General features: G+C 42.1%; 1 protein-coding gene and 1 pseudogene across 2 annotated transcripts; one reads left to right on the forward strand and one right to left on the reverse strand.

Annotated features, from left to right (window-relative positions):
- Positions 1-8244: 8244 nt before the first annotated feature.
- Positions 8245-50763, forward strand: LOC135698879 (dynein beta chain, ciliary-like). Of its 2 annotated transcripts, XM_065219023.1 has the most exons (19): positions 8245-8564; positions 17169-17339; positions 17660-17748; positions 17841-18177; positions 18233-18498; positions 18565-19263; positions 19322-19616; positions 19677-21884; positions 28370-28399; positions 28652-30034; positions 30101-30367; positions 42714-43046; positions 43105-43817; positions 43878-45999; positions 46057-46782; positions 46841-47344; positions 47403-47569; positions 47635-50586; positions 50649-50763. In XM_065219023.1, the coding sequence occupies exons 1-19, from the start codon at positions 8262-8264 to the stop codon at positions 50746-50748; spliced, it is 13665 nt and encodes a 4554-aa protein (XP_065075095.1). In that variant the 5' UTR covers positions 8245-8261; the 3' UTR covers positions 50749-50763. The 2 variants fall into 2 exon arrangements, with proteins under 2 accessions (XP_065075095.1, XP_065075096.1); XM_065219024.1 differs by lacking the exon at positions 28370-28399.
- Positions 50764-83160: 32397 nt separating this feature from the next.
- Positions 83161-84530, reverse strand: LOC135698872 (heterogeneous nuclear ribonucleoprotein L-like; annotated as a pseudogene).
- Between the last annotated feature and the right edge of the window lie 59649 nt (positions 84531-144179).

The raw sequence follows: 144179 nt of genomic DNA on the forward strand, positions 1-144179 counted from the left end.
GCGAGATCTGCGGCAAATCAGCGGATACAGACACCTAACCAAGGCAGAACACTTAACTACAGTTTTCTCCACATGCGAGCGGAATAGGAGCTTTTCGTCAAACAACATCCCGAGATAGGTTACTTCGGCGGACCACTCAACACTTGTGCCATCCATGATTACAGTACAAGATGGAGCCGGTTTCAGTTTGGGCGATTGCCGATGGAGGAACATGATCGCTTGTGTTTTGGAGGCATTGATTTTGATTTTCCACGTGGTGCCATAATCAACAAAGGCGTTAAGGCATCGTTGAAGTTTGTTCGTTATTTCGCGAGGCATCCTTCCTTTGACGGCTATTGCGGTATCATCTGCGAACAGGAAAAACACGCAACCGTCACCGAGGGGAGGAATGTCGGAAGTGTAAATGCTGTAAAGCAAGGGGCCCAGCAGACTGCCTTGCGGGACTCCTGCTGGGATGGAAAACGTGTTCGAAAGACAACCATTCAACGATACCTTAAACGACCTTTGCTGAAGGAAGTTACGGGTGATTTTAACCAGATGTAATGGGAAGTTGAAGTTACAAAGCTTGTACACAAGTCCGTCATGCCAAACATTGTCAAACGCCTTTTCAACGTCTAACAAGGCCATGGCTGTGGACTTGGATACAGCTTTGTTACTTTGAATGTTATTTATCACGCGTACTAGCTGATGGTTGGTGGAGTGCCCCTTTCTGAATCCAAACTGTTCCGGAAGGAGAATATTGTTTTCCTCGACAAACTTGAGCAAACGATTGAGAACTAGTTTGTCGAACAATTTGCTCAGCGCTGAAAGGAGGCTGATTGGTCTATAGCTTGAAGGCAATGTTGGATCCTTTCCGGGTTTGCGGATTGGTATGATTTTTGCTACTTTCCAGATGCTTGGAAAGTAGTGCAGTTCCAAGCATCTGTTGAAGATAGTGGTTAGAAAAGACTGCACTTTCATGCTGAGTCTCTTCAAGATCAAATTGAATATACCGTCAAACCCGGGAGCTTTCATGTTCTTTGTGCATTTTAGCGCTGAGCAAATCTGTTGTACTGTAATCATATCCGCCGGAGGCACTACACAAGGGGAGGTATCTAGGTTTTGAACGCATTGCGCAACCTGATCATCGAGCGGACTTTGGATAGTCGAGCCAAGCAAATGCGATGAAGCGACATGCTTGCCGATCGCATTTGCTTTCTCCTGTGGGGTGATTAAAAGCCGATCGTCATCATTTTCGACTCTGAGAGGTGAAATGGGTTTGGGATGAGTTTTCAGGACCTTGGCTACCTTCCAGAATGGTCTGGAGCGGCCGTCCAGATTCTGGACAACACGCCCGAAATTTGCATTTCGGAGTGAGTCCATTCTGGAAGCAATCCGCCTGTTCAGATCGGCCATTTCACGTTTTTTGTCCAGATCTCCAGTCCTCTGAAACTGGCGTCTACGAACATTTCTCAGGCGAATCAAAAGTTGGATGTGGGAATCAATAGCAATAAACTTACCCCTCACAGGAACTCGTCGGACGCACACTTCGTCAGCCACGGTTATGGCTTGGTGGAGTCCTTCCAACGCTCGATCGATGTCCTCCACGGTGTCAAACGGCGGGTTGTAGATGATGTGCCTGTCTACCACGCGTCCAAACTGGGCCCAGTTTACGCGATGGTAGTCCGTGCACAGGCTTGAAGCAGAAGCCACGTTGCAGCCCTGTTCAACCACCACCGGTTGGTGGTCGGAGTTCGTTCAAGGCTACCGGCTTTGTCAGGAACAGGTCTAGCGTAGATGGGTTGCCCGCCGGTGAGATAAATGTTGGTTCATCCGAAAACCAAACGGAGTACAGCCCATGCTGTGAGTGGTCGAACAGCAGAAGACCGTTCTGGTTCTGCTGGTAGTTCCGCCAGGCCTCATGGCGAGCATTCAGATCTCCTCCAACTATGAAGCGGGAACCGGTACGGGTGATGGTGGATAGGTCCTTCTTGAGTTTAGCCGCTAGTCCACTGCTGGCGGCACACTGCCGAGGGCAGTAGACGGCGATGAACTGGACGTATCCAGTCGACGACTCCACCTCCACACCAAGAGCCTCGATGATAGAGGTGCGGATATGGGACAGAGCGTGGTATTTTATTCCTTTCTTGACGACGACCGCAACACCACCACCCCTGGAGCTGGTGCGATCAAGCCGGACAATGTTGTGGTCAGGCAACCAGAAGCTGTCGCCGGACTTTAGATGGGTCTCGGTTCGAAGGCCCACGTCGATGCTGTGCTTGCGGAGGAAGTCAGCAAGCTCAATCTTTTTTGCTCTTACAGAGCAAGCATTCCATGTGACGATAGTTACCGGTTTAGACGCCATACTGGATGATGAACTTACCGAGCACTTGGATCTGTTCGGGCTTATTGCGGCACTAAATTTATATTCTAGAGTGAGCTCAAGAGAAAGAGGCAGTTAATTAGACCCCATTAATACCCTGAATTCAAATAATGCTACAACTCACTCAAACCAAACTACAGAAGTCTATTCATCATCCTGTATAGTCGGTTTCCAACAATGTTCCCCACCGGTTCCAACTCTTCTCGGCCGCTGAAAAACCGTTGCTTTTCACATCACGAAAGGCTTGCTGGTCTGAGGACATTACATAACCCTAAAACACAGAACTTTTAATATGCTATGATCACAAAAAAAAAACAAAATTTCGCACACCCGCCACTTGCCGCGTCATCCTGAATCCGATATATCCTTACGTTTTCAAACCAAAACATTCAAGGTGTCAGAAATACGGGGTTGCCGGGATAGATATTGTAGAAACAATCGCAGCTTGCTCTATGACCGGCACACCTGCGGCACACTGACAAAAAAATATGACTCGAGACTGGTATGCGGAGTGACCTACCCTTTGGTGTAACGGCAAGTTTGCAATGGCACAACTTAGCCATTTCTTATAGCGAATTTGTTTATTATCGGGGTTGGAACCCCGAACTTTTTGTCAGTGCGAACCTCAACCTGAGATAGGTTTTAAAACAAACGATCAAACTGACGTTTGTCAGAATACAAGCAGACCCATTCTTGATACCCGATCCAGGTTGGAACTGAATAATAAACAAATTCGCTATTAATGAATTTCAAAAATTGTGGTACCTTTAGAATTCCTAGGGTTTGTAGATGATTTTGACTGTAACAAGGTTGAAAATAGAGTCGCCTACTTGTTTAAACAGCGAAAAGAGTTGTTACACATTTTTTGAAAGGTGTGTTTGTAGGGTTTAGCTAGTGGCGCAAGATCTGTAATTTAGATTAATGGACACAAATGTTCACAATTAGCCAGAATACAGTCATGGTTCCTATATATGGATCCTGGAGACAACGGAACGGTCCTCGAAAAATCCGGAACATCCGTAAAAGTGGTCAATCCATGAACCTGATCCTAGAGCTCCACGTTTTTATAAACATTAGGATCAGTGATATAAGAATGATTTTGGTTCATGGACCGAGATGTCCAGCGGAAAATCCGGAACATCCGTAAAAGTGATAAATCCACGATCCTGATCCTAGAGCTCCGCGTTTTTTTTTTAAACATTAGGAACTGTGATAATAGAAAGAATTTGGGGTTGTGACATAAACATGAACCTGGATGTCTATGGGACCGTCCTCCGGAAGATCCGGAACATCCGTAAAAGTGGTCAATCCATGAAACTGATCCTAGAGCTCCGCAGTTTTGAAAAACACTAATAACTGAGATGATAGAATGAATTAGGGGTCGTGAAATAAACATGGATCCGGATGGCCACAGGACTATTTTCCGGAAAATCCGGAACATCCGTAAATTTGTCATACTGTGAAACTGATCATAGAGCTCTGCAGTTCTTTTTTAAACACTGTGATCACTTTTACGAATTTTCCATATCTTCCGGAGGACGGTCCTATGGCCATCCAGGTCCATGTATTTGTCACGACCACAAATTCATGCTTATATCACAGTTCCTAATGTTTTTGAAAAAAAAAAAAAACTGCGGAGCTCTAGGATCAGTTTTATTGATTGACCTCTTTTACGGATGTTCTGGACTTTCCATGAAACTGATCCTAGAGCTCCGCAGTTTTGAAAAACACTAATAACTGAGATAATAGAATGCATTTGGGGTCGTGACATAAACATGGACCTTGATGGCCATGAGACCGTCCTCCGGAAAATCCGGAACATCCGTGAAAGTGGAAAATTCACGAAACTGATCCTAGAGCTCCGTGGTTTTCTTGAAAACGTTAGGAACTGTGATATAAGAATGAATTTGTGGTCGTGACAAAAACATATACCTGGATGGCCATAGGACCGTCCTCCGGAAGATATGGAAAATTCGTAAAAGTGATCCAGTGGTTTCTTATATCACAGTGTTTAAAAAAAAACTGCAGAGCTCTATGATCAGTTTTACAGTATGACAAATTTACAGATGTTCCGGATCTTTTGGAGGACAGTCCTATGGCCATCCGGATCCATGTTTATGTCACGACAGATGATGAGAATGATTGGGATTGGATTAAATGAAACCTTTTTCTGCTTTATGTGGTTTAAAGGGTTTATGTGTCAAACACATGGTTTTATTTATGTGCCAAACACATGCTTTGCAACCTCTTCTTGTATATTACAAATAAAAAAATATGATCATAACATCTAATGATTTCGTAATTCCGAAAAACTTGTTTTGACGTAGGACTACGTCTGTTATTTCTATATGGGGGTGCACTTTGTGAAATCCAAAAATGGAACATGTAACACAAAATTATGAAAGATTTTGAACGTTACTAGCTCAGCTGCCCCTGGACGAATTTCAATCATTTTATCACCAATCGATTAGAAATATTTCTACGCATCGCAATTGCTTCCGACTGTTGATTTTCAACAAGAAACTATCGAAAAAGTTGTAAATGTCAAGCGTTGTCCAATTTACAAATAAAAAAGGATAATTTACAACTGTTTTCATGAATTAAACGTTCTTCCCAAACCCAGTCGTCATAATCGAGTACCACTTGGTTGCACATAATTCTGCTATAACCTGAAAAAATGTAAAAAAGCGCTGCTGTCTAGCCTAAACTCATTTTCGCGGCATTTCGGACGGCGTGGTGAGCAGGCAGCAGAAGCAATCTTCTACCTAACAAGCAACAATGACTGGTCGTGGCAAAGGAGGAAAATATCTTGGTAAAGAAGGCGCCAAGCGTCATCGCAAGGTTCTTCGTGATAACTGCCATCCGTCGTCTGGTTCGCCGTGGCGGTGTCAAACGTATCTCCGGTCTGATCTACGAGGTGTGCTGAAGATGTTCCTAGAAAATAAGATCCGTTATGCTGTCACCTACACTGAACACGCCAAGCGGCCATGGATATCATCTACACTTTGAAGCGACAGAGATGCACTCCGTACCAACTTTGACTACAAAACGGCCCTTTTCAGGGCCAATCAGCTTATTACAGTAAAGAGTTGGAATAGAATTTATCTGTGCCTGTTTGTCCATATTCTGAACCACACGCCCCCAACGACCACACAAAATGCTCTCCAGAGTTGAAATCTTGTAACCAAACTTGGATGCAGGGGTGCAAGTGATTTTGATCGATTCTCTTCATCTTTCGTTAATAATTCGATAATTGCCCTTTGGCAAACTACGCAATAGGAGACTGTCGTTACTTGATAGCAAACTACTCATGATGGGAGGAGTCTGTGCAGCTTACCGACGTGTGCAAAAAGAAAGGCAATCAAAATTTCAATTTGTTATTGTTTCCCAAACACAGACATCATATTGAAACACCATCGTGATTATGCATTGTAGCATTCTCTGTAAATTCCAATTGGTACAGTAAGTGCTTCAGGATACTCCGCGTTGGATAGAGTCAATGTTCGAAGTGAAACAAGTGTTTATTGAGAAATTCTGTAAAAATCTTCAAAAGGTTTCAACACATGGCTGCTAAATATCTCCGCGATTAGCGGAAGCGCGTGAGAGACCAGGAGGCAGGGAAACCTGCGAAACACACACGGACCGTTGCAGAACGTGTTCGAATGTATCGAGCCAACAAGAAAGCGGCCGATGGTAATCCTAATTTTAGGATTGATTCAATAACTGCCCAATTTCAAAAATTTGAATAATGAATTGTTTATTTTGGAGTTAAGTTTCTTAACCATTAATTTTGTGATTAATATATTAATGGACCATCACTAATCAATCTCATAGTTCTACGTCAACAATGCGGTCGTGCTCTGCACACAACCCATAACTTTTTATCTGAAATAAGAATTTGCAACCTTGCGCGAAACCCCATTAAAAATAGAATCTCCTGCCAACAGTAAAACAAAATAAATTAATGTGCGATGAATAGGAGAATCGGACTTGAAAAACTTTGTAGGACAGGTCTCAGTGGAAAATTCGAGATGATCCCGCATTTTCGTTTTAGTTTTTGGGCTTGAAAACAAACTAATTACGCTGCTGTGTGAGCAACGAAAGGCGAGAGTGCTGTTTTTAAAACCGGTTGAAGACGTGCAAGCTCTTCTAAATCATCGTGATGTCATGGGTGAGGTCTTAACTTTATCTTTCTCTAAACTTTCATTCCATTATTATATAAAACATTATATGATGGATACTCTCCCCACCAAAGCCGCAGATTGAAGCGAAATGGAGGGGGAGAGTGGAAATGTCAACTCCCTGTCTTTAACATTTCGTGATAAGAGGGTGGGCTCTTCTCTCCACTCATTGGGGCATCCTGCTGTTGGATGGCCTGTTTTTTGGACGGCTGTATGATCCTGTTGTTGTAAGGAGATTCTCATTTATCCCGTGGAGGCATGTGGGCGATGTTGGCCACGCATTCACCCAAACCGTTTTTCGCCCTTCATACAATGGCAGGTTAAGTACAATTAGAGGTTATTAAACTTGATCAAGTCGAACTGCGATGATAACCCACAGTCTACCGACAGTTGTCTAACTATAGTGAGTGGTCGTTACATTTAAAAAAAATCTTAAACTATTTACAAAAAAGATTTGAGAATTCTGCCTTAAAAATGAGCTCCTGGAATAAACATTTCGTATGCTGAACTTTCAAAAAAGAATCTAGGTACCTACTCCTTAGCTTCAAGAACTTGCAAAAAAAAACATTATTCTAGAATGCAGTTTAAATCCGGTAGATTAAAAGAATTTGCGAGAACTTTTCCAGCAGAATTTTTCCTTCTTTTTATTTCCTCTGTTCGGGACATAAGACCACTGCGACCAGTAATAGCATTTAGTAGTATAGCACTTTAACCAGTGCATAATTTCATTTACAAAAAATCATAAGTGAAAACTGCACAACTTCACACAGAAGTTCCAGAACAAATTTGCGCACTACCCGCGGGCAACTTCAGCCACAAGTTTCCCTTCGCATACGAAATAAATAAAAAACAATTCCCACCTAATAAACAACAACGAACAAAAATTATCCTTCACTCACTCACCGCAACACTTTTGAGTAACTTTCATAGTTTTAGTTTGTTGATTGTTCGGGTTTTGTTTCCTCCAACAGGAGGGAGTGAACGACTTGTTCGGTAGGAAGTACCCTTCTGGTAGCGCAGTTGGTAACTCACCAGGTTGCGGAACTCCCGCCAATAAACCCTGAAACTTTCCTACTAACTACCGGACGAAGAGTGCAGCCCTAACACTTTCCCCTAACTTGCCGCGTTCAAAGGATGGGTGAAATTGGCGCTCTTCCGGCTAACAACAAACCTTCAATGAAACGCGAATTAACAACAAGAGTACAGTGATGTGTGTAAAAATAAATTACTTCCATGCGCTGTGCCTTTATTTGCTTGCCAACCAACCCCGCCGAAATGCCGTCCGTATGATCTAGACGGTGGAGGAGAATGAGGGTGGCATTTCCGTTTCGGGTGCACTCCTACCACCCCCGGTAGCGATTGGGTCTGAAGTGAGAAAGTTTTGCATTTTTCCAACTCATTCGAAATCGTTCGCGGCTGGCTCCCGGGGGTGTTCGGCTGGTAATGTATTAGTCTCATATATTGTATGATCGATTGCACGGTAGGGCAGCAAAAAGGGTGGGAGTGGGGAGGGGCTGCTTTCGTAGGGGAAATTAGTCTGTTCCCTTTTGCGGAAGTTTCCATCCAAGGTAGAGTTCATTCCATCGACGCAGTTGGCCGTGACTAGACGTGTGACGTTCGATTGGTTTCTCGCGAATCTGATTTGCATCTCTGTTTGAATTTGACAAGTGTTCGGTGCTGCTGATCGTTCGACGCAGATTTGGATTCCGACAAACAGCATGGCCGAAGAGAAGAAGAAGAAGGAAGAAAAGGAAGATCCTTGTGCGGCGTTCGTGGGGAGCTACGTGCTAAAGACGATGCGGTTGAAGGATGAGAAATGGCAGAAGCTAATGGGAAACGAAGAACTGAAAGTGATCGTCATGGAGTGGGTCAAGCGGGCCAACGTCCGGCGGCTCATCGTTACACTGAGCAATGCCGGGGCGTTGATCCCGACGCACTACTTCCCGACGGCCGGCAAAGGGAAGCGATGCTTTTTCATCAAGATCAAGGAAACGGTGCTGGACATCGATTGTATCCGGGAGGTAAGATTGAAATTGAGATTTAATTTTAAAATCGTTTGGTTGACACTGAACTAACCGTGCATTAGGACACGCTGTGTCCGAAGTGGCGGATTAATCAACTTTCATGTAGATCGGGGTTTTCTTCGCCAAAAATTAGTTTGGGGCCTTACATTCCTAAATCGGTTCATTTTAAAATATCATGTCGGGGAAAATTATTCAAATAAAATATCATTTCGGTCAAAATTATTCAATTTTATCTTAATTTTTTATACAAATAGTAGGTTATAGATCTGAAGAGCTAAAATCTTCCCATACGGAAGAATATTTTTAAAACAACCGCTTTAGGGATGTTAGGCACCCAAACTAACATTTGGTGCAGAAAAATCGGATCTACATGAAAGTTGAATAATCCACCACTTCGGACACGGCGTGTAGGGTTGAGCATTTTGTGGATGTTAAAAAAAGGGGAAAGTTTGATATCTATAAACGAAAACCATCCAATGGCAACGATTTGTTATTGAATGAAGTGCTGGTCTTTGTTTAGCTATTAAGACTGGGGAAGGGAACGATTTAGTTGTTATGATTTATTTCATTCACAAAACATATGAAGCACGTGGGTGTTGCCACGTGTATTTACGTAAATATTTACGATATGTTTTGATGCGATTAGTGAATGTGGCCTTGCCGAAGCATTTATGAAGTGACATTGATTTATTGCACATTATAAATGGAAGAGATACTATTGGTACTAATGGATATGAATATAAGACACCAATCATAAGGCAAACACATACAATGGATTTATACTACTACAGACATTGATGCGATCATCGAGTTAGGGAGGTAAATTTCGGAAATTTCCTTGGGAAAAGTGGAATAAGTAGCCAGGATTTCCATCGCGGCAGAGATCTAGTAAGAGAAAGTTAATCGTATTTTATTAATTGCAGCAATTTTGCGCAATTCAAGCATAACTTTTCAAAAAGACGTAAGTCACAAAAATAAACAAATCTATATTTTGCATCTAACCGAATACATGCTTTTCCTACGAGTTAATGAAAAACAAGGTTTGAAATTGAAATACATTATGGAAAATATATTTAATAAACGCCCAATGTGACGTTCTTTCATTGTTTTTAAAATGGTGTTGATACCCCCTTTTATTGTAAACATGACTTAACTGTTAAGATTTGATGATAACACAAAAACTGCAGATACGCTCACAGTGAAGCGTCGTATGTGAAAAAACAAAGCAACCACTATCAATCTGCAAATGCGTCAAGTTTGTATGTTTGTTTTTGTATTTCCGGGAGCAAGATGTGTATTATTTCAAAAGTATTCTAATGAAATTGCACTTTAATCTTGACTTTAATATTGAACTTCACATACCAATCTGACCAGCGCTTTCTGAATACGAAAAACACAAAACGTTTAACATCTGACAGCAGATAATGCAGTGACCCTCTCATCTCCGCTTTTAACATCGATTATTTCGCAACTCTGGGTAGTTATGTAAATTAATCAACCAACCGACAATTCCTCAATGCTTTTCGAGCTGCCGACGTATCTTCACTGCAAAACAAAAACCGGTGTATCTGATTTGACGTATGTGAAAACTCTTCTGTCAAATTGGCGTTGACGGCGACTCTGTAGCTCTTTACTCCTATGAGAAAATCCATAAGCAAACGTCAGACTGTGCGTGAAACATGGCGGACTTTGTACTATCCTTTCACTCCACCGAAAATTCTCATAAGAAACTGTCTATATTTGCTGAAAGAGAAATTTTTTCGACGGTGCCGTCAACGCCAATAGACGAATCATGCAGGGTGTATATAACAATCAAGGTGTGATACCGACGAATCAATCAGGGTGTATGTGAGTAGTACAAAAGTAAAAGGTGTATGATTTTGTTTTATCAGAAGTCTTGTCCGTGTTTGCAAAACTCGACATTTTTCTCAATTCTCTTAAACGCAATCCCTTTAGTTGACTAATAGCACAAACAGATTTAAAAAAATAGCATTAACTTTTAATTAGCATTTAATAATCTCATATATACATTGCTATCCAATGTTTCTAATTTCCTATCCAATGTTACATACGTCCTTTTGAAAAGTTATGCTTGAATTGTTCTAATTTATTCCCTAATGCAAGGTATCTAAGAACATCCTAGAAAGTTTCTAATATTCATGGAATATTTGCTGCACTTCAGAAATTTCTTAAAAATAAAAATGTGTCTTTGTAGAATTCAGTATTCATTAGAATAACTGCGGAGCATTAATATTACACAATTACTTTATTTCAAGCCCACACTGTCTTTTGCACCCATATACGTTCTCACTCCAAATCTAACTGCCCGTCTTCCCCATACCTCCTATGATCTATGATTTTCTTATAATCACCTGAGGTGTAGGACCATACAATCCCCATTAGCTTTATTATAGGGTCTAGTATAAGACAGGAGCGGACTCACTGGTTTTGAGCCAAACGAACAGTCAAAACCAGAGCAAATCGACACTGACACTGCCCTTCTTTTCTACATATTCTACACAAAATATACTTATTGCCCCGCCCCATTCATAGAAATCGGCGGGAAATCCTGTGAGGGGTGAGCTATGTTGTATGCAGAATGTGTAAAAAAGGAATGACTGCGAAAGTTAATCTAAATGCATATACCCGTTTTGCACTGCACTGCCCTCTGTGAACAATTAACGGAAAACAGATTATGACTAGTTTCCACCAACAAGAGCAGTGACATCTAATGGAAAATGAATACAGGAGCTTGACAAAATGATTGATAATTTATTGTTTTTAGTGATTTGTGCTTTTTTTTTCCTTTGTTTTTTTCCGTTGATCTTGTTTTCCGTGCTGAGCACCAATGCTACCGACGTGCCATTTTGAGGTTTTCAAAGCTCATTGTACTCCAAGATATACCAGTAGTTCATGCAAACTAAGGCAATCAAACCCAAAATTATAAGGATGAATTTAGCATAAGCATGATTGAGCGCACGTGGATGCAACTCCGTTATTGCCAGATCAGCTGCAATAACACAGAGAACCAATAGATGTTGATTGGGACTAGCAATCATCCGCAATATGTATATACTGGTGATCTAAAACCAGGCAATACCAGCGCCGCCCACGTCCGAATGCTGGTCAAGAAAGGAATGGGTAGGAATATGTTGACGGAATACTCGCTTTAATGAAAACCGAGAACACCTCTGCACTTCCACGATAAATCACTAGAATGTTAGATAAAAAGGTTGGGATTGCAGCAGGATTCGTTTTGGGAAACGATATGCTGAATTGATGTCCTAACAAATTAAACAGCGCGAAGGAGCGTGGCTTTGAACTCACGGTCTTCTGCTCAGTAAAAAAAATGGTCGCCACTAGGCCACCGAGCTCCTTATTTCACAAAACAATTACGATCAAGTTTCCGTTCAAGTTGTTGTTATCCCAGCGGCGACCACACCAACGACGACAGCAACTGCTCTTGAGAGGGATTTGATTTGGATTTACAATTCACACGTCGTTCCTAAAACTCAAATATTACATCATTTACGTACACACTTAGATTTTTTGCCGAGATGGGCACCATCGAGCAGCTCGGCATTTTATTTTGCTGGAAATTCAGCAAAAAATATGTTTGTTAGCTGAGATCTCGGCAAAATTCCCGTTTGTTAGCTGAATCTCGGAAAGTTTATCACTGAGATCCAGCAAAATAATATGCCGACCTGCTCGGTGGTGCCCATCTCGGCGAAAAAATCTAAGTGTGTACCCGGCCCTTCAACTGAATTTCTTTACGCTTTACACCATATTATGAAAGAAAGCCGATGTAAAGTATAACTTCATAATGTGAAGGAGTTTGGGACTGATCCCATGATTTTCGGCTCAGTAAGCAAAATCGGTCACCACAAGACCACCGGGCTCCTTATTTAACAAACAATAATTACCAAGTTCCTGTTCAACTTGCTGTTACTACGATAACAGCTACTCTTGGGAAGGATTTGTTATAGATTTCCAATCCACACATCTTTCCTACTCATTCCTCCAACCGAATTTCGATACGCTTTATCTCATATAAAAAAGCGACGCCGGTGGTGTAGTGGTAAGCGCAACCCGGGGGCAACATGACAAGTCCAGTACATTTCCACTGTACTCTGAAAATTTGGTGCTGGTGGTTCTGTCAAACTCACAAATTTCAGAAGTGTTATCTGAATAGGGCGAATGCAGATATGTAAATAAAGTAAATAAAATACTGAACATAAAAACAGATAGCCTCATCTGTTTCTTGAAACTTCAAGTTGGTGGGGAACAATGTTAATGAAACGGACGGATGTAACAAAAGACAATCACTGAAATTTATTCAGCCAGCGCCGGTGGTGTAGTGGTAAGCGTGACTGCTTTCTAACACCCCGATGGGTCTGGGTTTAATCCCAGCCGAGGTCGGTGGGATTTTTCTGAGGCATAAAAATCTCTGGTCACGTCTTCCTTCGGAAGGGAAGTAAAGCCGTTGGTCCCGGCCCATGTCCTACGCAGGTGTGGAAGCTGCCTTCCTGCACATTCGATTGCCGTCAATGGATGGCAATCGATGTCCGTCGGTGATTGGCACAAAGATTGCGGAACAGAGAACGACGTTAAATAAAGGAAAATAAATTTATTCGTTTTAGAAGCTCGTTTTGAATATCTTTTGTTGAGAGACGCTTATTTTTATCTATTTTATTTATTTCTTCATGTTTAAATGGATATACGAAATATTAGTGTTCACACAGCAAACCTGCTACTCACCGCGAATAAGAATCAATTTTGTATTTTTTTTATCACCTCTCAATAGCAAGATGGGGAAGTAAACGCTTTTTATTGATACGGCTTTTTATTGCAAGTCTTCATCGCACAAATATGCTCAGAAACATTATTCTCAAGACTGATAATATTCAAGAGCAAAATATAATAGAATTATCCAATGTGTTTTTATTTCCATTTGATTATATAAGAAAAACTTCCATCAATCTGTTTCAATTTGTTTGGATTTATTTCATTTCACCACGAAAATCATACATCGCTCTTTTTACATGGCATTCTTGCTTGTTGTTTGACATCCACACATGGTGAAACAAAAAGTTGCCTTCCCATAGAGAAATACCGTTGCGGCGGTGAAGGGCAGCCCCTTTGTTTACGTTGTGTGACGACATCTACTATTTGCAAGTGGATACGTGAAACTAAGATTATCTGTCACCTTGCCGGGGACTTGGGTAAGCGTGATTACCTCTCACCCCAAAAGGCCTCGGTTCAATCCCAGTCGGCGCCGCCAGGATGTTCTGAGGCATAACATCTCTGAACACGCCTTCCTTCGGAAGGGAAGTAAAGCCGTTGGTCCCCGGTTCATGAGTTGATGGGTCGATAGGTAGGGTCCAGGTGTGGGAGCTGCCTCCTTGGCGTCGGTAGCATTGGTGCTCAGCACGGAAAACAAGATCATCGACGGAAAACAAATCAAGGAAAAAAAATCTAATATTAAGAATAAATCTGATTCACACTGAAGGATTTTGAGATTGAACGCATAATTTTCAGCTCATTGAGCAAAATCGGTCACCACTAGGCCACCGAGCTCTTTATATCAGCGACGACCTCACAAAGTGGCTCCTCAACACCCTTCAAATCGCGATTTAGGCCTCAATTAAGGAGATAAACGCATTTGTATGGAAAACATAGCAAATTACACATCGAACTTACAAAAAAACTGTGGTAGGAAAAGCATACAAATTTGTATTTTTCTACGCTATTGAACACCATACAGTCACTGCAACTGCACTGAGTGACAAAATATTATGCACCCAGTCTAAAATTTTACAGTCCTTCCTGTAAATATCTAAGCCACGTCTCTTCCGATTGAAAAGTGCTACTCCCGTCATAACACTGTGCACTACTCGATTGTGCTGAACGCAAGTACCACGTGCACAGCTCGAAAAAGTAGTGTAAATTTCTGTTCAATACGATGCACATAAATGGAGCGTCACATATCATATACGTTTACATGATATGTCATGTAATGTTCTGACACATTTCATGCAAGGTAGCAAATATTGTATACAAAAGCCCATATTTGTAAACAACATTGTTTGCAAGTTGCTCGGTTGCGTGAAATGAAATACAAGTCTACGTGAATGAATGTTTACATGACAATTAAAATTCAGAATTTTTATCTGTGTGTGCAGTACAACTAAAGATGAATACTAAGATAAAACTGTCGGAAGAAAAACTTTCTATTTTAGTGTCTTATTTCACGGTCCCTTTCATTCAATGAGGACCCCCCGTATTCAAGGTAATTTTGTGGTTTTGCTGCCCCCTCGGAAGAGATGATATTTGCACTCATTTTTATCAAAACAATCACACCAAAATCAGAGGTGTCCAAGTTTTTAATTACTCGATTAACAACTAATCGATTATTTTTTGTTCGATGTGCTGCCATTTTTCCACCAATGAGAGTGCAGCACATGTTTGAAACGATCGGTGATGATCCTGTGGAGATGTTAATGCTTATATCGGCATGATCTAACCGATTATACATAGTTTACTTTTAGGTTCGTTAATCGATTAAACGATTATTCGAATGAAAATTGGACATCACTAGATGAATGTGAAACGTCATTTCAAATATAAGGCCGTTCATAAATAATGATACAATTTGAAAGGGACCGGGGCAAATCACAAATTACGTCTCTATGGTAACTGAAATAAACACGAGTGTTCACCGGTTGGTACAACTTCTCTCTCTCCTAGGTATGAAATCACTCTCTCTTTCTATTATCTCTTTCTCCTTCCAAATATATGGGACGCGCTCCAGTATTTGAGAGCAGCACCAGTGTTTTTGCACTATCTGAGTTTTTTGTCGATCCCTGGCTGAAAATAAACTTGAATAAGTTGTTGTTGTTGTTACTGGAAACTTCCGGAGTGATTTGAGATTTCGGCGTAATTGCATTTGTAAACAAACACATCAATCACCGATTTCTCACGAATAAAAGCTCAATCTCGAAAAGTTTTAACACTATGAGGTAGAGGAATGATTCCTCTATCATTTGGTATAGTTTGTTTGTGAGATTGAGCTTTTATTCAAGATAAATCAGCAATTGACGTGTTTGTTTACAAAAGCAATTACGCCCAAATCTCAAATCACTCCGGACTTCTGATAAACTTAAATAATTTAAATCAACAGATCCAATGGCAGTTTTGTAACATCAGTGTCACAAATGTTGTGCTGTTAATTCTAAAGCTGCACGATAATCGGATATGTATAACTATACTTACATATAATGATCACTATCTCCTGGCCAGAACCTTCATCACCAATCCCAATAACACACTCTGATTAGCCAAAGGCCAATCACAAAATCAAGAAATCAAGCACACTGATAACAAATGCATAAAAAACGTTCTTCAACTGGAACAAACTCACCAAATCCAACAATGATCGTGGTCCAATGGAACGGATTCAAACATTATGAATTTAAATTGCACTTGATTCAAATTGACCGAAAACGACCCGGAGTTCGTCTAACATATACAAAATGTATGCATTCTGCATATGACAGACGGGTTCGAATCATTCTCCCTTTGAATATTGGATCAACCATCAACGAAGAACTTAGCAATCTATCTATATTAAGTACGACTTTATAGCGGAAGTGTACCAGATGTGGCACTAGTAATCCCCTAATTGGCCATATGGCCTAAATCAGGTTCAAGATCACTTCTTCCAAATTTTTAACTCAAGCATACAATGAGCTTTAAAACTAGCTTCCTGTGGAAGAAATTTCGATTTTTATGCAAATTGCAAATATGCAGGTTTTAGGCCGTATGGAAAATTAGAGAAGCACTAGTGCTATAACTAGTACACTTCCCCTATACAACTATTGATCTATAATATAGGGCAATTTCTAGATAAACTAATAATGATTGAACATGATTTTTGTAAAGTTTATCAAACATCCACTACTGTTGGACTGTTTCCAGCAAACCGTGGAGACAGATATAATTTTTCTGTTTTTGCTCTAAGCACTAGCACCCCAATTGAAAGATCTATTCACATCACATTAATCATAACATATCTGTATCCATACTTTCTTTTCTGTAAGATTATGTACAGCGAAAAGAAAAAGTATGTTCCCGGTACGCTGCAGCATATGTTTTTCTTACAGCAAAAAAGCAACTACGGGAACAGACCTAACGTTCATTAACTGATTTAACGGGAAATATCGGAATAGTCTCTGAATTCACCGCGCGTGAGAGCACGTGCGATCCACAGGATCACAATCTTCGTTTATTAAATCAACACATCCATCATGGCAATAGCCATTATTCAAAGCGAATTCTCACTTCAATAATTTTCGCATCAGTTAAAGAAAATTACCTCCAGCAAAATAGCAATCAAAAGCTCATCAGGTCCGTGACGCAGTGACAGTGGCCAAAGGCCAAGAAAATCATCAATCTTGAGTAAGTGGCTAACCTTGAAACGTGCCACCCCTCTACTGCCAACGCGAAAAAAATGACCAACTCCAACATGTGAACAAATAATTTCATGTCCGGCATCAATTTATATTCACCACCTTCCTGGTCTTTGCTTCCTTCCATCCGCAGCAAATCATGTACGGTGACCTGTCAGCGAACCCGATCGATGACCTTGCCGTGATAGTGGACGAGATTTTCTACCCGATTATCAGCAACCCGCGGAATCAGGAAGGCTGGCCGGATGTAATCAAGAAGGACGTCGACAGCCACTTTCAGGACCTGAGGAACATCATTACGGAGGTATTGGGGGGGAATTCCGGGATTCGTTGGGTGGTCCGGGGAAAAGAAGAACACCCGCATAGTGTGGGAAAGCTCTATGCGGGTGCAAATTTTCCAACTATCATCGTTTGTGACGAACGCCAGCTCGATTCGTGAGAAACAGACATTAAACAATCTACTCGATTTTAGTGCCCGAGAAGATGCAGGGGGCTGCGACTCTGACATAGTCGTAAAAATAACACAGCAGCAACGGAACGGCCTCCACACGAACTATTTTCTGGCAGCTGTTCACATGCTAATTTCTCCCGATTGAAGCCACTAATAATTTTTATTGCTCGCAGGTGAAGGGTAACATCATTAATCAAACACTTTTGCCCATGCCCATTTCGATCGGAGAGGTGGAGAGCGTCGGGCAGCAGGTTGCCGAAGGGTAAGTGTTTCCGAGAGCGTTCTTTTCATGACCAAATTGGCATCGATTACTGTGAATGTAACATATTTTTCTTCCTTCGATTGTAATTTAAGCAACTTGGATGGCTGCTCACTGAAGATGAAGAACTCCCTGGAGGGCATCGTCATCAAGTGGGCATACCAGATCAATGACGTTCTCAAGGAGGACTCGTCCACTGTCTTCAAGGATGGCCATAATCCTTCACCGCTAGAGGAGATAACCTTCTGGGAGTCTCGACGGGACAATCTGAGGAACATCTACTCGCAACTGCTGGAACCCCGAGTGCGCCAGATCGGGGTCATCTTGGAAGGAATCGATTCCGTGTACTATTCGTCGTTTAAGAGTACCTTCCAGAGCGTGGTCCAGGCTGTGCACGAAGCTGACGACATTACGCTGTACTTGAAACCTTTGGTAAGATATTTTTTAAGGCATTTCCATTAATAATTGGAAGCTTTTGATCCGACAGAGGAAACACTTTGAGACCTTTGAGAGCACCGAGTTCACCGATTCCTTGGACCTGATTGCACCGATGTTGCACTGCGTCTGTCTGATGTGGGCCAATTCGTTCTACTACGGAAGCAATGCCCGGATGATGGTACTGTTCAAGATGATCAGCAACATGATGATCGCCGAGGCGTCCAAGTGTCTGGATCCAGGGTCGTTGTTCCAAGGGGAACCGGATGAGTGTCTGTTGAAGATCGGTAACGTCATTGATATTCTGGTTTGCTACAAGTATGTCAAAATAGTTCGGTGCACCTGTGGGTTATTTTGATTGACATGCTTCAATCTTTGCCTTAGGGAACATTTCCACGATTTCCGTTCTCGACTGGAGAACTTCCGTCAACCGAGCACCCAACCAAGCTACTGGACGTTCCGGCTTCAGACGATCTTCGATCGTTTGGATCTGTTCCTAACCCGTCTGGATCAGGTCAAGCAGATCTTTTTCACCGCAACGGAGTTCCGAAAATTGGAGAAGGTGGAAATAGGAGGGCTTCGTGGCAGGGCGATCAGCCGGAAGATTCAGGACGTCTTTGACGACTTCAACAAGCTGTATCTTCGCTGGGGAGTGATCCAGTACGACCCGCTGGATCCGGATCCAAGCGAAAGTAGTTTCGAACGGGATCGGACCAGGTACCAAGAGAGGGCTGATGTTCTGGAAAGGAAGTTGGCTGCGCAGTTTGTCCTGGCGTTCGATGAGTGTTTCAACGTTGACCAGCTGATAAAGTTGGTTACGATTGCTGGAACGCTGTTGAATAGGCCACTGATTTTGCCGGACATTCATCGGAAGATAGCCAACATAGTGCATCTCTACAACAACGACTTAAACATTGTGAAACGAATCTTTGATGACGGTTGCGAAGCGTACGAGAAACACGGACTGGAGGGAATTCCCATCGATACAGGGTTTCCACCGGTGTCCGGAGCGATACTTTGGGTTCATAAGCTGCGCGACCGCATCACGAAACCTATCAACGACCTAACTATGGTGGAGTTTCCGTAAGTACTGCGAACTTTAGTATAGTTTTCCGAGATTCATTTCCTCCAATGCCCACAGACTGTTTCAAGACGAAGACGCCGATATCGTGATGAACAACTACAAGGAGATGATGAAATTGTTGGAGACGTTCGAAGTCAAATTGTTCAAGGAATGGAGCTCGGGAGTCTCCAAAAAGATCACCACTCATATGAACAAGGCTCTGCTTATTCGGAAGGACAACCAGTTGCTGGAGATGAACTTCAACCACGTGCTGGTGATGATCCTGCTGGAGATTCGCTACATGAAACGGATGGGTCTGTTCGACATTCCGGAAAAAGCGGTTCAGTTTTCCGAACTCGAAGAAAACCTCTGGGTATAGTGTCAACGTGGATATTCTCGAATAAAGGAAATAAATTAAGTTTGATCATTACAGCAAGCCCGTATGAAGCTGATGCGAATTGTCGAATGGTACAACGAGATCTTGGAAAATTGCGTAGCATGCGAGAGGGAGCTGATCTATAAGGAAATTGCCGAGATCGACCAAATCGTTGAACAAGCCTGCTCGGGAAGCATTGATTGGGTGAATTACGATCCGGCCTTCATTGAAGACTTCTACGAAAAGCTGAAGAATCTCCATTCACGGGTTCTGAAGGCTCAGAACAACATTAAGAAAATTCTCGCCAGCATTAGAAGTTGGGGTCGGATGCCACTGTATCAGCGTAAAGATGGCAGCAAGGATCTATTGCTAGACATTGAAGATCGTCCCGGTAAAATACAGCGACGGCTCCAAGATTGCTTCGACACCAAAAAGGTCATCGACGTAGCGATGGAACAAAACTTCCGTTACTACTTTGACTTCTTCGTAGAATCCGAGGTCAAGATCTCCGAGATGTCAGTCAAAACGAAAGGAACGTACGAGTCAGTTGTGGTTCAGCAAGAACCGTCCCAAGAAAAAGTCGACGAAGAAGGCGAAGCTTCGCAGACCGATACGCTGGAGGAAATTTCTTCCTTAGAGCACTCCGAGCTGGATCGGACCACTTCCCAGTTGGCTCTATACCGGCCGTATCAGGAGTACATAGATTCGATAGTATCCAAGGAAATCATGGAATCAATTTACACCAGCGTGAAGTACATTAAGTTTGAGATGGAGAATCGCTTAAGCCATGATGCTCCGCTGTTTGAAATTAAATATCAGTTGATACCGCCGAAAACGTGCTTCGTACCTACGTTGGATGCTTTTGATCCGAATGGATTCCTGGCATTGGTTGAAGGTCTGATGACTGATATCTACTGCATGAGTACCATTCCTAGGGTAGCTCAACCGCCGGAGAGCGAGCGAACCGATGAAAATGGCGAAGTAACGGAGACTACCTATCTTGATCATTTGGAGAACCAACACGAAATCGAACAGATGAAGGATTCCATCATAAATCGTGTGATCCAAACGATTCGGGAGGGCGAAGAGTACACCCAACGGTTCGATGATTACAATTATCTCTGGTTGGATGATAAGCACAGCGTTTTGGAGCAGTTCCTCAAATACGGACGACCTCTGACAGCCGATGAAATGGAGATGCTGCTGTCGGCCGATACACCGCTCCGAGAAGTCGCTCCCACCCTGGATCAGTTCAAGACACAAATCGATAGCTATTACGACCTGTACGATAAAGTCTTCGCCACCATGAACATCTCCGTCAGCTTCGATGTCTGGCTGTCCATCGATCTTCGCCACTTCAAAACGGCACTGCTGTCCGAAATATGCAAGTGGTCCAACCTCTACAAAAAGAACCTAATTGACAAGGTCGTCGTCAGTCTGGCAGAGCTGCAAGAATTCGCCAACGAATGCGACGAGATATTCGTCCTCGAGGCCGCTGAAGAAGACTTCCCCACACTGTTGAAAATCCTATCTGCATTGAACAAGCTGAAAGAGCGGGAAAACATGTACGACAACATGTTCGAACCTCTGAAAGCGACCGTCGATCTCCTCAAGGGTTACAACGTAGAGTTTGACGAGATCGTCTACAAACAATTCGCCGAACTGCCGGAACGATGGTTACACATCAAGAAGACGGCTTCGAAAGTGCGCGAGAAGATTGCTCCGGCGCAGACCTACCAGGTTGATCTGATCAAGAAACGAATCACGCTGTTCGACATCCGCTCCAAGTTATACAGGGAGGGTTTCAAGAAGCTGGCCTTCTTCAAGGTTCCCTGCAAAAATGTGTACCAGATGTGCAATCAGGTCAACCTGGAGCTGAACATCATGGAGACGCAGATGAAGAATCTGTGCGACTCGGCAGCACTGTTCGAGCTCAATCCTCCGGATGATAACAAGCTCCGGCAGTGTCGGAAGGAGATCCGAATGGTCAAGCAGATCTGGGATTTTGTCTATGCGGTGGAGTCTTGCGTGGACGATTGGAAGAAGACACCGTGGAAGAAGATCGACGTCGAAGCGATGGAACTCGAGTGCAAGAACTACGGCAAACAGATCCGGCAGCTCGATAAGGAGATGCGCTCGTGGAACCCGTATCTGAACGTGGAGGCGGTGTTGAAGAATCTGCTCACGTCGCTGCGGGCCATCACGGAGCTGCAGAATCCGGCCATCCGGGAGCGGCACTGGATCGAGCTGATGCATGCCACCAAGGTGAGTTGCCGACTGAGCGTGAGGTGGAACGAATTAAACTTTCATTGGATGTTCATTCATTGGCGTAGCTGGACCCCCTCCAGAATTATCAAGGCCCAAACCCTCTTATAATTTAGGGTGTTTTTTATGTACAACGGTATGTCGTCACGCAGGTTCGAGGCTACTTTTTAACAACGACTTTTAAAATTGGACCACACTTTTTTAAGAAATTATATTATATCGATATTTAATCGATAGCCTAATAAGACGTATTCAGGCTCTGCAAATTAGTCAAGGGCTCAGTATTTTTGACGTAGAACTACGTCTGTGATTTCTATGTGGGGGTACTCTTTGTGAAAGCCAAAAATCGAACATGTAACAAAATTATGAAAGATTTTAAACGTTAGCAACTCACCTTCCCATTTACCAATTTCCATAATTTTATCACCAATCGATCAGAAATATTTCTACGCATCTGTTTAATTTAAGGCACTGCTGAAAATTGAACGAATGTGCAACTGTTGCTATGATAATTGAAATTATCATCGATTGCCTGCGAAACCGATTTTTCTAACACAGATTTCAAAGTTGATTTTCATCCGGTCTCACCAAACGGTGCTCATTCAATCACCACGTGGTGAGCAGTGGTGTTCTCCAGCACACAACGAAAGGCTGCCTGCAAGCAGAGAGCTGCAGCCTACATGAGCATCCATAGAAGTAGGAAGAAGCCGCACCGCTATTGATCGGAATCAGTAGCTCTTCGTGAGTCGCTGTGGGCCATCTATGTCATACTAAAGAGTATAAACAGAGAGAACCACCGACAAACCGACATGAAACTTAAACTTAACTCTTGATCGATAATCCATAACGGCCGATTGAAAAAAGGCAGTAATCCCATCTGTCAAAACCATAGAATTCTTTTATCTAGATAAAAATAATTTGTCCGCGATGGATTAGACACGAACTAACTCATACATTTTGTACACGTGCTCGTGGCTAGGATACATATTTTTCGCGAACACGGCGCCAGATGTCAGTTTTGTGATTTGATCAGAAATCCGGAGTGATTTTAAGTTTTTGGGCATAATTGCTTTTGTAAACAAACACGTCAATCGCCAATTTCTCGCGAAAAAAAGCTCAATCTCGTAAACATACTATACCCAATGATAGAGAAATCATTCCTCTATGTGATAGTGTTATTAGTTTCCGAGATTGCGCTTTTATTCACGATAAATCGGCGATTGACGTGTTTGTTTACAAATGCAGTTACGCTCAAATCTCAAATCACTCCGGAAATGTCATGGTAATCTGTAAGGTCATTCATGTCGGTTTGTTGGTGAGAGAACCCCGCTCAAATGCCTATTCCTACACAAACCACAAGCTCCTGCTGCAGTTAACGTTCCTTATTAGAGATTTGAATTGATTTTTCTCCTTTACTTAAATCTTGGGTTATTATTAGTTTGGTAGGTTCCAACTCTACACGTTGTAGTTTCATTTTTATTCCTGTGATCGTGACATTTTTACCTAGGCGATGAGTACTTAAAGGGTAACCCCCTTAAGGTTTTGATAAGTCTTTAGTGGGAATGACACTGACTGCACATTGTAGTTGAAATACTTATCTGTCATGGATACCAAAATTAATTAAGTGGAATTAAATGCAAGATAACCTTTTTATTTGCTATTATAAAACAAATAAAATTTATTATATATCAAGATCACGTAGTCCTACGTCACCATTGCGTACAACCCCATAGGGCTGTCCATTGTAGTTTTTTAACTTCAGGGAACTTCGTAAAACTTCAAGGATTTCTCAAGTTCAGGGAATATTGTAGGATACTTTGTAGAAATCCTGGGAACCTCATAGAACTTTTTAATAAGAAATAATCGTTTGGGGATCTTCGTATAAGTTAAGGGAACCTCATTATTGTTCGGAGACTTTTAATACTATTGCAGGGCAATTTTTTAAACCATAAATGGACTTGGAATAGTTCAGGGAATTACGCACAAGTTCAACAAATTTTGAACGTGGAACTTCGCGGAAAATCAACGACCAACAAAGATGGGCAGCAAACTTTGTAGAAGTTTTGTGAATTTTGTAGCATTTTGAGGAGCTGCGTAAAACTTTAAGTCAATAATTAGTGCAGGGAGTTTTGGAAAATTCAGGGAATTTTGTAGAACATCAATAAGTAAACTTTTTTGCAAAGATAATTTTGAATAGAATGATGGTTCACATCATACCTTACCTTACCAATCAGGCTAAGGCCTTGTTGTCCTCTGCTGTCCGAAGAAGTCGTCTCCACTCTACTCGATCCATGGCCACAGTTCGCCAGCCTCGTAGTCTGCGAAGGGTCCGCAGGTCATCTTCTACTTGGTCGATCCACCTTGCCCGCTGCGCGCCTCTTCTTCTTGTTCCTGTTGGGTCGCTTTCTAGAACCATTTTCACTGGGTCGTCGTGCGGCATTCTTACGACGTGCCCAGCCCACCGTAGTCGCCCAATTTTTGCAATGTGGACGATGGATGGTTCTCCCAGCAGCTGGTGCAATTCGTGGTTCATTCGCCTCCTCCACGTTCCGTCATCCATCTGCACTCCACCGTAGATGGTACGCAACACCTTCCGTTCGAAAACACCAAGGGCGCGTTGGTTCTCCACGAGCATAGTCCAGGTCTCGTGGCCTTAAAGGACCACCGTTCTAATCAGCGTCTTGTAGACAGTCAACTTCGTGCGGCGGCGAATTTTATTCGACCGGAGCGTCCTCCGGAGTCCAAAGTAGGCACGATTCCCTGCCATAATGCGTCTTTGAATTTCTCTGCTGGTATCATTTTCGGCGGTCACCAGTGAGCCCAAATACACGAACTCATCGACCACCTCGATTTCGTCACCGTCTATCTGAACTCGGGGTGGGAGGCTAACATTGTCTTCCCTAGAACCTCTTGCTTTCATATATTTTGTCTTTGATGCGTTGATGGCAAGTCCAATCCGTCTAGCTTCAGTCTTCAGTCTGATGTACGTTTCCGCCATCATCTCAAAGTTCCGTGCCATAATATCAATGTCATCGGCGAAACCAAGGAGCTGGATGGACTTCCTGAATATCGTTCCACTCGTGTCTATCCCAGCTCTTCTGATCACACCTTCTAACGCGATGTTGAACAGCAGACACGAAAGTCCATCACCCTGCCGTAACCCCCTTCGAGATTCAAAGGGACTCGAGAGTGTCCCCGATACTCGAACAACGCACATCACTCGATCCATCGTCGCCTTGACCAATCGCATCAGTTTATCCGTAAATCCGTACTCGTGCATAATCTGCCATAGCTGATCTCGATCGATTGTGTCGTATGCGGATTTGAAATCGATGAACAAATGATGTGTGGGCACGTTGTATTCGCGGCATTTCTGCAGAACCTGCCGAATCGCGAAAATTTGGTCCGTGGTAGCGCGGGCACCCATGAATCCCGCCTGGTATTGCCCCACGAACTCTCTTGCATATGGTGACAGACGGAGGCATAGAATTTGGGAGAGTAAATACCTTGTAGGCGGCGCTCAGCAGTGTGATCGCGCGGTAGTTTCAGCAATCCAACTTGTCGCCCTTTTTGTAGATTGGGCATACGACACCTTCCATCCACTCCTCCGGTAATATCTCCTCCTCCCAAATCTTGGCAATTACCCAGTGCAGCGCTCTAGCCAGTGCTTCACCACCGTATTTCAATAGCTCACTTGGTAGTTGATCTACACCAGTTGCTTTGTTGTTCTTCAGCCGACCGATCTCCTCCTCAACTTCTTGAAGATCAGGGGCCGGTAGCCTGTCGTCTTCTGCGCGTGCTCCAAGGTCTGTTGCCGTGCCACCTTCGTTTTCTGCTGCATCACCGTTGAGGTGCTCGTCATAGTACTGCTTCCACCTCTCAATCACCTCACACTCGTTCGTGAGAAGGTTACCGTCCAAGTCCTTGCACATATCGGCTTGCGGCACACTATTTAGCTTCTCGTAGAACTTCCGTGTGTCCTTTACGCGGTACAGATTTTCCATCGCCTCGCGATCTCGGTCTTCCTGCTGACGCTTCTTCCTTCGGAAAACCGAGTTTTGTCTGTTCCGCGCTTGTCTGTATCTCTCCACATTCAATCTCGTGCGGTGTTGCAGCATTCTTCTCCTCTACTAACAGTTTGCATTCGTCGTCAAACCAGTCATTTCTTCGGTCCGGGATTGCAGTGCCTAGTACCGCTGCAGCAGTACTACCTATGGCTGACCGGATGTCCCTCCAGCCATCTTCAAGAGAAGCTGCGCCAAACTGCTCTTCCGTGGGTAGTGCAACTTCCAGCTGCTGCGCGTAGTCCTGGGCAACTCCGGTGTCCCGTAGTTGCTCAATGTTGGGTCGTGGCGTTCGACTTCGACGTGTGTTATGCACCGTCGAGAGTTTTGAGCACATGCATACTGCAACTAGGTAGTGGTCCGAATCTATGTTCGCACTGCGGTACGTGCAGACGTTGATAATGTCGGAGAAGAATTTCCCGTCGATTAGAACGTGATCGATTTGGTTTTCTGTGTGTTGGTCAGGATCTCCAGGTGGCTTTGTGGATATCCTTGCGGGGGAAAAAGGTACTTCGAACTACCATACCCCGGGAGGCTGCAAAGTTCACGCATCGTTGGCCGTTGTCGTTCGATACGGCATGCAGGCTGTTTGGCCCGATTGTCGGTCTATACATTGCCTCCCGTTCTACCTGAGCGTTCATGTCGCCGATGACGATTTTGACGTCCCGTTGCGAACAGCCGTCGTACACCTGCTCCAGCTGCGCATAGAACGCTTCTTTCTCGTCGTCGGGTCTCCCTTCGTGTGGGCAGTGCACGTTGATGATGATGTAGTTGAAGAAACGGCCCTTAATCCTCAACTTGCACATCCTCGCGTTGATCGGCTGCCAACCAATCACGCGTTGGCGCATCTTACCCAGCACTACAAAGCCGGTTCCCAGCTCGTTGGTGGTGCCACATCTCTGGTAGAAAGTAGCCGCTCGATGCCCGCTTTTCCATACCTTTTGTTCCGTCCAGCAAAGTTCCTGCAGTGCTACGACTTTGAAGTTGCGTGGTTGAAGTTCGTCATAGATTAACCTATCGCAACCCGGGAAGCCGAGCGATTTGCAATTCCATGTTCCGAGTTTCCAATCGTAGTCCTTATTTCGTCGCGTAGGTCTGTGCCGATTGTTCTGATCCGTATTTTTTTCTTCGGTATTTGAAACTTTGTTTTTTTTTCCAGGGCGGCTTTTTGGGCCTGCCCCAACCCCCTGTCTCGCCGGGGGACCATCGTGCACAGCTCTGTTTAGAGTCCCACGCTGGCACTAGGACGGTGATCAGCCGCTCCTAACATGGAGAACAGACGCCGTTTTGAGCCGCACCTCCATGGTGAGCAGACGCTCAGGTTTGGTGAAGCATTTCCTCTATCACCGTACTATGGTTACCGCGCCAGTGTTCGCGTCGCACCTCTTCACTTTGCTATTGCCGGACTGGCAACATTGCCCAGGCTACGCCACCCAGCTGTGTCCATGTTTCAGCTGGTAGTCTTTTGTTATCATATGACTCGAGGAGGTGTGAAGTAGGAACTTGTGAGGACCAGGGCTAGGTATTCCGCTCCTTCCAGGATGTCAACTCACCATTTTGTAGCCACATGTGGTTCACATCAATACAAACTACATTTTTGAAGATGAGCACTTTGGATTTTGCTATAGGTCTTCAACTACTAATCAACTCTTAAGAGTTACCAATCTAATTCAAACAAATCTAAAGGCTGCTCAACTTGAGTTGCTCTTCTAGGCATAGAAAAAACATTCAACAGTGTTTGGCATGAAAGTTTGATTGCTAAATTGAAGAAGTTTAATTTTCCACTCTATATTACGAAACTAGTTCAAGATTATTTAACTAGCAGAACTTTACAGGTAAATTATCAGAATTCTAATTATTTAATTAAAAAACTAAACAGGCCTCCTCAAGTAAAAGCTTCTAGCTACGCCAATGATGTCATCAATGCAAGTAATGTGAGTGATTTCTTCGATTAGAAACGAATTACCATAAACATTCCAAAACTTCATCATACACGCTCCATGTACCTCGTTTCTTCCGTCCAACTTCCCAAAAAGATAAATTACTCCCCGTTGTTTCGAGTCGATTCCAAAAATATACATGCACTTCCATCGTTTGAACTTCTGCCACAGTTTTGTTTTAGTTTACTTTCCTCTTCCGAATCCCTCGAACCGTTCAACTATTTAGAATTTAATTTTTCCCGAGTTCTCCCAAAGGCAATTTGCCCACAACTGACAGTAGGTACACTGTATACAAAAGAAGCACACACACCGCCGAACAGAAGTGCTGAGTAAATTCGTCCGCTGCATCACAACGCAAAGTTTTACATACTGTAAACACGTTCATACTGTAAGCATTTTTCCTTCTCTCTATTTTTCCTCCCCAACAATGCCGCCACCGCCGCCGCCACACACGTACACACACACACACGCTGCAATTAAGCTGTTGAAAACTTATGGACGGGAAATGTTGGTTTGTGTGCCTTCTTGCTCTTTCTCGCACTACTTAATACTGGGCACTGGTAGAATAGTTACACATAATTTAAAACTACATTACACCAATCCGACCACTGCCTGCAGTAGGTTAGATGAAGCCGGCACTGGCCACGGCCAGACAGACCGGCTTTGCCCTTTGGTTTTCCCATGAACTTGCACATTGTTTTTCCGCCCCGGATAGAATTACAAATTATGGAACTTGCTTAACTGATTTATTACTTTCTCGTAGGTCCGTTTCCGGATGGACGACTCCACGACCCTGGCCGATCTGCTGGAGCTGAACCTGCACAACTACGAGGAGGAAGTGAAAACAATCGTCGACAAATCGGTCAAGGAGATGGGCATGGAGAAGATCCTGCGGGACCTGGAGGTGGCCTGGCGGGATTTGGCGTTCGAGGACGAGGTGCACGAGCGAACCGCGCTCAAGTTGCTCAAAGTTTCCGAGGAAGTTATCGAAATGCTGGAGGAGAACCAGGTGCAATTGCAGAATCTGATGTCATCGAAATATATTGCCTTCTTCCTGGCGGAAGTTTCCAAGTGGCAGCTGGCACTGTCCAACGCGGATCAGGTCATTACGGCGTGGTTCGAGGTGCAGCGGAAGTGGATGTACCTGGAGAGTATATTCATTGGCTCGGAGGATATTCGCAGCCAGCTGCCGGATGATTCCAAGCGGTTCGATGGAATTGACAAGGAGTTTAAGCGATTGTTGACCGAAGTTGCAGCGAATTCGAATATTGTGAAGGCAACCAATCGGGAGGGATTGTATGAGAAGTTGGAGGGGCTGCTTTCGGAGTTGGTACTCTGTGAGAAGGCTTTGAATGATTATCTGGAGACGAAGCGATTGGCTTATCCGAGGTTCTACTTCGTTTCGTCAGCGGATTTGCTGGACATCTTGTCGAACGGTAACCAACCGGAACTGGTGGCGAAGCACTTGACCAAGCTGTACGATTCGTTGGCGAAATTGGTGTTCTCAAAGACTTCCAAGAAGATGGCAGTGGGAATGATTTCCAAGGAGAACGAAGAGTATGTAGCGTTCAAGGAGAATTGTGACTGCAGCGGCAAGGTCGAGATTTGGTTGAATCGAGTGACGGACAGTATGCGGATCACGCTTCATGACCTGTTCGAACAGTCCGTCAATGCTTACGAAGAGAAACCCAGAGATCAGTGGGTGTTTGATTGGCCTGCTCAACCGGCACTTTGTGCGACGCAAATCTGGTGGACTACGGAGGTGAACGTGGCCTTCGCCAGGCTTGAAGAAGGTTACGAAAATGCACTCAAGGACTACCAAAAGAAACAGATCGTCCAACTGAATGCTTTGATCGTTTTGCTTTGCGGAGAGTTGAGTCAAGGAGATCGCCAGAAAATTATGACCATCTGTACGATTGACGTCCATTCGCGAGACGTGGTGGCCAAGATGATACAGCAGAAAGTGGAAACTGGACAAGCGTTCCAGTGGCAGAGCCAGCTCAGGCATCGCTGGGATACGAATTTGGACGATTGCTACGCTAACATTTGCGATGCTGAGTTTCGCTACGACTATGAATACCTCGGAAACACTCCTCGGCTGGTTATCACTCCCCTGACGGATCGATGCTACATCACACTGACGCAGGTCGGTAGATATATGTTTCCCGTTGTAAACGCTAGCAGAATGTTAATGCCTTGTTGCCTTTTACAGTCATTGCATCTTATCATGGGTGGTGCACCGGCGGGTCCAGCCGGAACGGGGAAAACCGAAACCACCAAGGATTTGGGTCGCGCGCTCGGCATCATGGTGTACGTGTTCAACTGCTCGGAGCAGATGGACTACAAATCCTGCGGTAACATCTACAAGGGCCTCTCGCAGACCGGGGCCTGGGGCTGTTTCGACGAATTCAACCGAATCTCGGTCGAGGTCCTGTCGGTGGTGGCTGTCCAGGTGAAATCGATCCAGGATGCAATCAAGGTAATTGAATTTTGTCTCCATCCGCTCTCCGAGACGAGTGTCGTCCATCAATATCTCTATGATAGTCGTTTTTTTTTTTGAATGGAAACCGAGTCGGAACAGAACTAGTCTGTTTTGGGCAGAAATATTCCCCCGCACCTCCCGGGTGTACCACCACTACTGTGTGTATGATTGTATATCGTATTTCTCTACTTTATTTTGTCTGTCTGGTACTCTTTTTTTCGGTGTGTGTAAAGGGTGAACACAAATATGCAACCCTTAGTGATATCAAGGTAAAACTCTGGAGACCATCTGGCTGCATGTGCAGAAGACTGTTTCTGTTAAAATTGTAACCTATGCTTTGTTGTTGTTGGTATGACAGGGAGAAAAACTCGCTTTGAAATTCATCTCCCGTGTGATACTTCTTACACACTACTGCATGCCGTGTTTTTCGTGATGTTAGAGCTTTATCACCCCTCACCTGATAGCACGTCATTTCTTGGTGGGATTCATTTCATCTCAGACGTTATCTCACAACAGTAATAGGATCAATTTCGTGCGAATGCTGATTGACCTTAATTGGCCGCGTCATCAGATGAGCCAAATCTTCCAATCTCGTTCGCTGGTCCAATCACGCGAAATAGATCCGATCCAATTTCGCAAAACCAGTTGCATTTGGTCTTTCCCATCCTCATCATCATCCTCATCACCGTGAAGTCACGTTCTAATGACTATTCAATAACCTATAACGCAATCGACGATGCGTGTTTCATTTGAATTTTCATCGACGACGACGACGACGACGACCGGAAACGGAGCAAAAAGCACACATCTCGCGACATACTCGATGGAATTACCATTCATTGGGCTTTGATTTTTTCGTCCTTTTGAGCTTATTGTTTTTGTTATTGTTATTACACGAGTTTGTTCTGTTGTTTGCTGGAAAATTAAACCACACCATCATTGTAGGTCTTGCAGGGGGATGAGGCCTCGGGGAATGGGCGTTGAAGTTGGATGAGTGCTGCTTGGGGATGTACAGAATTTTCGGGAACGATTTCTTTATGATTTTGTTTATCGTTCGTCAGATGTCGCGAGTTTTCTGCCACACTGATGGATCCATAATCCAGAAGCTAAGGAAGAGAATTAATTCGTTCGTCCATTTCCGTCACATCCAGCAGAAACATCAAACATAGTAATGCTTCAAATACCAAACGTTAATCTGGAAATTAATTTTTTAATTAATTATTACGTCTACTTTGAAGCATAATAAGCAAGTGAGATAATTCTGAGCTTGGGTAGAGCGTTGACTCAATGATGAAATGAAAAATAAATTCCTTAAAAAGACAAATGAAGATTACTGCTTAAAGTTGATAACGTGAATCTACAGTTTTGGTATTTTACTATACTCAGGGTGTCGACTCAATGAAAAAAGTAAGAGATTTTATCCAAAACACGATCGTAGATTTTACGTAGGATTACGTGCTCAGTATCAGTATTCAGCTACTCCCCCTTATTCTGCGAGTCACGTGACTCTCTGTCACCGGTGAGGTGACAATTGTTACCTCGTGTGAGGTGACTCTCCATGTAAATCAAATGGAGAGTCACCTCACACGAGGTGACTATTGTCACTTCACCGGTGAGAGAGAGTCACGTGACTCGCAGAATAGGGGGGACTGTGTTACGGAAACCATCCGAACGACCTTGATCTTCAGAAAAACTTTGCTGAAGATAGCACCTTTGCAGATAATCAGGATTTCGAGATATAGGTAATGTTACAAGGGGTAGGTCACTCCGCACACCAATCTTGGATCAACGTTTTTCTCAGTGTCAAGTGTGCCGGAGGTGTGTTCCGGTCATAGACCAAGCTGCGTTTTTTTTTTTTGTAGAATACGAATATTATGGTATATTTGGCAACCCGGTATTTCTGACAGATGGAATGTTTTGGCCTGGCTGCTAGGATACGAGCTGACCGATACGATTACGGTGTTGTGTGAAAAGTCCATCTTATTCCTGACCAGCAAGAAGAAGATCGAGGAGGGCGGTGAGGAGGACATTCCCTCGGTGAAGCTGTTGGTTCGAGATAAGAACGACAAAGGCAAGGCAAATTTTGAAAAGCTACTGGAAGCGATTTGAACATTTGAAAGGGTGAAATAACTACTCTACAAAAACGAGCAAAGTACATCCTGTGAATGTTCTTGATCAACCAGCAGGAGCAGGATTCATTTCAAAGAATATTGATTTTTTAGTCCATCGGGGAATGGCTATCCTATAGCAAAGTGTATGGACCGACGCGGAATATCCACAGAGCAGTCATGGTTATGATCCAGATCCCACACAAGGTCACGAAACGCCATCGAATTGAACTCCAGATAGTGGCCACAAACGGTGAATGTAACCTGTAAATTTGTTTTCCGTAGTATGAACAATTAAACGGCTTCGGTGATGAATTTACCAACGAGTGACGGCTGGCTTCTTCCTCGTTTGGAAATGAACGCGAACTCAAATATTAAAACGAATCCTGGAATATGTGCGTCTTCATGTGGGTTTTCAGGTTATTCGATTTGGTGAACGTTTTCTGGCAGATCTAACTTGTTATTATTGTGCTGCTTTACGTGATCTCCCATATCGGCCACATTCATGAAGACTTTGATACAGCCAGTACAGGTGTTGAACTTCTGATCTGTCCAGTAAATCTGGACGTGTTTGGCCAGTCCTGATGAAACTACGTTCGATAGACCTTGCAGACGAGTGAATTAGTTCGCATGTGGGTTGTTAGATTATTCTTCTCGTTGAAAAGCTTTAGAAAATTGTGTAAGCAAGGGACGTTCGTTCGAGTGGGTCCTAAAGTCAAAAGCCTTAAGCATTTTTCACAGATTTCATACTTGTACGACTTCTGTCCCGAATGAGCCAGCGTGTCCTGAAAAAAGGTTTCATACACCAGGATTACATCTGCAAACGAAATGACCTGTAAGAACATCCACTGAATCAACATAAAAAGACAATTCCTTTTCAGAGCTTTGTCACAGACAAACAGACATAACTCCTAGAAGAAATTTCTTCAAAAAATATCGTCAAGCGTATTTTGCATGCGCACACAGCAAAACAAATGTAATATCGACTAACGTAATTCAAGCTGATGTATGAAATAATGATGTAATAGCAAAAAAACAGATACAATATTACATCAATAGATGTAATTTTGTTCGCAAAATCGATGTACATCGTACAACGTAATATTATACAACCAGCGGAATGACCTCTGTGCAGCTATTTGGATGTAATATTCAACAACTTTTTTTCAGTGCACTAGCACCATCTATCATCCACATTCCCAAGCATTGTTTTGCAACCAGAGCATCCCTCGTTCATGCAATTTTTTCACTAGTTGCTTTTCTTTCGTTCTGTCAACGCGTCAGCTGTGTTGAATAAAAACAAAATAGATGGAAGTCAGTGATATCGGTTCTACGAAATTTTCCGAAGATCTATAGAATTGATTGAATCCTGCAGAAATACGGATCCGTAGGAAAAATTCACAGAATTTAAGACTTTTGTTTAGGGATTTGTTTTGTTTGCTTAGTGTGCTTTTTCTTTTGCTGGAAACAAGTTTATAAACGCGATGCATCACTTATTAGTGCCCTTTCTACCACCGCTCATCAGAAGAAAAAAAAATACGCATCAATCAATGATATTCATGGTGAAGTATTGAACATCAATAACTGATAAAAGTTGATTGAATATTACAGTCATCAACATGATGTGTTCTCGAATTCTGTGTACATCGTACAACGTAATATTGGGAATGGAATGACTAATGTGCAGCAGTTTTGATGTAATATTCAACAACTTTTTTTTCTGTATTCGTCAGATGTGGTATGTGTCTCCAGTGGGATGCCTTGACCACTCATCATTTTCAAGAGCTGACATCTTCTAACTAGACGTGAAAAAGAACTGGCATCACTGATAAGTTTGAAATGTGGTGGCTTGCTCAATGCTTCAGTGGCGCCACCATGACAAGTGCAAGCACATTCCCAACTAAAACATTATTTGCGATGAATGTGATAGTGAGTGTTATGTCTGTTTGTCTGTGGCTTTGTGGTGCACTGTTAGCTTTGCAGCTGTCTAGAACTTCTGGTATACCATGCAATCAAACTCATTTTGAGAATGTCAATGAATATACCTGTAGAGGATGGGCTAGGTGTTATGAAATCGGCGTCAAAAGAGTTCTATTTTTATCTCACCTCGTCTCACCGCAGTCTCACGTGGTTTTCAGCGCTAATGTCCCACAAGTGGACATAACGGTCTCTCGATCCGTTCTTCTCATTTCCCCCGTACTAGTTACAAGTATTGATCTCATCAGTAGCTTGAGGTTCAATATGCAGAAGAAGTAAACTGTGGTGCTACCGGATGAATGGATTCAGATTCATCAACGGCATAATGCACTGCGATTATACTGATGCTCCAACGCGAAGGCGGAGATCTGAATTATTCCATTACCATTTTTTTCTAAACCGAGATGTTCTTATGTAACCGATATTTACTTATGTAACTACCGATTATAAAGCTTCCAGCAAGATGTCGATCTCCTATGGAACGAGAGGAATAATTTATAAAAAAAATTCAAACATCTCAAAGAAAAATCAGCGATATAGACTGAACGAATTCTTTGCCGTTATCCGGACTTAGCATAAATTTGAAAAATTTTTAATCAAATCAATAGATTGCTTCAACATAAAATCAGTGCCAACATTTCAAAGGGGCGTAATTGCATTTGTAAACAATGGCGTTAGCCTTCGATTTCTCATGAATAAAAGCTCACTCATGAAAGTTATTTACATCACCAAGTAGGGGAATGTTTCCTCTACCATCTAGCATTGTTAATTTGAAGAGGTGAGCTTTCAGTTGCGAGAAATCGACAGCTAAAGCCATTGTTTACAAAAGCAATTACGCCCCTTTGAAATGTTGGCACTGAAATGATTAAATTTTAATCATTCTTTGTTTGGTAATATTTTTGAGAGAACAAGTTCAATGACAGCTGTGCAGCAGTGCTCCCATTTTATTTAATGAACAATCCAATGCCTACGAGATTGTGCCGAAGGTGTGCTGAATCTACTTTCGGCACACTGTGCTGAGTGACTTACCCCTTGTGGTGCTATACTTTTTAGAAGGGATGCAATATTCAAATGAGTGTTGCAATACTTTTTCAAGCAATTCCATACTCATGACTGGTAGTGGTAGTGTACCTATTGTTATTTCATGTGTGCGTGAATTTGAAAATTTATATCAAATTATAGGGGGCCCCGCAATAAAAAGTAGACCATGAGCCCCACGAGTGGTTAAAGCGGCCCTGGATGAAATATATTTTTCTTCTTTCTTATCTAAGCTGAATTCGAGAAATTTTTTTGAGATTGTGATCAAATTCCCGATAATTCCCACCGTTAAACACTGTCTTTCGTATCATACAAGGTGGGAGTCTGCCTCGAATCGAAGTCGAAAGCTATGGATCCTTTTTCTTGGCCACAAGGGATCGAATTTCGGGAGTTTATTGAGGATGAGGCAAGAACCCGGTATTTTGGAAACCTGGTCCGTCGAACAGCAATTATTCTACTGATCTCGTCAACACTCGCTCTCATTTGATCGTCTACTATCAAAACGTCCGTAGTTTGAGAACTAAAACAAATGCTTTGCTCCATTCGCTGCTTTCTTATGATTTTGACGTCGTGGTTTTCAACGTACACTATCTACCACTGTGACCGGAATTCCCGCACCAGTGGACTACGATGTGGTGGTGGTGTTTTAATTGCCGTGAAATCCGTGCTGAATTGTAAAGCCGTGCAGCTGGTTGATTGCGAGAATCTCGAACAAATTGCGATGCAAGTTATACTACCACATCAATCGCTTTTCCTGTGTTGCATCTACATTAGTCCTAGTAGTCAACTCGACACCTATACCAAGCACACCGACTCCGTACAACAGCTTCTTGAAATGGCTAGCCCCCATGATACAACTATTATAGTTTTGGTTGATTACAACCTGCCGAATCTAGCTTGGGACTTCGATGAGGATGTTCAAAGATTCTTACCTCTCAATGCTTCATCTAAACAAGAACTTGCTGTAGTCCAGTCCTTACTGTCTGCAGGACTTAAGCAAATCAGCGATCTGGTCAACGAGAATGGCAAACCTCTCGACCTGTTGCTCGTCAGTGAATCAGATCCTATTGAGCTGTTTGAACCGCCAGCTGCAATTTTGAAACTTGATCGCCATCATAAGCCGTTAGTTTTGAAAGTTGATATCCGTTCGAGCGACCATCCGTCATCGTATCCAGCAGCACGCAGTGAGTACAATTTCGCACGGTGTGATTTCGATGCTATTAATCCACGATACTGTTCCGGTAAAGGCACGTGGACACTGATGGAAATCAAACGAACATGATCCCATTTCCATTTTGTCGTAAACTGTACAGATCTTGATCTGTACAATTGATTGATTGATTTGTCTTTATTTAGGAGGCTTTCAGCCTGAGGCTGGTTTGCCTCCAAAGATCTGTACAAACTACGACCAACGATTAGTCCTCTTCCACCTTGAAAATAGGTTTTTGCATAGGCCGAGGGGGAAGACAGTGAGAAATTAAGAGCAATCCAGAGTAGCTCTGAGGAACTATTTTGCTCTCTGATGAACGATTTTATGATCCCGATTGTTTTGACATCGCAGCCCAATCAATCAATGTTTTTGGTGTAAAGGAACGTCAGTTTTTTCAGCCGGTGACCTTTGCCGTAAAATACACTCAATTCATCGGAGAACCTGCTAGCAAAACAAACATCACGCAATAACGTTGCTGTTTTGATACAAAATAAATGGGGGTAGGGGGCGTCTGTAGGGGTTTGGTGGAATAGTTTGTACGTTTGTATTTTCCTGGTCTAGCAACCGAGACCCTCACAGGATGCATTCTCAAGTACATGTCCCCACCGAAGAGAATATCCATTCGCTTGCTCTAAGGATCTGGATGCCCAGTACTACGTTTGCAAGATCCTGGTCAATTTCATTACCATTGCAAAGATAAAAGTGCCCTGCAGAAATCCATCATCAGAGTGATTTAAGAAAATAGCCAAAACCTCAATGAACTGGTAGAAAACGAGATCATTTCCTTATTGCATCCAGTTATTTTCTTCATTCATTGCTTTCGTTTCGTTATCGAACTGACATTTGCATGGTCAGATTCCAAAACTATATGCCCTACTAATTCTGTTTTCGTCACAAATTAGATCAGATCCCAGAGCAAACCAGAGTAGCTCGGAGCAACTCTGAGTAAAAGAGGTACTCACATGAAAGCCGTCTTCCCCCGCTTCCCCCTCGGCATAGGCAACTCACAGATAACAAATACATTGTTAGACTGAGTCAAGCTCAGAGAAGTGAGTTACCTTTTTCGCATGTGCAGCCACCAATCGAGAACAACCCTTTTTTGGTTCCATTTGGAGTCCCAAACAACTGTGCAAAATTTGGAGACGATTGGTTGTAACTCGGCTTTCCGCATTGCGTTTGAAATTCGTATGGAAATTAGTATGGGAAAACCAACTTTTTTGCATGTTTATCCATAGAGACCACCACCGCATGAAACGTGCAACTAAGTATGTACAAATATAGTCCAGGAAGTGCCTAACAACTTTACCAAAGAAAGTACGGTGCTAGAATGTATCTAAAAAAAAGTTATAGCTAATCAAATATTTATGGTTTGAATCAAACACCAAACATCCCTTTTTCTGCCAACACTGCCGGTGTACCAATAGAAATCAGATTCCAAACTGAAATAATATCAGAGTTTCTTATCTTGCCTATTTGGTACACTGATACACATTTACAAAACACAGAAGTACTCGTACGTGAAGAACCAAAAACAAGAGAAAACGAAAACTGTCTTCACCAGTTTCGTCTCAGACACAGGTACAGTCGAATTTCACTTGTTGGGCAAACGTTAAGTCGGCTTATTTTCAGTTGGGATCCCAAGCCAAACGTCACTTCTAACAGTGCTGATTCCTTTTCGAAATTTAGACCGGCTTCATGCAAAAACCGGCAAACGAGTGGAGTAATGATACAGATTATTTCAATGCGATACAACGAGTTGCTTCCTTGATGATTGTCAACGATATGGCTGAATGAGGAGTGAAGCTAATTTCTGACTTATCAAGAAACCCACCCTAGACCTAGTTCAACAGCAATATTTGCTTATAGAACAGCATCGGAAAGAGTATTCTGATAAATCGTAGAACATATTAAAATGAAATATAATCATTACAATTCAATGACATTTGTGTGAATATATCTGACATTGTATATTGCACCAAAAGAGTAGGGAAGAGAATGGTAGTACTCGCTTTACAACTGCTCTTAAGAGTTGAAGCAAATGTTTTTGAATAACCCATCCGAACAACTCGAGAGATGGGAAATAGATAGATCTATTGTTTTTGAATATTTCATCTGAACATACTAAACTGATAAAATAATCAACTTTGAAATTATTTCAGATTGGAGTCTGACTTTCATTGGTACACCGGCAGTGTTGGAAGAAGGGATTTTTGGCATTTAATTCGAAACATTGATCTCTTAACAGCAATAACTTTTTTTTAGGGGCATTCTAGCACAATACATTTTTGAGCAAAGTTGTTAGGCACTTCCTGGGCTATACTTTAACGTATTTAGGTTTGTGCAAAATTGTGGTCCCTAGTAATAAAAAAGCAAAAAAGTAGGGTTTCCCATACTAATTTCCATACAAATTTCAAATGCAACGCGGAAAGCCGGGCTACAACCAATCGTTCCCAAATTTTGCACAGTTGTTTGGGACCCCAAATGGAACCAAAAAAACATTGTTCTGAAAAAATGATCATGATGACCCATCCTATGCATTTCCAACAACCGTGGTGGAATCCACAATTGCGTAATCTGTGTAAGGCCCGTAAACGAGTTTTTTGCTCCTGGGCTGCTGAAAACAAGTGTGGTGTGCAGCTTGCAGAAGTCGAATACAACAGTTTGCATGAAGTTCGCTTTCGTGAGTATATCAATAACCTCCAGAGTGGCTTCAAAGAAAACCCATCGTCGTTCTGGTCCCGCAAAAGATCAGCTGGTATTCCGGTAGACGTCACCTACTGTAATCGAAGCTCCTCCACCGATGCCACTTCTGCAAACCTTTTCGTTGATTTCTTCCGAAGCGTTTTCGAACTCGATCAAACTCCTCCGCAGCAGCTTAACTTCAGCCGTTATTTTCAAAGTCCTTTGCTCGGTGGATACATCGAAAGGCCCAGGTCCGGATCGTATTCTACCGTCTTTCATCAATAGTTGTGCAGCATCGTTGGCCGCACCGGTTATGTTATCACTCCCTTGCTCGTTTGGTTCAGCGTTTGACGGTTCGTGTGGTTCTTCTTGCTTCAGTCTATGCGTGTTCTACGTCTCTGTCCTACACTAGTGACTGACTTGAAAATAGTGACATAGCCACTAAAAAGTGACAGCCAGCCCTGTGATAGCTCTTCAAAGTGACTGTATCATGAAAATCTACACAGCTAAAAAAAAGTAGTGTAAATTTCCGTTACTATGATGCACATAAATGGAGCGTCATATATCATACAAATTTAGGTTATAGATCGTGTAAATTTATGAGACATGTCATGCAATATCCCATATATTGTATGCAACTGTCCACTTTTGTTTGCAACATTTCTTGCAAGTTGCTAATTTACGTGAAAAGGAAGTTTACATGTATGAATGTTTGCATGCATGGATGTTTACATCGCCAGTAAAGTTCAGAATTTTTTGGTGTGTAGTTCAGTCCAAGGGTCTTTTTCTCGAAGAGTGGACGAATTAAAGGGTGTCTCAAATAAAATTGCATCACGGAAAAAACGCTGTAGAAAATAACGTAGTTGACCGATCCTTTTCAAACTTTCAGACTATAAAATATAACCCATTAGTAAGCTTTTGGCATATTTATTTCATTCAACTTCAATACCATAACCGTACGCTCGCACCTCACTTTTAACTACACTCATTAGGTTCTGTACAACATCTTCTTCTGTACGGAAACCCACTTTTTCTTCATGTCTTCCTCTGATTTGACCTGTTTGGGATGCTTCCGTAGTCCCTGCTTCATAATAGCCCAGTATTTTCGATGTACCTTAGTTCCCGTTCGTTGGGTGGGTTCATGTCCTTGGGTACGAAAGTGACACCAACCGGTGAACACTCGTGTTTATTTCAGTTACCATGGAGACGTAATTTGTGATAAGCCCCGGTCCCTTTCAAATTGTATCATTATTTATGAACGGCCTTATATTTGAAATGACGTTTCACATTCATCTAGTGATGTCCGATTTTCATTCGAATAATCGATTAATCGATTAACGAACCGAAAAGTAAACTATTCATAGTCGGTTAGATCATGCCGATATAAGCATTAACATCTCCAGAGGATCATCACCGATCGTTTCAAACATGTGCTGCACTCTCATTGGTGGAAAAATTGCAGCACAGCGAACAAAAAATAATCGATTAGTTGTTAATCGAGTAATTAAAAAATGGGACACCTCTGATTTTGGTGTGATTGTTTTGATAAAAATGAGCGCAAAATTGCATCTCTTCCGAGGGGGCAGCAAAACCACAAAATTACCTTGAATACGGGGGGTTCTCATTGGATGAAAGGGACCGTGAAAGAAGACACTAAAATAAAAAGTTTTTCTTCCGACAGTTTCATCTTAGTATTCATCTTTGGTGACACCGTTGGCTTCGTACCACTCCAGGACAACATTTGAATAGTGGCACGAAGCTAGATCCGGCCAGAAGATCGTAGGGCCCTCGTGTTGCTTCAACACAGGAAGCAGACGCTTCTGTAGACACTCCTTGAGGTAGATCTCCCCGTTTACAGTCCCGGTAGTCACGAATGGCGCACTCCGTTTGCCACATGAGCAGATCGCTTGCCAAATAATGTATTACTTGGCAAACTTTGAAGGTTTCTGCTTGCTTACTTCCTCCGTAACATCAAACTTGTGCTGGGCGCTGAAGAACAGCAGCCCCGGAAGCTGCCGGAAGTCCGCCTTGACGTAAGTCTCATCATCCATGATGAGACAATGAGGCTTCGTCAGCATCTGGGTGTACAGTTTCCGAGCCCGTGACTTTTCCGCCGTATTTTGCCGTTCGTCACGATTTGGAGCCTTCTGCACTTTGTACGTATGTAGTCCCTCCCGGTCCTTGGCTCTCTGAACTAAAGATTAGGACAGATTCAAGTTTTTGGTCAGATCCCTGACCGAAGCATTGGGCTTCGGCTTAAACGCTTACTAATAGAACATCCATTCTGAGCGCATTTCTCCTTCCGTTCGATGCTCAGAGCTTCGTAGTAACATTTAGTCACACGACACACCGTTGACTGCACGATTCCGAGTTGTTTTTCGATGTCCCGATGAGAGAGTATAGGATTTTCCAGGTGCTTGCGCAAATTCAATTCGCGACGTTGCTTTTCGGGTGATGACAATTTTTCCAATTTTCGAAAAACTGAGCGATAATAATACATTGTAAACAATACACTCTAAACTATTTATACCCAAATTTTCAAGAGAAAATACCCACTGGGTAATTTTCTACAGCGTTTGTTCCGTGATGCAATTTGATATGGGACACCCTTTATATTTTTTGCCAATTTACCATCGAAATTCCTGGCTTTTTTCCCGGATAACTGGTCACCCTGATGTACGAGTTGAAGGCGAATTGGTTTATCCAAGCGAAAGGAAATTTCCCCTGGACTCTGTTGATGGGCACAATTGCTCTGATAGAAAACTATTTGGCTATCTGCTTTCTATTAAAAAGACGAGAACTGACTTGAAACATTTCCTACAAAACTAAATTAATGGAAAGATTGACAGAATAACTGCAAACCCCATTTTCTGCAGCATTTCTATAATTTGTTGATGAAAAATTCCCCGACATCCCCAGCCAAAGCAAACCTTTTCCAACGCCACCGCGTCCCCCGAATTTACAAGCCCTCATCATACCATCCCATTCAATCGCTTTTTATGGCCTGCCTGTATGCAACCGCTTTCTTAACCTCGAATGTCATCGGCCACTGAACAACGAACAACAACGGCCTCTGTTAGTGCCTTTCCTCTCTGGTTCGGTTAGCGGCCAATCACCGTACGGAGCACACCGCAGCACCAAACACACATTGATTGTCCATCATTTTTTGCCGGCCCATTTACACGTTCATCCCATTCATGGCACCGACTAACTGTGTGCCTATACCATATCTGTTGTTTTTTGTTTTGCGACCCCAACACCCCCCCCCACCACACGCAAAGCATAAGATCGAAAGCCGAGAGCAGTAATTAAATTTGCATACAAATAGGGCAAGAAGGAGAAATTCAATTTTATGGGCGAAATCATCTCCCTCATCCCAACGGTGGGCATTTTCATCACGATGAATCCGGGCTACGCGGGCCGAACGGAGCTGCCGGAGAACCTGAAGGCCCTCTTCCGTCCGTGTGCCATGGTGGTGCCGGATTTTGAACTGATTTGCGAAATCATGCTGGTGGCGGAGGGATTCCAAGAGGCCCGACTGCTGGCCAGGAAGTTCATCACGCTGTACACGCTGTGCAAGGAGCTGCTGTCGAAGCAGGATCACTACGATTGGGGACTGAGAGCGATCAAGTCGGTACTGGTGGTGGCCGGAGCGTTGAAGGTATTGTGTTGTTGCATTTTCAATCAATTATAGGCTCTTAACCTTTCCTAATCCACAGAGAGGTGATCGAGAACGCCCGGAAGATCAGGTGCTGATGCGAGCTCTGCGAGACTTCAACATTCCCAAAATTGTGACGGATGACGTGCCGGTCTTCATGGGATTGATTGGAGATCTGTTCCCAGCGCTGGATGTTCCCCGGAAACGATCACCAGAATTCGAACGATTGATTCGCAAATCGACATTGGAATTGAAGCTTCAACCCGAGGACAATTTCATTCTGAAGGTCGTCCAGCTGGAAGAACTGTTTGCCGTGCGCCATTCGGTGTTCATCGTAGGGTTTGCCGGCACTGGCAAGAGTCAAGTTTGGAAGACTCTGTTCAAGACCTATCAGAACCAAAGGAGGAAGCCGCATTACAATGATCTGGATCCGAAGGCCGTCACGAATGATGAACTCTTTGGGATCATCAACCCGGCGACGCGTGAGTGGAAAGATGGCCTATTCTCGGTGATCATGCGAGATCAGGCCAATATGGGTGGCACCGGACCGAAGTGGATCGTCCTGGATGGCGACATCGATCCTATGTGGATCGAAAGCTTGAATACCGTCATGGACGATAACAAGGTGCTGACGTTGGCTAGCAATGAGCGTATTGCACTGACCAAAGAGATGCGGCTGTTGTTTGAGATCTCGAACCTGAGAACGGCGACTCCTGCCACGGTGTCCCGGGCCGGAATTCTCTACATCAACCCACAGGATCTTGGATGGAATCCGTAAGTATCGTACCATCAATACATCAAAGACGCGACTCATCTAATATCGAAAATTTTCAGCTTCGTTGCCTCCTGGATCGATTCCCGTGAAACGCAAGCCGAGAAGTGCATCCTATCGGTTCTATTCGACAAGTACATCCCACCGTTGATCGATGCGCAGAAGCGGTTCAAGAAGATCACTCCCATCTCCGAAATCGCCATGATCCAGATGACCTGCCATCTGCTGGACTGCTTGCTCACCCCCCAGAACATTCCTCCGGACAGTCCCAAGGAATGGTACGAAATCTACTACGTCTTCGCCGTCATCTGGGGTTTCGGATCTTCGCTATACCAAGACCAGCTGATTGATTGGCGTAACGAGTTCCACAAGTGGTGGATCAACGAGTTCAAAGTCATTCGATTCCCGCCGGGTGGTACGATCTTCAACTACTACATCGATCCGGAGACGAAGAAGTTCAATCCATGGACGGATCTTGTCCCGAACTTCGAACTGGACACAGACATCCCGTTACAATCGACCTTGGTTCCAACCGCTGAGACCACCAGACTACGCTGGTTCATGGACATCTTAATTGAGGCAAAGCACCCCGTCATGCTGATCGGTGGAGCCGGTTCCGGTAAGAGCGTAATCGTAGCGGACAAGCTGAACAATCTTTCCTACAAATACGCCGTCACTAATGTACCCTTCAACTTCTACACCACTTCGGAGATGCTTCAGCGCGTTCTGGAAAGGCCACTGGAGAAGAAAGCCGGTCGTAATTACGGTCCTCCGGGAAACAAAACCATGGTCTACTTCGTGGATGACATGAACATGCCGGAAGTGGACACGTACGGCACGGTCCAACCGCACACCCTGATTCGACAGTTCATGGACTACCGGCATTGGTACGATCGCACCAAGCTAAGCCTCAAGGAAATCCACAACTGTCAGTTCGTCTCCTGCATGAATCCAACTGCCGGATCGTTCACCATTGACCCCCGTCTTCAGCGACACTTTTGCGTCTTTGCCGTCAGCTTCCCTGCGGGCGATCCTCTCTATCACATCTACTATTCGATCCTCTCGCAGCACCTGGCAAATCCATTGAACAAATTCACCATACAAACGCAGAAGATTTGCGCCGCCCTGGTGTCCTGCGCGCTGATTCTACACCTTCGCATGGGACAGACCTTCCTGCCAACGGCAGTTAAGTTCCACTACGTGTTCAATCTGCGTGATCTGGCCAACATCTTTCAGGGGATGCTGTTTGCCAACGGAGAGACGTGTCCTGAGCCAAACTACTTGATTCGATTGTGGGTTCACGAGGCTACCCGGGTCTACAGCGATAAGCTGGTAGATGATCGGGATATCGAAACGTTCCGGAAGGTTCGATCCGATGTGGTGAAGAAGTCATTCGAGGAGTTTGACGAGAGCAAGGTGTTTGCGCTGCCCATCATCTACTGTCACTTTGCGGAGGGGTTGGTTGATCCCAAGTACATGCCCGTGGCCAGTTGGGAGAGTTTGAACAAGACCCTGGAGGAAGCACAGGGAAACTACAACGATATGATCGGAGCGATGAATTTGGTGCTGTTCGAGGATGCCATGAGCCATGTTTGCAGAATCAGTCGGATCCTGGAGGGACCGAGGGGAAATGCACTGCTGATTGGAGTTGGAGGATCGGGAAAGCAGTCGCTGTCACGATTGGCGGCGTTCATTTCCGGCTTGGAAGTGTCGCAGATTCAACTGAGAAAAGGATATGGCATTCCGGATCTCAAAGCAGACCTGGCTGTGCAGTACATAAAGGCCGGGGTTAAGAACGTCCCCTGTATGTTCCTGATGACCGATGCCCAGGTTGCGGAAGAGTCGTTTTTGGTGTTGATCAACGATCTGCTGGCGTCCGGGGAGATTCCGGACCTATTCCCAGAGGACGATATCGATAACATTGTCAATGCCCTGCGGAATGAGGTTAAACAGCTAGGGATGCTGGATTCGAAGGACAACTGCTGGAAGTACTTCATCGAGAAGGTTCGGAAGTCGTTGAAGATCGTGCTGTGCTTCTCGCCGGTTGGATCAACACTGAGAGTCCGAGCAAGGAAGTTCCCGGCGTTGGTCAACTGCACTGCGATCAATTGGTTCCATGAGTGGCCCAAGTCGGCACTGGAGTCGGTGTCCAATAGGTTCCTATCGGATGTTGATGTCATGCCGGTAAGATAGCTTTCAATTAATTCCACGATCTTATTTTGATGTCCGATTTCGTTTCAGCGCGACCTGGTGGAACCGGTTGCGGTGTTCTTGGCGTATGTCCACGGAACTGTCAACGAGATGTCGCAGATTTACCTGCAGAACGAGCGACGCTACAACTATACCACACCGAAATCGTTCCTGGAGTTGATTGCGCTGTATTCCAAGTTCTTGAAGGAGAAGCACACGGAGTTGAACGAAAGAGTTCACCGTCTCGAGAGTGGTATCTTGAAGCTGGCAGAATGCGCAGAGCAGGTGGATTCGCTTCAGGTCCAACTGGCCGAACAGGAAGTGGTGTTGAAGAAGAAGAACCAGGAAGCCGATAAGCTGATTAAGAGAGTCAGTGCGGAGAACGAGATGGTTCAAAAGGAGAAAAACATTGCCGCTGAAGAGGAAAAGAAAGTCCGAATTATTCAAGAAGATGTCAGCGTTAAGACTACGATCTGCCAGGAAGATTTGAGAAAGGCCGAACCGGCACTCATTGCCGCTCAAGAGGCTCTGGCTACTTTGGACAAGAACAACCTAACGGAACTGAAGTCCTTCGGCTCCCCGCCGGAACAGGTAGTGAAGGTTTGCGCAGCGGTGCTAGTTTTGTTCTCATCGAAGGGAAAAATTCCCAAAGACCGCAGCTGGAAGGCCTGCAAAATGATGATGAATAAAGTCGACGTGTTCATGGCCGACCTCATGTACTATGACAAGAACAACATTCAACCGGATGTGATTAAAGCATTGCAGGAGTACCTTAAGGTAGGTTGGTTGTGATCATGTCTTAGAGAAGTGAAATCTTGAAGTTGTGCATTTCTAGGACTCAGACTTTGATCCGGAGAAGATTCGTTCCAAATCGGCTGCCGCAGCCGGACTGTGTGCTTGGGTCATCAACATCCACAAATACTACCAGGTCTATCAGGTGGTGGAACCTAAACAGCGGGCCTTGGACGAAGCCCAAGCCGAGCTGCATGCCGCTGAGTTGAAAATGTTGGAGCTGACACTGAAGATCAACGAACTGGAGGAGCAGCTCGGAGTAATTCAGGCCGAATTCAACGATGCCCTGGCGGAGAAGCAAAAGTGCCAGGACGAGGCGGACAAGACGGCCTTCACGATCGACCTCGCACACCGTCTGGTGAATGGACTGGCGTCGGAGAATGTGCGCTGGCGGGAATCGATAGCTCAGCTGAAGAGCCAAACCGTGACTCTGCCCGGCGACGTGCTATTGATTGCTTGCTTTATCAGCTACGTCGGTTGTTTCACCAGGCGGTACCGAGTCGAGCTGCAGGAGAAGATGTGGATACCAACCTTCCGGCTGTCCAAGGTAAGCAGAATGATTGCATTTCCAAGAACTAAAAGTAATGGTCGATGTTCCGTAACAGCCGGCCATACCGTTCACGGAAGGTGTCGATCCGCTGAACTTGATCGTCGATGACGCCGTCATTGCTTCCTGGAACAACGAAGGACTCCCATCCGATCGCATGTCTGCGGAGAATGCTGCGATTCTAACGTATTCCTCGCGCTGGCCGTTGATGATCGATCCTCAGCTGTAAGTTTCCCTTATGGCTTGCTAACAAATCACCGTGAATAACAGCCATCATTCTCATTCCGCAGGCAAGGCATCAAATGGATCAAACAAAAGTACGGAAGCGATCTGACCGTTCTCCGTCTGACTGCTAGGGGCTACCTGGATGTGATCGAGCGGTGCGTCATCAACGGAAGCATCCTGTTAATTGAAAGCATTGGCGAAACTGTAGACGCAGTGCTGGACCCTCTCCTCGGGCGCATGCTGGTCAAGAAGGGTCGCTGCTTGCGGATGGGTGAAAAGGAGATCGACTACAATCCCAAATTCCAGCTGATTCTTCAAACGAAACTGGGCAACCCTCACTACAAACCGGAGATGCAAGCTCAAACGACGCTGATCAACTTTACCGTCACTCGGGACGGGCTCGAGGAGCAACTTCTCGCAGAAGTCGTCAAGGCAGAACGTCCGGATCTTGAGCAGCAGAAGGCCGATCTCACCATGCAACAGAACACCTTCAAGATCACCTTGAAAATGTTGGAAGACGACCTGCTGAGTCGACTGTCTTCCGCTGGAGAAAACGTGCTGGAGGACGCCAGCTTGGTTCTGAACCTGGAGAAGACCAAGAAGACGGCTGCCGAAGTGGAGATCAAAGTCAGCGAAGGCAAAAAGACCTCCGAGCTGATCGACGTGGCTCGCGAGAGCTACCGACCTGCAGCAGAACGTGCCTCGATCCTATACTTCATCCTCAACGACCTCCACAAGATCAACCCTATCTACCAATTTTCCCTGAAGGCTTTCACGACCGTATTCAAGGACGCCATCGCCATTACTCCACCGGCTGATAAGCTGAAGGATCGGGTCTTCAATCTGATAGACTCGATCACGTTCGCCGTTCACATGTACACCAGTCGGGGATTATTCGAGAAGGACAAGCTGATCTTTATGGCACAGATGGCGATTCAGATTATGTTGGTTGCAAAGGAGATCGATCCGACCGAGTTGGACTTCCTGTTGAGGTTCCCATACACTCCGAACCTAACGTCGCCGTTCGACTTTTTGACTAATGCCGGATGGGGCGGTATCAAGGCTTTGTCGAACATGGATGAGTTTAGATCGTTGGACAAGGATATCGAGGGATCTGCTAAGAGGTGGCGAAAGTTGATCGAGTCGGAATGTCCCGAAAGGGAGAAGATGCCTGGCGAGTGGAAGAACAAAACCGCTTTGCAGAGATTGTGCATTATGCGTTGCTTGAGACCGGATCGCATGACCTACGCCGTGAGGGCCTTCGTTGAGGAGAAACTCGGTGCGAAGTACGTTGAAGCTCGTATGGTGGAGTTTGATAAGTCCTTTAAGGAAACCAGTTCATGCACGCCGGTGTTCTTCATTCTATCGCCTGGAGTGGATCCGCTGAAGGACGTTGAAAAGCTGGGCAAAAAGCTGCGCTACTCAACCGATCACGGCAACTTCTACAACGTCTCACTCGGTCAAGGCCAGGAAGTGGTCGCCGAGAAGGCTATCGACGATGCCTCCCGCGATGGTCATTGGGTGATTCTGCAGAACATTCATCTGGTGGCAAAGTGGCTTCCAACTCTGGAGAAGAAAATGGAAGCCACTCAAGACGCTTCCAATCAAAACTACCGCCTTTTCATCAGTGCTGAACCAGCGCCATCGCCGGAATACCACATCATCCCGCAAGGAATTCTTGAATCAGCGATCAAGATCACCAACGAACCGCCAACCGGAATGTTGGCCAACATACACAAGGCGTTGGACAACTTCAACCAGGAAACGCTGGAGATGTGTGGCAAAGAAGCTGAATTCAAGGCGATTCTGTTCTCCCTCTGCTACTTCCATGCCGTTGTCGCCGAGAGGAGAAAGTTCGGTCCACAAGGATGGAACCGCGTCTACCCCTTCAACGTCGGTGACCTCACGATCAGCGTCTACGTACTCTTCAACTACCTGGAGGCGAACAACCGTGTTCCGTGGGAAGATCTCCGCTATCTCTTCGGAGAAATCATGTACGGCGGTCACATCACTGACGATTGGGATCGACGTCTCTGCCGAACCTACTTGGAAGAACTGATGCAACCCGAATTGGTGGATGGCGACCTCAATCTGTGCACTGGTTTCCCTGCTCCTCCCAATCTCGACTACGCCGGCTATCATAACTATATCGATGACAACCTACCCGTTGAATCGCCTTACCTCTATGGACTGCACCCGAATGCGGAAATCGGCTTCCTGACGACCTTGTCGGAACAATTGTTTAAAACCATCTTCGAACTGCAACCCAGAGACTCCGGTGCCTCCAGCGGATCAACCGTAAGCCGCGAAGACGTTGTAAAAACCATCATCGAAGACTTCACCGACAAACTACCGGAGGAGTTCAACATGGGCGATCTAATGGCCCGTGTCGAAGATCGTACACCGTTTGTGATCGTTGCCTTCCAGGAATGCGAACGGATGAACATTCTGGTCAAGGAAATGAAGCGTTCCCTCCGGGAACTGATGCTTGGACTCAAGGGAGAGCTGACCATCACATCCGATATGGAAGAGCTGGAAGCGTCCCTGTTCTTTGACCACGTTCCGGAAAATTGGACCAAACGAGCCTACCCTTCAATGTTTGGACTGCAGTCGTGGTTCGCAGATTTGACCATCCGGATCAAAGAGTTGGAAGCCTGGTCCAATGACTTCAATTTGCCTGCGTCGGTTTGGTTGGCGGGATTCTTCAATCCTCAGAGCTTCCTGACGGCAATCATGCAGCAGACCGCACGGAAGAACGAATGGCCACTGGACAAGATGTGCCTGAGTTGCGATGTGACCAAGAAGTGGAAGGAGGATATCAGTGCACCGCCCAGGGAGGGTGCTTACGTGAACGGTCTCTACATGGAAGGGGCCCGGTGGGATACCAATATCGGATCGATTGCCAGCTCCCGGTTGAAGGAACTGTTTCCGCAAATGCCCGTCATGTTCATCAAGGCCATCACACAGGATAAGCAGGAGACGAAGAACATCTACGAGTGTCCCGTTTACAAGACAAGGTAGTGATTAGGAGTTATGTGTGATGCACGAATGAAATATCATTTTGTTAATTTTTTTTTAGGATTCGAGGACCTACTTACGTGTGGACGTTCAATTTGAAGACGAAGGAGAAACCGGCCAAGTGGACGCTGGGAGGCGTTTGTCTGTTGCTGCAGGTTTAATTTTCAGAACTGAAGTTCAGTTGGTGTGTTTTGATTTGGCGCCTGTAGCTGTGTGCTTTTGCTGTGAAGAATTAGAAATTCATATTACATATATTTACTCTTGGCAATAAAAATGCGTGTTTTGTCATTTAGCTTATTGTCGCGCTTATGTTAAATTCCCATTTGGTGACGGTCAAAGCGCGCTGCAACCCCGCCCATAAGGATTATGCACAGGTTTGTAACTTAAGATTGTATTTTATGGCAGCGGCTTGAGGAGCGAATCCTGGATAAATAGCCGCCGTGTGTTAAATCAATGGGCGTAGTCGTATGACCATAAACAGAAAACAGATGGTAGGGGAAATGGATGTAATGTCGGACTAAATGTCCCTATTTTGGGCCCATACAATCGACTAAATTTTCAATAGCGACAAAAAATATCCATTAGTACAGTCCCAATGACGCGTTCATCTAGATAAAATTGATAAATAGCAGATTTTTAGCGATGGGCCCAATCTTTGATCCATAGGCCAACATAAGAGCCATTTCCCCTATAATCCCATTTTGAGAAATTATCCTGCCACACACACATTAATTGAACGAATTTTGATTCGCAAATTAACCGACGCTCCTCTTCGATGGATCCTCCAGTTCAACTAATTTCAACTTTTTTAGCGACACAGTTAAGCTCTTTTAATAACGGTGTCGACAAAAACTTTCATTCGTCGACTGATGAACAAAAGCTCTGTTGATAACGCACGGTTGTTGTCAAGGATATACGCTTTTCGATATATATTGTAATATGAAGCATACTATGAAGTTGGAAAGCTGTGGTTAAACAAGTTTCACGGCCGATAAAAACAAACCACCAATTTTAATTTTTATTCCGAAAAAAAGTTATACACGGCCGATGAGTATCCTTAAATAAATGGGTCGAATTCGATTCAACATTGAAAAAGTAGTGTTACTCAGAGAGTGAGTAACGTTTTCATCACTTTTCCGAGAAAAACAGCGTGACTAATAAATCTTACTCATACCTTAGCCACGCACACTTATTTACACAAGCGTAGGTCACTCGCAGAATGAGTAGATATTTACCCAAATAAGAGTAAATGTTACTCATATCTGAAAGACATTTACTCCTATTTGAGAAAAAAAAATACACATTCTATTAGAGAATTCGTTTATTATCGGGGTTAACACCAGTTCCAACCCAGTGTGAAACCGAACTATTTGTCAGTGCGAACCTCAACCTGAGCTAGGTTTTAAAAACAAACGAGCAAACTGACGTTTGTCAGAAAACAAGCAGACCCAATTTTGATACCCGATCCAGGTTGGAACTGAATAATAAACGAATTCGCTATATGAGTGAACTACACGCTACGATGTACGTACCTCGGTATAGAATACCTAGAAACCGGTGAAAATTACCGATAATCGAAGAAAGTGCATACACCTAAATTGTCGGTAATGATGGATTACCAAAAATTATCATTGAAAATGTCCTAATTTATAATAAAAAATACCCTATAACCTATACCCTATAACCTATACCCTATAATATACCGACAATTTTAGGCAATCGTATTTGACCTCTTTTTACTTAATTTTAAGTTGAGTCTCTCACTTTCACTCGTTAATGTTGTCAAAAAAAAAAAAGGATCGAGAGATTCGACCCAACGGTACAGTTCAGCCCAAGTTACTTTTGAGTAAATAACATATTCTCAAATTTAAGTGAATCAAACATAATTTTGGGTTGAATATACTTAAAAGTAAGTATTTTTTGTTGGTATTAAATGGAAACAACTATATGCGATTTACTCATATACGGGTTATACCATAGAGGTAACTCTAAGACCACTGGGTCCCGAAGAAAATCATTATTATTTTTGGCTCACTCAGTACCAGAACAACGGTCCCAAGCAGTCCCAAGCTATTTCACTCACCCCTGCATGTTCTGCATGAATCCACACACCCCTGATGTTATCTGTCAAACTTTCATAGCGAATCAAAACAAACATAGTGTAGTAATAGAATTTCAACTAGAATAGGGTACGTTAATCGTTTGCTTGGGACCAATAGGCTACTAAAGTTGTGAGCCAAATTTAAAATCGTTAGTTTCGTATTGATTGTTGGTTATACCTTGTACAGACAAACAAATTTAACTGTTGTACTACCGTTGTACCATAGAGGTAACTCTAAGACCAGAAGGCCCCTAAGAAACGTGCTCAACTTTTTGTCTTAGCTCTGGTACTCTCTTCGGTCCCAAGCTAATCGATTCACCCCTCGAAACATAGGAAAAACCAATAACCCCTCATTTCATCTGTCAAACTTTCATGGCGAATCAAAACAAACATAGTGTAGTACTAGAATTTTGACTAGAATGGGGTGCATTAATCGATTTGCTTGGGACCAATAGGCTAGTCAAGAAATGAGCCAATTTGAAATCGTTAGTTTCTACCGGTTGGTTGTACTGCTTTAAGCTAGTACCACAAATTGTAATTTTTTATGTACTAATTGGTATGTCTGTCTGTGATATTATTGGGCTGAGGGAAGAGGACTTAATTTTGGGTAGTTTTTCATCTCCATGTAGCTCCTTTATTGATGAGTAAATATTTACTTGTATATAAGAGACATTTACTCATATTTGAGTAAACATTTAATCATTATATAAAGAGCAAATTTTCATTACGTTGAAAGTAACAAAGGTAAACAAAGTCAAGCTATCAGTGTCAATCGATGCTCCTGCTATTACACTATATACTGTCCGAATATAGGATCAGATCCCATTTTTAAATTTATTTACAAGTCAAATTGCACCTTACGATCAAAATAGTTTTCGATGTTACTTAAGTCACCCGATTTCTATGGAGATGCCGTTTGCCTTAAGTAACAGCGCTGAGAAACCCGTGAAAAGTGTACGTTCGTCGTTTCGCTTTCGCTAAGATGATTTCGGTGGTCCTAAAATGATGAATGGGCTGCACGTAAGGAGACGTAATTGATAATTCTCCCGAATATCCTGGTAAATACACTTTGACTTAAGTAACAATAGGGGCCACCAAACGACGTATAATAACTTTTGACTCAAAAACCAGTATTTTTTAGCATGAAAGCTAGCGATTTGCATTTGTATGATTAAAACTCTGCTAAATATGTTAAACATTGCTATCACTATGAGATTATATGTGATTAATTGGAAACAGGAATAACTTTTCGGTCATCAAAACAAAACTTTATTTTTCTTGGATTGGTGCGAATGTTACTTACGACATAATGAAAATTTGCTCTTGACATTGAATATTGTGCATCGAATAAATTTTCCCCATTTTTGCATTATTTTCAACCAAAAATGATAAAACAACAGCGCTAAGTGACTTACGCTATTAGAAATTTTTCCATACGAATGAGTAAAAGTTACTCACTCTCTGAGTTAGTTTTGATTTCAGTGTACTAATAGGCTTTGCACGGTAACCGCAAAATACCCAATAATGACTACAAAGTAAGCATTTTTGAAGGAGACTGGGACTACCCATTAGATGAGTAAAAATATTACCCATTTATGAGTATTTGTTATTCAAAAATGAATACTTGCTACTTGTTTTTGTAGTTGTTATAACTCATAAATGGGTAAAATTTTACTCATTTAATGGGTAGTCCCAGTTTCCCTCGAAAATGCTTACTTTGTAGCCATTATTGGGTATTTTGCGGTTACCGTGCGTTAGCAATCCGCTTTTTCAAATTAATTCATCTTAATTTGGAGTGCTCTCATCATCCGTGTACTTTTTGCGATTTTCTGTCCATTCAACTCAATGTTGTGGAACTCTCATAGACTGTGAATATATTTCTTGTAGCAAGGACATACACCACGCGTTAGATTGAGAACACGGCTGATGAAACTTAACATAGAGGGTAATTTTTACTCAAATGAAACAGACATTTCCTAAAAACGTGTATCGTCCGATAAATCACACTGAAAACGGCTGATGAGACTTCCAGAGATAATAGTTTTTACTCAAATGAAACAAACATTCTAAAAACTCATATCGTCCGATTAACACACTGAAAACGAAAGTAACTCAAAGAATGAGTCACTCTTACACAGAAGTATGCACGGCTACTGCAAAATTCCAATAATGACTACACTGTAACTGGAAACTTCCCATTAATAGGTAAAATTTCACCCATTTTGAAGTAAGGTAGGTTAACCATTTAAATGAGTAACGATTACCCATTAATGGGTAACAATTACTCATTTTCAACGGAAAAATTAGGCTTTCCACGAGACAGTTGCGATCAGCTGACTTTTTTGTTTATCAAGAACTTTTGACAGATCACAGTAGAACTGGCAGTTTATTCTCATATGAATTTCTGCTTTGTTTATGTTTACATTCAGCACCATTAACACCAGATCACTCTCACACTCTAGATATCTAGCTGTCAGTTCCACTGAGAAACGTCTCTTGGATCACCTGATACCCTGGTTGATATCGACATTCATTCGAGCTGAAGATGATGTGATTGATGGAATAGTTTAGATCTTCGCCTACCCGCTGGAACCTGGAACCAGTACTCGCAGTGCATTATGCCATTGATGAACCTGAATTCAACCGGCCGGCAGCGGTATCAGTCTCGTGTCATCATGGTCGGTTTCATTCGTATGTTGAACAGCATGTAATGTTTTGTAAGCTTACATGTGAGGCAGTTTTATGATTTGATTGCGTTCTTATCAATTCCAGGAAGCAGAAAATACGATGGTGTCATGGATGTTTTTTAGAACTTGGGAGAACCTTAAACGGCTGAAAACGGTAACGGTGATCAACCTGAACGGTCAACTTTGCCTAAGCCAGTTCCATTGTTGAACCAAAATTGATCAAGGTGTATAAAAGGAGGACGTAGGACGTGCTTCAATACAGCATCAGAAAGAAGTAGAAACGACTATTCAGCCTCATCAACCGAAGCACAAAGCATGTTCCAATATATCGGATGTACAGCAGTTTAGATTTAATAGTCATCAAGGATGTCATCATCAGAAAGATGGTACGGTTCTAGCTTTTGAGGAAACTCGGACGTGATACTCTCCAGGGTATGGATTCTGGATTAATGGTACTAGCGCAAAATTGGTCGAAAGTGAAAAATTTATAGAGGAAATCAGGAGATGCTAGCACCACGTAACGGCGATGTTCCCACTTATCTTTAAGTTTCTGACCGAAGTTGGACGTCTGTTCTCTGTGATTTTATACTATGTTCGTATTTTCTCTTTATATACCGAGTTGCATTTTAGCGTAGCTTTCATACTATTTAGGTTTGAATAGGCTGTTTCTATGCATCAACAATGTAGGGTGCGCTAGGCGATTATGAGAGGAAACGTCGACCAAACTGTTTGTTTACGTTAACATTACAATTTTTACATCTCAAATTTACGCATATTTTTATGCGTATCATGCATATTTCCATCGGGAGGGCTCTTATTTTAGTATTTTTTCACATATTTGAACGGATTTACAGCTCAAATAACACATTAACAATCCGGAAGATCATGACCACTTCACTTTTCTGCAAAATCGATACAGAAAACAAAATATTCCTTGTGGACGATGATTTCAAGCACCTGCGATGGATAAATTAATCAGAAAAGGTAACAACATTTTCCTCTTCCTATGCTTCACGGCGAAAATGTCAGCCCTCATCACTCTTTTGATGGTTCCCCTATTTAGCACCAGAGGCTGAAACGATCGCTTGGTTTCTATTGGATTTGTCTATACTTTTTGAGTGTAAGCACAGAGAACAGACGTTGAGGCTCGAACAAAATTTCTCTAAAAACTAGTCTAAAGATTCCTATTTGACTTAAGCGCAACTAACGGTGACTTCCCCACCTAAGAACCCTCTTTGACAACCTAATGGCGTTGACGTTGCACAATTTACACTAGACCCTAAGTGCTGGTAGCGCCAAGTGGCAATTTTCAACAGTAAATTTATCGATACTAGCGCCAAATTGGTCGGAAGTGGAAAATTTATAGAGGAAATCAGGAGATGCTGGCGCCACGTAACGGCGTTGTTCCCACTTATCTTTACACAAGTTTCTGGTGGAAGTTGGACCACCGACAAACCGACATGACACTTAAGTCTGACTTATGCCCGAAAATCGAAAACGGTCGATTTAAATGTGCAGTGATCCGAACTGTCAAAACCATAAAAAAATTTGATCTAGATAAAAATAATTTGTCCAGAATAGATGAGACACGAACCAATTCATAACTTTTGCTTAACATGGCTTAGCTAAATATTTCCCGCGAACAAGGAGTCAGATGTCAGTAATGTGCTTTGGTCAGAAATTTTATTTGTTTTTGCTATGGTCATTCATGTCGGTTTGTCGGTGGTCCAACTTCGGTCAGAAACTTGTGTAAAGATAAGTGGGAACATCGCCGTTACGTGGCGTTAGCATCTCCTGTCCTCTATTTATTTTTTTCACTCTCGACCAATTTGGCGCTACAGTGTTACCTGACTTAAAACGAATATACGTTGACTATATGTTTTTAGTATTACTTCTACGTGAAGTCAACGATTTACATAGTTGAAGATGCTAATTTCAAATAACAGACTGTAGTGGTAATTTTTATACGATAGATGGAGTAGATGAAAGCATAGAGTTGATAGTTCCGTTAGAGTACGGCAGTGTGAAGATTGTATATAGATATTAGACAAGCGAGCTAGGACAACTTTTAAGGAAGGCACAAATCGGTTTTTTCATCTCTCTTTACCAAACTCCCCCTTTGGAGAGGGATGGTGAGGGGTGTGCCTTCCTTAAAAGTTGTCCTAGCTCGCTTGTCTAATATCTATATACAATCTTCACACTGCCATACTCTAACGGAACTATCAACTCTATGCTTTCATCTACTCCATCTATCGTATAAAAATTACCACTACAGTCTGTTATTTGACATTAGAATATACGTTGTATACGAGTACCCCGAATACAACGTATAGTTGGTCTAATTTTACATTGCAAACGCTATGCAACATTAGACGAGTCATACGTTGTATTCGGGGTTCTCGTATACAACGTATATTCGTTATAAGTCAGGTAACACAGTAGTATTGATACATTTTCGGTTGAAAGTTATCACTCGGCACTACCGGCACTTAGTGTCTAGTGTAAGTTGTGCAACACCAGCGCCATCATGTTGTCAAAGAGGATTTTCAAGTGGGAAAGTCAGCGTTGGTGGCGCTTAAGTCAAATAGGAATCTTTACACAAGTTTTTACATAAATTTAGTTCGAGCCTCAACGTCTGTTCTCTGTGCTCCATTGTCCATTGAATTCAGTCGCTGAGTTGTTGGAGTTGGCCGTGTAAACTAAGCACGGAAAACAAAAGCCAAAATTAAAGATTAATGTGAGGATTAATATTTAATCATTTTAGGAAAAATGTTGGTTTCTTGTAATAACTTGCTACTTGTACATCGTGCAAATTACAATAATTTTTGTATGGTTTTATAAAAATTATTGGTTAGAGATGAACTACACCGTTCGAAAAATTCATGTAAATTTATGCGAGATATAGTGCACATAAAATTAACGCTAGATTTGGCATACATTTACGCGATATTTAGTGTAAATTTAAACGCAATATCGAATAAATTAGCAATATTGTATGCAAGCTTGTAAACGATTTCGCTGTTTATGCCAAGTATAGCTCAATATTAAACGAAGGGAGATTTTACGCGATAGTTAAAGTTTGGCAAATTTCTATTGCTGATTATTCATAAAAGGTATAATTCAACTAATAAGTGCGGTAGATAGAGTTGATGTGGAATAATAATGATAAATGATAGCTTTATTTGAAGGCACAACAATTTGAGAATTAAATCAAGTAATTAAACATTTAATATGAGCAGAATCTAGTTAGCGTGGAACATGGCAGAGGTGATAGTAGAAAAGAGAGCATGAGAACAAAATTCCATTACTTCATGAGGGGAAATCCCGACACAGCTAGTAGCACTGGGTAAAGAAGGGGAAATTAGGTAGAGTATAAATACGGGCTAGCTGAGCTCGTTGAAGCATGGACGGATTCATTCTTTGCTCGACTGTTGAGCTGTTCAGTCCGTATTTTTCGCTCGAGATCTCGTTTCGAGATTTTGTTTCGTTTTGTGCTGTCGCATTGCGCCGTGGAAGTGTCGCCACCTTCTCGCGTTCTGGCAAGTTTACTTGAACTTGCAAACACGAAACAAATGGTGCGTAAACGTGCCAATGAGCCAGCAGCGGACCCTTCAAAGAAGGTGCTAATCAAGTCCAGCGCGTCGCAGGATGACGCCGGATAACGAGTACTGCAAACCAACCAGTATGCAGTACTCCCGGAAGAAAATGGCGATGGTGACGCCACTTCCATTGCAAGAAAAGAACGAATTCAACCGCTTTTCACGCCGGTCAAGGATGTTGCCAAGCTAGGTGCCGAACTAGCAAAACACAAGCTGCTGCCACGCTTCAAGCTTTGCAGCATCGGTACCAAAATCATGTGCTCCAGCCTGGAGGAGTACACACAAATAGGATGTTTCCTGAAGGAAAACAACGTGGACTTCTTCACGCATGATCTGCCATCGAGCAAACCACTGACGTGAAGTCCGAGCTGGTGCGGCTTGGGCTCCAACCTAAGGCCGTGTTCCAGATGAACCGCCGTTCCATCAACAATACCAGCTTCCGTGACCAGTTGTTCCTGGTGCACTTCACGAAGGGATCCACCAGTCTTGCGGCTCTGAGATCCAAAATCCGGGACCTGTTTCAGGTCATCATCAGTTGGGAGCATTACAAACCCCAATATCGTGATGTTACGCAGTGTATGAACTGCCTCTCCTATGGCCATGGCACCAAAAACTGCCATATGAAGACAAACTGCGGCAAGTGTGCTGGAACTCACTCAACTGCGTCCTGTAAGTAAATTGATGACATAGAGCCAACGTGTGTCAACTGCGGTGGAAACCATCAAGCCTCCAATCGCGGATGTCCCAAGCGAGTGGAGTTCATTAATATCCGTCGAAAGGCTACAATCAACAACCAGGTCGGTCGCCTCCGTAATCATCGTTCGCCTCCTGTACTCACGGAAGTCCAGTACCCAGCTCTCCAGCCCCGTCGACATGTTCCGAACCTAGCCCCGCTTCCGCTCAACAACCAACAAGCCAACCCTGCGAGTATCCAAATGGTTCCCAACAGTCGGACAGTTCAGCATCGTCTCGCTGCTGCTATGGCCCAGCCAATTCCAGGTTCACCCACCGCCCCTGGTTTATCATACGCTGCTACTGTCTCAGGTGAACCTATCGACGATTCTCCGTTCACCTCGGAGGTCATCATCATCATGCGCACCTGCAAGACTCGATCTGAACAGCTACATGCTGCCCTGTCCCTTGTCACTATGTATGGACCGTGAAGCCATCAAGATCGTAAATTGGAATGCTTGCTCCTTGAAGAGCAAAATAATCGAGTTTGTTGACTTTCTCAACGAACGGCACATCGACATTGCCGTCATCACCGAAACCCACTTGAAGCCCGAGCTGAACGTCTTCCTTCCCGACTTCCGGCTCGTAAGGCTTAACCGCACCAGCCTTGGGGGAGGGGGAGTGGCCATCGCTGCGAGGAAGAACATCAGCTGCCGGCTACTACCAAGCTTCCAGCTGAAAATTATCGAAGCCATCGGAGTTGAGGTGAGCACGTCCAATCACCATTATCGCGGTCTACTGCCCCAAGCAAACCAACATAAGAAACGGCTCGGCCGCAGACCTCCGAAGAGACATCATCAAGCTAACACGACGGCGGCAAAATTTCGTCATCGCTGGCGACCTGAACGCCAAGCATCAAGTCTGTTTGAGTCGATCCGGAGCTCATGCCACCATCGACATCTTCATCAGCAACATTGGCGATAACATCTTCCATCCTATCGCCTATCAGGAACTGAGCTCAGACCACTATCCGGTGGTGGCCGAAGTAGGTTTCTCGGCCAATAGGTTTCAAGTTTCCCGGCGAAATTACCATCGTGTCAACTGGCAGCAGTATCAGCGCTGTGTGGACACAGCAATCGATTACGACGTCCTACCGGAGTCGTTCGAAGAAGTCGATCAGTGTCTGCAAAATATCGAAGAGGCGATATCCCGTTCCAGGGAGCAACACGTACCAGCATCCAGACAGGTGAGTCATACTCTGAACCTTGACAGCCCAACCAAAGATCTTATCAGGCTCCGTAACACCACTCGTAGGCAGTTCCAGCGTTCTGGGCTGCCCCACTTGAAGACCAATGTCAATAGGCTAACCAAAATTATCCAGGCCAGGATGGTGGAACTCAGAAATAACGACTTTACCAAAAAGGTTCGCTCTCTCCCAGATTGTGCAAAACCATTTTGGAAGATGACAAAAATTTTGAAAAATAAGTCAAGGGCGATCCCTCCGCTTTCCTCTGTTGACCAGAACATAGACCAATCCCTACTGATAACCCCACTTGAAAAGGCCAATGCTCTTGGCCAACATTTTGTGATTTCACATAATCTTGGTCAAACCATGGTGAGTCCCCATGGGCCTGCCGTACTGGAGGCAATGACTAGAGTCGCTGACACCCCCGTAGTAATGCATGATCATAGTAGATTATCGGCTGATGAGGTGATAGCAGCTATTAGAAGTACTGAAAACATGAAGACTGCGGGTATGGATGGTGTAGTCAACCTCGAGTTGAAAAACTTGAGTATTGACTTCTTCAACCATCTTACCGTTATCTTCAACAAATGTTTGGAGCTTGGCTACTTCCCTGCATGCTGGAAGTTAGCCAAAGTGATTCCAATACACAAGCCTGGCAAAGATCCTACCAGTGCCAAAAGCTATCGCCCCATCAGCCTCCTGTCCTTCATCTCGAAGCTATTCGAAAAATTGATACTCAGCCGTCTGCTGGTGTTTTCAAGTGATAATAACATCTTTCTCAAAGAGCAATTCGGGTTTAGGAAAGGCCACTCTACCATCCACCAACTCGCACGGGTTACTAACATTATCAAGCGGAACAAGTCCGTTTCCAAAACATCTGCCATGGTATTGTTGGACGTCGAAAAGGTGTTCGACAATGTCTGGCATGATGGTCTAGTGTACAAGCTGCATCGATACAACTTTCCGATCTTCCTCGTGAAGATCATCAAAAACTACTTGTCTGGCAGATCATTCCAGGTCTACTTGAACAATGTCCCCTCTGATACGTTCAACGTTGATGCAGGGGTCCCTCAGGGTAGCCTGCTTGGGCGTATCCTATTCAACATTTTCACGTCAGACAGATGACACCTCCATCATCTATAAGGGTCGAGTGATCCGTGCTCTGGCGAGTAAACTACAATCAGGCCTGGATGTTTTGTCTGACTATTTTAAGAGCTGGAAGATTTGTATCAAAGCAGCTAAAACACAAACCATTCTGTTTCCACACTCGAATTCACCTCGGCTTGTTCCGCCTGTCCCAAGATCCATCTTTATAGCACTCCCATTGAATGGTCGAGTGAAGTAGTCTACCTTGGTCTCACCCTCGATAGCAAATTGCTATTCCGATCCCATGTGGACAAGACATCCACCAAGTGAAACATCTTGATCAGGTCGCTCAGAATGATCCTTAACAGTCCACCGCGAACTCGTGATTCTTAGATTCACCACCTGGCCGGTCTTCAAGCACTCGAGGAGCGAAAGACTTCCACGCTGGAAAGGTTCAGAGTCGCCTGTCTGCGACCAAACCACCAGATCATTCGGGATTTGGCAACCTAGTTTAAGTAGTTAGGTGCTCAAGTAGGTAGGTTATCAAATTTTTAAATTCAAACCAAAACAATCCCACAAAGGGTATCCTGTAAATTAGCGCTAAACGCAATCATCACATTAGAATAACCAATTAACTAGAACAAAGATGAAGAGCCAAAGGCTAACCAATTGAAATGTTAAATCAAATGTTGAAACATAAAAACCCAGAAAATAAACGTAAATTTTACTAATTACTACTATTCGTTGAAGCATTCTTGTGACGATTGTTGAAAGCAACGGATATACAGCAGCAGCATCAGAAACAGCAGCAGCAGAAATACCAGCAGCAGTGGAAGGAAGCAGATCAGCCGAGATTCATGTAGCCGTGACCGAGGCTGGAAACCTCGGTCCGGTCACGACAATAAGCAGACGCCTTGCAAAAAGTTAATGAAGATCATGTGTCAAATGAACTGTATAAGCGGTCACACATACCTTTTATGCAATCCTATAGAACCTATGTGGTTTGTCTTATGGAAAGTATAAGGCTGATGTAAAATAATTTTCGTTTCGTGTGGCATCTGGTAGTATGTCAAAACATCATGTCGACATGCATCACACGCCACACGACTTCGACATGATGTATTATGCCACATCACCGTTACTACCAACAATAGGGTAGAGAACTACTTCGACCTAATCGCCCATTTTGGGCCTATCGAGCAGAAAACTTCAAATAAATCCATGATTTGAGTTTAAGTTAATAAGCTACCGAACAAAGTCAATGAGAACGCGTGATATAAAATTTTGCACCCATAATTCCCAAGAACAAAAGAAGCGCTCCGACCGAATCAATTTATAAAATATCCGATAGGCCGAAGTGAATTCATTGGCCTTTCAATGCGTTAGGCTCAGTTTAGACTTTTGACAATATCTCAACAATTGGTTTCTCTTTATCAAATCTTACGCTTTGGAAGCCTTCAGTAATAATAACATTCCATTTGGTGCTAAACTGCGCTAGATTATAAAAGACAAGTGCGGGTTGTGCTTAATAGGCCGGAAATGGGGTAGCTAACCCTATAGGGAAACGAACCGTTTTTCGTATGAAAGCTTGTTTTGAAAACAATCGTTCCGATTTGTTCCCATCATGCATGCAACCCCAGCATTACCGAAGAATGAATTATTTCGGAAGCTGAAACCGCTCATTCTTCGAATGTTTTCAAACATCTCGAACTGCTGAATCATTCCCGCTCCTTATGCCTCATCATGATCTCCGGTTGATATGCTTGAGACGCTTCGGAAACCTATCCAGAGAAAACACGACTACGAGATGAGAGGAGAAGCATCGCCCACTTCAACTTGGAAGCGGCTTAGATTTTGATCTTGGAGACCTGATCGAGGCTTCACATCGAATCTAGACCACACACGATGCCCGTCGAAAATGTAGGTCCTGCAAATTGAAACAAACGAGATGTGAGCTTTTAGCACGCATGCAACTGCATCAGCTACTAAAAACGCGATTTCTCCACCATAAGTCGTAAATGTGCAGCACCGTTAATGCATTTCGTTTCATTTGTAGCGTTCAATCATGTACGCGGACATCACCTTCAAGCCAAGCCGTGTGGTGAAGTACTTTCTTTGTTTGCCAAACAAACAATCGCAGCTATTGATTCCGTGACTTGTGCTGCACCCGCACGCGGCTCGGTTCGCTTTCTTGATGGTTTCTCGGGGGGTGGAGGGGGAGACAAAATTCGCACATACCGGTGAAATGCGCGCGAATTAATTGAACCCACCGCACGAGGTGATAATGCTTTCTGCGCTCTCGCTGGGATGCACCTTTGTTTGACACGGATTGTGCATCGCGGATGTCCAATCGCGTGCCACATGAATCGTGCTCTTTATGCTGGCATGTGTGTGATGGATTTCAATCAAATTAGAACTACATTTCTCGGACCACCCAAGTGGCGGAACGATTTTTCGGACCTTGAGAGATTCATGTAAGTATAAAATTTCAAGTGGTGACATCAGCCTCGATGGCACTTGAAATTCAACCGAATCTTCTTGCACGGCCCGACCTTCTGGACTGAAGAGGTGTACTCTTTTTCCCATCTCCAAGGTGGTTGATTGTGGATTCTAGGTTGAGGAAAGAATTTTGCATTATCATCAACCTGCTGCTGCTGTTGCTGCAGAGTCCTTTGATCAGAGCGACCCACTTCTCGTGGTTGAGTGCGGGAGGTGAATCGTTTTGAGTTTTAAGGAATGCTTCTTCCCACCATTGCCGTATTCGATGGGAAGACAGTCGGTTTGACCAGTAGCTGATGGGTTCGCTTTCAGGAACGCAATTTCACACGTTCATTATCGAACAACCCTTTCTTTTTACGACTCCAAACCAGCAATGATAGAAATGGAAAACGGTGATCTAATATGACAGAATAATTTCGGTCGAAAGTCACGTGACCACAATGCCCATCATTGTTCAATTATTTTGACCTCGCATTTAACCGTCTACGGCGAGCAACCAGCGAAGGTGATTAATTATTCATAACTCAGGAACCATCAGAAGATATTACCGATGATGCGTTGTGTCGCACCCATGCCGGACTTCCGGCTTGTACACCTCGTTTAACCCCATTCCCGAGACTGACGCGTGCATTCCACTTATATGACCGGTTCCATCGATGGTCATAAATGAAGGGTTTCTTTGCTCGTTCTTGTGAATTCGAAAAAAAAAAAACTGCAACCGCGCTCCGGAATGACATCAATTGTTAAATGATGTCACCCTCGTGGCCGCCACCGTCGTCATCGTTGTCAGTTAGGTATAGGAAGGCTAATTTGGCTCCCACACGCGCTTCTTATCAAAGGGAATCGTTGTTGTTCTTGCTGCTGTTGTTGTCGGCCGGTCGACAGAACTATAAAGAGGAGAAATTGAAGTGGAGTGACATTATTCATTATTGCGCGGCGTAATTATGGGAGGCCGACGATTGCTACGTGTGCCGGCCGCCCCGGAATGCGATAACAACACGCGACAATGAGGCGGTCAGGATTGGTTGGAGAATCGGAACTACTACCAAACTAAAGTATTATGTTTTAGACGAGTGCCAGCTCTGTTTCAATTATCAACTTCAAACCAGAATCGTTGGATATCAAAAGGTCTTGTAGATATGCCTAAAGTATTCGATTTAAATCGGGGTGTTTGAATGACTCGTCAGATTTCAAGGCACAGGTAACTTTGATCGAATCCTATGCATTTTTACTGTAATACCCCGTACAGACTATGGCTTATATCATGTTATATAGGCTGTCTTGCAATGAGCACTCATACATCTAGTTTTCACTGGAAATCCTATGCATGAGTGCTCATTGCAAGACAACCTATATTACGTGACATAGGCTGTAATGTGAACGGGGTATAAGACTTCAAATTCCTCTGGGGTCATTCTCGTGAATTTCCAAGATCAAGATAACCTAGAAAATATCAAGGGCTAGATTTAATCTTTGTTTATTTTTTATAGTCAGGCCTTGATCCACACTTAGAAATGATTTCCGTTTTCGGTAATTTTTACCGAACGTTCAACAGTTTAATTGTTCGGTAAACATCAGACATTTCGACAGTGAGCATTAGACTGATGCAAAATTTGAAATTTTCGCTCCACCATGTTCAAACGGTTTCAAATCGGGTCCTGATTAGCCTCTAAAAGTTCAAACTCATTTGATAAGAAACTGACTTGGCACAAACCATTCGAAGTTACTAAGGGAAAACAAAACTTTTTGTTCATTGTCTTCTAGCCTTTTTACATATTGTACTGTTAACAAATTCTTTGGCTATTCTTATGGGATTTTTTATCAGCTACAACTGTGCAGAAAATTGTTTTTCAGCCAAACGGCAAATTAAATAGTTATTAATTGTTTGAGAGATTGATAATCTTATGGCAAGATCAAGCAACTGTATTGTGGGCCACACTGTATTCTGCAGTGTGACATAGTAGCCATGATTTTTGTTCTCTATTATACGCGCCATAAACACCAATGTTACCTACTGAACAGTTGATTGAGCATAATCATAAGACATCAGTGACTTGAATAATTTTTGTTCCTTACATTTGATCGAAAAGTGGTCTTGAACAAAGTTGTACCTGTGAAAATTTTCAACAAGCTCAGGTATCATTTTCGAATGTGGAGTGAACTGATGAATTTTGAGATAGATATGAACCGACACTAACACACTAAATGAGTTCAAATTTTGGGAGGCTAATCAGGGCCCAATTTGGAACCGTTTGAGCACTGCGGAGTGAAAATTTCAAATTTTGCATCAGTCTAGTGAGCATGTATAATAGCGTGGGTCATCATGATCATTTTTTCAGAACAATGTTTTTTTGGTTCCATTTGGGGTCCCAAACAACTGTGCAAAATTTTGGAATGATTGCTTTCAGCCCGGCTTTCCGCATTGCGTTTGAAATTTGTATGGAAATTAGCATGGGAAAACCTAGTTTTTTTTTGCATTTTCAATAAGGGTTGTGTCCTAGACACGACCGCAGTGTGACGTAGATCCTATCGATCTATCTTTTTTGACTTTAAATGATATATATTTCTTGAATTTGTGTGGTTTTCATGTATAACTTATCAAGTGACACAGATGCGTCTTTTCAACTTTAGTTCCTTTGAAATTTCAATTATTATTAATAACAGTTCCTAGTCCTATCAGGCCTGTTTTAAGAATGACCACCTTGGTGGGATTGATTTGTTTTAAATTTGAAAAAGGAGACTACTTATAACTACTATTTACAATTATAACTAACCTACAACTACTATATACACCTAATCTACTATATACAAATTGCTTATCAAAGCTCTTAATTTCGTTAATTCTGGAATCTATTTTGGCAATGCCTGCCTCTTCATGTAAATTTGTTATTCAAGTGTCGAAAAGACGATCAAGAACCATCCTCAGTACTCTATTCTGAGCGACTTGCATTTTGTTCCTGTGAGTCTGTGCACAGAGGATCGCAGGTCCTATGATTTGTTTGTAGACAACCAGTTTGTTCACCCTTGAGAGGCGGGATCTGCGGCAAATCAGCGGATGCAGACACCTAACCAAGGCAGAACACTTGACTACTGTTTTCTCTACATGCGAACGGAAGAGGAGCTTTTCATCAAACAACATCCCGAGATAGGTTACTTCGGCAGACCACTCAACCCTTGTGCCATCCATGATTACAGTACAAGATGGAGCCGGTTTCAGTTTGGGCGATTGCCGATCGAGGAACATGATCGCTTGTGTCTTGGAGGCATTGATTTTGATTTTCCACGTGATGGCATAATCAGCGAAGGCGTTAAGGCATCGTTGAAGTTTGTTCGTTATTCCGCGAGGCATCCTTCCTTTGACGGCTATTGCGGTATCATCTGCGAACAGGAAAAACACGCAACCGTCTCCAAGGGGAGGAATGTCGGAAGTGTAAATGCTGTAAAGCAAGGGGCCCAGCAGACTGCCTTGCGGGACTCCTGCTGGGATGAAAAACGTGTCTGAAAAACAACCATTCAACGATACCTTAAACGACCTTTGCTGGAGGTAGCTACGGGTGATTTTAACCAGATGTAATGGGAAGTTGAAGTCACAAAGCTTGTACACAAGTCCATCATGCCAAACATTGTCAAACGCCTTTTCAACGTCTAACAAGGCCATGGCTGTGGACTTGGATACAGCTTTGTTACTTTGGATGTTATTTATCACCCGTACTAGCTGATGATTGGTGGAGTGCCCCTTTCTGAACCCAAACTGTTCCGGAAGGAGATTGTTATTTTCCTCGACAAACTTGAGCAAACGATTGAGAATGAGTTTCTCGAACAATTTGCTCAGCGCTGGAAAGTAGTGCAGTTCCAAACATCTTTTGAGGATAGCGGTTAGAAGAGACTGCATGCTGAGTCTCTTCAAGATCAAGTTGAATATACCGCCAAACCCGGGCCTTCATGTTCTTGGTACATTTCAGCGCTGAGCAAATCTGTTGTACTGTAATCATATCCGCCGGAGGCACGACACAAGGGGAGACATCAAGGTTTTGAACGCATTGCGCAACCTGATCATCGAGCGGACTTTGGATAGTCGAGCCAAGCAAATGCAATGAAGCGACATGCTCACCGATCGCATTTGCTTTCTCCTGTGGGGTGATTAGAAGCCGATCGTCATCATTTTCGACTCTGAGATGTGGAACGGGTTTGGGATGAGTTTTCAGGACCTTGGCTACCTTCCAGAATGGTCTGGAGCGGTCATCCAGATTCTGGACAACACAAGTGAGTGAGTCCATTCTGGAAGCAATCTGCCTATTCAGATCGGCCATTTCACGTTTTTTACCCAGATCTCCAGTCCTCTGAAACTGGCGTCTACGAACATTTCTCAACCGAATCAGTAATTGGGTGTGGGAATCAATAGAAACAAACTTACCCCTCACAGGAGCTTGTTGAACGTACGCCTCGTCAGCCATGGATATGGCCTGTTGGAGTCCTTCCAACGTCCGGTCGATGTCATCTACGGTGTTGAGCGGTGGATTTTCATTGATGTTGCTGTCCACCTTTCGTCCGTTCTGCACCCAGTTGACATGGTGGTAGTCTTTACGCAGGCAGCTTCTAGCAGGAACCACGTTGACACCGACTTCAGTCACCACCGGTTGGTGGTCGGAGCTGAGATCGTTGTGCGCCTCCGGCTTGGATAGTCCGATGTTTGACAGGAAAAAGTCCAGGGTGGAGGGATTTCCCGCCGGAGAGATGACAGTTGGTTCGTCCGGAAATTGCACAGTGTGCAGTCCATGTTGTGCGTGGTCGCCCCCAACGATGAATCAGGAGCTAGTACGGGTGATGGCGGTCAGGTGGGCCTGGGCAGTAAACAGCGATAAACCGGACGTTTCCAGTTCGTGATTCCACCTCCACACTATGCGTATGGCTTTCAGTGCGTTGAGCGTCACCGTTCCCTTCTGGAAGAGTACCAGGAAAAGGCAATCCGGATACGCCTTCACGTTCTCGTCTCTTCTTGTCATCCGATAGACGGCACTTGGGGCCAGCTTGTACCGGTCCCTGATTTCAGCTTCGATAAACTTCGGGACGACCTTGAATGGCTTCTCACCGGGAATGTCGTGGGTGAAGAATTCCGCCTTGGAAGTTCTCATGTGAGCGACGACCAAGTCATACTCCGCTTTGGTACGGAGCACCACCTTGGTGCCGACTCTGCCCAACTTGTATTCGGCTTTAACGCCCAGCGTCACTAGATCCGCGATGAGCTCTCGGGCTTTTGCCGCACTCGGGCCGGCAGAATTTTCGTTGTCGATGGCGTCGCCGAAATCACCGATGTCGCTGGCGTTCGTCGCAGTGACATCGGACTGGCCTCGATTCTTCTTCCTCTTCTTGCTGCGTTTTTCCAACACAGCTGGCTAGATATTCCCATCCATGGGGAGAACAGCAAACCTGTTCGAGGTAGGCCGGAGCTTCCTTCACCGGGGTTCTGGACCTTCGCCGGGCTTCGCGACCGATGCTTCCCCATTTCGGGGCACACACACACGCACGACAAACCGCGAAAGAGAGAGCACGAACACTATCGCCATGAACTTTTCAAACAACTCGAGAGAGAGAGAGCTAACATCGAACTGAACTCAAGCAGAGAATGAGGATGATATCTATCTATCTCTATCTATGATGCATGATATATGTATTATGGTTAACATCGGACGTCCCCTCCTTTTTTACATATTTTGCAGAAAAAATGCATCCGAAGTTCCTTCTTTTTTTTTACATATTCTGCACAAAACATACTTTCTAAGCCCCGCAACTGACAGGATTTCCCGCAATTTTATTATTAATGGGGGCTGGGTAGAACGTTTCTTTTGTACAGAATATGGAAAAAAGGATGGACTTTGGATGTTAACATAATGTCATATATAGAGGTACCAGATATGATTTACAGTCAGTTGTGTGTAATTCACCAGCATAATATCATCGAATATGTCTTCAAGCAATTTTTTTTTCTCAAATTAGAAAGTTTTGGTGCGGGAAGAAATTAAGGGAAAAACTACTGTTTTTACTAATAATTGTGGTTTGCTTTTTCTCCCGGAAAAAAGTGATCGTCAAAGTCCATGCCCTTTTCGGGTTATTGTTGAGGGGGCGGGGGAGAGGTTGTTATGAAGGGAGGAGGGGGTTTACATACATTGCTTTTCCTCATTCCTCATTGTGGTCACGCCGTGATCCACCTTTAGCCACTGACTTGGTCCTGTTTGCTGCAGGACCAAGTGCCACGCCGTCCGAGGCGACAATGAGCAAAGGCACGACAGCAGCGCTCTTTTATATCTTTTCAGGTTCAAGCAGAACGATGTGCAACCGCACCTGACAAGATTTCCCGCAGTTTTTTTTTACGAATGGGGCGGACCAAAAAGTTTCTTTTGCGCAGAATATGTAAAAAAGGATGGACTTTGGATGTTAATACAATTGCATATATAGAGGTACCAGATATGTTTTACAGTCAGTTGTTGGTAATTCATCGAGTGTATGTCTCCTCTTAAGCATTTTTTTTTGAAAATGTTGGCTCTGCATGTAAAAAATTAATTGTTTATACATAATTGTAGTTTGCTTAAAATTTATTTCCCGGAAAAAAAAATGATCGTCAAAGTCCATATCTTTTTCGGGTTATGTTAAGGGGGAGGGGGTTTTACATGCACGTTTTTTCAAGTCTCATTTCTCATTTTGGTGGACACGTCTTGATCCACCTTTGGCAGCTGATTTAGTCCTTCTTGCTGCAGGACCTAGTGCCACGCCGTCTGAAGCGGTAATGAGCAGAGGCAGGAGAGCAGCGCTGAATTATATCTTTTCAAGTTCAAGCAGAATGATGTGCAACCAAGTGGTATTCGTTTATGATGACTGGGTTTGGGGAAAAAGGCTTATTTCATGAAAACAGTGATAAAATTATCATTGGTACATTTTCAACAGTTTAATAACAGACAAATTGGAAAATATAATATATTTATAATAGCAGGTTCGTAATGTAATATCCTATCGATTGGCGTATTTGGATTTTAATTTCATCTATAAATGACAAATGTTATGCCTAAGAACATCCCGGCGGCGCCGATTGGGATTGAACCCAGGCCTGCAAGGGTGAGAGCACCGGCGCCGCCCAATGCAGAGTTGTAACAGGTTATATTGGCTATCAAAAGCAACAGCAATTACAATTTACAAAACATTATTAACAAAAGAGAAAATCGGTTTTGCTATTTTTTCACTCTATAAATACCATAAAATAGGGGAAATGTATGTAATGTCGGCCTAAATGTCCCTAATTTGGGCCCATACATAAATTCAGCAATCGACTAAATTTTCAATAGCTACCAAAAATATCCATTAGTACCGTCCTAATAACGCGTTCATCTAGATTAAATTGATAAATAGCAGATTTTTAGCGATGGGCCCAATCTTAGATCCATAGGCTAACATTAGAGCCATTTCCCCTATATTGAACTCCTCGCCTGTTTAAGAATTTCTCGTTTTGCTATTTTCCATTACTTTCACGAAGACTGGTTGAAAAAGAATAAAACGTAAACGACAACGGCAACGGTTCTTATTTCTACATGTTTTCCATCGTTTGGTCAGGTGCCACTTCCGTGATTCTCCTTTGTCGAGTGCGGTCGGTGTTGAATGTTTTTGCCTTAAATATTCAAAGTTTTCGATAGAAAAAATAAGCAAGGACGATGGACGTGGCGCGGCACAACTCAAAGTAACCAGACTAAGAGGCGATTGAATGCAGGTGCGATGCCTTTATCCTTCTTTCGTGGGTCATCCTGAGGGTGGTCCAATGTTTGTTTGTTGCTCTTTGGTGTATACATATCTTGGTTTTGATGGTATACCAGAACAGACAACTTTCGCTCGTTGGGCTAAATCCATGGCCCACTTAAGCTTTCGTTAATTGGATTCAATTGTCAAATTGGTTGAGGGATACACCGGTTGATTATTATCATCACAATCCTTGAGCAACTATCCAAATTGATCATCCATTGGCCCCTCAAAAGGAATCAGCACTGTCAGAAATAACGTTTGACTTCGATTTGGGTGGGCTACAGCCCAACTAATGGGAGCCCAACTAAAACGTGGCCCACTTAAAGATAGCCCAAGGGCCCATGCATTAATTATGTCACACCAAATCGAGCAAAAAACTACTCCCTCCCCCCCTATCGTGACGTTTTTCCTATACCTAATGCATTGCTTGTCACAAAATCTTAGACCCCCCCCCCTCCCCCCTTAGAGCGTGACATGATATATGCATCAACCCCAACGAGCGTAATTCGACTGTACTTTGATTAACTAATCGAATTTAGAATCATCCGTTAAACGAAACTATCGATTTTAAATTGGCTCACTATTTGACTAGCAAATCGATTAACGTACCCCATTCTAGTCGAAATTCTAGTGCTACACGATGCTTGTTTTGATTCACTATGAAAGTTTGACAGATAAAAAGAAGTGTTAGTGGATTTTCCTATGTTTCGAGGGGTGAATCGATTAGCTTGGGACCGAAGATAGTACCACAGCTGAGCCAAAAAGTTGAGCATGTTTCTTCGGGACCTACTAGTCTTATACCCTGGACAGACTATGGCTTATATCATGTAATATAGGCTGTCTCGCAATGAGCACTTATACATCTAGTTTTCACTGGAAATCCTATGTATGAATGCTCATTGCAAGACAGCCTATATTACATGATATGAGCCATAGTCTGTCCAGGGTATTAGAGTTACCTCTATGGTTATACCCCGTACAGGCTATGGCTTATATCATGTAATATAGGCTGTCTTGCAACGAGCACTCATACATCTAGTTTTCATTGGCAATCCTATGTATGAGTGCTCATTGCAAGACAGCCTATATTACATGATGTACGGGGTATTAAATCACGCGAAATAGTTTTCTCTATACGCGCAAGTTTCAGTGACTTGGGTACCCGTGATCTCTGCTATATGCAGTCGATTTATGTGTTTCTGTAAATGTCTAGTATCCCAATTTAATTCGTTTGTCTTTTGTATCTCTTTATTAGTTTTTGTTTGTCTTGTCCCCCGTCTCGATGAGTCTGATCGTCGTCTACTGGTCACCATAGCCGGTCGAGCTCCAGACGAATCTAGAATCACACTACCGTTCATACGGGCGACATCGCTCTGATGAGACAACGAAACTCTGCCCCCAAGTTCCTCCTCTTTTCCTTTTCTTCGACAATGTACCCCTCTAACCTCGGGTAAGCCGCGAGTATTCGGCCCAACTCCTACTAGACATAGAATTAAGTGAATTTTGTTACAAACAAAGAACAATGGATTATCGGCTCCGTAAAGCTAACGCGATTGAGCCTTACAAATAAACGAACTAGATTAAAAAAAAAGGTTGGAGGGTGGTGTACAAGATACGACCGCATTGTTTACGTAGGACTACGTACTCGCTGTACTCTCTTTGTATGAACCTAGTGATTTAACGGTTCGGACGTTTTCGAAGATGTCGCGCAGCAGGAGAATGCATACTCCTATCATGGTTTCTCAGTTTATAAAATTGAAGCGGAATAAATTTAACGCACCGATAAGGCTACAAATAGAACATATTTTATTTCCCTAACAAATTATTTGATTTTTGTATCATTAACTTTTAACCTCCGAAAACGTACAGAGTGCGTCCCTGTCGCTTCAGAGCGTAGACGACATCCATGGCCGTGACGGTTTTGCGCTTGGCGTGTTCAGTGTAGGTGACACATCTCGGATTTTCTCGTAGATCAGACCGGAAATACGCTTGACACCACCACGTCGAGCCAGACGACGGATGTCAGGCTTGGTAATACCCTGGATGTTATCACGCTGAACCTTCCGATGACGCTTGGCGCCTCCTTTTCTAAGACCTTTGCCTCCCTTGCCACGACCAGTCATTGATGCTTGTTGTTTGTCGTTGAACAGGTGAATCGAAACTAAGCCAAGTAGTAGTAGTAAAATTTCGTCTATTTCTGTTGATTATGATGTAGACATTGATTTTACATTTCAATTGATTAGCCTATCTGGCTGTTCATCTTTGTTCATTGGGTATTCTAATTTAGTATTTGCGTATTTCATCTAGTTAACAGAATACCCTTTGGAGTACCTACCAAACTACGAGTCTAACTTAACTAACGTGCCAGATCACGTATGATCTGAAGATCTAATCTAAGGCAGGTGTCTCTGAACCTTTCCAAGGGGACCGTTCGTCGCTCTTTGAGAGGCTGAAGGCCAGCCAGGCGGTGGACCTCAAGAATTTCGGGTCCGTGGAGGACTGTTTAGGATCATCCTAAGGATCTTGTTCTGGATCCTTTGGAGTTTGAGGTTATGGCACATAGCACAACTCTCCCAGATTGGCGTTCCGTACTCAATCGTGGGGAGGATGATTTGCTTGTGGACGTCAAGCTTATTTTCTGTTGATAAGTTTGTAGAGCGACCTAATCAAGATGTTGCACTTGGTGGATGTTTTGTCCACATGGGACCGGAATAGCAACTTGCTGTCAAGAGTGAGACCAAGGTAGACGACTTCACTCGACCATTTAATGGGAGTGTTATCAAGGTGGACTTTTGAGTTACCAGGCGGAACAAGCCGAGGTTAGTTCGAGTATGGAAATAGTATGGTCTGTGTTTTAGCTGCATTGATACAAATCTTCCAGCTTTTGAAATAGTGGGACAGAACATCCAGGCCTGATTGGAGTTTTCTCGTCCGAGCACGGATCAGTCGACCCTTAAAGATGATGGCAGTGTCATCCGCAAACATTGACAAAATAGGGGAGAAACATCTGACGTGAAGATGTTGAAGAGGATAGGGCCAAGGAGGCTACCATGGGGAACCCCAACATCAGCGTTGAACGTATCAGAGGGGAAATTGTTCAAGTAGACCTGGAATGATCTGCCCGGCAAGTAGTTTTTGATGATCTTCACGAGGTAGATCGGAAAGTTGTATCGATGCAGCTTGTATCCATGGCAGATGTATTGGAAACGGACTTGTTCCGCTTGATGATGTTACTAACCCGTGTGAGTTGGTGGATGGTAGAGTGGCCTTTTCTAAACCCGAATTGCTCTTGTTATTATCATTTGAAAACACCAGCAGACGGCTGAGTATCAGTTTTTCGAATAGCTTCGAGATGGAGGACAAGAGGCTGATGCGGCGATAGCTTTTGGCACTGGTATGGTCTTTGCCAGGCTTGTGAATTGGAATGACAGCATGCAGGGAAGTAGCCAAGCATCAAACACTTATTGAAGACCACTGCAAGGTGCTCGAAGAAGTCAACACTAAAGTTTTTCAACTCGAGGTTGCGGTTCACCACTCCATCGACACCAGCGACCTTCATGTTCTTGGTTGATTTAATCACTGCATTGGCCTTTTCAACTTGGGTTATTAGCAAAGATGGATCCGAATTTTGGTTAGGAGACCAAAGGGGAGGAATGAGTCTCGGCTTATTTTTCAAAATCTTTGCCATTTTCCAGAATGGCTTAGCACCATCTGGGAGAGAGTGAATTTTGTTTGCATTTCTGAGATCCACCATCCTGGCTTGGATGATTTTGTTCAAACGGTTGCAATTGGTCTTCAGGATAGGCAGATCAGTACGCTGGTACTGCCTGCGAATCGTATGGCGGAATCTAATGAGGTCTTTAGTGTGCCTGTCAAGGTTCAAAGTATTAATCACCTGTCTGGATACTGGCACATGTAGCTCCCTGGCCCGGGAAATTGCTTCATCGATGGAGCGCAGACACCAGTCAACGTCTTCGAACGATTCCGGTTGGACATCGTAGTCTACAGCGGTGTCGACGCAGTGTTGGAACTGACCCCAGTCGGCACGATGATAGTTGCGCCGGAAAGCTTGAAATCGGTTAACGGTGGATCCTACCACAGCCACCACCGGATAGTGGTCGGAGCTGAGTTCTTGAGTGACGACTGGTTTAGAGATGTTGGTCAAATTGGAGATGTAGAAATCGATGGTTGAATGAGCTCCGGATCGACTCAACCGGGTGGGAGAATCCGGGCTCAAGATGTTGTAGTGACCTTCTTCAACGTCGTCGGTTAAGATAATGCCGTTCCTGTTGTTTCTGCTGTTTCCCCAGGCTTGGTGTTTCGCGTTGAGGTCCCCGATGTACGATGTATGATAATGTACTTGCTCTGCCGCCGAGTTAACTTCATGATGTCCTGTCGCAGTTTTGATGCCGACCCGTCGTTTATGTTGACTTGCTTGGGGCAATATGCCGCGATGGTGGTGATAGAGCCAACACAAGTGGAAACTTCCACACCGATGTTGGGTCGCGACGTTGGACTTCGACGGATGTTATGCACCGTTGAGAGTTTTGAGCGCATGTATACTGCAACTAGGTAGTGGTCCGAATCTATGTTCGCACTGCGGTACGTGCGGGCGTTGATAATGTCGGAGAAGAATTTCCCGTCGATTAGAACGTGATCGATTTGGTTTTCTGTGTGTTGGTCAGGTGATCTCCAGGTGGTTTTGTGGATATCCTTGCGGGGGAAAAAGGTACTTCGAACAACCATACCCCGAGAGGCTGCAAAGTTCACGCATCGCTGGCCGTTGTCGTTCGATACGGCATGCAGGCTGCCGGTCTATACATTGTCTCCCGTCCTACCTGAGCGTTCATGTCGCCGATGACGATTTTGACGTCCCGTTGCGAACAGCCGTCGTACACCTGTTCCAGCTGCGTATAGAACGCTTCTTTCTCGTCGTCGAGTCTCCCTTCGTGTCGGCAGTGCACGTTGATGATGCTGTAGTTGAAGAAACGGCCCTTAATCCTCAACTTGCACATCCTCGCGTTGATCGGCTGCCAACCAATCACGCGTTGGCGCATCTTACCCAGCACTACAAAGCCGGTTCCCAGCTTGTTGGTGATGCCACAGCTCTGGTAGAAAGTAGCCGCTCGATGCCCGCTTTTCCATACCTTTTGTCCCGTCCAGCAAGGTTCCTGCAGTGCTACGATTTCGAAGTTGCGTGTTTGAAGTTCGTCATAGATTAACCTATCGCAGCCCGGAAAGCCAAGCGATTTGCAGTTCCATGCTCCGAGTTTCCAATCGTAGTCCTTATTTCGTCACGTAGGTATTTCTTTCTTGAGTATTTGCAACTTTGTTTTGGTCCAGGGCGGCTTGTTGGGCCTGCCCCAACCCCCCTGTATCGCTGGGGGACCATCGTGCACAGCTCTGTTTAGAGTCCCACGCTGGCACTAGGACGGAGATTAGCCGCACCTCCATGGTGAACAGACGCTCGGGTTTGGTGAAGCATTTCTTCTATCACCGTACTATGGTTACCACGCCAGTGTTCGCGTCGCACCTCTTCACTTTGCTATTGCCGGACTGGCAACATTGCCCAGGCTACGCCACCCAGCTGTGTCCATGTTTCAGCTGGTAGTCTTTTGTTATCATATGACTCGGGGAGGCGTGAAGTAGGAACTTGTGAGGACCAGGGCTAGGTATTCCGCTCCTTCCAGGTTGTCAACTCAACATTTTATAGCCCAACACAAAACAAAACGTTGGCCACGACCAAATTGACAGTAGATGAGAGCCAGTATACGGCCTGATTCGAGCGAAAACATCGTCGAAAGCTACCTGGACTGCTCTGAAGGAGCACAAATCAAAATGTCTAATTGGAAGGAATTTGATTTCGGTTGCGACGTTGGTGACGTGTATGGACTCAGTGTGACGTACTGATTGCGTTGGTGGCTTGTACCTTCTACGTACAAAATTTGGAATTTGTGATTCAGTAAAACAATTTGCTGAATTGGGCCTCCAGTAAATAAGACGAATGCCAGAACATTTGCTGATATTCAATAAGCTGAACATTGCATTCGGTTCTAAGTAACATTGATCGATTCTCTTCATTGACTTTCTCTTTCGTTAATAACTTGACCACCTAACCGTTTCTTGTTGTGTTTGTCGTATTAGATACTAGATAAAATCTTCTTTTATCGATCTGTGTGCTGAAAATACCTGGAAATGTCTTTACATGGCTGTGGGGATGCAAAGAGAAAGTCCAAGAAGAGAATCTGTCAATTCTACTTGGGACCTAATGCAATGTTCAGCTTGAATTATTAGCAAGCACCACACGGGCAAAAATCTTGTCAATACTCAAAAGTATTGACAATCACATTGATGCAAATATTGATGAGGAGCGACCCTTTGTTGAACCCCACACGTATCAATATATTGACGCGAAGGGGAATTATTGACAATAATATTGATGATGTCCCAACAAACAAGTTTAGCTGCAGATTAGCTAATACAGCCAAAATTTGCCTTATGCAGCTAATTTTTGCCTGTATAAGCTAAGCTGCAGCTAAAATTGTTTGTTGGGGTGAATACAGAAATATTGTCAATACCGATGTATTGACGTCAATATTGAATGTATTGACAATACGATTATTGTCAATCAAATCAATCGTGTTGGGTCCACTGATTACCCACCATAAATATTGTTAAAAATATTGACATGAACATATTGATGGAAATACTGACGGAAATTCTGTCGTATGGGGAGCTAAAACAATATCATTGAAATTGCATCCAAAAATAGAAATTGTTGTTCGCAAATTGACTTACAGAAGGCCAAGACAATCCTGGTGTTTGGAGGGGTTTTTATTTATGTGAAATTTGTGCAAGAAGGTCATCATGAAAGATCACCACCTCGACCTACATAGGGGTTATTTAACTAGTCTCATGATCAAATCTCGATGAAACTTATGATGAAACATCCACCGATACGTTTCATGCTGACCTTAAAAGTTTTTGCTGCAAAGTACCAGCAAATCAAGAATAGCAATTACCAAAAGTTCATAGCTCTTCACATCTCCAGCCTTATTCGTCTGGAATCGTACCCTCACATCTCACCCGTGTTGCCCGGGGCCGCAATAATTCCCAGCGGAACCAATTTCACAATCTCGCTGATACACCCCACCAGCCCGACACATCGGGTCGTGATTTGTTGAAATGAAAAGATTATCGTCTGCCCTCGCTAACAAAAGGATGCAAAGTTGTAGGAGGGATTGAATCGCAAAAAATCGGAGGGTGGAAAGCAACCTACAAGAACACAATAAGATGGATTATTGTCGAGAGGGGTCAAATTAGGAACGGATTTGGCACACTGTCGTCGCCGTCAGGCTTTTGTCTCAGTGGGGGAAAATCTGAATTTGATTGCCTTCCCCCGACCCCTTCGAGTGTTGGTCCGGAAGAGTTTCAATCCTCGATTTCTTGTAAACGTTGTGGGAGGTCCTTGAACAGAATTTTCAAAACAAAATTTTTAGACGAAACACTTCGATACAATTCACATCGTCATCGATCCGAACGCTGGAATCTGAAAGCCAAAGGAGCTGGCCTGAATAAGTGAAAATGTTCCGTGTTTAACAATCACATGTTAATTAGGTTTGATAAACCCGACAACCGACGGCGACGACGACAACGACGACGACGATGAGGAACTCCGAAAGCACTCGTAATAAAAATACCATATTTAGCACACACGTACCTCGGAGGACCGTCCGGGTGGCTGATTGATCTGCTAAGTGGGTCAGACCGAGAGGTGAAAAATGGTTCCAACAAAGAAAACACGAAACGATTAATCCATAATGTACTGCGCGCTACCGAACGGGGAAGAAAACAACAAAAAAGGATTCTCAAGTCGTAAAAATTTGTGTTATCCTTTTGACCGAAGTTGCTCAATGGAGATTGGAGCTGGAAGCCGATGCGGCCTGGCAGTGAATGGAAAGTGTGTAGCAAGCGATTCGAGTGCGGGTGCTGACCGGCTGACTGATACCTGTTCATATTTTATCGTCTTTTATTGTGCTGCTAAGAAAGGGCTCCGGGACCGGGGGAACAAACTTCAAAGCAATCCGAATTTGTGAAAAGGACGATTGTGTTGTCCAAGTGGTTTACCAGCTTAGCTTGGTTTTCGTCTTGCTGTGCACTTCTCTGGCCGGACCGGAATCGGTGGTGGCTTCACAGAGGTTCTTGATTGGGATGATCTTTTGTTTTGAGGATGAGATGGGAAGATGCTCACTTTGATGGTTATAGGTGTATGTCGCACGGAAGTGTTTATCTTTTGTTTCACTAGGAAGTGGTTTTCTTCTGAGCTGGAAGGGAAGTCTTCTGAGGATAGTTGAATTAATTTCTTTCAAAATATTCCGCCGTCAGATGTGCGATGCAAAATTCATTCATGAGGTATACAATTTGATGCCCCTACCAGGTCCCATCATTATATTTAAAATTATCTTTTCAAAAAGTTTACTTATTGAAGAAAGCAAACTTATTGGACGGTAGCTAGCAGGATTTTTATCGAGCTTCAAAAAAGGAACAACTTTTGCATTTTTCCATTTATCAGGAAAGTATGCCAAGTCTGTTAAATAATTTTGCCAAGAAATACAAGGTACTCTCTGGGAGTTTTTTGATGAGGATATAGAAAATTCCATCATCACCTGGAGCTTTCATATTATGAAACTGTTTTAGTTATAGATCTTACTTCGTCCAAATCAGTCCCCCAGGAATCATCAAAAATATTTTCCCGAGAGAAAATATTCAGATAATCCCGAGCAACCTGATTCTCAATAGGACTAGTAAGACCCAAACTGAAATTATGGGAACTCTCGAATTGCTTAGCAAGTTTCTGAGCTTTTTCCAAATTTGTGATCAAAATTTTACCACCTTCTTTAAGCGCTGAAATAGGTTTTTGATGTTTTTTTTTTCAAAATCTTTGTGTGTTTCCAAAAGGGCTCAGAACTCGGGTCTAATTTAGAAACATTATTTTCAAAAGTTTTGTTCCCCAGAGCAGAGAATCGCCTTTTAATTTGTTTTTGCAAATCCCGCCAGATAACTTTCATGGCAGGATCGCGTGTTCTTTGATATTGTCTCCTACGGACATTTTTAAGACGGATCAAGAGCTGAAGATCGTCGTCTATTATAATTGAATTGAATTTAATCTCGCATTTTGGTACTGAGGCAGCTCTTGCTTCAACTATAGAAGTAGTCAGAGATTCAAGAGCATAATTAATTTCATCTTTGGTTTGCAAAGGAATTTTTAAATCGAAGTTATATTCCATAAATGTTCGATATTGCTCGCAATCAGTTCTATGGTAATTGAAAGTAGAGCTGTTGGGATTCGAAATTATTTCTTGGGATATTTCAAAAGTTACTGGAAGGTGATCAGAACCGAAGTCAGCTACAAATTTGTCATGAATCAGTTAAGACCAAATAAATAGTTGAGGGATTTCTTGCTGAAGAAAAGCATGTTGGGCTGTTTGGATATTGAATAGACCAATCATCAAACAGAATATTACCATTGGAATTGCTTTGAGCATTATTCTATGAGTGGAGCATTAAAATTACCAATAATGAAGAATTTAGACCTATGACGGGTAAGTTTCTGAAGGTCATCCTAGAGAAAATTCTTTTGCTGGCCTACGCATTGGAATGGCAAATAGGCAGCTATAAACGTAAGTTGCCCAAATTTTGTTCCATCAGAAACTCTCAAAGTTTCGAAATTTTGGTTTCAAATGAAAATATTATTTTATGGTTGATTCATCTATGAACCGAGGGGGGCGACACATCTAAATCTCAATTCTAGATGCTCAACGTATCTCACACTAACGAATCAATCTTTGAAAAATTTCTTTCATCATCTTTTTGCAAGAAATCCTCAGAATCGTCATCAATCTTTTTCTATCTACTCACGCACGCTGCTAACCACAGCAAAATACAATTTTTCCTATATCGTAGATAGAGTCGCCCCCCTTGCTATGAACAATGAAGGCAACGCCACCACAGGCTCCATCAAGACGATCATTTCTATAAATGAAATAATTTGCGTCCCTTTTAACCTTATTGTCAGTGTGAAGTAATGAAATTGGGTTGTTAGCGGAATGCTAAATAAAAAAGCAAAAAAGGGTTATCTTCCATTTAATTCCACTTAATTTTGGTATCCATGACAGATACGTATTTCGACTACAATGTGCAGTCTTCATCAGTGTCATTCCCACTAAGGTTCCGATTCAACACATTGTAGTTTCATTTTTATACCTATGATCTTGACTTTTTTTTACCTAGGGGATGAGTACTTAAGGGGGTTAGATTTTGATAAGTTCTTTAGTGGGAATGACACTGATGAAGACTGCACATTGTAGTCGAAATACGTATCTGTCATGGATACCAAAATTAAGTGGAATTAAATGGAAGATAACCCTTTTTTGCTGTCTTATTGTCAGGTTTAAGGAACGTTTCAGTTATAACGGCAATATGCACGTTATGAACTCTCAAAAAGTTAAATAGCTCGTCTTCATTATCTTTAAGAGATCGAGCATTCCAATTTAAAATAATTAATGATTTAAAATCCATTGCTGAATTTTAAAGTCATTAATTTTAAAGAAGAATTTCAAACAGGGGTGATTTTACCTACGGGTACAAGGGGTTGGTCACTTCGCAGTGTGCCAAAAATAAGCTTACGCACACCTGGGCACAGTCATTGGCACTGTTTGGCATCCATGGATACAATTTTCTGATCTTTAAAGTTACTCGCACCACTGAACTTTTTCTGTGCCTGCGCAGTGTGCAAGTGTCAAAATTTGTTATTGATGCTGCCACAATATAATCAATTTTTTTTTTCAAAACACGAGTCTCGTCGTTGCTTTTGCATTCCTTCAAAGGAAACGGAATCCATCTTACTTTGGTTCATCGTGTTCGGATTTGAGACAGTCGCCCGTCACCGAAATGGGCGTCACACCACCGGACGCTGCAGCCAATGTGGAGGCTGTCGCGCCCGCTGCCAACATTGGGTAACCAGGTGCCGGTGCCATGTCCATGCCCATGTTTTCGATGTTCTCGTTGCTCCACGTACCGTTCATCGTCTTGGACGAGGAGAAGCACAGCTTCACAATGAACGGGAATGTTGTGCCTTTGTGATCGATCGCGCTGTGGTTGCACTTCATGATGGCGTTCACCGCCAGGGCTACGCTCGGGAACTCAACCAATCCGGAGGAGGGACGTTCCGATTTCAGCGGCAACATTCGCACTTGCGTGGTGATGAATGCAGTCAGCAGCAGATCCTCGGACATACCGGGTGGGGTATTGGAGAAGTGGGGAATCTTGCTCGGGAAAGGAAGTGATTGTTCTTGGAGGCACTGTAGTTCTTGAAGCTGATAGAATTGTCCGGCAGGGTGTAGGGGCTGGTGGACTCTGACAAGTAGTTCTGAATTTTGCTACCATTATTTCCGATTGGAATGTTGATCAAGTGCTGGATGCTCTTTGGTCTTCAGCAAACTTTATCCTGACAACATTTCCGTACAGGCAGAACAAATTGAACAGCTTTTCGGTAATGGCTGTGTTGTCGATTCCGTAGACCATCACCATTGCGCCCTATTGCTGAACCGGTTGAATGAAGTTGGCTGGTCCGTTTCGGTCATCAATCCGACGTGTGTTCCGGCTGGTGTTGGTCTCCATTTTTCCGACGGATGAAACTGGGGGGGGGGGGGGGTGTGAAAAATTCGGTGCAAATCCGTTTCCTCCACCGGCTCCCAGAAGAGCTAGTTTTGAACCATGGTTGACTTATGATTGACGGTCGTTGTATGGGTTGGGTCTCCTGCCGAAGATGGTAGAATCGTTGGCTGCTTCCAATGTGTAGTCCCAACTGGAGTCCGTATCGTTTTTGTAAACATTGAGTTTTTCTGGCTTGGCATAGTCGATCTTCTGTGTGCATCAAACGGAGTAGATGTCACAGCCGTTCAAAGGATCTAGTGGCGGATTCCATGCTGTCAAACTCAACCATAGCTTGGACTCCATTCTTCTTGAATATCTTGATACGTTGCACTTGTCCGTTGGGTGAGCAGATGGTGTGTAGAACGTCCACTGTAATATGATAGACTGGATTAATGATGGTGAACAGCAGGATATGGCTTTCGCCGAGGCTCATCTGTTACGTTGATGTTGTTGTTGTTGTTCCGGCTATTGAGCGGAACCGTCTCGAACAGAGGCGCTTGTTGTGCGGCCCGTCCTGGCCAGCGCCGCCACTGTTTCCGTTAAACGCCATGGTCATTGAAATTGAGCTTTGTTTACTAGCACACACGGGCAAGCAAAGAGGAGGGCAATAATTCACAAGTAAACAAAAGTCAGTTCAATTACTTCTCGGCACTGCCGGCACAGTTGCGGCAGACTGAGAAAAAACTACAAGTGACAACCCTGGGGTTGTACGCAATGGAATAAATCTTATTTGTTAACTGCAGCAGGAGCTTGTGTTTTATGTAGGAATAGAAATTTAAGCGGAGTTCTCTCTGTTTATACCCTTTAGTATGACGCGCTTGACATATATGGCCCACAGCGACTCACGAAGAGCTACTAATTCCTATCAATAGCTGTGCGGCTTCTTCCTCCTTCTATGGATGGCCATGAGGGCTGCAGCTCGCTGTATGCAGGAAGCCTTTCGTTGTGAACTGGAGAACATAACCACTCACCACGCGGTGATTGATTAAACACCGTTTGGTGAGACTGAAAGGAATTCTACTTTGAAATCTGTGCTAGGGAAATCGCTTTTCGCAGGCAATCGGTTATAATTTTAATTATCATGACAACAGTTGTACATTCGTGCAATTTTCAATAGTGACATTTTGAAAAATCATAAATTCTTAACAGATGCGCAGGCATATTTCTGATCGATTGGTGATATAATTATAGAAATTGGTCCAGGGGCAGCCGATTAATTAACGTTCAAAAATTTTCATAACTTTGTTACATGTTCCAGTTTTGGTTTTCACAAAGTGTACCCCCATATAGAAATCACAGACGTAGTCCTACGTTAAAAAGTTTGCGCAAAATAAGTGCGTAGAGTTACCAGCCCTTCTACGGATACGAGTGTAGAATTTGTTCCTCGCTGACCGTTGTTAACAGCAGAGGAATTTGTACCTGGTCGGGAACGTGGAGCGTTTCCTACCTGTCGCTTAGAACGAGATTGTAAGATCGCTTTGCGAGTCTTTCATTCCCAAAAATTGGATATGTGGTTTTCACTACAATTTGAACTTTTAAATTTATTAGGATCTTCCTTCACAGGACAGTCGTCCTTTGTATGCGAGGAATCCCCAAGTCTCGCCCCAAGTAACCATAGACACGTCATTTCACTTTTTTTTTGGCTATATACAGCTGAACAACGGTTAGACCAGTGTTTGCAAATTCTGATGAGGCCCGTATATAGCCTAAAAGGCGAAATAACGTGAGTATGGTTACTTGGCTCACCACAATTCATGCATTTAGCTGGCATGTAGCAACTTTTTGTTCCGTGACCCCATCCCTGTTCCCACTGCACTCGGACATGTAAGTCAGTAAGATACTTGAGAAGACGTTTGAATCCGTCCAAGGTTTTGAGCCAATACACGGCATTCACCCAGACGGCCAATTTGAAGTGAAAACTTGAATTTCACGAGGTTAAAAAGTTCCGTCCGAAGAGCATGGAAATCGGAAGTGGTTATCACAATTGGGGGGGCCTTTTTCTTCTTGGAATTAAACCATTAGTGGACTTTTGCCTGGTTGATGGATCATTCTCATCATCCGTGAGCAAATCAAATTGATTGCTCAAATTAATTTCACCAGAAGCGGGATCAAGAGATTGCCCCTTTCTTTTGCGCTTCGGCGCCATGGTGGCAGTAAAACGTTTATCCAAATCGACTTCCAATCAGATTACTATAAGAATCTGAAGGATTGAAAAGGAATTTTCCAAATCGATATCCAAGCAGGATTACCTCGGGTATGGTCCAAACAACGATCGAAGAGGAATAAGAGTCGAACAAAGTAGAACATTTTGTTTAAATTTGTTGTAGCGTTAGGTATCAGTAACACTTCCTTCAGCAAAAAGTAAATAGATCAGCACGATGTGGACTGATGTACAATATATATAATTTTCATTGCACAATATCAACTATTTTAGTATGTTGAGTATTTAATATTTCAATGTTCTGATGTATTTAATTTCTCCATTAGATATATTTATTTTACATAAATTTAATACTGGTTTGGGTGGGAGCATCAGGGTATCATTTGACCTGGAATTGAACGATGGAGTGGTACGACAACCGGAGTCTAGGAGGGAATAAACACTATCATTTTCATTATCCTACCGATTCAATTGTGGTGGAATGAATTCTACTCCAACAGTTGCAGGCAGATTGACAAACCATCCTGTAGGAAGCTTAATAAGTTTCGCAAATTGCGTAATTCTATTTGTTGGATCGTATGTTGGATTTGGGGTAAATGTCTCTGCTTACGGGTCTGCCCCTCCGTTTTAGTAGTCGACGTCATATAACTATATTGTGACATACTTGGCCCATGGAAATTGTCTCGGATTCCCTGGACATTGAGTATCATTATGCTTTCCATGCAATGTACACTTTTATGGTTCGTTAGCATAGCTCTTCAATAAAAAAAAAATGTGGAAGGACATCCAGAACATCCAGTTGAGTTGCACCTTTCCTAATACAAGAAAATCCTTCTGATAAGACATGTAGGAATAATTATAACGACAGGGTCCCTTCCCATCGTCTTATATTTCGTTAAATAAATGAGGCACTTCTAATTATACAGAGACATCCACCACTTAGCGCAAGCGCAAATGGCACCTTCCTGCAGAACATGTTTCTCACCATCAATCAAGGCGACAACTTTACAAGACAGAATCTGTACAACAATAACGATTCGACGCATTTCATAATTCAATTCAAAGCCAACATGATCCATCCATGACCGACCGACGTCGACTACCGTGACCCAAGTGAATGAATGCTGGCTCGGTATATGACCCGGCAATAAATCCAATGAAGTGCCCCTGCGAGATGTGAGAATTCGGTTTATTCGCTTTGATCGTTCCGCGCGTTTAACACCAACGAACGAAGATGCACGCACACCTTTATTGACCTCGGTTAGGTTCTCTCCGGTGCAATCGAACCCCACATCCATTGGTGCGTAATTTGGAGGCACAAAAGCATCAATCGAAACATCTTTATTGGGAGGGAATAGTTTTATTGACGCCGGGGGGCTGCTTTAGCGAGGGGCTGTGAAAATATTAGTTTTGTGCCTTTTTTCTCATGTCTCCGATTTTATGATCGAACATTCGTAGACCACCCTGGCTCCATAGGAAGACTGCTTCCGGTTTGACGACGGTCGTGGTGTCAATCGATCATCAACTGCCTGTTCATTATGGTAATTCGAGATTTGGACGTGCCCAGAAAACTCGTCTCGTCATTTTTTGGCAGCTAAATTGAAGGGATGGTCTACGAGAAAAAGTGGTTGAATCGGATTTCATGGGAAGGGCACAAATGAGGGTATCAAGTTTCTTCGATGCCTAACAGAATGCCAGAGAACACGTGGAAAATGGTGAATTCGTGGTTCAAATTTCGGAAGTGAAAGACTATGCACTTTCCTTGAAGTCAAATCTCAGGATCATCGTAATCAAGTAAGTGTAGGCAATTAGCGATTGACCGTATGTGGAGTGGCCACCAAGGCAAACACAATCAGTAAATCGGTTCCAGAGTGGAAAATATAGGCATTATTTATCTTTCTGTTTGCAAAAGTACTCAGATTCCCACCGAAAGAGCTGCATATTAGACACACACACACATACAATCTGAGGAGGGGCTTGACCATCAGCCTAATGAAGAAAATGGCAAGGATTTCTTGGACTGCCGAAATCCGAGATGGATGGATCGTAGCGTCCGTTTGGTCGGTCGGTCAGTTTCAGTTCACATTTATTTGATTAAATTTTCGGACTTTGTTTACCCACTTGGCTCCGCTCATATTACTCGCGCGCATACAGAAGCACATTTCGAGAGACGGCCAGGGCGAGGATGCACAGTGGTCGGAGATGCCAATTTGGTGAACTTAATTGTTTTGTGATCAAACCGTTGACTTAATCCAAAAACTGTCTTCAAAAGAATTGTTCACAAAAACATTGCGCATATTATGACAAATATCAATATTTGTCATGGCATACTATGAAAAAAATAAAAAAAATAACTTTTTTCGCAAAAGAGATAGAAGAGTAGTTTCTTCAGCAAAATTGTAGTACTCATAAAAATATGAAACTTTGTTGAAGACATTAAATTTGTATGACAAATACTTGTGAAGATATGAAGCGTTTTTGATGGAAACCCCCTTAAATTCAGTTTTTTAAGTATAACTTTTTTAGAACAGTTTTTTTAAGTAAAAAATGTTCTAAACAAATGTAAACAACATACAAATACATGTTTTTGCTCCAGACAGTATGTGGCTAAAATCATCCCTTTCAAAGTTATAGTACATTTTACATTCATTTTTCCTTAATTTCAGCTGCATATAGGGGAGAAGGTGGCAAACCGGGACACAGCACCAAGTACTCTTTTTAAAGCTTAGACTCTGTACTACAAAGTAGTGAAGGTTTGGTTAGCGCCAATTCATAAGTGAGTGAATAGGGGCACGTTGAATGTTCACGTGTTTGGCCTTTTTCTATATGAAAATAACCCTGCCTCCTCATTTATGAACGGTAAATTACGGATTATAGAAACAGATATTATCAAACTCATCCGTGAACAACAAGGAAATTTTCTGTATGTATGCATTAACAAAAAAAAAAAAAGATTAATTTGAACAAAATATTTTCTAAGACAAGCACTTTGTGTGCTTAGTTTACTCCAGTTGTCAATATAAATTTTGGTTAGAAAAGAGTGAAATTAAAGCGGTGGTGAACTTTTTACCATCCTTAACAAACCCTTTACCATCCTTAACAAGATACTGCTGACCCGTGCGAATTCAGTTGGTTAGTGAGACGACTGAAGTTACTCTCAAAGAGCATGTGGATAATAAGATCCAAAATCTTCGGCCAACGGAATTCGAAATCAATGGTCGTCGGATCCGAGTCCAATATAGGCTACATATGACCATGGTTGCAAATACTCATTTCAGCTAAAATAATGTTTTTCGGAATAATAAAACCAAAAGATATTCAAAATGTTCTTTTGCGACCAATCAATGACGAAGTATTTCAGTTTGGATTATCCGTTCTCCAAGTAAAAATCAGGTAATAAAAATGTAACATTACGTTGTTCAATCCATTCAAAATTTGACAAATTGTTACAGATTTTTCGAATAATTTCTATACCTGGGCTACAAAATAGAGGTAAAAAAAATAGAGATGTACTTGACCTGATGCCGAAAAAGTTAAAGTCCGCAAGCAGCTTATTCAACCACGCTTCAATCAAGAATTGGGACTTCTTGTTGACATGCCATGCGGCAATGGAGCCGGCTCGACGAACGATGGGAATACTGCGCGACGTTTCTTTTTGAATGCAGCAGTTCCTGCAGAGATTTTAGGTGTCGACCTGCAGGTGATTGAACGTTGCTCAACTATTTTGCAGGTCTTGTCTTCCGGACGAGAAATCAATGCATCTAAGTTCAAGAACTATTGTCTAGAAACAGCTCAGTTGTTAGTAAACCTATACCCTTAAAACCAAGTAAACCTTTATTGGGTTCCTGGCCACTGTGGAAAGGGAATGAAAAAGCCGACACGTTAGCCAGGCAAGGATCATCTCAGCAATTCATAGGACCAGAACCATTCTGGGGAGTTTCTGCTTGTTCTCTTAAAATGGAGATCAAGAAATGGAAAAAATGAAAGTGGAGACCAATTGGCACAACGCTTCCATTGCTAGGCAGCCGAAACGGTTCATAATTCCGAACATTTCAATGACTAGCGAAATTCTTGAATTATCAAAGAAAGATCTCAGTGTCTATGCTGGTTTGATAACAGGACATTGTCCATGTAAATATAATTTGAAGTAAATAGGAAAACCTCAAGAGGATATGTGTCGATTCTGTGGCATAGAAAAGAAAGACTCTGAACACCTCCTATGCTCTTGTGCAGCAATCTTCAATAAAAGGCGTATTTTTCTGGATGAGGGGCTGGCAGAACCCTTTGATATTTGGAATGCAGGTCCCAGTCAAGTAGTACATTTCATTCGAAATGTAATACCTGGCTGGGAATATGCTTTTGGTCAGTCTATGTCGGTCACTTCACAAAATAGTGATACGACTTAACTGATAAAGCAATATAAAAACAAGAGATCAAAGTAATGATCGCAGTGATGAATATACCCAACACGAAAAAAAAAAACATAATTCCCTTGGTTTTACTTGCCCGCCACGGTCCCTAAGATTTTAATGCACGGTTCAGACATAATTCTCCATTTCAATGTTTCTATCGGACTGACCACTTTGTCAAGCAGTTTTGGCGTGACTTTCTACCAGCGATTTCACAAAACGGGACCAACTAAATTCAATTTTTTTATGAAACGCACAAATGTGGGCTACTTTTCTTGTGGTTCTGGAAGAAAAACTCTCAAAATAATGTTATATTTCAAAGTTTGAGTGGTAGTAAACGTCATTTTAACTGCTCGAATGAAGTGGTTAATTGTCTGAAGAGACATAAAAGTCACTAAATAAAGTAATGAAAAGGTTCAGATCACACTCGAAAATCATCACGAGCTACAACAAACGGTGATCTCATACGGCGACTATTAGTTTCTTCAGATCCACTTATTGCTGGTTTCCGTGTAAAATCGCAGAAGAAAGACAGAGAGTTTTCCGAAGATGCACAGTTTTCGTTAGATTTTTCAGAAAGCGAAGAAGAAACAGATGAAGAGTGAAACTTTTTTTTTATTTTTTATCATGTTAACTTCTCAGAAAAATCATTACTTTTAAATTACAGATAAGGGCCCATGCATTAATTATGTCACGCTAAATCGAGGAGAAATTAACCCCCCCTCCCGTCGTGACGTTTTTCTTATACCTAATGCATTGCTTATCACAAAATCTTAGACACCCCCCCCCCCCCTATAGCGTGACATAATATATGCATCAGCCCTAAAACTACCTAAAAGCAAGATAATTGTGTTCTTCTTGACTCACGCTGATAAATGAAGGTGATAATAAATTTAAAAACCATTTTTAATCCACAATAACCTACATACTCTTCCTCACATGCACACTTAAATGGATATATACAGAAAATTTCCTTGTTCACGGATGAGTTTGATAATATTTGTTTCTATAATCCGTAATTTACCGTTCATAAATGATGAGGCAGGGTTATTTTTATATAGAAAAAGGCCAAACACGTGAACATTCAACGTGCCCCTATTCACTCACTTATGAATTGGCGCTAACCAAACCTTCACTACTTTGTAGTACAGAGTCTAAGCTTTAAAAAGAGTACTTGGTGCTGTGTCCCGGTTTGCCACCTTCTCCCCTATATGCAGCTGAAATTAAGGAAAAATGAATGTAAAATGTACTATAACTTTAAAAGGGATGATTTTAGCCACATACTGTCTCGAGCAAAAACATGTATTTGTATGTTGTTTACATTTGTTTAGAACATTGTTTACTTAAAAAAACTGTTCTAAAAAAGTTATACTTAAAAAACTGAATTTAAGGGGGTTTCCATCAAAAACGCTTCATATCTTCACAAGTATTCGTCATACAAATTTAATGTCTTCAACAAAGTTTCATATTTTTATGAGTACTACAATTTTGCTGAAGAAACTACTCTTCTATCTCTTTTGCGAAAAAAGTTATTTTTTTTATTTTTTTCATAGTATGCCATGACAAATATTGATATTCGTCATAATATGCGCAATGTTTTTGTGAACAATTCTTTTGAAGACAGTTTTTGGATTAAGTCAACGGTTTGATCACAAAACAATTAAGTTCACCAAATTGGCATTTCCGACCACTGTGGGATGGTGCGGCACGAGGTATCATAAGTAGATTGCAAATGGATTAAACCTTTAAGATGGATATGTATATTTCTCAGCGATTTGGCGATTGATCAAATGTCGGACTGTGTCCGTGGATATGCAATAATAAATTGCTTTAATTAGCTTAATTGATTATGGAAATTTTTGGCATGGCCAAGCATTATTGTGAGTTTGAACGGCATATTGTGGAGATTCGAGAATACGATTACTTCAACTAGTTAAATTTGAGCAATTCTTCGACAATCAACGAAAAGATCAATCTCGACCTACTCCGATTTGCATAAATCTTTGCATAATTGTTTGCAATGGGAACAACGTCAACTGCAGATTGCTTGCAAGACAAGGAACTTTTTGGGGAATTTCGACTTCTTTATGATTTTACATTCTTCCGGGGCACTTTTCTGGGCAACCGTGGAATAAAATTTCTGCCCATGAATTTGATCGAAAACTGCCAGGAGCGGATAGACCGATATTTTCGTTTCGAGCGTGCAGGATCGAATCACGACGTGCTTGTTCCGGTGAAGCCATGATGTAAACAAATGAACTTATCCTGACAACCGGCACCTACCACTGACAGACGACTAACTGGCGAAGAAATCAATTAAAATAATGTGGTTAGCTGTAATAGAATTTTCTTAGAAGCTTGTGCCATCAGCAACACAATGGACTAGTATTTTTGTTAAGATTTGAACAAAGTTGATTTTGTGTGCAATGATCAATGACAGTGTGCAAAGAGTGGATCATTTGTCGTTTTTTATGCATTTGAGTTTTGAGTAGAGTGAAAGAGATAGAACCAAAACATTCTAGTACATTTGGTGAAAATGCTAGTACAATCGAGTAGTAGCATAGAGGTAGTAGTGTTGCCATGTGGTACACTGAAAAATTGCAATAGTAGGTTCGTCACTAACGTTTTCGAGGCGGTGGTGCCACAGTGTCTGTACGAGAGACGCCTTCTGGTGATGCTCCTTCAGAGCAACCCAACAAACATTGGAAGCTAAATAAGAGCTTGTTCAGGCAAAAATTTGCTTTTTCAGCTAAAAAATAGCTTATTCTGCTTTTAATAAGCTCAAATTGTTTGTTGGGAATCCATGTAGCTTTCGACGATGTTTACGCACGAATCAGGCCGTATACTGGCTCTCATCTACTGTCAATTTGGTCGTGGCCAACGCTTTGTTGTCCCCTTCACGCCAAGCATCCGATCAACCATGGATTCGGTGGGGCTCCGGGATCTACGTAGTTCCATAGAGGTAACACTAAGACTAGAAGGTCCCGAAGAAACGTGCTCAACTTTTTGGATCAGCTCTGGTACTCTCTTCGGTCCCAAGCTAATCGCTGCACCCCTCGAAACATAGGAAAATCCACCAACCCCCCTGATCGCGCACGGGCGGGATCCCTACGTTGTGTTTATGATCGTTGTGAATGTTGTGATAGGTACGGAGATGGAAATAAATAAAACACACAGTTTGCTTGACCGTCCTACCATGGCAGAGGTATTCGAGATACTATATTGTTTTCTATATTTCTTTGTATAGTAGCTACAGTGGGTAGGGTAGTTGTCCGTGTAGATGACGTTGCACAAACACCCTCATTTTATCTGTCAAACTTTCATAGCGAATCAAAACAAACATAGTGTAGTACTAGAATTTCGACTAGAATGGGAAACGTTAATCGATTTGCTTGGGACCAATAGGCTAGTCAAGTAGTGAGCCAATTTTAAATCGTTAGTTTCCACCGGTTGGTAGTTCTGTGTGGCATACATTAGCGCTAGTGCAAGCAGGTCTTAACTTGACGCTTAACGAGTCAGCAAGCCGTGTGTGCAGCCCCCCGTTGAAAGCGCAACAGTTCAATGCCGGTAAACGGAGGTCTCTATGGCAACGCTTCATAAACACACACGGGTAATTCTCCACTCACTTTCGGACCAGGTAGAGTCCTTCGACAAGCACATCAGCTGTTTGACGATCGTGATTGTGATAGGTCGCAACTCTGATGACAACAACTCAAACTTGAGTAGGCGCTATCACACCAAATTCTGATTTCATCTTTCAGCAACATGGTTTGCTGAAAATGATCCAGCAAAACGATTTTAGCTGAAATAACAGCTAACAACTTTTTAATTACTGAAAATCCAGTAATCCGTTGTTTTTGCCGAAAACCAGTAAATCATGAACTGTCAAAAAGACTTGTGGTTCTAGTTAATTAGTTGGAAGACCGCTTACAAAAAGCGTTGCGTTGTAAAATTTTAACTGGATTATAATTTTTTGGCTATTATACCTATTTTGCATAATAATAACGGTAAGACAGGGGAATATTTTGAAGGAAATATTATTTAGTAACAGATTGCCTTTTATTCTAGATAAATTCGGTAGAAACATGGAGAAGATGCTTACGTGCGAATGGAGAAGAACTTAAAGATAATCAATAGTTTTGTGTAGAGTTATTTCAATAACGACTGAATAAAAGAGGGGTCTAAGTGATTTCTCTAACTACTTGATGCATTGATTCCCTGTTTTTCTTATTAAAACGAGAAAAGCTTCTCGTAATTGCTGAAATTCCAGCAAAATGTACCTCATTTTTTTCAACAAAGAAATTGCTGATTTTCCAGTAACCTTCTGTCAAAAAATATTTGCTGGAAAGCCAGCAAAATTCACTTTGCTGGAAGGATTGCTGGTTATACAGCTCGGCAAAATCCAGCAAAATTTTGCTGGTTTCCAGCAATAAAAAATGAGTGTGTAGAACTCAAAATTGAGTAGGCGCACGGAACTGCCAACCTGGGTGAAAAGAACTCAAAATTAGGTACTTTTGACGTAGGACTACGTCTTTCGGGAAGATGGGGGTACACTATATGAAAACCGAAAATGAAATTATGAAAGATTTTTAACGTTAATTCATTAGCTGCCCCTGGACCATTTTCAGTAATGTTATCACCAATCTATCAGAAACATTTCTGCGCATCGATAACAATGCTTTCAACTGTTGATTTTCAAATTGAAACTATTGAAAAATTGGTAAATGTCAAGCATTGTCCAAAAGCTTCAACATTTTTTTTTTATATTTTTATAGAGGAGACTTTCAGCCCTGGGCTGGTTTGTCTCCGGCAATAACTAACAAATCCACCAATTGCGTTCATGCATATGCTGCTTCCCCAACACAGTCGTCATCAAAGAATCGTTTTCGATAGATGTCACCACAAACAACAGCAGTGACATCTAATGGAACATGAATGCAGAAGCTCGACAAAATGATTAATTGCGGAACATTATGCACACTCATCGCCAGTTCAGAACCGCACGCCCCCAACTACCACACAAAACTCCGTTTTTATTTCCTTGGATTTGTTTTCCGTCGATCTTGTTTTCCGTGCTGAGCACCAATGCTACCCACATCTGGACCCTACCTATCGACCAATCAACTCATGAACCGGGGACCAACGGCTTTACTTCCCTTCGGAACGAAGGCGTGATCAGAAATGATATGCCTCAGAACTTCCCGGCAGTGCTGACTTGGATTGAACCCAGGCCTGCGGGGGTGAGAGGTAATCACACCACCGGTGCCGCTGCTCTCCAGAGTTGTAATCTATAATTAAACTTGGAAGCAGGGAACACTCTATATAAAATCTATTTTAACTCTTTTCTGAAATGAACGTGGTCATAAGTTTTAACCTCCAAAACCGTACAGAGTGCGGCCCTGCCGCTTCAGAGCGTAGACGACATCCATGGCCGTGACGGTTTTGCACTTGGCGTGTTCAGTTTAGGTGACGGCATCACGGATCATATTTTCTAGGAACACCTTCAGCACACCTCGGATTTCTTTGTAGATCAGACCGGAGATACACTTGACAGGCTGTCTTGCAATGACCACTCATACATAGGATTACCAATGAAAACTAGATGTATGAGTGCTCATTGCAAGACAGCCTATATTACAAGATATAAGCCATAGCCTGTACGGGGTATAACGGATGATTCTAAATTCAATACGTTAAACAGTGTACAGTCGAATTACGCTCGTTGGACTATCTTTAAGTGGGCCACGTTTTAGTTGGGCTCCCGTTAGTTGGGCTGTAGCCCACCTAAATCGAAGTCAAACGTTATTTCTGACAGTGCTGATTCCTTTTGAGGGGCCAATGGATGATCAATTTGGATAGTTGCTCAAGGATTATGATGATAATAATAAACCGGTGTATCCCTCAACCAATTTGACAGTTGAATCCAATTAACGAAAGCTTAAGTGGGCAATGGTTTTATCCCAACGAGCGAAAGTTGACTGTTCTATTATACCATTAAAACCAAGATCTGGACATACTGCAAGCATTGAAATTCTGAACTTTTCTTTCCACAGTAAATCACAAATAACTTTTTAACGGTTAAAAATGAGGTTAAAGTTTGTTGGGCGTAGTTTTTGCTTATAAAATTTCTCATATTTATGTTGCATTTGATTGATAATAGCGCTATGTTTGATACCCACTTTTGATGATTGAATGCAGTGATGTACAACAAAAAACATCATTGTAGAGAATTGGAAAAATTTTAACTAACAAATTGGACACAGCACATGCCGTAGCAATTTTTCTCTTATAGTTTTGACCCTTGGAAATCTGCGAAAAATATAAAAGGGTGAGATTTCACTGAAATTTAAAGAACTAAAAATATTTATTGGATAATAGCTATGAAAAATGAACTTTTTTCAAAAATATCGTCCGGGCGACCGACATTTTCCAGAGTTGCCGCCATACAAAAGTTTGTTTATAACACCTTTAGCTATCATTTGGAGGTTGAGCCTCCAGATTTCTAGACATAGTGTAATTTTGGTACACCCTACTATTGGTACACCACATTGGTGAAAATTTTGGGAGGTTTGATGAAGATTTTAGAAAAGCAGGACACCCTAAGGTTCAAAATCCTTGATGGTACGCTGTTGGTACACTACAAAAAACATAATTTTAGCAACTTTTGTGAAAAGTGCAACGCATCTATCGACCGTATAAAGCCTGCTTTTTCATGTGATGGCAGCCTCTCAAGTCATTCCCAAGACGATAAGAAAACTGTAGTTACATAGTCGGGACACAGGGTTCGTTTCCAGTGTGTAACTGGCGCTATTTGATGTAGTCGCCCTATTATCTTGCTACCCTGTAATGAAGCTGTCAGTTGCGATACGCATCGTTAAGTGTAAACAACTTGAAAAGAATAAAGTTTCATTTTCTAATCTAATCTAATCTAATACAAAGGCAGCCAGTACGAGAAAGCATCCTGGAAAATGATTAGGTTGTATGAGGTCTAATCATTTTTCTTGTCTAATTGATGTTTACAGCATATCTAAGATATGATATAAACATCAATACGGCCAGGCCTACTGCGTTGTATTTGCCGCAAAAATGATTCTTGGAAATGAATGGGAACATTTCTTGAATATACAGGGGTGGAAGGATGCATGGACATACCGTACCAAACGCTCCGAGTTACTATGTGTAGTTGTGTGTAATGTATAAATATTTTTCAATATTGAAGAATTATAAAAGAATGCAATGGATGGATCTTACCGAATTTTCTCCTATGTTGGTAATGATTCTTTTGCGCTTAAAAGCTTCGTTGGATGTATTTTTTCTAGCGGTTGGGACCTGAGCACTAACTCTTGTCCTAGCCCTATATGGCATACGGTTATAGCCACTAGCGTGCACAGGAATCTTGTTTAAGGAGGAGAATTTTTTTTCTATGGTGCATTTAATCTGGGGATGGAGAGTACTCCAAAGTACGCGGTAGATGGTGCTGTCCTCCTCCCACTTTTTCCGTACTCTTCAATTTAGCTAATTTTATTTATTAAATAATATTAAATAGCGATTTTGTAGCCGCTTTGCCTTACTAGCAGTTCATAGCTGTTTTTTTGGTGGTCCAGTTCTTCGTCGATAGCCTTCCTGGTATTGAAATTCTTCCACGCTTCCATACTTCCAACATGGGTATCACTGCGATTGTGTTTTCCCAGCAACTCGGTCGATTTCTTCCAATTTCTGAACCCTGTAGGAATTACATTATTACATTACATTATTTCAACAATGTTTTGCGGCATGCTCTTCTTTACAGGTTAAAAATACAAATAAAAGAAAATGTATTCTTCTGATGTACTGGTATCATTATTGATTCAGTTACCTTTCTGAAATTTTATGCAGTACGTTTTTGTATATTTTGAAGACATCGTTACAATTTTTGACTATTTCAAGTCAAGGTTGCAAAGACTCATTCCAGCTAAAATAATGTTTTTCGGAATAATACAACCAAAAGATGGTATGATTTACTTGTAACTTACAAGAAGTGGTTACAAAGTATGCGTTTTTTTTTTTTAACTAGTTCGTTTATTTACTAGGCTCAGTCGTGTGTGACACTTTACGGAGCCAAAATCAGTAATGTTTGATTTACATTTTAAATAGCAGTATTTCTAGGTTAGTATTGGGTACCAATTACTCGTGGCGGGCTCGAGGTTAATAGGTAACAATTTCAATTGGAAGGATCTAGGTAGGAAACTGGTTTCTGAAGCCTCCTTCAGATACTACTCTCGGACGGTTGACCAAATCCTGGCTGGGCAAGTAGCACAGGAACAGGAGGATAATAAGACTGGGACACAATGGCGGGAAATTGTTTGAAAAGGAGGGGATAGTCACATCAATCTCTAACATCAGACAAACAAAGGAATTCGTAGATCGCTTGCATGTAGGGAAGATCACGTGTTCCCAATACATCTCTTACTTCACGGAAGGGTTGTCTACCTCGGGCCACTAGGGTATCCAATAGTTGTGCTCTGGAGGCGTCATTACCCGGGCAATACCAAACTGCGTGATCGATGTCATCATAACCGGTTCTGCACCTACATATATTTCTGTCAACGAGGTTTATTCTATAGAGATGTGCGTCTAGCGAGTAGTGGTTGGAAATAAGTCTTGACATCACTCGAATGAATCCCCGACTTACATCCAGACCTTTGAACCACGCTCTCGAAGAAACATTTGGAATAATGGAATGTAACCACCGCCCAAGAGAATTATTTGTCCAATCGTTTTGCCAACTTAAAAGAGAACTCTGACGTACTAGTGGGAAAAATTCATCATGTGAAATTCTTCTATCATAAATCTCGCCTTGTTGTGCGCCCACCTTTGCGAGAGAGTCTGCCTTCTCATTGCCTGGGATTGAGCAATGTGAGGGGACCCATACAAAGGTAATCATATATGATCTTTCGACCAGCAAACTCATCTGCTCCCTTACCTTTGAAAGGAAATAAGATGAGTGCCTACCTTGTTTCATCGACCGAATAGCCTCAATCGAACTGAGACTATCCGAGAAGATGAAGTAATGGTCTATGGGCATATCGGAAATCATCCCCAATGCGAAGTTGATTGCTGCTAGCTCAGCAACATAAACGGAACAAGGTTCCTGAAGTTTCCGAAAGGCGGTTGAGTATTCATTGAAGACGCCGAAGCCAGTGGATCCATCAATGCGTGATCCATCAGTGAAAAATCTTCTATTGCAATTGACTTGTTGGTACTTTTCAGCAAAAATGCGGGGAATTGAGATAGGTCGAAGTTGATCTGGAACTCCTTGAATAGCCTGTTTCATGGAGAGATCATAGTCAATGGGGGAACTGTAGTTAGTAAAGCATACACGAGAGGGGTTATAGCAAGGAAGGCTAATATCCGATGACATATAATTAAGATAGATTCGCACGAATCTAGACTGGATGCTCAATTCGAGCATTTCTTCGAAGTTTTCAATCACAAGGTTGTTACTGACACTACATTTAATCAATATTCTTAATGAGAGCTCCCAGAAACGGTTCTGCAGGGGTTTTACGCCCGCTAGGACCTCTAGGCTCATATTGTGTGTTGAATGCATACAGCCAAGGGCAATACGTAAACAACGATATTGAATACGTTCTAATTTGATTAGGTGGCTTTTTCTTGCCGAGTGGAAGCAAAAAGAGCCATACTCAAGAACTGAAAGAATAGTCGTTTTATATAGTTTAATGAGGTCTTCCGGGTGAGCACCCCACCATGTCCCGGAAATTGATCGTAGAAAGTTGATCCTTTGTTGACACTTTTGTTTCAAATACGTAATGTGGGTACCCCAAGTGCATTTTGAATCAAACCAGACTCCAAGGTATTTGAAGGTTAAAGATTGGGTAATGTCTCTGCCCAAAAGATTTAGACGCAGTTGGGCTGGAAACCGCTTCCTTGTAAACACTACCAATTCAGTTTTTTGCGGTGAAAACTCGATCCCTAAATTTCTTGCCCAGAAAGACAGATTATTTAGGGAATTTTGCAATGGTCTTTGCAAGATTTCCGCACGTGGACCTCTCATGGAAACCACGGCATCGTCTGCAAGCTGTCTAAGCGTGCATAGATTATCTAAGCAGTTATCAATATCTTTGACATAGAAATTATAAAGTAAGGGACTTAAACATGAACCTTGGGGTAAGCCCATGTAGCTAATTCTAGAAGTTGTCAGTTGACCTAGATTGAAGGTCATTTGTTTTTCTGACAGCAAATTATACAAAAAATTATTCAAAATACCGGGTAATCCACTACTGTGCAAATTGTCTGACAGTATGTCTATGGAAACCGAATCAAATGCGCCCTTAATATCCAAAAAGACTGAAGCCAATTGCTCCTTGTGCGCAAAGGCCAGTTGAATATCAGATGAAAGCATCGCTAGACAATCGTTTGTTCCTTTACTCTTCCGGAAACCAAATTGCGTATTTGAAAGTAGATTGTTTGATTCAACCCAATGGTCAAGTCTTAATAGGATCATTTTTTCTAATAATTTCCTCAGGCATGATAACATAGAGATCGGACGGTAAGAATTGTGATCAGACGCTGGTTTCCCAGGCTTTTGAATAGCTATTACTTTAACCTGTCTCCATGCTGGTGGAACTATATTGAATTCCATAAATGAATTATATAGGTTGAGTAATCGTCTTTTAGCGATATCGGGGAGGTTTTTTAGAAGGTCGAATTTGATCATATCGCTTCCCGGAGCAGAGTTATTCGATGAAAGAAGAGCCATTGAAAATTCCAGTATTGTGAATGGTTCATCCAGAGAACCGTTACTTCGGACTGTATCCCGTAAAGTTGGTTGTGCTGGAACAGAATCTGGACAAACCTTTTTAGCGAAGTCGAATATCCATTGGGAGGAGTATTCTTCACTCTCATTGGAAGATGAGCGGTTTCGCATATAGCGAGCCTTTTTCCAAAGCGTTGTCATCGAGGTTTCTCTAGAAAGTCCCTCGATAAAAGTACGCCAGTAATTTCGTTTCTTTGCTTTTAGTAAGTTTTTAAGCTTTTTTTCAAGCTTTAGATACTTTTCAAAAAGCTCAGATCTTTCATGTCTACGATAATCTTTAAAGGCATCGGATTTCTCAAGATACAACTTTGTGCATTCGTCATCCCATCCAGGGGTGGCGGGTCTTCTTTTGAGGGATGCACTTGGAACACGTCGTTTCTGAGCTTCTAATGCGCTTTTGTAGATTAGCTCGGTAAAGAAACGACACTCTTCCAGTGGTGGTAGAGGATCGGTAGAATCAATACCAAGAGTTACCGCCGATACAAATTTTTGCCAATCAATGTTCCTCGTGAGGTCAAAAGGAACTTGAATTGACTGATCTGTTTTTAGACGACCACTTTTGATTGAAATAATAATTGGCAAGTGATCACTACCATGGGGATCATTGATAACCTTCCACAGACAATCTAATGATAGTGAGTTAGAGCACAAAGAAATGTCAAGACGGCTCTCTCGAGCAGGAGGATTTGCTATACGTGTTGCTTCACCAGTGTTCAAGATAGTCAAGTTGAAATCGTCGCACAAATCATAGAAAATACCCGCTCTATTGTCATCGTATGATTCGCCCCAACCAGTACCGTGTGAGTTCATATCGCCCAGTATTAGAACTGGAGATGGAAGGATATTAACTGAACTCCAAAGCTGACGGCGGTTTATGGAAGTCCTTGGAGGGACATATACAGAAGCTATGCAAAGATCTTTGTTCTTCACATTTATTTGGCAAGCGACAATTTCAATGCCTGAAATTATTGGGATTGAGATTTTATAGAAGGAGTAGCACTTTTTGATCCCCAAAAGTACGCCACCATATGAATCATCTCGGTCCAGGCGGATAATGTTAAAATCGTGGAAGTTTAGTTCATCTTCAGAAGAAAGCCAAGTTTCACAGAGTGCAAATATATCACAATCAGAATTGTGAATCAAATACTTGAACGAGTCTAATTTAGGTATTAAACTACGACAGTTCCATTGTAATAAAGTGATCATATCTTGATCCTCACTCGACGAATTATCCATCGAAAGATATGAGTTCACCAATGAGGGGCCATGATGCAGTCAATTGCTTGAAGTAGTTTCCGACTATAGGAACAACCAGGTCAATAAGCCCTCGAAGTGGCGATTCGTCGAGAAAGCCGAGGGCATTCAAAATGTTATCCACAATGTCCTTAAATTTAATCTTTCCTCGCTTGGACGGGAGAGTTTTCTTTGAATTGCGAGTAGACGTGGTGTTTATTTTTGGTAATCTCTTACGATTACCTTTATTAGGTAGCGGCGGGGTGGAAAAGCTGCAGCAAGGATCAGATGGAGCAGCAATTACCGATTTATTCGGCTTTTTCAATGAATCCCCGCTACCTTCAGATTTTTGCATGCTTTTGAGAGTGGTTTTATTTTTTTTCCGGCGCACTCCCGGGGAGCTAGTCGGCTTCCTTTTACCGGGGGCGTGTACCTCCGGAGACTCACTCTCATCTGCTATGTCAGAGTCCAGTTCATCGGAAGACAAAATCTCAAAAGTGTTTTCATTTTGAGCGGCTGATGCCAACGAAACAGAGGTTCCATTTTGCAACTTAACCATTTCTGCAAACGTCAGCTTGGAGCGTTCTTTTATTGAACGCTTCACATTATTGGTACGCTTCTTGTACGCGGGGCAGTCCTGCAAAGCATGAAGAGGTTCTTTGCCACAGTAAGCACATTTAGTTGCTTCCTGTTGGCAAGCACCCTCCATGTGGTTTTGGCTACATTTGCCACAACGGGGCTTGTTGTCACAAAAAGCAGCTGTGTGTCCCAACTTTTTGCAGTTGGTACAATTATATACCCTTGGTACAAAAAGTCGAACCGGGAAAAAAACATTTTCAATTTCTAAAAACTTTGGGAGAATCGATCCAGCGAAAGACACCTGTAGTGAGCCTGAAGGGGAATAAGTCTTTTGACCATCTACCGTGGTCGCTGAATACAATATCCTGCAACCCAAAACGTCCACGGTAGATGTAGCAGCATTTTGAAGGCGCCCCATACCTTCCATGACGTCATCACACGTCAGGCTCACTGCAGAGACCACGCCGTCTATCTCCACATCTCGAGATGGGATGTAGACGTAATACTCTTCATTATAACCCTCGTCGTCAGCAATCTCATTTGCGACTTTATATGTGAGTGCAGTTATACGCAGTTTGTTCCGATTGACCTGATGAAATTCGGTCCCCGGGAAACGACGCGTCAACGTTCTTTTAATCCCTAAGAAGTTTAGGGCTTTCTCTTTCTGCCGAAAGTAGACAACCCAAGGCGAAGCAGAAGACGCCTGGTAATGACGCTTTCTTACTTTATCATTGGGAGGCTTGACGCCCCCCTGTCCTTCATCCATACGAAATTGAAAACTTTCGTTAAGAAGTAATTAATTTTTTATTAAAGAACCACCCTATGTGGAACGATTCCACTCGGGGAGAGACAGACGATTCACAAGCAAACAGTCAGAGGAATGGGTATACAAAAAAACAGATACGTGCTATTATTTGCCCTTACCGTTTCTACTGCTTATACTGTTGCTGCTTTGCCACAATAGATGCCGGCCGTATACACACCGTCCGTGCGGTGGCTCACTGCTTTCTGCTGGTTATTGTTTCCAGTCCGTGTGATTGCCACTGTTTAACCGTTCTTGCTGCTAACTATGGTTAATGATGCGGCAAGAATTTCGATATCGTCGAAGCGGGTTAAAGTTGAACAGACCGACCGTAGGCTTCGCCAGGATCGGCTGCTTCCTTCCGAAATGCGCGAGTCACCTAAGGCACAAAACTACTTGCAAATAAAAAACTTTTCGCGGTGAAAAAATACTTTCAATGCAATGCCATGTGACGAGACAACAGACCCTGATGTTGCTCATTCGCTAGCAGAACGTGGAATGAAAAGTATGCGTTGGAAACATAAAACCTGTAAATTTTGCTTTCTATGAGTCACAATCAGCGATTTGCTGATCGCTGAGTGAGTGAGTGAGTGAGTGAGTGAGTGAGTTTGTGAAAAATCGCTGATTGTGACACTCATGAAGTGAAATAAACAGGTTTAATATGTCAAACACATTCTTTGCAACCTCTTCTTGTATCCTACCAATTCAAAATTTGATCATGGCATCTAATTATTTCATAATTTAGAAAAACATTGTTTTAGCTGAAATGAGTCTTTGCAACCTTGTTTCAAGTCAGTATTTTTGTAAGCCCTTATATGTTGTTGTAGTCACTTTACTGTTACCGTTGCAAGAACGTTGAACTTGGTCATTTTCAGCGAAAATTGTAGTTTTATTTTATTTTTTAATTTTGATCTAAATGCAAAGGCCAATAGGTTAAAAGGTTTAAAAAATATATAACGATTGGACCAAAGGCGCACAAAACTATTTTGATTAACGAGTACAGGATTGTTAACGGAATGACGACTTGTGCGAAGGATTGAGCATGTCAACCACGGTAACAAATGACTTGAAATTTTCAGAGAAGATTCTTAGTCAAATTCTTAGTAAGACAACAATCGACCAAGGTTCAATGGCAAACTTATATCTAATTTTCAATTAGGTAATCCAAAAACTGTCTTTAAACTTTGTACAGTTGCGGAAAAGTCCATCCTCAGAATTCCTTAGGTTCTTCTAGAATTTTTTAGAACTCTATGAGCTCTTTTGAAATTCTTCTCAGAAGTCTTCTGGAATTATTTTTAGAATTCTTCTTGACTTTTACCCAGAACACCTTGAAACTGAAATTCCCTTAGAGTTTCAGAAGAATTTTCTCAGTATTATCTAGAAATTATTCTCGGAATGGGCTAGAAATTATTGGTACTCCCTTGAAATATGCCTCAAAATCCCTTTGGAATTTCACTCAAAATTTAATTTTCTCAGTATTCTTTTCGGAATTATCTTGGAACTATCTGCAGGTTTCACTAGAAATTATTCGCAGACATTTCTTGGAATACTCCCCAGAAATCTTTTGGAGCAGTCCTCAGAACTCAATATCGGATATTTTAGAACTCTCCGAAGAGCTCTTTTGAAATTCTTCTTAGAAGTCCACTGGAATTATATTTACAATTATCCTTGATATTTTTTCTCCGTACACCTTGGAACTGAAATTCTTTTAGAGTTTCAGAAATTATTGCCGGAATGAGCTAGAAATTATCCTCGGAATTTGCTTGAAATTTAGCTTAAAATCCCTTTGGAAGTTCACACAAGATTAGATTTTCTCGGTATTTTATCTTGGAACTATCTGCAGGATGCACTAGAAATGATCCGCAGAATTTTCTATGAATTCTCTTCAGAAATATTTTGGAACTGTCCTAAGAATTCAATATCCTTGAGGTTCTTCTCGGAATATTATAGAACTTTATTTTTTCTGAGAACACCTTGGAACTGAAATTCCCCTAATGTTTCAGAAGAATTTCTTCTATTTTCTCCAGAAATTCTTCCCAAAATGAACTTGAAATTATCCTCGGAATTTCCTTGGAATTTCATTCAAAATTTGATTCTCTCGATATTATTTTCGAAATTATCTTGCAACTATCTGCAGGATTGACTAGAAATTATTCGCAGAATTTTCATGGAATCATCCCCAGAAATCTTTTCTTTTGGAACTTCTCTTCAGAATTCAATACCCTTGAGGTTCTTCTCGGAAGTCAAGTTTAAGTCGTCCGTCCATTCACCAAAACATTGTAGTTTTTCTACCAGAAATGTTCAATAAGGCTTGCCCCTCCATTCACCAGAACTGTGCAATTTTTACATCAGGAATTTTCAATTCAGCTAACCCCTTCATGCAGCAGATTGAATCTTACACCAAAAAGTTTCAATACAAATTTAATTCCAGAAAATTGTACACCAGAAAATTGTACACCAGAAAATTTTACACCAGGAAATTTCAATTGAACAGAACGATGCAAATGTTTCACCGTTAATGTTCAATAAAAATTGTTCTCCAATCTTCTGATTGGTGCAGATTTCCTTTTTCCATTTTCCACCAGACATTTTCAATATAGTTTGCTTCTCCTATCATAAGAATGTTGCAGGTTTTCCACCAGAAATTATAATTAAAGTTTGTTCCTCCATTGAGCAAAAGGATGCAAATTTGAGACCAAACATTTTCCGAAAAGCTTGCCCATCCGTTCACCAGAACGGTGCAGATTTTCCTCCAGAAGTTTATATAGCTTAATTTAAATAAAGCTTGTGCCTTCATTTACCAGACCAGTGCAAGTTTTCCACCAGAAATTTTCTGTTAATTTCATTTGCAGCAATACAAATTTTGCACCAGAAATTTTCAATAAAGCATTCTCCTCCATTCACCAGAATGGTGCACCAACAATTGTCAGTGACGTTTGTTTTACCATGCACCTTTGTGGTGCAATTCTCATTCATCATTGGCCACATTTTAGCACAAGTGTGATTGATTACACATAGCCATCAATTATGTAAAATTTGATGCAAATCGGATAACGTTGAGTCATTTCTTTTTTATATATTTGGCCTGGAACTGCTCATTTACAGCTAAGCAATGCTGGAAAATTTAGACCTGATTACTTATATGTGCCCCGAAACTCTAGACTTTTCTGAAGTTTCCGGTTCATCTCTTATGTTATTGGAACTGCCGCTTTGAACATCAATAAACATCTGTTGTTTTCCCTGAATGTCTCAGAACATTTGAAACTGCCTTGAAATTCTTTGATCTATCCTGATGTTCCTGCAATTTCCCTGAACCGAGTGTCCTGATATCCATGTAACTTCCATCATGACATTCTGCCCCGTAACGTGGGTAGATCACCTTTTCGTGGTACGTTACGGGATGTAAGATCTACCACCGATTCCTAGTCCTGACTACTTCAAGCTAGGGGAACAGGATTTTTCAGTAATACAAGGAACACATCTTAGTCCTTGTTACTTTTTATGCCTTGTTGATAGTGACAAGACTCGGCTTTGTCTAGCGAGGATGATCTTGAAACAAGGAAAAAATGAGTTAGTTAGTCTTCATCTATGTGATTCCTAATCTTCGTTGTTCCTTAGTTTGAAGTGGTTAAGACTAGGGTTCTGATGCATGGTCATTATCGGTGTCATACCTTAATTTTGTTGCTAAGGAATCCAATTTTGACTGACAAAGAGGCGCGCCTTTGGAGGGTGTTTCAACACTCCGAAGGGTATAAATAGCGGGACCTTTCAATTAGAGTCGGATCCTTGCGATAAATGCAAGAGTGGCAACTGTAAAAAAATCGAATACTTCATCATTTATCAATAGTGATGGAGTGATACGACATGCATTAAACTAAGGACACGGGATATACTACAATAGATTAATTTACTGGTCGCAGTAGTGTTAGGTCCCGAACAGAGGAAAAAAAATCATGACATTCTCGGAATTTGAATTTGAAACTTCAATAATTAATGGAACTGACCTGAAGTTGTCTGATCTTTTGAAGTACACAGAAAACGGATCCTCCCGAAGAGTTATACTTTTTAACTCATAACTAAGAAAATTTCTAACGGTTGAAACATGTAGTTTGATTGCTCAACCGTGCCATTTCTCTCTCGCCCAGCATAATTCCCATCCTCTCCACATGGCCAGCACGTGCTGCCGGGATTTACCGCCAAACAACCGTATCAAATGATGTAAAAACAGTGCAAAATAAACACCCACCGCCGATAGAGCGACCGATTGTTGTCGTTATTATTCAACGTTCCAATCTCAACCCACCGTCGCCGTCGTCATTGTGTTGAACATAAGTGGCCAGCTACGATTGATAATCCAACATGCAAGAATGAAGTCGACGGCGCCTTCGGTCCAGTTCATCTCCCTGTGTTCATTTGGGCGTCACTCGTGCGGGCGCTTTGTTGTTCCTAGGACACGTGAGCTTTCCCGTGTGAGCGGAGGTTGTTATTCCAAGACCATCCAGGATGCGCAATTCCGAAAAAAAAAACAAGTGAAGAACGTGAGGGTTCGCAAATGGCAGTCCGACTGGTTGTTATTTTTTCCGCCGACGTCGTCGTCTTCCACGGGAAGTAATTTTCGATTGATTTTCTCCGGTCGTGCCTGGTAGCGGGCGTGGTGTTTAAATTGAATTAAAATTTTAATTAAATTACGCTCGTGGCCACATGATAACGGGCGGGAAAGTGAAAACGTTTCCCTTGGATGGCTCGTGCAACTTGGCCGTGCCGTCGTCAGGTGCTATTTTTGTCCATGAAATCATCTTTCACGTAGAGATTCCGGTTTTTGCAATCCGCAAAATGTCACGATCGTTTGATCAGTGCCAGAAGTTCAAACCGATCCACTTGTTTGTCCATTCAGTTAGAAGCGATCCCTCGTAAATATCCTGCCCGGCTAAAGAGCGACCTATGGCGTTGGTATGGTGGAGTATCTTGGGAGTTCAAATAAATCCATAGATATTTACAGTTCCAATTAGCCTTAAAACGGTGCCAAGTGCAAATGTCTATGTCAGACCTCGGTAATAGTTGACTTTTTCAGTTTGCGCTGCCGTGAGCTGCCCAAACGAGTCTCGCCAATTGGCAGCTAATTGGTTTGCAAGGGAAAACAATAATTGCAATGTCTTATGAAGCGTATGCGTGGCACAAACGATGACCTACCAGAACGGGGTTCGCTTCACCGTGTGATTAAGTTGTAATATTATTGCAAGGAGAAATAATGTTCGTGGACAAGTTTACTAACTGTCAGCGATTTGGTGTATCATTTGATTAGCACTTCCAGCGGAAATTGGCATCCATAAATTGATGGCGGTAAGCTAGCGCTAATTCCATTAGTCCTTATTAGAAAGTATATTTTAAGAACGGTCGGCAAACCCACTTCAATTGGAAGCAATCAGAATCAAGCGACCACAAATCGTCGAAGTTTCAACCGCAAACTGCGAGAGATCTTCATCGATAACAAGCCCACGTAAAAATTCCCTCCGGACGAAGGGTGGTGACATCCGCTCGCTCTCAGATTGATTAAGTCTGAATTCCGAACTACTTAGCGTAACATGCATGAGAGGACATAGGGACCTACTTGAGAGGGAGAGAGCATACGCCACGCAACCAGCGGAGGTAGGCCAACTCAGAATTCCCGAGAGGGGCAATTCAAATTAATTGCAAAAGCTTTTCAATTATTCATGGGAGAACGCAACCCACTTGCTACAGAAACAGGTTGCTTTTTATTTTGAATTTTTGATATGGGAGAAAAATGCTCGACGTTCACAGTTTTGTGGAAGGGGTTCAAGATGGAGTAAACGGGATTGGATTGGGAAGTTGTCGTGATTTTTTTTTAAATGCGCTATAGCGGGGTTTGAATTATTTAACCTCCTGGAACATGGATTTAAACATCAGACATGACTCGAATTTTCATAAGTTTTGCATAATTTGAAAGCATTTACGATTGAGGAATTGTTGGAGGGGCAAATTGATTAAATGAAACAGTTGCATGGGCATCGATGACGTATAGAGGGCTGGTAGTGGGTATGTGATACCCGGGTTGCCGAACAGGAGAAAATAACTTTTAACTGATTATGACCTGATACTAAAATTTGGTGTTAATCAGTCTGACATAAGAGGTAAAATACCAAAAAATCGCATGAATGGAAAAACTTTCTAAATAACAAAAATTGGTATTTGGATACCAATGGAACCCCTGTGTGGTATTGTTTCGGTATTGAATTTCCATAATTTGGTATTGGAATGGTATTGTGGGAACATTTTTTGGTATTATATCTCTCGTCAGGCTAATCCAAACCAATTTAATGTATCGAGATATTTGGTCCTGCTTGGGTAGAGGGGAATACCTAAACCAGTGCAACTTAATATCAAATGATACTGTCAATATCTTAGGGGCTGTTCACTAACTATGAAGACAGTTTTTTTTGGGATTATTGCCCCCTACCCCTCCTCCACTTCAATTGTCCATACAAGCCCTGTTCAAAAGTGAATTAAATGAGTTAAACATAATTGAGACTCAATAATTTTTCACCTTAGATACATAAAAGCACAATCTTTCAAATACAACTAATTACACAAATATCTATTTGCGCCATTTTTAGAAGCAAAAATTTGAAAATTACGTATTTTTCAGAGAAAACGATTCATAACATTTCAACAAAACTAACATTGCAACTAAGTTGTTTGGAAAAAAATGAGTGATATTAAAATTTAAAAATGTGCTACTACTGTTACTGTTGAAAAACAATTGTTGAGGGACCACCCTGAATTTATTTATTACAAATCATAATACTTACTTATTTCAAATCATTATAAATCGTGAACCATTAGAGATAGAAAATTGCTTCCTTCAGCAAAGTTGTTTCGAATAACTAGTTCTACAAGTTTACATCTATTTCGAATAACTAACCAAAAATATATTTGATACTCATCAACGTTATGGACCACTCTAGTGTCTTGTTCATAAAAAGATTGCAAAAATTTCCCGGAGACACTTTAAGCTAATCTCATCTAATCCACTAGCGTGCACAGGAATCTTGTTAGGGAGGGGCATTTTTTTTTCTTTGGTGCATTAAATCTGGGGGATGGGGAGTACTCCAAAGTACGTCGTAGATGGTGCTGTCCTCCTCCCACTTTGTCCATACTGTTCAATTTAGCTAATTTTACTTATTTTTTATTTATTTAATTCCATCGACGATGTCAATGATGATCGGTTCGTCAAATGGTTGCGATAGTAGGGCTTTATCCGAAATTATACATTTGCTGCAATGTTGTTGCTTTGGTGGTTGAATTCAGCTGAAGTCACGTCATATGGTGGTGATAGCATCGACAAACCGAGATGAATGACCAATAAGAATCGCATTCTCCTTTCGCATGCACACTGCGTCGACAAGTACAAGGTTCAAACAGTGCACATAGCAGTGAACAAACAGTATATTGCTCTTGATTAATCCAATCTTGATCAAGATAAGCAATTATAACGGAATTAAAAGGAAATAAACCAACTCACTCAAAGCTGTTCATTGACATTTTCAGAAAAGATTCTTCGACGATTTTTAGTAAGACAACAATCGACCAAGATTCAATGGCAAACTAATACCCACTTTTCAATTAGGGAATCCAAAAGCTTTTTTTTTAGTACTCTATGAGCTCTTTTGAAATTCTTCTCAGAAGTCCTCTGGAATTATTTTTAGAACTCTCCTTGACTTTTACTCAGAACACCTTGGAACTGAAATTCCCTTAGAGTTTCAGAAGAATTTCCCCAGTATTATCCAAAAATTATTCCCGGAATGAGCTAGAAATTATCGGTACTCCCTTGAAATTTTCCTCAAAATCCCTTTGGAATTTCACTCAAAATTTAGTTTTCTCGGTATTCTTTTCGGAATTATCTTGGAAATAAAACATTTTTTTTAATACTCCCCAGAAATTCTTTGGGACTGTTCTCAGAATTCAATATCCTTGAGGATCTTCTCGGATTTGTTTAGAACTCTCCTAAGAGCTCTTTTGAAATTCTTCTCAGAAGTCCACTGGAATTATATTTAGAACTCTTTATGATTTTTTCTCAGAACACTATGGAACTGAATGCGCTAGAAATTTTCCTCGGATTCGCTTGAAATTTTGCTTAAAATCCCTTTGGAATTTCACTCAAAATTTGATTTTCGCGGTATTCTTTTCGAAATTATCTTGGACCTATCTGCAGGATGTACTGGAAATTATCCGCAGAATTTTCTTTGAATTTTCTCCAGAAATATTTTGGAACTGTCCTAAGAATTCAATATCATTGAGGTTTTTCTCGGAATATTTTAGAACTTTTTTTTTCTCAGAACACCTTGGAACTGAAATTCCCCTTAATTTTCAGAAGAATTTTTCTCTGTATTCTTCTGAAATTCTTCCCAAAATGAGCTTGAAATTATCCTCGGAATTTACTTGAAGTTTTACCCAACATCCCTTTGGAATTTCATTAAAATTTTGATTCTCTCGGTATTCTTTTTGAAATTATCTTGGAACTATCTGCATTATTAATTAGAAATCATTCGCAAAATGTTCATGGAATCATCCTCAGAAATCATTTCTTTTGGAACTTGTCTTCAGAATTCAATAACCTTGAGGTTCTTCTCGGAAGTCAAGTTTAAGCTATCCGTCCATTCACCAAAACGTTGTAGTTTTTTTCTACCAGAAATGTTCAATAAAGCCAGAACTGTGCAATGTTTACATCAGGAATTTTCAATTCAGCTATCGCCTCCATGCAGCAGATTGTTGCAAATCTTGCACCTGAAATTTTCAATACAACTTGCCCCAGAAAAATTTACACCAGAAAATTTCAATTGAACACAACGATGCAAATTTTCCACCGTTAATGTTCAATAAAAATTGTTCTCCAATCTTCTTATTGGTGCAGATATCCTTTTTCCATTTTCCACCAGACATTTCTAATATAGCTTGCTTCTCCTATCATCAGAATGTTGCAGGTTTTCCACCAAATAAAGCTTGCTCCTATTTTCAGATTTTTCAGCATAAATTTTCAGTAAAGCAGCTTCCCTCCAATCATCGGAATGGTGCAAATTTTACACCAGAAATTATTATTAAAGTTTGTTACTCTATTGAGCAAAAGGATGTAAATTTGAGATCAAACATTTTCCGAAGAGCTTGCACATCCGTTCACCAGAACGGTGCAGATTTTCCTCCAGTAGTTTTCAATATAGCTTAATTTAAATAAAGCTTGTGCCTTCATTTACCAGACCAGTGTAAGTTTTCTACCAGAAATTTTCTGTTCATTTCATTTATCAGTGCGATACAAATTTTGCACCAGAAATTTTCAATAAAGCATGTTCCTCTATTCACCAGAACGGTGCACCAAAAATTGTCAGTTAAGTTTGTTTCACCATGCACCTTTGTGGTGCAATTTTCAGGCTTTGTCTCTTCATGCACCAGAATGGTGCAAATTTTCCACCATAAATTTTCAATGAAGCTCGCATTCATCAGAACAATGCACCAGAAACATGAATAACCCTTGCTTCTACTTAGAGATGAACTAGCCTAAGGCTAAAAATCTCTTTAATAAAGCCTTTAAAAAAAATCCTTGCTTCTACATTCACCACAGTGTTGCGAACGTTCCACCAGAAATTTTCAGTTAAATGTACACCTCCAAATTTTTTGCGTGATTCAATTTTTCCGCCAGAATTATTCATTGATGATATTTTTAAACCAGAATTATTCAATAAAAAGCTTTTTCTACAATTTACCACCACGAAGGTGAATTTTTTTCAACATTAAATTTACCCTCTTCTTTTAACTCTCCATGAACCACTTTAAAAAAACAAATTACACCAGAATTTTTTTATATGCACCACTGTGGTTCAATTTTTTGACCAAAATTTTTTATTGAAGTTTGTCCATTCATGCACCTTTGTGGTGCAATTTTCAGACACCATCTCAAAGGAATTGACGCAATAAAAGGTGTTCAGTTCCCTTATATTATGAAATGAAGTTATTTACCTTCAAATCAAGTTATCAAGAAATCAAGTTATTTTATATCATAATTTGGAAATGTGGAAATAACCGCATCGTGGAGAGGCAATTGCCCTACCTTGGCCCACCCTGTGCACGCCAGTGATCTAATCAAACACCAACACAGCCAGTTCATGAAAGCATCCTGGAAATGATAAGAATATAACTCCATCACTTTTCTTGTCTATTTGGTATATGTTGCACATCATAGATGCCTACTGTGCAGCATTTAAGGGGCAAGATGATTCAGAAACAGTGGGCCTGTTTAAATCATAGATTTAAACACGATGCTTCAGACTCCAATAATTTTTTTTTTTTACTAGTTCGTTTATTTACTAGGCTCAGTCGTGTGTGACACTTTGCGGAGCCAAAATCAGTAATGTTTGATTTACATTTTATACAGCAGTATTTCTAGGTTAGTATTGGGTACCAATTACTCGTGGCGGGCTCGAGGTTAATAGGTAACAATTTCAACTGGAAGGATCTAGGTAGGAAACTGGTTTCTGAAGCCTCCTTCAGATACTACTCTCGGACGGTTGACCAAATCCTGGCTGGGCAGGGCAAGTAGCACAGGAACAGGAGGATAATAAGGCTGGGACACAATGGCGGGAAATTGTTTGGAAAGGAGGGGATAGTCACATCAAACTCTAACATGAGACAAACAAAGGAATTCGTAGATCGCTTGCATGTAGGGAAGATCACGTGTTCCCAATACATCTCTTACTTCACGGAAGGGTTGTCTACCTCGGGCCACTAGGGTATCCAATAGTTGTGCTCTGGAGGCGTCATTACCCGGGCAATACCAAACTGCGTGATCGATGTCATCATAACCGGTTCTGCACCTACATATATTGCTGTCAACGAGGTTTATTCTATAGAGATGTGCGTCTAGCGAGTAGTGGTTGGACATAAGTCTTGACATCACTCGAATGAATCCCCGACTTACATCCAGACCTTTGAACCACGCTCTCGAAGAAACATTTGGAATAATGGAATGTAACCACCGCCCAAGAGAATTATTTGTCCAATCGTTTTGCCAACTTAAAAGAGAACTCTGACGTACTAGTGGGAAAAATTCATCATGTGAAATTCTTCTATCATAAATCTCGCCTTGTTGTGCGCCCACCTTTGCGAGAGAGTCTGCCTTCTCATTGCCTGGGATTGAGCAATGTGAGGGGACCCATACAAAGGTAATCATATATGATCTTTCGACCAGCAAACTCATCTGCTCCCTTACCTTTGAAAGGAAATAAGATGAGTGCCTACCTTGTTTCATCGACCGAATAGCCTCAATCGAACTGAGACTATCCGATAAGATGAAGTAATGGTCTATGGGCATATCGGAAATCATCCCCAATGCGAAGTTGATTGCTGCTAGCTCAGCAACATAAACGGAACAAGGTTCCTGAAGTTTCCGAAAGGCGGTTGAGTATTCATTGAAGACGCCGAAGCCAGTGGATCCATCAATGCGTGATCCATCAGTGAAAAATCTTCTATTGCAATTGACTTGTTGGTACTTTTCAGCAAAAATGCGGGGAATTGAGATAGGTCGAAGTTGATCTGGAACTCCTTGAATAGCCTGTTTCATGGAGAGATCATAGTCAATGGGGGAACTGTAGTTAGTAAAGCATACACGAGAGGGGTTATAGCAAGGAAGGCTAATATCCGATGACATTTAATTAAGATAGATTCGCACGAATCTAGACTGGATGCTCAATTCGAGCATTTCTTCGAAGTTTTCAATCACAAGGTTGTTACTGACACTACATTTAATCAATATTCTTAATGAGAGCTCCCAGAAACGGTTCTGCAGGGGTTTTACGCCCGCTAGGACCTCTAGGCTCATATTGTGTGTTGAATGCATACAGCCAAGGGCAATACGTAAACAACGATATTGAATACGTTCCAATTTGATTAGGTGGCTTTTTCTTGCCGAGTGGAAGCAAAAAGAGCCATACTCAAGAACTGAAAGAATAGTCGTTTTATATAGTTTAATGAGGTCTTCCGGGTGAGCACCCCACCATGTCCCGGAAATTGATCGTAGAAAGTTGATCCTTTGTTGACACTTTTGTTTCAAATACGTAATATGGGTACCCCAAGTGCATTTTGAATCAAACCAGACTCCAAGGTATTTGAAGGTTAAAGATTGGGTAATGTCTCTGCCCAAGAGATTTAGACGCAGTTGGGCTGGAAACCGCTTTCTTGTAAACACTACCAATTCAGTTTTTTTGCGGTGAAAACTCGATCCCTAAATTTCTTGCCCAGAAAGACAGATTATTTAGGGAATTTTGCAATGGTCTTTGCAAGATTTCCGCACGTGGACCTCTCATGGAAACCACGGCATCGTCTGCAAGCTGTCTGAGCGTGCATAGATTATCTAAGCAGTTATCAATATCTTTGACATAGAAATTATAAAGTAAGGGACTTAAACATGAACCTTGGGGTAAGCCCATGTAGCTAATTTTAGAAGTTGTCAGTTGACCTAGATTGAAGGTCATTTGTTTTTCTGACAGCATATTATACAAAAAATTATTCAAAATACCGGGTAATCCACTACTGTGCAAATTGTCTGACAGTATGTCTATGGAAACCGAATCAAATGCGCCCTTAATATCCAAAAAGACTGAAGCCAATTGCTCCTTGTGCGCAAAGGCCAGTTGAATATCAGATGAAAGCATCGCTAGACAATCGTTTGTTCCTTTACTCTTCCGGAAACCAAATTGCGTATTTGAAAGTAGATTGTTTGATTCAACCCAATGGCCAAGTCTTAATAGGATCATTTTTTCTAATAATTTCCTCAGGCATGATAACATAGAGATCGGACGGTAAGAATTGTGATGAGACGCTGGTTTCCCAGGCTTTTTAATAGCTATTACTTTAACCTGTCGCCATGCTGGTGGAACTATATTGAATTCCATAAATGAATTATATAGGTTAAGTAATCGTCTTTTAGCGATATCGGGAAGGATTTTTAGAAGGTCGAATTTGATCATATCGCTTCCCGGAGTAGAGTTATTTGATGTAAGAAGCGCCATTGAAAATTCCAGTATTGTGAATGGTTCATCCAGAGGACCGTTACTTTGGGCTGTATCCCGTTAAGTTGATTGTGCTGGAACAGAATCTGGACAAACCTTTTTAGTGAAGTCGAATATCCATTGGAAGAAGTGTTCCTCACTCTCATTGGAAGATGAGCAGTTTCGCATATAGCGAGCCTTTTTCCAAAGCGTTGTCATCGAGGTTTCTCTAGAAAGTCCCTCGATAAAAGTACGCCAGTAATTTCGTTTCTTTGCTTTTAGTAAGTTTTTAAGCTTTTTTTCAAGCTTTAGATACTTTTCAAAAAGCTCAGATCTTTCATGTCTACGATAATCTTTAAAGGAATTGGATTTCTCAAGATACAACTTTGTGCATTCGTCATCCCAGCCAGGGGTGGCGGGTCTTCTTTTGAGGGATGCACTTGGAACACGTCGTTTCTGAGCTTCTAATGCGCTTTTGTAGATTAGCTCGGTAAAGAAACGACACTCTTCCAGTGGTGGTAGAGGATCGGTAGAATCAATACCAAGAGTTACCGCCGATACAAATTTTTGCCAATCAATGTTCCTCGTGAGGTCAAAAGGAACTTGAATTGACTGATCTGTTTTTAGACGACCACTTTTGATTGAAATAATAATTGGCAAGTGATCACTACCATGGGGATCATTGATAACCTTCCACAGACAATCTAATGATAGTGAGTTAGAGCACAAAGAAATGTCAAGACGGCTCTCTCGAGCAGGAGGGTTTGCTATACGTGCTGCTTCACCAGTGTTCAAGATAGTCAAGTTGAAATCGTCGCACAAATCATAGAAAATACCCGCTCTATTGTCATCGTATGATTCGCCCCAACCAGTACCGTGTGAATTCATATCTCCCAGTATTACAACTGGAGATGAAAGGATATTAACTGAACTCCAAAGCTTACGGCGGTTTATGGATGTCCTAGGAGGGACATATACAGAAGCTGTTCTTCACATTTATTTGGCAAGCGACCATTTCAATGCCTGAAATTATTGGGATTGAGATTTTATAGAAGTAGTAGCACTTTTTGATCCCCAAAAGTACGCCACCATATGAATCATCTCGGTCCAGGCGGATAATGTTAAAATCGTGGAAGTTTAGTTCATCTTCAGAAGAAAGCCAAGTTTCACAGATTGCAAATATATCTCAATCAGAATTGCGAATCAAATACTTGAACGAGTCTAATTTAGGTATTAAACTACGACAGTTCAATTGTAATAAAGTGATCATATCTTGATCCTCACTCGACGAATTATCCATCGAAAGATATGAATTCACCAATGAGGGGCCATGATGCAGTCAATTTCTTGAAGTAGTTTCCGACTATAGGAACAAGCAGGTCAATAAGCCCTCGAAGTGGCGATTCGTCGGGAAAGCCGAGGGCATTCAAAATATTATCCACAATGTCCTTAAATTTAATCTTTCCTCGCTTGGACGGGAGAGTTTTCTTCGAATTGCGAGTAGACGTGGTGTTCATTTTTGATAACCTCTTACGATTACCGACATCAATAAATGGATGAAACATGGACATCTCGTACCGTACGTTCCGTTGTATTGATATTTATAAATGATTGGTCGTTGGCAGGCATGGAAAATCATTTGCATTCATTTCGTGCATTCATTTACATTCATTTGCCTCTAAATTTTTTCTTCAGCAGCATTCCGCAAAACAATGTATAGAGCTTTTGTAGGTTTTGTTATTAGCTACAACTTTTGCTAACAAGTCAAATACGTATCTCTTATGCATGACGAACCAGAGCGAACAGAATCCACTACTGTTTTTCAGTGAATGTATTTTACATTCACTGAAAAACAGTGACAAGTTCTGCCCACTCTAGTTCGTGATGCATAAGAGATACAGATTTGAGTTAAGAGCAACAGTTGTAGACAATAACAAAACCTACAAAAGTTCTATACATCATTTTGCGGAATGTTGTTGATGAAAAAAGTTAGAGGCAAATGAATGCAAATGAATGTAAGAAATGAATGCAAATGATTTTCCATGCCTGGTCGTTGGAAGCATCTAGTCTAAAAGGTCGAATGCTTTTTCTATGTCTAGAAGAGCAACTCTAGTTGAGTAGCCTTCAGATTTGTTTGACCAAATTTTTTTTTTTATCCATTTAATTTATTTGTAAGGCTCAACTGTTAATTAAAACTTTACGGAGCCAAGAGTCAAGAGAATGAATAATTACAATTCATTTGAATTATTAAAACTAATCTGATCCGGTGCCCGAACGTGAAGAGCTGGGACGTAAGGTCTTCCTGGGCGGTGAACTATCATTGGCATACTTCTGTTGTTTCTGCTGTTGCTTCAGCAGCTTTGTATGCAGTTGAACGTGCTCAGTCCAGTTTCCAATCTTCTGCTGCTTTTGCGGTTGGTAGTGTAATACCGGTTGCTTCTGCTGCTGCTGGTTGTGTTGATTGTTCTGCTGTTTTCCGTGATCCAATTCAGCTTCCAGTGTTGTACCGATTTCTTCTTCATCTTCTTCTTCTTCTTCTTCTTCTTCTTCTTCTTCTTCTTCTTCCTCCTCTAGCATCTCTATTTCCAAATCTATTGCCTGCTTCTCGACATTGTCTGACGAACTCGTTCCTGCGAGAACGGCAGCGAATGTGTTTTTCCCGTCTTCTTTTTTTTCGACACCTGCTCCTGTGTCTCTTGTTATTTTTACGTTCCTCCTTCCGCAAGACTTTTTTTGATGTACCTCTTGTCCACAAGCAAAGCATTTCAATTTATTTCCACTGTAGAAAATTCTTCTTCTTCTGCTAAGGAAGTAGAGCGCTGGTGGAATTTCTTTCTCCACATCCATGTAAATTCCGCAGACACCAGTGAACAAATCCAGTTGATATCCGGGTGGATACTTTTCCCGCACACAGCGCTTAATCTTCCCAAATTTGATTAGTTCAGCAACAAGATCACGATCGGATACCTCCGGCGGTAGGTAAAACACCCGTACGTATTGGATGTTACAACCCGCTACCAACATGCAAACCTCCACTTGTGTTCCATTAGAATAATGGAACGTTTGCCTTTCATCCTTACAATAGAGGGCTTCCCTCATGCCTTCCTCGGACTTGTATTTAATGAATACCGTCCTCTCCTCAGCATTCTTATACGCCGTGTCCATTTTTCCCTGATCACCGGTGAGGCCTTTCACGAAGCGGACCATCTCCGGTAGAGTTGGCTGGGCAGCATTATTCGGAAATATGAAAGCAATGGTATTCGTGACGGCTACTACACTCGACATTTCACCGTACTGTATAGCTATCAAAAGCAACCGAAAAAAAAACAACGCAGCGATCGAACAAACGTCTATCGGCAATGCGATCTAATCTTCATCTGAGTTTGACCGAATTAAATTGGTAAATATTAAGAATTGATGAGTAGTTGAATGCCCATGGCGAAATCCAAACTGCTAAATTGCTAAAATTGAGTTCGTAATGATGTGAAGCATCATTCTATTTAAATTTATCTTTTCAAAAAGTTTTATAAGTCATTTTGATTACTTGGAGTGGCACACTTACTTACTTTCTTAACGACCCTGCGCACCTCCAGGGGTGCAAAGGGTCTTTATGAAAGATTTCCATCCTGGGCGATTACTAGCTTTGGCCTTGACCTGTGCCCAAGTAAAATTTCGGTCAACGTTCTTAATTTCACTGTTTCGGCTCCGCCGCCACGAGCCTCTGGGTCTACCTCTGCTGCGATGTCCTGCTGGATTCCAGTCCAGTGCTTGCTTGCAGATTTCGTTTCCGCTCCTTCGTAGCGTGTGGCCGACCCACCTCCACTTCCGTTAACGAATTTCTGTCTCTATCGGCTTCTGATGGCACAAACGATGAAACTCGGAATTTGAGATCCAATTTTGGGGCCACCAGGCACGAATTATGTACCGCAGGCATCGGTTGATAAACACCTGCAGCTTCTGAGTGTTCTCCGCTGATACACACCATGTTTCGCTGGCGTATAACAGCACAGACTTCACGTTCGAGTTAAAAATTCGGATTTTGGTGCGTCGACTACTCTGATTCGCTCTCCATACATTTCGCAAACTGGCAAAAGCAGTCCTTGCCTTGTTAATCCGTGCACCTATGTCGCTCTTGGTACTGCCGTCCGACGCTATCTGGCTGCCAAGATATTGTAAGCTTTCGACTTTCTCCACTGCCTGCCCAGCTACCGTGAAATTGGAACGGTTTTTCGTGTGTACATCCAACGATTTGGTCTTGTTGACGTTGATGATTGGACCTGCTTCAGAGGAGCGTTCCACAAGGTCGTCGAGCTTACTCTGCATGTCAGAGCGCCGTTGTGCTAATAACGCAACATCATCAGCCAAATCGAAGTCGTTGAAATGCTCCATAGTAATAGGCTGCCACAGCAACCCACGGTTCGGTACACGGTCAACGGCTCCAACCATGATCTCGTCGATTACGATGAGGAACAGTAGCGGTGATAATATACATCCTTGTCTCACACCCGCGATTACCCGAATTTGGTCATACAAAGCTCCGTTATGCAACACTCTGCATGAGAAAGCCTCGTACTGCGCTTCGATGAGGTTGACGATCTTATCAGGGACTCCCTTGCGTCTCAGAGCGCCCCACAAGTTTTCGTGGTTTAGTCGGTCGAAAGCTTTTTCGTAGTCAATGAATACCAAATAAAGGGACTCTTGGAACTCATTGACCTGCTCCAAGATGATGCGGAGCGTGACAATATGGTCCACACAGGATCTTACAGCACGGAATCCAGCCTGCTGTCGTCGGAGAGTCGCATTGATCTTCACATGTATCCGATTGAGGATAACTTTACACAGAACTTTGAGAACAATACACAGTAACATGATGCCTCGCCAGTTGTCGCATACAGTTGGATCCCCCTTCTTGGGGACTTTTACCAAGACGCCCTGCATCCAGTCGGCCGGAAAAGTCGCGGTGTCCCAGATATTGACGAATAGTTGATGCAACATTTGTGAGGATAGCATGGGGACAGCTTTGAGCATCTCTGCTGATATGCGATCGACCCCCGGGGCTTTGTTGGACTTCATACTTCGGATGGCTGCTTCTATCTCCTGCAATGATGGAGCTTCAGTGTTGACGCGAGTAACGCACCTCAGCCTTGGCGAATCATGCCGAGATGTTGATGGTTGGTTGACCGTTGAAACTTCCAGAACTTGTTCAAAGTGTTCAAACCAAGGTTTCAACTGGTCAGTGGGGTCGGTGAGCAACTGTCCAGTCGCTTCTTTCACAGGCATCCTTGGGTTCATCCTTGTCCCGCTCAAGCATCGTGAAACATCATGGAGGAGGCGGATATCGCCAGTTGCTGTGGCTTTCTCCCCTTCATCAGCCAGGGAGTCCACCCACGCTCGCTTGTCCCGTATACAGGAGCGCTTAACTTCCCTCTCTAGAGCCGAATACCGCTGACGGGCCTCGTTCTTGGCTCCTCGGGTCCTTGCTCGCTCTATCGCGGCTTTTGCTTCTCTCCGCTCCTCGATCTTCCTCTAGGTTTCATCGGTGATCCACTCCTTCCTCTGAGTGCGCAGCTCACCCAGGTTGTTCTCGCTTGTTTCAATAAAGGCATTCTTGATGCTCGTCCACTGTTCTTCTACGCTGCCACCTTCGATGAACGATCTCTTCACTGCTGGGTCTTCCAGTCAGCGTGTGTTGAATCGCCGTCCAAGTCTCTCCTCCCGCCGTTGAACCCGTGCAATGCATAGGCTGATCTCACCGACCAGGAGATGATGGTCAGACGTGATGTCAGAGCTGCGTTTATTCCGAACATCAAGAAGGCTCCGTCTCCATTTTCGGGATACCAATGTGACTTCATGCACTGGGCGATGGGGGAAGAGCGAACCCCCGATCAGCATGTCGTTGTTGCCACAAAACTCTGCAAGCAGCTCGCCGTTCTCGCTCATATCTCCGAAACCATGGCGTCCCATAATTCGCTCATAGTCCGAGTTGTCGGAGACGATCTTCGCATTCGGCAGCATCGGTTGGCGCATAACGGCTCGTAAACTAGTCGATCTATATCCATGGTACTATCACCCCGTGTTTGTTCATAAAGTGCTCATACACGGGGCGAAAGTGATTTTTTCGTTTCTAATACCCATTGGGCAACAATCTGAAGAGGCCAAGGAAAGCAAAAACAAAGCTACCAAGCAATTCAGAACCCACCACACAAGAAAGTTTTCCAGAGAAGCCACGAATACAGATCTTCTTCAACGTCTTCTGGAATCCTCCAATCTGTTAATTTCCAACATGAGGGAACTACAGAAAATCAAAAGTGAGGTGTGCTCCGGAGATGCTCTGCAACTTTTGGCCATCACAGTTGACAATGGCGAGAACAGCGATATCGACGAAGACGAAACTGCAACCCTCTTTGAGATTCGTACAATTTGAATCGGAACGTAATATACATTAAACATGAATGATGTTGGTATTGTTTATTGGCAAAATCGAAAAATATTTAAAGCACATAAGCGATTCAGTTAAGGGTCGTTCGGGGGTGGTCTGGTTTTGATCCCGAGTCATTTTGTTAGTCACTAGAAATAACCCAGGTTGCTTGGTTATCCATTTGTATGCCTATTTTCCTATCTACTCGATAACAGTCCCGTGGTTTCACAAAATCGCCATTTCAAATTCTGGAAACTGACAAGTTTCAATGCAAGTATTTCGGTTAAGGGTCACGTGGGGGCGGTCTGATTTCTTCACCATTTCATTGCATTTTCTTGTACTTTCAATTGCTCAAAGAATGGCCTGCTCGTTCTTGTCCGTTTAGAAGTTATTGGTATTGGAAGTTGGGTAATTTTCAACCAAAACATGTAAATGACTTTTCAAATATTAATGATAGCAATTTTTAGTCTTTTGAAAAGATATGTAATTTGATATTTAGAACATGCCAAACATGTAGAAATATTGTAGAAAAAGTAATAGGTACAAAATTGATTTTAACGATGTCTCCACAAAAAAACTTTTATATCTCAGCAGTTGTAAGAACTAGAAAGTTATAATCTTCATCAAAGTTGTTCACAGTAATGTTTTCTACAGCTTTGTCCAACACAATTATTTTGTATCTCATCACATTAAAAAATTAAATTTTTCATCTCACTTTCAGGTGGATTAATCCTTAATTTTCTTTTACCATAAGAACGAATGTTGTTACCGGAGAAACTTCTCAGAAGACACCTAGTACCTTTAATCAACCATTTCAGCGTAAATAAAAAAGCGCGTGCGGTGTTCTGAATCTGGTAACGATTATTCTCTCATTGATAGGTTCCCACTTGATGAGCGCAGCCTGTGCTTGGGCGCTAAGCAGAATGCCAACTCCACGATCTCGCGGAGCGTTTTCACCTCGCATACCAGAATATAAAAGTACCTGTCCCGAAGGCAGCTTGTGTTCCCCAAAGTTCGGCCAGCGGACTTCACTAAGTCCCAGGATTTCTAGCTGCATACGGTGGGCCTCACTGGCGAGTTGTGCCAGTTTACCCTGTTGGACTAGCGTCAGTACATTCCATGTTCCAATTCTTGTCCGTTGTTTAGCGCTAAAACTCGTTGCCATAAAATCAGTTCGTAATCTTTCACTATAGGTTTCTGTAACAATTTGAAGGTTTCGGAGACAGTAGGTGGTTGGCCTAAGGTCTCCTATCCGCCGTGATGGGACTGCCATCTTGGGTATAACTTTCGGGCAGAAGCATTTCGTATACAGCCGCTGTATGCCAGTCAGACGCTGTTTGAGCCGCCCCTAACATGGAGAACAGACGCTCGGGTTTTGTAAGCCACATCCTCCGAAAAGGATGCAGTTCCCATTTCCTGTCAGCATACGACCAAAGTTCCCACCGGGGTTGGTTACCCGATCTTCCCTAAGGTAACTCGTACCCCCACCGGCGCCGCGGGGAGGAAGGAATAGTAGTTACTGGACAAGAGGCTAAGGACCACTTTCACTTGCGTGACGGGTCTATTTTATAACCTTCAAGTACGCGAAGTACCGGTGGTACGCATTATCCCAGTTATTTGCCAACCCGCAGTGGAGTGGCACAACTCAAAGTAAAATTGCCAGTTCAACTTTGATCTGATCCAGGGATTCACCACTGGGCAGTCCTTCCATGACAACCTTGAACACACGTTCAGTTTTGGTGTGGTAAGTAAAAAACAGGTGCTGCTTCTCAGTAAGATACTTGAGAAGACATTTGACTCCGTCCAAGGTTTCAGCCAATATACGGCATTCACCCCGACGTCCAATTTGTAGTGAAAACTTAACTTTCACGAAGTTCAGAAGCTCCATGCGAAGAGCATGGAAATCGGAAGTGGTTATCACAATAGGGGGAATCTTTTCCATTTTGGCATTAAGCCGAGAAATTTTACAAGATTTTTTCCTGGATGATGGATCAGTCTCATCATCCGTGAGCAAATCAAATTGATTGCAATTTTTTAGCCAAAATGAATGGAAGGCACCCTGTTTTCAACTTTCACGATCAATGCAGTCCAGTTTTAATTTTCCCGGAGACACTTCCCAACAAACATTGAATGTTGAATAAGAGCTTATTCAGGCAAAAATAAGCTTCTTCAGCTACAAAATGGCTTATTAAGCTGTTAATGAACTCAAATTGTTTGTTGGGTTTATACCTAAAACTTATGATTTAAGACTTGTACTCGAAAAAAATGCTCCATTTTATCCGTGTGTAACTTTTTTATTCGTGGGTAAAAATTGATGAAAATCTGGTTATAACTAGTTTGGAGTAAATTATTTACATGTGCAAAATTTTATAACAATCGGTTCAGTGGTTATTGAGATGTCATCGAAACAAGAAGAAAATCGCCAGAGAATTTTGCGCGCCGTCATGGAAAATCCGACTGCGACCATGAGATGGATCGGAAGACAACTGGGAATCACCCATACAACTGTGTCTCAGGTGGTAAAATCATTTAAGGAGTCCTAAGTTGCCCTTCCTGCGGTCCCACGGAGGCGAGACATTATTTTGGCTGGACCTGGTATCATGCCATTATGCGCGATCGACGTTGGATTGGTATAGAGACAATAACGTTGTTTTTGTACCAAAAACCGCCAACCCCCCAAATTCACCAGAGATTCGTCCGGTGGAAAGATTTTGGGCCATAATGAAGGGAAAAGTTCGAAAATCGTCCAAGGTGTTTAAGAACGAGCTGGAGTTGAAGAAATAATGGATGAAAGTGACCAAAAAGGTTGGCTCCACCATTGCACAAAATGTAATGAGGGGTCTTAAGGGAAAGGTGCGGGCTTTCAGCGATGGAAAAGAAATTGAATAAAGTAATTATGCCGAAACATAATCCATATGAATTAGTTCATTCCCTGAAAGTTTTAAGAAAATCCGACTTAAAATAAATTTTTGGCGAACACTTTTGCCTGCTGCTTTTTTTTCGAGTACAGGCCTTAGACACAAACAATTTATTCCATCGAAATACGGTTTCTGGACCAAGTGACTTTAGTGACTGACTTGAAAATAGTGACCTAGCCGCTGAAAAATTACCTGCTACCAGTCCTGCAGAATAAGCTGTAGAATCATCCAACCGACCTATGTAGGTATCACACTTCGGGCATATGGAAACGATTAAATGATCATCACCACGGCCAACCTTGTCACCAGTAACAGAGATATCGGTTTTAAGAAATGGCATATTTACACGTTACATACACACGCGGAATGCAAACCAGTCTATTTATTTGCCATTCAATTTAGCTCCTACCCAGCTACAAGTCTCAGCAACAGTCTCTTTGCTTACCCAAGAGGGAGGTCTCGCTGTTTTGTTTTCCGAAAAAATCATCATATCATTACTATAATAAGCCCTGAAACTCGTTATTACGAAACACTCAACTGCTCGCTCGCTCGCACTCACATACCTACTTTACCCATCCAGCTATCGTTGATGGAAAAGTACCCATTTTCTCACAGCAAAGCAAAGCACTAACCCCCGCAGCAGGGTTTTTTTTTTTGGGGGAAAGACGTCTTCGTCTTCTTAATATGCATTCCCTGTTTGCGTTCCATCAATCTCCGACGGAGCATCGAAACGGAATGTGTGATTTCTCTCTCGGTGACTTAAAGAAAAACCGCTCCTTCCATCCATCCCCTCCCATTTTTTTTTAACATTCACACTTGAAAACCGAAACGGACCTCGTTTCAGTCTGACATTTTTCGTTTTCATTAGGAAATCGTCAAAAATAATGCATATGTACACAGTGGACAAACAGAGAGCTCGAAGCCTCCCCGAAAATGCACTCAGTTAATAATTAAGAAATAAACATTGTTAAAAAAGTTCGACGATCAACAAAGCGAACGGCATCCCGCAGCTCCGTCGCCGGTCCGGGGCGGGAATTAATTTGTTTGTCGAAAAAGAGGCACTGTGGGGATACCATAGGCCATCATCATCTACTCCGTGGACTTAGCCGCTTCAGAACCAATGATACCTACACCCATGGCACTTTGTTTTAAGCCTAGCCGAAATGATCGTTAAAATTGATAGCTTTGTATGAATATCTTGAGCAAATAGTTGGAATGTGCATTGATAATCAGGCACATCTTGAGGAGGTGTTTGGTGTTTGCTGTATTGGACGGCGGCGACGAGGATGTTAATTGACGGAGGGTTTATTTTCACACGACGAACGATGGCACTTTGTCGATTTGCAGATGGAGAATGACCTTGATACGCGTATTGGACGTTATGAACATTCACATGTATGAAAAACTGATTGTAAGCAGCTGCCATTATTGTCCAATTTTGCCTTCAAAATGCATGCTCTATTGAACGCAACAAACGCTTGACCGTGCGTCACAATAGTAGAAAGTTTACCTCCGATGCAAGCGGCGTCAATTAGATTGTGATCTATGTCCAAGTGACGACCTCAACGCACAACGGGGTGCAGAGTGTTCACTTTCAAAAGTCATCACGGTGATAATGGGGAAATCGAAAATTAAAAGTCATTACGTCAACAAACAATGTTACATGTGTATCATAGAGTGATCAAAAGTCCACCAGTTATTTGTGGGGTTTGTTGTGAGCTGCGCACTCACATCTGTTACAGATGTGCGATCAACACGGTATCGTCCGTAATCACGTTTTGCGTTGGTGTAGGATAAGTATACTAGGGATGTCTAGGAAACTTATCAAACAGTTTGGAACATGTTGTTATTTGATTGTCAAGCATTGTAGCAACAATCAATACGAAACTAACGATTTTAAATTGGCTTACTACTTGACTAACCTACTGGTCCCAAGCAAATCGAGTAACGTACCCCACTCTAGTCGAAATTCTAGTACTACTCAAAGTTTGACAGATAAAATAAGGGGTTCGTGGAATTTCCTATGTTTTTGAGGGGTGCATCGATTAGCTTGGGACCGAAGATAGTACCAGAGCTGAGCCAAAAAGTTGAGCACTTTTCATCGGAACCTACTAGTTTTGGAGTTACCTCTATGATTTTACACCGTATGAAAAATTCATGTAAATTTCTGCGATACATTGCGCACACGTTATTAACGCTAGATTTGGCGTCAATTTACATGATATTGTATTGTAAATTTAAGCGCAATGTCGCATAGCTTAGCAATGTTGTATGCAAGCTTGTAAGAAATTTGAACAGAGTGTTCAATAAGTTCGAATACACTTTAAAAAATGTGTTTAAAAAAAATGAAAATACAAGATATTCTTTTCTGAGTAAATTTTTATTGAAGCAGTATTTATTAAGAACCTTTATGACATCCCAACTAACATTTTCTGCTTTGTAAGCCAACTTTTGCAGCGTTGTGCTGTAAAATAGCTGAAAAAAGCTGCAGATACAGCTACAAGCAGAAGCTAGCAAAATTGTTTTGTAGAGCATTTACTCAACTTTTTCACAACCATTATTCAATTTACCAATCTAACTGAATAACAACAGCCAATAAACGCTAATGTCACTTTTATACACATCCTAATCAACTTTCAACTTGTAGCTGCAAAACAAAGCTAATAAAGTGAATATATTACTTATTTGATGGCTTCTACACAACCAACCACTCTTGCTGAATAACATAAACATCAAAAGTGTTTTTTCAACAACTAAACAACCTGTACTCAGCTAATCAACTGTGTTAGCGCTACTTTGGACGCATTTTCACAGTCAGCTAGGTTTATTTTTAGACGGACGTATGCAGTTTTACAGCTTTTACTCTGCTCCTTTACAAAGGTGAAGTAACTAGTCGAGAAAAGTGAGTCATGTGCACTACAGGGCGGACTCGATTATCCGGAGTCTTGTAAAAAATTTCACTCCGGATAATCGAGCCCTCCGGATAATCGAGCCATCAAAAAAAAAATTTTTTTTTTTGTCTTATGTGGTCTCATTGAATGTTTTAGTGGTTCCATTGAACGCTTTTGAAGGATTATGGAATCAGACCCCTGGTTTTGTAGATATGGTCAGAACAAGTTCCGCCGTTTATGGGCCATGAGGCTAAATTTGACTTGAAAGGAACAAAACCCATTAAGCGACACATCAAATTAAATCAAAATTTGATATCAAGATCAATGGTGGAAAAATTAAGTACCTTGGACCATATTGGCCACTTCCGGACAAGTTCCAGGTGCCCCGGGAAAGTGACCAGAATCGGACTTGGATAATAACCTATCATGAGGCACATTAAAATCTCGAGATCCTGACCAGATAGAAAATTACTGTCGAGAACAAAGTTGTTCAGAAGGTCAAGGCCTTTTCGTTGGTGGACAGTAGTTCAGTGTTTTCTCACTTCGCGGCACTAGTATACATGTAAAATTCTCGCATATATAAAATATTTCTAGATCCTTACCATATAAAAAGTTACTGTCAAAGTTAAATATAAAAAGTTACTGGCAAAGTTTTTCAGGAAGTCCAGATCTTTTCGTTGGTGGAGTAGTTCAGAAAATTCTCGCTACGTGGCGCTACATGCAATTTTCGCATATACAATAGCTCGAGATCCTGAGCAGATAGAAGTTACTGTCTTCGGCAAACTTGTTCAGGGTGTCAAGTAATTTTGGCTGGTGGACAGTAGTTCAGAATTTTCTCACTACACGGCGCTAGTATAAACTTGAAATTCTCATATAAAATATCTCGAGATCCTGACCAGATAGAAAGTTACTGTCTTAGGCAAAGCTGTTAAGGAGATCATAGCTTTTTTGCTGATTAACAGTAGTTCAAAATCTTCTCACTAGGTAGTGCTCGTATACATGTTAAGTTCTCGCATGTGATACATCACTAGATAACGAAATAAAGAATAAATGTCTTTGGCAACGTTTTTCAGGAAGTCAAGATCTTTTCGTTGGTGGGCAGTTGTCCAGAATTTTCCCCCTACTCGGTGCTAGTATACACATGGAATTCTCGCATATACAATAGCTCGAGATCCTGAGCAGATAGAAAGTTATTGTTTTCGGCAAACTTGTTCAGGGAGTCAAGATTTTTTGGCTGGTGGACAGTAGCTTAGAAATTTTGCACCACATGGCGCTAGTAAACGTGTACAATTATCGCGTATGCTAAGCTCGAGATTCTGAACAGGTAGAAAATTACTGTCTTCGAAAAAGTTGTTCATGAGGTCAATGCCTATTGCTTGGTGCACAATAGTTCAGAATTTTCACACTACGTGGCGCTAGTATACACGCGAAATTCTCGCATGTAAAATATCTCGAGATTTTGATCAGATAGATTTCTCTAGTGGACAGTAATTCAAAATTTTCTCACTACGTAGCGCTAGAATACACGTAAAATTCTCGCATGTGGTTTGTTTCGAGATCCTGACAAGATAGAAAGTTACTGTCTGCAACAAAGTTATTCAGGAGGTCAAAGTCTTTTGGCTGGTGAACAATAGTTTAGAATTTTCTCATAAACTCTAGGCTTTAAACTCCTGAACAACTTTGTTCAAGACAGTAACTTTCTATCTGGTCAAGAACGTGTTACTCACTGCGTGTGCTCTCTCTCTCTAAGACTACAATACCCCAGGTCCCTGGTCTAAAGCCACGGGGACCAGACGGGGTGGGCTATCCACCAGCCTCTTTTGCCGCGACTAGCTCGAGCTTGAGAGACGGAGCTCTCAAGGTCGGCTCCGGACAAATAGGGGACACTGATCAGCAAATGCAAACACGGTCACCTAATCTTTCACTAATTAACTTTTATTAATTAAAACCTACTTACAAATTCTGGGGGTGTGTGTGTGTGTGTAAGGGCCGGCCGGCACGTGGATCTCTGCTGCGGGGAATCGGACGGGGCGGCTACGAGTGCGATCGGATGATCGCTGATATTGCTGCACGTCGGCGGCGTCGGCGTCACTTGCGCTGGACGCAGGGGACTGCTGGTTGAGTGCGATGAATGGCACGATTGCCACGGACAGTGGTATCAGTGCAGGATGGCACGAGGTTCTGTAGCTGCGAACTCCTCGCGGTACCAGGTTTCCTACCAAGGTTGAACGTCGGCTCGTTGGCACGTATAGCCGGTCGATCGAGCACTACCTGGCCTAGTGCGTTCTCGGGCTGATTTAACAGACCGTGGCCTGACTCAGGCTTTACAGCCGGTTTTGAGGTAAAACTCAATGGGTCCTGAGGGCACGTGGGAAATAGGAAAAGGGTCTGATGAAAGTTATGCTACCGGAGTCCGTTTTATATAGTCCTACCTGATTCTACGGTTTCAATAGATTAGGCAGCTTTGTTTTTTCCACCCGTATTTGACTGTTCACTATTTTTTTACACTTTGTTCTTAAACTTGGTGAACCTGTTCTCTCAAAGGTTGGCGTGGAAAAGAACTAGTGCTATTCTTTGGACCGGTAGCAGACCATATATTTCCCTTTTCCCAAAATGTCCCTTTCCTTCTTGATCCATTAGTCCCATTCCAAATTTCCCTTCTCTTCCATGATCCGGGTGGTGGGTGTTGTTTTCTGTATGTTAAGTGTAGGTGTATAACAGTTGGTATGTTTCTGTATTTAATTCGACCGTTCATACTGGAGTTCATGTAATTCAGTTCCCTAATTGATGCCATTAGTGCTCTACTATTCATTCACTGTTTAGTTTTAGCAACAATATGACTAATAATATCATTAATTCTAAGCAAACATTAGATCAATCATTACTGATTATAAACTATCATGGTTCTCAGCCATTAGCGCACCGAACAGCAGTATACTAGTGGATTGCTGTCTCGTTCGGTTGAGTGCTCGCTCTTTATAGCACTGCTATCTCTCTGCTCGAGCTTTTTTTATAGGGCAAAGTACCCAAACGGTAACAAACGTTAGATATTTTATATGCGAGAATTTCACATGTATACTAGCATCATGAAGTGAGAAAATTCTGAACTACTGTCCACCAGCCAAAATACCTTGACCTCCTGAACAACTTCCTATCTGATCAGGATCTCGATATATGCATATGCGAGAAGTGTACATGTATACTAACGCCACGTGGTGAGAAAATTATTAACTACTGTTTACCAGCCAAAAAGTCTTGACCCCCTAAACAACTTTGCCGAAGACAGCAACTTTCTAGCTGATCACGATCTCGAGCTATTGAATATGGGAGAAAGGCACGTATATACTAGCACCGCATAGTGAGAAAATTCTAAACTATTGGGTGACAAAAAGATCTTGACTTTCTGAAAAACTTTGCCTAGTACATTTACTTTCTATCTGTTCAGGATCTAGAGATATTTTATATGCAAGAGTTTCACATCTATAGTAGGGCCGCAAAGTGAGAAAACTCTGAACTACTGTCCACCTGTGAAAAAGCCTTGACATCCTGAACAACTATGCCGAAGACAATACCTTTCTATCTGGTTGGGAACTCTAGATATTTTATATGAGAATTTCACTTGTATACTAGCGTAGCGTAGTGAGCAAATTCTGAACTATTGAGCACCAAGCAATAGGCTTTGACCTCCTGAAAAACTTTGTGAAAGACAGTAACTTTTTATCTGGTCAGGATCTCGAGATATATCACATGCGAGAATTTCACATGTATACTAACGCTACGTAGTGAGAAAATTCTGAACTACTGTCCACCAGCGACAAGGCTACATGATCTCCTGAACAACTTTGTCAGAGACAGTAACTTTCTATCTTGCCAGAATCTTGATATATTCCATGTTGTATTCAATTAAGTCAAATCCCACGTAGTATGGTCACAGTTTTCGCGATTTACATTTACATTTTCCCTATTATCCGCATTTTTTAGTTTAATCAAAGGTTAACTTGTTTAGATTAAAACAAGTTTTTTGAGGAATACTCGCTGGTTTCAGATCAATTGGTAACTCAGCAACAAAATGGCAATGGAAAACTCATGTGTGTTGTACAAAGTACAACAGCGCGAGTAACGGAGGGTTGCCCCTTGGTACATTTTTTTTACGGATCTTCAAAAATTTTGTTCGGTTGCCATTCCCCCCCCTGAAACGTGACGTAGTTAGTGAACGGACCATCATGAGATTCAGTTTTTGTATGTTGTTGTGGCACATGATATGTTTGATTCCTTTCAGGTCGAAGTTAATCCAAAACCCCTTAACGCCGGATTTTGTAACAAAGGCAGACAAACACTTAAATATAGTCATTTCCTGATCTTGTCAGACTGAGTCGAACGATGTATGCTACTCGTCCTCGGATCGAAAGTCGGTTTCCCAAGCGGTTTATGAAAAATAATTTGCAAGATAGGTAAAAAAATATGACTCCGGATAATCGAGTCCGGCCTGTATTATAAAGCATCTACGCAGCGATTTTGTTGTAGAAGGGCATGATGATTTTTTTACATCAGTTCAAAGTGTTGGCGTAGCGCAGTTGTTAGTGTCAAGGATTGCCAATGCGGTCGTCTCGAGTTCGATTCCAGATTTCCGGTGCAGGGTAAATAATTTGGTGGTGTTGCTTGTAACTAATTTGGATTAATTTGATTTACAGCAAAATATAAACTCAATAAATTCCTTCATTAAACAAATATCGTAGACAATATTTAATCCTGCTTCAAGACAAAGCTGTGTAGTGATTATTGGATAAACGGGAAAAGGTTGAATAAGCGCTTTTTAAGTCCACACACAACTAAACAGCAGGATAACAGCTGTATATAAGCGTTAATGGATATGCAATAAGAGCTTGTCCCAACCGTCCCAACAGCTATAAGTAGCTGACTAAGTTCGCCATATTTGCTTGTATAGAGGTTGAATAAAGGTTTCCTCATATCGTATAACATTTGAATACAGCTTGAGGCTGTATAAATGAAATGAGTAAAGCGTTTACTTTGCGAAAATTGTTAGTTGGGAGCACCTCCCACCATTGTGCTGTATGACGAGCTTGAGACATTTCTCAAAAGAAACGCCTCCGGCACGCACCTGGTCCATCGGCATCTCGTCCCAGATCTTGGAAATGAACTTCTTAAATTGGTCCATAATGCTCACTTGATGTTCGCTCTGCTTGGCCAGCACATACGACCATACATAAAAATCCAGGCGATTAAGGTCCGGACTCCGGAGAGCTGGGAGGCCACAAAGTCTTATCGAGAAAATCAGTCAAATTCTCCCGACACCACGCTTGGACGAAATTTGCCGTGTGGGCCTGTGCGCCGTCTTGTTGAAAGACGTAATGATCCTTCTCGTAGAGGTTCCGAAGTGCCGGGCCACAACCTTCTCCAGAAACTCGGTCTTATAGTGCGCGGCGTTGATTTTCACGTTTTTCTCGATAAACACCAAACCATCACCGACGCGGCGCTCTGGAATCGCGGGATGTTTATTTGCGAAGGGGGATGCTGGCCAACGTCGGCGCCCACAGCCGATAATTTTGGACATTGTGCGCCAGTTGCAAGACAAAGAGTTTCTCATCAGAAAAAACGAACTCCGTGCCGCAAAAGTATCAGTTTGGCTCTGTTCAGCCTCTTCTTCGTTGTAGCCTCCGTTACCCTGTGAACCTTGCGTTTCTTGTACGGCTTTCGGATTTCAACCATCGGAATATGTCGACGGGTCGCTCACCTCTCGCAAACAACTTTACTACAACGTCACGGTACTCCTTCATCTTGCGCGGTAAACAAACAACAAATGTGTGACTATGGCATGACCAGACACTCCCGGGTAACTAACTCAGTAGCATGAGACCCCTGAACTGTGTCGCAGGGCCGGCATGTTACTGGGTATTCGGAGGGGCTACGCGGACAAAGTATGAAACACAGGAATATTCACATTTTCTAAAACATTTATTTGCCCTTTTCTGTGGCGTGTGGGTGTGGGTTTTCACATAAATGTGGCATGTATGCGAGAGTTTATGAACGGTACGGTACTCACTGTTGCAGCAGATTCTCCTTCGGCGTCGCGACGCTGGCGTTGGCCCACACGGCTGCTCCTGCACTACCGTGTGGCCGGAAACTTGCGGCGCGGGCTGCAGACAGTGTAGTTGCCGCTTCGGGAGAATGGCGGATCTGGTGGCGTTCATCAGCCACATACGGCTCAGCAGGCGTTGCTGGTTCGGTTGGCTGGCAGGCGTCTTCCGTCGTTGACAAAATCGGCTGACCGTGGCATGGCCACCTTGGTCGAGCCGAGACGGGACCCTCCTTGGCAATTAAGGCCACCGGCCTGAGGGAATCGTCCCTGACGGACGATCGAGGATCTTGACTTCCGAGCCGAGCCGTGTAAAACCGTTTTGCTTACGGTACGAGGTGTACATGTTGTACAAAAGCACAAGAAGTTCAGAATTCATGTTGCTCAATTCAATTCAATTCAATTATAAACAAACACTAATTCTAAAATAAAGCTATAGTAGATGAATTCAATATTTCAAAATAAAAGGATTTATCTAAAATACTAACAATAAGGATAAAAATCAAAATTCAATAATAAAGTGTAGGTGTATTAGTGTATAGTAGTGGCAAATTGAGATTCGTTCAGGACCTTTTCTGTTAATCGCTCTAAGTTACTCTTTTCCAAGTGTTTCTCTTTGCTTTTTTTTGTAATTGATCTGCTTTGCAAATCTAACTGCTATTTTATGGGCGCTCTATTTTCGCCACACTTTTTCGAGTCTAAACCCCGTTCGGCCAATATCTTCTAGTTTGCAAGGTAATTAATTAATTTTGGTCGGTGCAAAATCGTGTAAAGATCATACACAACTGTAGAAGTTGTGTACTCACCTGCCGCCTGTTAAAAAATCGTTAGATTTTTTTAAATAATAATCGATCCTCGGATTACCTTTCGCGTGTTGTGGTTGGGTGTCAAGTGTAACTGTTCGTTTTTCCCGGCAAGTTCAGTAGCAAGAGACCCCTCGAACTGGGTCTCAGGATTGGCTTATTACTTGGTAATCTCGAGGAACTTCGCGGACAAAATGTGCAGCGTACGGTCACTTGACTAGAAATACTGTGTAGTGTGAATTTATTGATTTAAAAATTAACTTTGACTGTGAGGGTTTTTAATTCAACAAATTGGTGTGATGGTGGGATTGGGTTAGATTTCTGTAGTCTATTTTTCTAATTGTGGGTGTGGATAAAATTAACTTTGTTCTTCGGTACGTACCACTGCTTATTCTGGCGTCCTGCGAGCGCTCGCTGCTGCTGCTACTGCTGCTGACGACGAGCTGGCTAGCTGATTCCCAAAACAGTGGGTAATTACTGTTACCGCACGATGGTTTGGCGGGGTTTGTCGATGGTATGTGGCTGTGTAAGCCGTTCAGGCGTCCTCCCTCGTTGACGGAGATTGACACGGCCCAGGACGATACCAGAGTGATCGTGTCAAGAGGGGGAAGGCTCCTTTACGTTTAGGGGTTTCGCCCCCGAGCTTGAAAAGCCTCCTTACGGGCGGCTGCCCCAGAGGTTGGATTGGTCCTTTGCGGTTAGACGTAGCAAACCGAGGTCTACTACGCCGAATCGTGTGCACCTGGTCGAGCTTCTCAGCAGACAAAATGGCGACTTTCAGTCGAATTTACACAATACAAAAAGGTCCTGACGAATCCGCCGTCTTCTCCCTTTTTCGCTGGATACCACTCACTTAACAATGTGAAGGACACTTTAAAATATGGTTCTTGTGCACACGAACGCCTGTAACTTTCTGAGCAATGGCGCTCCTCCTTATTCTCATCAACCCCGTTGTAGCTTCTTTGTTGCTGTCTGTAAGGTTGGGGGGGGGGGGGGTTGTTATCACCACCTTTGTAAATTTTGACCCACTTCGCCTGCTGGTCTACTCTTCTATCATTTAGTTGTTGTACCCACTGGCTTGCATGCGATTCACCCCACTTATTCTAACCCCCACTGGCCGGCAGTGTTATTATGGAAGAACTCTCTCTACAATGTCGCATTTATGGTCATTGTAGACAGCTTTAGTCCGGGAGTTAGAAGGTGATAGCTCTATTGCAGATCCAGCAACCCATTTCAGAATGTCTGGAGAGTCACGCCCATTCCGAGGTTACTTTCACTCACAATAAGCCCCGCATGTATGCATCACCGTTATCAAATGGATATTGGTGATACATACACACTTCCAGGTTCAAAAATCTTCTTTTCAACCCTGGCATGTATTTAGTGTAATTTTGATATTATTTTTTTTTTAAATTAATGGAAAGCTCTCACCATATTCTGCTCTTCCGCCGTCGTTATTTGCTTCTTTTGGAATCCCTTGGACTTTTTCTCTAACGCTTCGTATTTCATTCCGTGCTTCACCGGCAATTTCCTTCCATAGACCGTCCTTGGTTGGTTGGTTCTAATATGATTCCGCCTTTTTTGGTCGGTTTGATGTCCACCATATGTTATTGAATTGCCATGGTGATCTGGAACGAGGCTCACGTCCAAAGTCACTGGTCCATCGAGCGCTCCGTTTGCGAAAGGAGAATGAAAGAAATACGAAAGGGATCAGTTTCAAGAAGTGACAGTTTCATCAGATTCCCCAGCTAACCATACTCAAGCAAAGTAAGAATATACAAGCTATATACTTGGGTACTCATATGGCCGTCAGAATGGTTCATCGGTTGCGAAGTGAAGTATTTCTGAAAGTGATGCGTAATATTTCTCAATGTTTTGAATTTATCCTAACGTTACCTCAATGTTATATCACAGACAAGCAGACACAACACATTGAACATTTATAATTGTAAACCCTACCGCCATCTGTCGTATATAATTTGATGGGCAATACACTCAACAGATGGTTGTAGTATGTAAACGTCAAACGCTAGGGAATTGATTATGTGCACCACAAATGGCAGTACTACCAACTAAGAAACATTTAAATTGACCGTTAAAAACGATTTTGATGAACGTTTTAAGAGTGTTATGTCTGCTTTTCTGTGATCATACCTTCACTATCGCAACTTCGGGTAATCTGCGAAAGTACTTGCATTTTTCTCAGGCACTTTTGATCTAACTGCAATTACTCTCTCATACTCGAAATGTGCCACGACCAAATTGGCACAACGACGCCCTATACGCTCTCTGCCCGAAGCGCAGGGATGCGATCCACCCCACTTATTTTGTACAAAATTCAAATTCTACTAACCTATAACATTTTTAATAGACAATAGGTACATTTTTACTAACAGTTACTAGCCCTACTACTAACCATAAATTTAATCCAACACCACTTAACTCTAGAGACGTGACTGTACACAAAATAAAAGCACAGATAAAAAAAATACTAACAATTTGTAACAGTCGGTTACAAATGACAGCAAGTCGACACCGCGTGCGTCGGTTAGTCTATATATGAAGCTAAAGCTGACACCAATACCAATACACATACTGCACATTAGAGTGATGCAAAATTTGAAATTTTCGCTCCATAATACTTAAACGATTCCAAATCGGATCCTGACTAACCTCTCAAAATTTGAACCAATTTGGTGAGAAACTGAGATGGCACAAACCATTTGAAGTTTGTATGGGAATAACAATGGTAAAACCAAGATTTTTGTTCATTTCTATCTAATAATTCACCATATCAGTCTGCTTCAAAAGCTTTCAACTGAACTTGTAGGAAATTTTCCCAGCTACAACTTTGCTCAAGACTACTTTTTGGTTAAATGCAAGGATCGAAAGTTATCAATGGTTCAATGCACTGATGTCTTATGATCATGCTCAATCAACTGCTCAGCAGGCAACATTGGTGTTTCTGGGGCGTTGAATAGGACACAAAAATCATGGCTACTATGTCACACTGCAAAATACAGTGTTGCCTACAGAGCAGCTGCTTGATCATGTCATAAGTTTACCAATCTCTTAAATAATTAATAACTTTTTCCTGTCTCGTTTTACATAGAAACAGTCTTGAGCAAAGTTGTAGCTGAGAAAATTTTCTATAAGAGTGGCCATCGAACTGTTTCGCAGCTCAATATGGAAAAACACTAGAAGGCAATGAACAAAAAGTTTAGATTTCCCATAGCTATTTACATGTAAACTTCAAATGGCTTGTGCGAAGTCTGTTTCTATCCAAATGAGTTGTAACTTTGGGAGGCTAATCAGGACCCAATTTGAAACCATCTAAGCACTGTGGAGCGAAAAAGTCAAATTTTGCATCAGTCTACTGCACATAGTCCGCACCTACACAACGATGAAAAGTTCTATTCGAACTTATTGAGCACCCTGTATCCAGTTTTCCATGCTCGGTAATGGCAGCCTGTTTGTATGAATAAATGTATTCTTCACTGTGTTTTTTGACACTATCAGCAACAATCAATACGAAACTATCGATTTTAAATTGGCTCACTACTTGACTAGCCTATTGGTCCCAAGCAAATCGATTAACGTACCCCATTCTAGTCGAAATTCTAATCTTACACAATGTTTGTTTTGATTCGCTATGAAAGTTTGACAGATAAAATGAGGGGCTAGTGGATTTTCTTATGTTTCGAGGGGTGAATCGATTATCTTGGAACCGAAGATAGTACCAGAGCTGAGCCAAAAAGTTGAGCACCTTTCTTCGGGACATACTAGTCTTAGAGTTACCTCTATGCTATCAGTGCAAAACCATCTCTGGAAGATATTGCGAATTATTTGAAATCACGCACGCGAATCCTACTCAGATAATTGCTACATATCGCATAGTGGAGGAAAAAATCTATGTTCATCAATTTCACATCAGAGGATTCGATCGACCTCCTGCAATGCGATCCAGTTCTTGAAACTGCCGAAAACATCAGCAGCGCTAGTGATCCAGAACATATTTAAGTTCCAACCATGTAACAAGAGCGGCGCCGGTGGTGTAGTGGTAAGCGTGATTACCTCTCACCTCAGCAGGCCTGGGTTCAATCCCAGTCGGCGCCACCGGGATGTTATGAAGCATAACATCTCTGATCACGCCTTCCTTCGGAAGGGAAGTAAAGCCGTTGGTCTCCGGTTCATGAGTTGATGGGTCGATAGGTAGGGTCCAGGTGTGGAAGCTGCCTCCCTGGCGTCGGTAGCATTGGTGCTTAGCACGGAAAACAAGATCGACGGAAAACAAATCAAGGAAAAAAAAACCCTGAGACAAATCAGGGAGGTCCGAAGTGAAAATGTTATACAATATAGGCCCAAGAATGCTACCCTGAGGAACTCTTGCTCTAACAGGTAGTCGATTAGATTTGGGAATGTTGATAATTTGCCTGTAGAGGTCTGTTGAATAATTTTGAACTAATTTCATAATATAAAAAGAAAATTAAACTTTTTCCATTAAGCAATCAAACCTTCATGCCAAACACTGTCGAATGCTTTTTCTATGTCTAGAAGAGCAACTCCAGTTGAGTGGCCTTCCGATTTGTTTGAACGAATTAAATTGGTAACTCTTAAGAGTTGATGAGTAGTTGGATGCCCATGGCGAAATCCAAACTGCTCATCTGCAAAAATTGAGTTCGTATTGATGTGAAGCATCATTCTATTCAAAATTATCTTTTCAAAAAGTTTACTTATTGAAGAAAGCAAACTTATTGGGCGGTAGCTAGAAGCTTCAGCTGGATTTTTATCCGGCTTCAAAATTGGAACAACTTTTGCATTTTTCCATTTATCAGGAAAGTATGCCAAATGGAAACCTCTGTTAAATAATTTTACCAAGAAAGACAAGGTACTCTCTGGGAGTTTTTTGATGAGGATATAGAAAATTCCATCATCACCTGGAGCTTTCATATTTTGAAACATTTTCGTTATAGACCTTACTTCGTCCAAATCAGTCCCCCAGGAATCCTCAAAAATATTTTCCCGAGAGAAATCCCGAGCAACCTGATTCTCAATAGGACTAGTAAGACCCAAACTGAAATTATGGGAACTCTCGAATTGCTTAGCAAGTTTCTGAGCTTTTTCCAAATTTGTGATCAAAATTTTACCACCTTCTTTCAGCGCTGGAATAGGCTTTTGAGGTTTTTTCAAAATTTTTGTGAGTTTCCAAAAGGGTTTGGAACTCGGGTCTAATTTAGAAACATTATTTTCAAAAGTTTTGTTCCTCAGGGTAGATAATCGCTTTTTAATTTGTTTTTGCAAATCCCGCCAGATAACTTTCATCCCTAGTAGCACGCTTGTCACATATCGGTTGTAGAAACTTATTTACGATATAACATAGTCATAAACAAGTTGCTGCAACTTTTATAAACGGAAGTGTGCTACTCGGGATGGCAGGATCGCGTGTTCTTTGATATTGTCTCCTACGGACATTTTTAAGACGGATCAAGAGCTGAAGATCGTCGTCTATTACAATTGAATTGAACTTAACCATGCATTTTGGTACTGAGGCAGCTCTTGCTTCAACTATAGAAGTAGTCAGAGATTCAAGAGCATAATTAATTTCATCTTTGGTTTGCAAAGGAATGTTTAAATCGAAGTTATATTCCATAAATGTTCGATATTGCTCCCAATCAGCTCTATGGTAATTGAAAGTAGAGCTGTTGGGATTCGAAATTATTTCTTGGGATATTTCAAAAGTTACTGGAAGGTGATCAGAACCGAAGTCAGCATGGGCTACAAAGTTGACATTAATCAGTTAAGACCAAATCAATAGTGGAGGGATTTCTTGCAGAAGAAAAGCATGTTGGGCTGTTTGGATATTGAATAGTGTAATAACCTGCAGAACAATCATCAAACATAATATTACCATTGAAATTGCTTTGAGCATTATTTCATGAGCGATTATAGGATTAAAGAGATGAACTAGCCAACGGCTAAAAATTTCTCTAATAAAGTAAAAAAAAAAAAAATCATGAGCGGTGTTTTCCATTAAAATCACGAATAATGAAGAATTTAGACCTATGACGGGTAAGTTTTTGGAGTTCACCCTTGAGAAAAATCTTTTGCTGGCCTACGCATTGGAATGGCAAATAGGCAGCTATAAACGTAAGTTGTACAAATTTTGTTTCAACAGAAACACCCAAAGTTTCAAAAACTTTGGTTTCAAATGAAGAAAGAATTTTATGTTTGATTCGTCTATGAACAATGATGGCAACGCCACCTCAGGGTCCATCAAGACGATCATTTCTATAAATGAAATAATTTGCATCCTTCATAACTTTATGGTCAGGTTTAAGGAACGTTTCAGTTATAACGGCAATATGCATGTTATGAACTCTCAAAAAGTTAAATAGCTCGTCTTCATTATCTTTAAGAGATCGAGCATTCCAATTTAAAATATTTAAGGCTTTAAAATCCATTGCTGAATTTTAAAGTCATGACAATATTATGTGAAAATTTTACTCCAGTTTGAATAGCATCAAACATGGAGTTAGATATAAGCATGTCAGAAATCATGTCAATTAATGATTTCTGTAAAAATTCCATTTTAGCGGCAGTAATGCTTCCTAAGTCAAAATTGTCAAAATTTCCGTTAGAATTTCGTGATGTACAATGGAATCATTTTTGTGTCTAGTCAACGTTCAGCTTGATTTTTGCGCGTTGTGAATAGTCTCGCAATATCAAAGGAGCTTGTAAAATCAATATCAAGCATGATATTTTGTTCCAATATATTGCGAGCGCATAAGAGCGGAAAAATATCAATTGATTTCTGACTTTGCCAGCACTGATGCCTTCAAAACCATTCTTTCTTTCTCGCAATGAACAATTAAAAATGATTTAGTTGTTTTCGTATTGACGAGCACAATTTGCGTGAATCATGCTCTACTATCACGTTATCTAGAAAACTCTTAGTTATTTTCCGCAACGCGGCGCGACATGTACCAAGCTTAAGGGGGTAGTACACTTTGAACGTCCATTAAGTAAGGCATTTTCGTTAATTTTTTTAAGCTATGAAACACTCAGGGAGGGCAAATATGTGATAACCCATTTATTAGTCATCCTTCGAACTACAATTTGTATTTTTTTGAACTCGATGGGCGTCTCCCCATGGCCGGTGAACCAGGTCGCGCAGGCGTCCTCGCGCGGAATTCGGAAAATGGCGTGGGAAAATACTCGTTTCCATGTGATCCTGGAACATAAATCGAACAAAAGTCCTGATTAGTAATGAAATTTGGGTTAGAAATACGTATTCCGATTTTTTTTAAATTAATTTTTTCAAAAATTGTGGCCTTGAGAAAAAAAAAAGTCAATTTTTTCACCCTAAAATGCTTACAAAATAGTGGATTAAAAATCCATTTTTGACAAAATAGAAAATGTGGATACGTCTTTCTAAGCATTTTGAACAAGAAAAGCTAGGCGATATCCAAATTTGATGATAACTGGTTAGAGTTATTTCCCACGCCAGTTTGAAAAACCCCGTTTTGAGATAAACACGTTTAAAGATTTCAATGCTCTCTCAGCGTGCCGGTACATGTTTTAGGAAATCGCTTCGTAAATCGGTAAGGAATATTCTGGCGGACTTGGAGTCTTTTCTAAATTAAAGTATACATCCCAAGGAACATTTTAAGCCAAAAAATATGCATTTTTTTTTTGAAAAATCAAAGTGTACTCCCCCCTTAATCATAGAGGAAAAGGAGGAGCTGTCAAATTAGTACCAGAGCACTAGTAATCCTATTGGCGTTGACGGCGACTCTGTAGTTCTTTACTCCTATGGTAAAATCCATAAGCAAACGTCAGGCTGTGCGTGAAACATGGCGGACTTCGTACAATCCTTTCACTCCACCGAAAAATCCCATACGAAACTGTCAATATTCTGATTAGAAAATAATCATTCTGGTTAGAAAATATTTAGTGGATTTCTTATTGAGTTGAAAAGTATTGTAATCGGGAGGAAATAAATTCAAACTTAAAGCAAATATGTATTATA

This window comes from Ochlerotatus camptorhynchus, unplaced genomic scaffold (assembly GCF_037179485.1).
Source record: "Ochlerotatus camptorhynchus isolate MF236.1 unplaced genomic scaffold, CSIRO-AGI_Acam_v1.1 ptg000097l, whole genome shotgun sequence".
In the NCBI taxonomy this organism is placed as follows: Eukaryota; Metazoa; Arthropoda; class Insecta; order Diptera; family Culicidae; genus Ochlerotatus; species Ochlerotatus camptorhynchus.

What these genes read in the sequence shown, in the direction of transcription:
- LOC135698879 (XM_065219023.1), top strand. Translation starts at nt 8,262, where the DNA reads ATGGCCGAAGAGAAGAAGAAGAAGGAAGAAAAGGAAGATCCTTGTGCG. An exon ending in TGAGGAACATCATTACGGAG is followed by an intron (nt 17,340 to 17,659) that starts GTATTGGGGGGG and finishes TATTGCTCGCAG; the next exon opens with GTGAAGGGTAACATCATTAA. An exon ending in CTTATGGACGGGAAATGTTG is followed by an intron (nt 28,400 to 28,651) that starts GTTTGTGTGCCT and finishes ACTTTCTCGTAG; the next exon opens with GTCCGTTTCCGGATGGACGA.